A 128,741-nucleotide genomic window follows, 5' to 3' on the forward strand; every position below is an offset into this window, starting at 1 on the left:
CAAATGTCATCTATGTAAGAAACTGTGTCTTTTCGTTGGTTCAGTATTCTATGTATAGCTCTGTTAAAAGTGCTGCTGGCGTTGACCAATCCGAATGGCATGTAGTTGAACTGGAATAGTCCGAATGCTGTTGTGAAGGCTGTAAATGGTTTTGATTCTTCCTTCATAGGAATCTGGTAATAACCTCTAGATAAATCTAGTTTGGTGAAGAATCTTGCCTCTGAAAATTGTGTCAAAAGATCTTCAAGGTTACGCATGGGGTATGAATCGAGGCGAGTTATTTTGTTTAATTGTCTGAAGTCGACACACATTCTTGGAGTTGATGCTTGTTTACGTTTGACAAGTACAATTGGTGCGGCATATCTTATCTTATCTTATATAATACAGACGTTACTTCAAAAAAGAAGATGATTACGTCCTACGCGTCATGCATTTAGTCATGCATATTAACCAATGACTTAAATTCTGCCAAGTCACTGGTTTTCCTGGCTAGCTCAGGCAACCCATTCCATGCTCTAATAGCACTAGGGAAGAAGGAGTATTTGGTGAGTTAGAATGTTCTATGATGCCTTGTTCTAAAAGTTGGTTAATTTCTTGTTGAAGGAAATCTCTGTATTGTATTGGTAAAGGATAAGGTCTTGATTTTGTAGGCTTGGAATCTGTAAGTATGATTTCATGTTCAACAATAGAAGTTTTTCCTGGAATATCTGTGAATATTTCTGAATGTTCTTTTAGAATGTTTGTCAATTCTTGTCTTCTCTGATGTGATAATTTATCAATTTTGATATCATGCCAAAATTCAGTTTGCTTCGGAGGTGTATCTGGCATTATGAAATCGTTGAAATCATTCATATCATTTTCTTCTTCTTCAGGTATGACTGCTAAACATGACATAACTGTTTCTGTCTGTTCTGTACTCGTATCATCATCTGTTGCAGTGTTGTACTTTTGTAGAATGTTGATATGGTATATTTTCTTCTTGTTATGAATGTCAATTTCATAGTCAACATCTGTTATTTTCCTGAGTACTGAGAATGGACCTTGCCATTTGATAAATAGCTTGTTGTTCTTGTCTGGTAACAATAAACATACTTTGTCTCCTGGTTCAAATTGTCAGATTTTTCTGGTTTTGTTGACTCTAGCTTGAGTATTTCTGTTTGCTTTAGCTGTGGCTTCTTTAGCTTGTTCACATGCTGATATGACAAAGTTTCTGTTTCTGTTGAATTTGAATCTGGTTGTATTGTGTATTCTTTGCTATTTGCATTGTTAAATTGGCGATCTTGTTTGCCGTATAAGTTGTCTCTGTATGGTGTAGCACTAAAGGATAGAGTTCTTGGATTCTCGTATACAACTTGAGATATAGAGTCTTTGTTGCCAATGGTTAAGGATGGACATGTGGGAGATGGAGGTGGACTTGTGATAGGTAGGGATGGGCATTCAGTGAGTAGGGATGTCCATGTTAGCTTTCTCATCAACTTTGTGGCTTGACTTGATTGTATTGTATTGCCTCTGCGACGTTTCATTCGGCAAACATGGCAAGAGCTGACATATTTCTTGACATCTTTGGTGATGCTTGGCCAATAGAATTCTTGAAGGATTCTTTTCTTCATTCTGGTGACACCCATATGACCTGCATGTGGAAGATTATGTCCTGTAGCCAATATTTCTCTTCTGTATCTTTGAGGTACAAGGACTTGTTGTATTGTTTCGTTTTTATTGTGACTGTTCTTCATAAGAATACCATTCTGAAAATATGGTTCATCTGTGAATTTAGATTGTTTGTTTGCTTGCGCCTTCTTATAAAGTCTTTGCAAAGATGAATCGATCTTCTGTTCATGTTTGAATTCATCATGCTGAAATTGTGGTGGTACATCGTCATTTTCTGGTAATGTTCTGATTTCTGATTCTGACTCATTTTGAATGTTCTGTACTGGAGTCTTAGGTATTGATTCATTTTGGCTTGTTCGTTCTGATGAAAATTGTTCTTTTGGTTTGGTCATTGATCTGGTTACTACTGCATAACATTCTTGATTTCTTTCAATATTGTTTGCCCACTCTAGGAGTTCTTGTGGGGTGCAGTCTCTGACTCCTTCAATGTTGCCTATGATTAAGTCAACTGGTAAATCACGGACAACCAAGGCTTCGGTTGGACCGGTAAAGAATGGCGTCTTAATGTGTATTATGGCTTCTGGTAGACTGCTGATAGTGCCATTAAATGCTGTGACTTGAACTGATTTTCCTGTTAGTTGTTCTGACTTGACGAAACATCTCTTGATTAATACAGATGTGCTTCCGGTGTCACGTAGCACCTGTACTTTTTGATTTCCTACCAAACCTGGATAGAATTTAAGACCATTTGTTTTCGCTATGACAGTCATAGTTGAATGTTCATCTCTATCATTTCTGTTGGAAAAATTCTTCTTATATACATATCGTGGTCTGGAATCTTGAGAGTGGCTTCTGTAACGAGGTCTTTCATTATATCTTTGATTTCTTGTGATTGCTTGCCATGGTATGGATTGCTGGTATTAAACTGCTTTCTTCTGCATTCATGAGCTTGATGACCCTTCATATGACAATATGAACATTCAATAATCTTGGTTTGGCATTGAGAAGCAGGGTGTCCTATGTTGTTGCATTTGTTGCAAATTATTTTATTATATTTTGTATTCTGTGAATTTCTTCTGTCTTGTGAATAACATACAAAGTTTTCATCTGCTGCTGGTTTGACTGGCTTGTTTGGATAAGCAGCTTTATATTGTCTGATGATTTTGGTTAACGTAGGAATATCCGAAGGACTTCTTTCAATTATATAGGATTGGATGTCTTCTGAATGAGCATGTGTGATATTATCAATAATGATATGTTGTCTGATAGCTTGATAAGTATTTTCCACTTTAGCAAGAGATATCCATCTATAGAACCACATGGTCATGTTCGAATAGAAAATTTGAGGATCGTCTTCTTGTTTCGGTCTTGAGCTATAGAATTTCTTTCTGTAGTTGTCTGAGGTTGCTCCGTATTGACGTAGTAATGCTTCCTTGATATCATAATAGTCACTGCGCTCGTTGACTGATAACTGCGAACAAATGTCAACTGCTTTTCCTGTCATTAAACTGAGAAGGGAACTTGACCAATGTTCTTCAGGTAAGCCAGACGTTGTTGCTAGTTTCTCGAATCTAATAAGGTATGAGTCTATGTTATCTGTAGACTCATTGAATGAATGGATCTTTGACATGAGCTTATATCGATCAAAGATATTAGAACTTGCTTGAGTATTGTTGGCTTCTGTTGATTTTGAATCTGACTTGAGTTTATTTTCTTCATGTTGCATTTTCCATTTCTCAAATTCCATTTGTGTTCTTTCATGTTCTCTTTGTCTTTCAGCAGCTTCTTTATCTTCTTGCCGTTTCTTTGTTTCATGTTCTCTTTGTCTTTCTGCTTCTTGTCTTTGCTTTTCTGCTTCTTGTCTTTGCTTTTCTGCTTCTTGTCTTTGTTTTTCTGCTTCTTGGTTTTGCTTTTCTTCAAATTCGTTTTTTTCCATTCGTTCTGCCCATTGATCGGGTTTAGAGATTTGTTTTTCTTTGGCTATCTCGATTAACTCCAATACTCGTTGAGTTCTAGAACTTGAATCCATTGTATAGTTCTAGTGTTTTATAGTATAATATATGACTTCAATATACAAATATAGTACCTTTTAAATATAACAATGTTAGTTATGCCGTATTAGGCTATGAAGTAGAACTTTGTTTCACAGTAGAAGTACTACTGGAGTCGTTGTAGGAAGTGTAGATGTATTCAACCGTATCAGGTTAATAAAATATTGCTGAGTCATACAAGGCTATGAACTTTCTTTCTCTTGAGATTGTAGATCTAGTATAACTTGTAGTATTAAAGTCGTCATTCTGTACGATTGACTTGATATCGTTTAGTAGAAAAATGTCTACTTGATAGCTTATAGTGCCAGGTAATTGCTACTGGGCTTATCTATAGTAATAATGATGTCAGTTGAATGATACTTGATAGATTATAGTGCCAGATAATTGCTACTGGGCTTATCTACAATACTAATGATGCCAGTTAAATGATACTGGGCTTATCTACTGTGTCAGGTAAATAATACTGGGCTTATGTTATGCCAGAACTGGGCTTATGTTATGCCAGCTAAATATTACTGGGCTTATATATCATGCCAGTTAAATAATATTGGTCTTATTGCCAATGCCAATACAATATAATAATATTAGATCTCGAGAGTTATAGTGAAAACTCTATCGTAGATCTATATCTATGATAAGATAAGATATCGATAACCAAACTGACCTTTGAACACAGTAGAACTATTCTCAAGTTGAAGAGAATCGAAGTGTTGTAATTGACGAAGTTTCGAAAAATGTTTCCTTAGATCTTGAAAAAACAACAACATTTTTTTTGATGATCTTTTTGATGATCTTTTGATGACCTTGTGATGACCTTGTGATGACCTTTATCGAGTGTCAGAGGTGCCAGATGTCACGATCATCAATGGTGTTGATGTCACACTCTAAGATGAAGCTACTGTCACGATCAGACTTGAACTATATTGCACCATCAATGACCGTGATTGCGAGGATCTTGAAATGATCTTTCGATAAGATGATCGTATAGAAGTAGACAGATCTATCTTGATGATACGATCATACAGAATGTTGCCAATTGATAAGAGGATCATCTAGGTCTAGGAGTTACAACTTGACAAATATGATCTAAGTACGATCTAAATTCAATGAAGAAACTTCTCTTCGTTCAAAAACAATTACTTTAATTAATAACTTGAAAACACTATACACAAAAAAGTTACAATGCTTAAATGTACTTGAATAACTGATCTATTCAATAATATATCTGAGTCTTAATACGAATAAAATATATATTCTTAACTACATACAAATTAGATCCTATCTCTACAAATATTTACAACCGACTGAGGCTAATTTGCATCTTCCCCGGGTTTCAGCTTGTAATCACGTGATCAACAACTTACTCCTCCCAGACCAACCAATCATTGCAGTCTAATGTTTCCCTGCTATTTCGAGCTAAGTCGGCGAACAACTCAAAACTGTTACCATATATGGTCATAGTGTACGTGACAATCCGAGATTGGGTGTGGGAGAAATAACGTGTACAAACTTTTTACCAGACCGATAGACAGACAAACAATGTAAGTTGATGTAAGCTTTTAATAAACACAAAATTTAAAAAAAAATTATAAAGCAATGCATTTTATTAATGGTTTTGTAGATTTTTGGTATAAATTAGCCTTTTTTATCTTTATGAACTCAAATCTTTCTAGAAATGATTTTCTAATTTGGAAGCTCAAATTTTCTGTGCAAGCATCCGGCTAGTGTATTGAGTTCCGTGTCACTTTTACACGTGCTACTGTCACACATGCTACTGTCACGCGTTCTACTGTCACACTATCTACTGTTACACTTCCTAATGTCACACTTCCTACTGTCAGTCACACTTCCTAATGTCACACGTCCTACTGCCACCCGTGCTACTGTCACTCATGCTAATGTTACACGTGCTACTATCACACTTCCTAATGTCACACTAACTACTGTCAGTCACACTTCCCTAATGTCACACGTCCTACTGCCACACGTGCTACTGTCACTCGTGCTACTGTTACACGTGCTACTATCACACTTACTAATGTCACACTTCCTACTGTCAGTCACACTTCCTACTGTCACACGTGCTACTGTCACACGTGCTACTGTTGGCAGCTCTACTGTAGTTTCACATTTTTCATTCCGCATCATAATATGTCCTGGAATCAGATTTGACGACGTGACCCCGTGACTTTAAACCCCTAATTTGGAAGCTGAATGTTCATTAATTTATTTACGTTCTCTTGACCTACACTGACCTACAATATAATTTCCCCCTCTCCAGTTAATCTAATAAAAAAGACAAGTGCTTTTTATCTTTACGTACTCGAATAAAATCGTTTTTGGTAACATCTGTGAACATACATCGTACTATTTATTAAACTTATCGATTGTCCACTGGTCATTAGCAACGCCATGATTCTATTGATGTCGACGCATTAAAGTATAAAACTGAGATTTCTCTGTTGAAATAGTAGGCTGAGACAGGCAAGGGGAGATAAGTCACACGCACGCACACAAACTATCGTGTACCACTTACATATCATATAGATTTTAACTCTTTCTCACCTAACTGACGATACCTACGTTGATTCCATCAGAACGTGTTAAATAATAACGGAGAGAAAGAGTTAAAAACATAAGAGGGTATCCAAAGTCTTTTTTAACTTAGCTCTTATATATGCTGAAGCAGTGGTTCCTAGCTTGTTTTGTTTTTTTTCGAGCCGGGCGTGATAGTGCTCGGTCTTAGTTTCGCAGCGCTACATTGTGTGCACAACTAACCGATGTTGGCGTAGTAATTCCAAATGAAATAATCTTGCAATAAACGTGTACAGACTTTCAAAACAGACTTCAATAGAATGTTTAATTGTAAGTAGACACACCATCAACTGGACAGTGGATCTATGTAGAAATACAAGGGAGGGCAACGAACAAGTTTAAAACTCACAAAACTAACAAGCAATAGAAAAAAGAATACTTTAAAAATAACAAAGCTTATCTAAGGAAAAGAACCGCTAATAACTAACATTTTTCTGAAAATGAATAGCTTTATCTCCTTTTCTGCTATATAAAACAAAATTAATTAATAGTAATAAATGGTTAATAATTGCTTAATTTTTGGATTGATTCATGTGTTGCCATTGATTATGAATAATTATGCAAAATTTCAACCTGATCCGAGAATGTGAGAACCACATGTTACAAAACGTATCAAGGGGACTAAGTCCAAATTTACATATTTTTACATCCCATTAAGTAGCATTTATTTCCATTATTTTGAAATAAAAAAAAATTAATCACCAACAATCAAGTAACTAATTCTTTATTTTTTTAGCGGCCCCCGAAAGGGGAAAAGACGCTATTAGTTTTGTGCGAAATGTCTGTCCGTCTGTCCGTCCGTCCCGTTTAGATCTCGTAAACTAGAAAAGATATTGAAAATTCGACATCACAATATTTTAGACCATAGACATAATTTAAAACAAATAGTAATCTTATAAACTCCATTTTCTTGAACATTCTTTTATATATTCATATAAGAATTCGAATTAAAGATGATGCATTTTCAAAACAATTACATTATAGACTTATCTTTGGGATGACCCCTATGGTTAGAAGACGGGCAAATGACCGTGAATGTATATTATGCCACCTTAAAAATGCTGATAATGAGAAACATATGTATTTGGAATGTCCATTATTCCTTTAAGTTAGAAGTACTGTAATGGACCTATTGGAAGCAAACTGTGGCAATTATGTAAATGTTAACTTGTCTATTATTTTAAACAAGCTGCCAAAACTAAAAAATAAAATGATACATAACTTTAACTTGATTATTGTTTCCGAATACAGGAATCTTGTTTGGGCTAGCTGGCTCAAATGTCTACATAATAATAAGGTGTTTGATCCTATCCTAATCCTAATCACTTGGAATTAACATTTAGAAAAATAATGGACTTTAGGTAGAGAATTATCTAGTTTGATTTTCATATACCTGTACAATGCTCATGTAGTTTTCCAGAAATAGGGTGTTGGGGGTCAGGGATATCTGATATTGTGTTGATTGTTCTGGAGTAGAGGATACTTGTATCATTTTTCTGTCTTTAGAGGGTTCATTGGTTAGGTAGTATGTCTTTGATATTAAATAATATTTCTATTACTATTATTATATATTTAGGTTAATCACTTTCCAATTGTTTATGATTTAATACTTGTGAATTATGATAACTTACAAAAAAAAAAAAAAAAAAAAAAAAAAAAAAAAAAAAAGGCAAGATGGCCCATAAAAGAGGCAAGATGGCCCATAAAAGAGGCATATAAAGCTCAAAAAAGAGGCAAAGAAAAGAGGCCTAAGGCCCAAGGATTCCTATGATGATAAAGCTAAAACTGAATAGCGCAAATTCTGAGGTTTCCTTTAAAAAAAAAAATTACATTAAGTGAAGACCAGGAGAGGCTCGGTAAAGCGCTTAGCTTCCGAACCAAGGTTCCCGGGTTCGAATCCTGGTGAAGACTGGGATTTTCAACTTCGGAATCCTTGGGCGCCTCTGAGTCTACCCAGCTCTAATGGGTACCTGACATTAGTTGGGGAAAAGTAAAGGCGGTTGGTCGTTGTGCTGGCTACATGACACCCTCGTTAACCGTATTAGCGGCCCCCGAAAGGGGAAAAGACGCTCCGCCGTCCCGTTTAGATCTCGTAAACTAGAAAAGATATTGAAAATCCGACATCACAATATTTTAGACCATTCAAAGTTCTGATGCAACGGCTACTTTTTTTTTTCCTGAAAGCGAAAAATCTAATTTTTAAAATCAGTTATGCAAGCAGTTTTTTAAAGAGAAAAAGCTAATTAGTATGCATTATAAGCTAGACCTAATTTAAAACGAATAGTAATCTTATAAACTACATTTACTTGAAAATTTATTGTGTTTTCGAATGATAATTCAAATATAAGATATTGCATTTTCAAAACAATTACACTAAGTGAAGACCAGGAGAGGCTCATTAAAGCGCTTAGCTTCCGAACCGAGGGTCCCGGGTTCGAATCCTGGTTAAGACTGGGATTTAACTTCGGAATCCTTGGGCGCCTCTGAGTCTACCTAGCTCTAATGGGTACCTGACATTAGTTGGGGAAAAGTAAAGGCGGTTGGTCGTTGTGCTGGCTACATGACATCCTCGTTAACCGTAGGCCCCATCTGTCCTATAGACCACAAGGTCTAAAGGGGGAACTAATTAGGCCAGGTTCACATATCACCTATACTTTGATCTGCAGCACCATTGGGGCACTACACAAGATCTGTCAACCTTCTTTCTCCATTCTTATCTCTCATTTGTCCTTGATATAATTTCATTTGGATGTTCTTTCTGAAAATATTGAAGCCTGCCTGGGTGGACCACTTCGGGGGCCGATTTTTAGTTTGTGTTTCCACACAAACTGTCTTTGTAACCTTGTTTTTTATTGATTAATGTCTTGTCAGGCTTAATGAATAATTGTGCAAAGTTTAAATTTGATTCGAGAATGGGAAATGGAGAAAAAACAAGTTCAAACTTTTTTTTACACAAATGCACTCCATAACAAAGGGCCATAAAGTTTCTGTTGTATCATCGAAAAAAACTTTCAGATCAATGGTACGATTCTCTACGGCATCATTATATACTACAAACTGAGGTTTCGAAAGGGCCGTATAGCATCGCGTCACAAGCCAGATAGGAACCACTGGCCGTGGTTTGGGTATCACTGTGCATTGTTAAACTAACTACAACAGTAAATCTAACATGAAAATCTTGATTGAGTTGGTGTGTGTGTGAGTGTGCTCAATATAAGCTAGGTTTTTAATGCAGCGGATAAGAAATAATAAAACAACTTCGTTGGGAAAGTGCCTGTAGTAAAGAAGGTTTTGACATACAAAGTTTGTGTATTTTGAATAAACATTGTAGATTCATTCAATTATTTCGGAAATAACTTAATTCTTTATTGTGGTGGTTAATGCCTTAACTTATTTAACTCTCTATTGCTGAGATTCATGAGTGGACATGAGTAGTGTGGTGCCTCAGTTGAAAGTGAAACAAGTTTGCGTTGTTTTTTTTTTCCAAACGTCTTTGTTCAAGATTTATGGTTGAAATTCACAAGGTGAATGGTCATTTCAATATACAATTAGAGATTTTCAGACATGGAGGCGAATCCATGAATGTTTTCTGGCACTTGGTGTGTAGAATATAGAAGTTTACATAAGCGAAGTGGTTTATTAAATATGTGTGCACTTTGCAGCACTGTAGAATCAAATTTCTAAGCTGTGTCGATTGTAGCACAATCATACACACACAAAAAACACACACACACACACATATAAACATACATACATACACATATATATGTATATATATATATATATATATATATATATCATGGGCGTAGCCAGGGGAGGGGTTTGGAGTTCAACCTTCCCCCCCCCCCACCGAAATGATCGGAATTTAGTGACTGATTTTTTGCTTTGATTTTGTTTATTTTAGGTGAGATTTTAATACTAAACCATCACTTGCCCCCAGCACAACCAAGGGGTTGTTTAATTTAAAATCCCCTACCAGGGGTTTTGAGTTTAAAACCCTCTTTCAGAATGTTTTGCAGTTAAATCTCCCTTTTCTATAAAAACAAAACAAAAAAAAATGCAAAAGACAATCCCCAATTTCTAAGAGCACAGTTAAGGATGATTTTGATTTTAAAACCCCCTCCAAAATTTACGATAAACCCCCTCTTCAATATAAAAAAGAAAATTACGCACTCAAAGTTCTATGCAAGTAGCCAAAAGGGCTGAGTTTAAACCCCCCCCCCCTCTTCAGTTGGGTTTTGAATAAAAAAAAATACCTCTTCAATATAAAAAAAATAAAAATTATGCACTCAAAATGTTATGAGCTTAGCTAAATGGGTTTTGACTCAGTTTTGAGATTAAACATCCCCCCCCCCCTTTTCAGTGGGGTTTGGAGGTAAAAAAAAAATACCTCTTCAATATTAAAAACAAGGCAAATTATACACTCAAAATTCTATGAGTGTAGTCAAAGGGGTTTTGAGTTTAAACTCCTCTCCAGTGGAGTTTGAAGCTAAAAAATACCTCTTGAATATAAAAAAAGCAAATTACACACTCTAAAATCTATGAGCGTACCCAAAGGGGTTTTGAGTTTAAAGCTAAAAAAAAATCTTCAATGTAAAAAACAAAAAACAAATTACGCACTCAAAATGCTATGAGCGTATCCAAAAGCCAAAAAGGGTTTTGAGTTTAAACCCTCCTTCAGAGGGGTTTGATGCTAAAAAATACCTCTTCAATAAAAAAAAAAGCAAATTACACACTTAAATTATTTGAGCGTAGCCAAGCCTATTGTTTTTTTTTTAGTTTAAACCCCTCTCCCCTCTCCTACAGATGGCGTTTTAAAACCCATCCAGATGGTTTTGAGTTTAAAATCCCCCTACAGAGCGTTTTGAGGAGAAAAAACTCTATCTTCAATATTATTCTAAAGCAAACTACAGTTACCAAATTCTATGACCGTAGCTAAATGGGTTTAAAAAAAACAACAACTATAGAGACTTTTTAATTTATAACCCCCAACAGATGATTTTGACGATAAAACTTCCCTTTTTGATATAAAATCTAAACCAAACTACAGTCACCCGATTTTAAGAGCGTATTCAAGAGAGGTTACACATTTCTACCAGTGGCGGGGCTCCATTAATAAAGTGCAGTGAATAGTCATCTGCCGAAATTGAAAAACACTAAATGTTGCTCAACAGATTTTAGGAGTCAGTTATAGAGATCGGGTCTTAATCAAGGAAATACTATGTCGCACTGGGAGGCGACCCCTTAGTAAGATTATGACAGAGCGTCGCATGAGGTTTACGGGACATGTTCTCCGACAAAATGAATTACGCATAAAAAGAGTTGCGATGACATCCTAGTACAACTTGGCGCCACACATTCATAGAGGTCCTCAGAGCAGGTGGGAAGAGGCTTCAGACATTACCAGTGACAGATTTTTGTGGAAACAGCTTGACGGCAAATGCACCGAACGGCGCGGGAAGGTCTAAGTCAGTAAGAATAGCGCATTAGGTTTTTGAAATAAAACATTTTAATTGCAGGAAAATGCACTGTTGATACATCAGAATATGCATTTTGTTGGCTTTCAATACCAGTTAACTGTGTTAACTATGCGTGCATTTGATATTACATTGTTTACCCTAACCCTCTGGTTAAAAATTCAACAAATACTTGAACAAATATATAAAATAGCAATTATTTTTTTTTACATAAACGTTTGTTCGCACATATTTGACACTAACTGCTTTGTTTCCTGCTGCTACAAACAGTACCTGGTATTCTCATGGAGTTGTTATAGCTACGTACAATAACAAATAGCATTGTTTTATTTTAATTCCTAAGAAACCTTTTTCACCAATGTTCTAATTACTCACCTCATAATGTCTAAGCGACATTTGACCTATTTTTTCTCACCTCGGACACCTAATGAATTGTTGATCAGAATGATTCTCATACTGCTACCTGCTGTGGTACTCTACCTCACAGCTGGACTGAATCCTCGCAGTGTTGGTCATGTAAGTACCAGCAGAAAGTCAAACGATGTGTTATCAACGCATCGAAAATCTTACGCAAATATAAATGCAACTAGGAAGGAAACCACAACTTTAAGTCTAGGATTCTTCAAGATTTATTCTAAAACTGACATCGCAATCCCTTTATCCCTAACCCTAACTAACGCTAACACACAAATAACAACATCAAGGAAAGTAACGCAAACAGCTAGCCATGGAGGTGTCCAACTTGACGACAACAGAACACTTCCTGCCACAGTGGTGCTCAATACAGCTGTCACGCCGTACGTGCCTCCGAAAAATTTAGAATTTTCCTACGACAGTCCTATTATAAGCACATTTAAACTGCAGGCCGGAAAAGCAACCAATGCATCAGACATGTCCATAAAGTCAGCCTGTCCGTTTCCTAAGCTAGAACTCAACGATCCGGCCATCATGCAGTTTTATGTCAAGCACAGCAAGGTGGTGTGTGACTGGGAGGAGGACTGGGTGACACTTCGTCAGGGCGTAGTTCGTATCACTGGGACAGCCTCGAAGAAATACTCCAACATCACGTGTGACCTCTACCCTCTAGTGAAAGAGAGTGACTTCAAAGTAGTAGAGGCTGAGCCTTTAAAGAATGTGAAGAACGGGACAAGAATCTTTCATGATTTCTACAAAGTAAGCTGCCTGGCCGACGGTGGTGCCAAATATCGGTATGTATAATAGGTTCAGATGTAGCAACATAAGAAATAAGAAATATATAGTCTACAATTTTCAGTATTTGCGTTTAATTTAGCATCCTGGTAAAAAGTGGACTCGCTTAGGGCTTTCGTCATAATGTTCCTGGGTTCGAATCTTACCCACTGTCAACCATCAGGATGTCTGGGCTGGGACATAACAATCTATATTTAAGCTCCAGAAAACATTGAATTAAAAAATATTCATTTTTAGTACCCTGATTTGTGTAGTCTGTCTTTCCGTCGGTCTGTCACATTTATATCTAAAAAGTAGAAATGATATTGAAAATCCAATATCATGATAATTTAAGGTTTAAAAAATCTGATGTAACGACTCTTTTTTTATATTCTAAAAGCGAACAGTTTTAATTTTTAAATTAAATATGTAGGTCATTTCATTTTTCATAAAAATACACTTTTAAAAAAACTATTAGTATTAATAGAATTATTATATTATCAAAATACAATAACAATACTGTTGTTTAAAACTTACACTCCATTTTTATTAAGTTGAACAAGAGTAGAGAAACAAAAAAGAGAGTCACACTAATGACATACTTAAAGAAAAAACATGAACACGTGAATAAACTGAACAGTAGAACAAGGGAGACTACAAGATAACAAACAAACACACATAAACATAAATACACATATAAATGTAACAAGAGTTTAAAAAAAAAAGAGGAGACACAGAATCACATGTGTTCATGGGCGTAGCCAGGGGGGTTCTTAGGGTTAGGGGTTCAACCCCCCCCCCCCCCGAAATGACGGACTTTGGTGACTGATTTTTTGCTTTCATTTTGTTTATTTTAGGTGAGATTTTAATATTAAACCATCACTTGCCCCAGCGCAGCCAAGGGGGTTTTGAGTTTAAAACCCCTACCAGGGGGTTTTGCAGTTAAACTCCCCTCTCCTAAAAACAAAACAAACAAAAAATAATGCAAACGACAATCCCCTAATTCCAAGAACATAGCTATGGAAGATTTTGATTTTAAAACCCCCTCCGAAATTTACTATGAATTCCCCTCTTCAATATAAAAAAGCACACACAGAAAATGCTATGAGCGTAGCCCAAGGGGTTATGAGTTTAAACAACACGAGCCATTTCTCGAGTGTTCATAGACATTGGTGCACCGAGTGCGTTCTTTTAGCATTTCATTTAAAGAATTCATTCCATGTGACGTCAAAGGAAAAAAAAACACTACGTCACACGGCTTAGTTAGACTAAAATATGTTTTCATTAATACAAGCAATTTTTTCGAGGGTTAATAGACATTGGTGCACCGAGTGCGTTCTTTTAACATTACATTTAAAGAGTCCATTCATATGACGTCAAAGAAAAAAAATTCCATTACCTCACAATAGGCTAGTACCGGTACCATAAAAAAAAATGTCTTTATTTACACGAGATATTTAACGAGGGTTCATAGACATTGGTGCACTGAGTTCTAATAGATATTATTTAAAAAGGATCAAAGCCACATTGTTTTTGCGTTTTGTCTGTCAGTCGGTCTTCTGTCCGTCATCTTGATATAAAAAAAACAACTAAAAGTTATTAAAAATTGATTAACCTTTATTTTACGTTTCAAAACATCGCAATAATTTTTAGGTATGAACACAATTGAAAAGTTTATATAATAGATTGTTCCGGATGTTTGTATAAATAGTAAAAGAAAAAGAGAATTTCAGATAAATGTAATACCGTTAATTAAATTTTTTGGATGGTCTCGTATAAAAATTAGATGTACTACAGCCACGTGGAGAGATTTTCATACCTTACTTTGGTGTTTGGATTCTGTGTTCCTTAAAAATCGGAACATAATATTAACGATAATTAGATTTTTTAATGTTTTAGGTAGAAAGTTAAATGTACTGTAAGAGAGTAGTGAGTTAAAATATTTTTCATAAAAATCCGTAAAAACATTATTTCGTAAATGAGAAGATTATTTGTTTATTAATTAGAAGAGGGAGTTCAAACAATTATTTGGCGTTAGTAGATTTTTAAATAAATTCGGAAATTTCTGGCGACGATTTGTAAGAAACAAAATCCGGAACTTTCTTTATCGATTACAAAACTTCTATGTTATGTTTTACAAGAAAATTAAATGTCTATAAAGTAATTTTCAGTAATCAATTCTAGTAAATTACTTTTTTTAAAAGCCTTATGCGATTTCAAACAATCATTAGGCATAATTCATGTTTTATAAAACAATATCCGGAACATTTTTACAATTAATGAAATATAAGTCAGTATAGAGATTATGATTTAGCATTAATATGCTATTTACATAAAAAACGGAACAACATATTATTGATAATGTGTTTTTGCAACGTTTAAGCATGGAAATTGAATGTAATATAAGTTAGAAGAGCAAACAAACATTTGTTGGCGTTGATTAGTTTTGCACAAAAAAATCCGGAACAATCAATTTTAGATACTTAAAACTATTGAGATGTTATCGGAGGAACATTAAAGGGTAAATCAGATTTTCAATAGCTTTTAGAGTTCTAGTTTTTTAAATCTAATCGTGACGGACAGACCGACCAACAGACAAAACGCACAAAAATAAGCTTCTTTTATTCGGATGGGGGCACTAAACAAAAAATAAATAAAATCTGATTTTTAAAAAAAGTTTAAGGAATTGGTTTAGCACCTGATCATGTTGCGACGTTACGCTACTGCACGAAAATCGCTGCATAAAAAGTCCATTTAAAAAAATGTGCGTGATATTTACATACAAAGTGCATTATTAGCCTTTATAAACAAACAGAAATGTTTTCTTTTAATTTTAGCAGCTAGTTGACCAGAAAAAACGTCTTTAACTATTATTTGTATTTGTTGTAAACATTTCCTGTACATTTTAAAAATATATTTGACTTAGTGATACTGAAAATACACAGAAATTGTCCATCTTTGTTAGCATATTGTAACATTGCCTCCCTTACATTTACGTAATTGTTTTAGAATTGGTGTATTTTTATGAAAAAATCGCTTGCATAATTAATTTTATAAATTAAACGGTTTGCTTTTAGAAAACCAAAAGTAGCCGTTGCACCTAAACTTTTCAAGCCGGATTTAATGATGAAATAATATTTTTCATATCTCTTCTAGTTTTCGAGATCTGAGTGTGACAGACGGACAGACGGACAGACGGACATTTTGCACAAACCTAATAGCGGCTTTTTCCCCTTACGGGGGCCGCTAAAAAAGTGTAAATTACACACTAAATTTCTTTGAGATTAGCAAAGCCGAAGAGGAGTTTTGAGTTTAAACCCCCTCTTCCAGATAACTTTTTTTAGTCTAAAACCACTCCAGATTTTTTTAGTTTAAAATCCCCCTACAGAGAGTTTTGAAGTTGGAAACCCTCTTTTCAATATTATTCTAAAGCAAACTACACTCACCAAATTCTATGAGCGTAGCTCAATGAGGTTTTGAATTTGTTAAAAAAAAAAAACTCCAGAGATTTTTTAGTTTAAAACCCCACAACAGATGATTTTGCCGATAAAACTTCCCTTTTCGATATAAAATCTAAAGCAAGCTAATGTCACCTAATTCCAAGAGCGTAGCCAAGAGAGGTTACAAAATTTCTGCCAGTGGCTGGACTCCATTAATAAAGTGCAGTGGATAGTCATCTGCCGAAATGGAAAAAGACTAAATGTGGCTCAACAAAGATGGCTAAGACGGATTAGGAGTCAGTTATAGGGATCGGGTCTCAATCAAGAAAATGCTTCGCCGAACTGGGAGTCGACCCCTTGGTAAGGTTGTGACAGAGCGTCACATGAGGTTTGCGGGACATGTATTCCGACAAAAAGAATTACGCATAATAAGAGTTGCAATGACATGGAGGCCATTACGAGAAAATCGCAAACAGGAACATCCTAGAACAACTTCACGCCACACTTTCATAGAGGTCCTCAGAGCAGATGGGAAGAGGCTTCAGACATTGCCAGCGACAGATTTTTGTGAAAACAGCTTGCCGCCCAATGAGTCGAACGGCGCGGGAGGATCTACGTCACGCGGGCACGCTACTCTGCCTCATCGTGGCGCCCGTGTGGAAACGGCCATTAGAGGAAGTGGCTAGGCTTAATGGGTAGCAACACAGGACTCCCGTGGGGATGCCCACGGGTAGACGAGAGTCCACCCATTGCACGGGCGGGGTTGCAAAAGAGTCCCCACAAACCAGTCACACATCCATGCGCTGTTCCTCAAGGACCGTTACACAAAATGGCGAGTCCCCCACGGTTAGCTTGGTATAACGAAGGAAAATGGCGGAGGCTCCCGGTGTCCTCGGCCTTCGGTCATGTTCAGCCAAGCATGCGTCGGGGGCCAAAGGCATCGGAAATAGCAATGCTTTAAATAGGCATTGACTCGGGTCTCTATCAAACAGAACTGTGTTCTCACAGGTTTTTTTTTTTTTACTGTTTGGCGTCCAAACAGGGTTTTTTTCAAACTTAGGGCTCGAAGAGCCTTCGGCTCAGCCCTTGGACATCAACAAGGATCTAAGTCAGTTAGACCCCTCAACTCAAGAAAACATTTAAGAAACTGGAACAGACACAAAATAGAGCAGTGAGATTCATAACAAACGAATATTCACATTTGACCAGAGCAACAATTTTAGTAAAATCACTAAATTCAGAAAGCCTTCAGAAAAAAAGTCTCAAAAGTAAAGTAGCAATTATACATAAAACACTGAACCATAATCTTCAAATACAAAAACAAAATTTAATAAAATACTCTGAAAGACACAAAGATAAAGGCACATTCCTCGTCCCATATGCTTGGACAAATTTATACAAATGCTCCTTCTTCCCTAGTGCTATTAGAGCATGGAATGGGTTGCCTGAGCTAGCCAGGTAAACCAGTGACTTGGCAGAATTTAAGTCATTGGTTAATATGCATGACTGAAGGCATGACGCGTAGGACGTAATCATCTTCTTTTTTTGAAGTAACCTCTGTATTATATAAGATAAGATAAGAACAGCACAGGTTTTGAAATTAAACTTTTAATAGTAGAATAATGCACTGTATATACCTCAGAATATGCAATTTTTAGGCTTTCAATATCGAAAATAGTGCTTGGCGGCGGGGCTACGCCCACAGCGCTCCCCCAGACCCCATTGCTGGTGTGGGCGGGAAGTCTACAAATTTTCCACTAACTCCAGGAAGAACTAATCCTAAGGTATAATAAACGTCTTCCGAAAGAATGAAGAGTCAGAATGTAATAAAGATTAATTATACATATACACACACACACACACATACATATATCCCCCCCCCCCGAAAAAAAATCCTGGCTACGCCCATGCATGTGTTATATACATATATAATTTCAGTTTGATTCGAGAATGGGAAGTGGGAGAAAAAAACAAAACGTTTAAAGGGGAAAAATTCCATATATACAGCCACATATCAGAATAAGAAAATTTTCTTTCCATTTTTCTTTACCAAACAAAATAATCGATTACCAATAATTAATTTACTACTAGTTTTTGTTTTATATAAATTATGTTTTGTTAGGTACAATAAATAATTGTGTAAAGTTTGAAATCGATTAGACAATGGGTTGGGAAAAATAACGTGCACAAAAATCATACCAGAGTGAGTTGATAGAAGCTTTGTAAATTATTTTTTATCTCGTCTGTGATTTCTTTACATAAAGACTAGACCCACTTTTTAGCTTTTGCTATCAAGTCACAGTCCTGCTCTATTTTTCCGTTACATGATGAACACAAAACTCTCAGCCTGGTGCTTCTGTAGTTAGAACTCATCCTGTAATAGAGTATGGTGTTAACAAAAGAATTGCCCACATCTAAAAGCAGCCCATATGTACCAAACATGTTTACCAAGGGCTTCAGCTATGCTATTTAGAGGCTGACGGATGTCTTTATAAGATGAACAACCGACGGAGCAAGGGAGGTAACGCACAGTCGATGAGGATAGCCATCCGGATAATCTTTCAATCTCTCTGCACTGTGCTGTGCCCAGGTGTGACACTCGTATTTGAATGTTGAGCTAAAGGGGAGGCTTGTAAGCCTGGCCTTGTTTTTATGTAAGTATTCTTGAATAGATGATTGAGAAAGACTAACACAAATCTCGATGGAATGATGCCACCCTTAGACACAGAAAAACAGATTTTATGTTATATCTACACTTTGGCCGTAACAATACACTTATATAAGTTGTTTTTTTTCAGTAACTGGCATGCGGGTGTAAGACAAGATGACCTCATTCACAAACGTCAAGCTCGTAAAGCTACAAACGGCCTTAATCTTGACGTCATAATATTTGGCCTGGACTCTGTCTCGCGGTTAGCTTGGCTTCGACATCTCCCGCTGACCAGAGATTATTTTGTAAAAGTTTTAAATGGAATAGAAATGGAGGTAAAAACAATATATTTTAATGCTAATAGGATTCAATGCTGTTGAACTGATGTTGAACTGATGTTGAACTGATGTTGAACTGATGTTGAACTGATGTTGAACTTTAAACTTTTTTTAAACACTACGAAACAACAACAGTTAACTGAGTGGTTCAGGGAAAGGTTGCCCCCCGTCTCACTCTGAATTACGGAAAGCTTAATGAGGTGCATGGTGGCTAAAGGGCAAACGGCTTGGCCTCTGAAGTGATGGGTTTCAGGTTCCAATGTCTTTGAAACATAGGATTTTTTATTTCCGGATTTAGAGGAGAGCCCTATGTCCACCCACCTCTGACAAGTACCTGATATTCTATTAGTTTGGGTAAAGTAGAGGCGGTTAGTTGTTGTGCTGGCCACACTGCACTCTCTTTAACCACAGGCCATTCACTCAGATCTACTTAACATCACCTGGCCTACAGATCGCAAGGTTTACTTTAATTGCCTTCCATCCCATCTGCTGATCCACGTATCCTTAGTATGACGACATTTGTGGGAAGGACTACGCTGGCTTTCTCTTATTTAGAGCGAAGCACTTGAATGTGTGAGGAAAACTACTTAGTCGTGGGCCCTCCAGTAAAAGTTCCAATTAAAGAAACTTTCTTTCTAGACTTCAGAGAAAACATCCCATGGCTTGAAGTTTCTAGACTCGAATAATAAACATGCCATTACTTAACTTGTTTTAGATTTCAATAATTAAGCTTAACCAGCCCTTTTCAGAAAAAAAAATTCGAAGTATTCTTTTGAAATTATCTTTGACAGGGTTACAATATTCTTGGTGACGGTACGCCCGCAGCCCTGACACCACTTCTAACAGGCTACAGAGAGGATGAACTGCCTGAAGCAAGGAGAGGCTACCCTGGCGCCAAGCCTGTTGACGACTTCCCTTGGATTTGGAAAGACTTCAAAGAGGCTGGTTACGTCACGGCCTGGGGGGAAGATACAGCTCACCTTGGGACATTTCAGTTTAGATTATTAGGTTTGTTACTAACAATACCTTGCGTCTTTCTATAAACATTTTAAGCCAAGATATTGTTAGATGATTTCCAAAAATACATTGTTTCTTTCTTTAAATTATGGCCTGTTCGAATACTTTGGTAGAAAATGTATTTGGGTTATTTATAAAGAAAATTTTAAAAGTATTTGAGAAAGTTGACACACGCAAACATCACAGAGTTATCTGATCTTGGTCCTGACGTATAAAATCTCGTTGTATATCTTAATGTATCAAAGTCAATGAGTCTTTGAGCAATGCAGAGAAGTAGTTCTTCTTAACATTTAACTCTCCCATCATAGTGTAAACAAAAACAAAATACTGTAAGTCTTTAATTCACTTGAAAATAACTTTTGTGTGTTACCTTGAACAGACGTCTTTTTCACATGAATAACAGAGATGCGCTCCCTGGTCATGGCCACATTCTTATATGCTTGTGAGTCGTGGACGCTTGCTGCAGAGCAGGAGAGGAGGATCCTAGCAATGGAATTGAGATGCTACAGAAGGATCCTAGGCATCACATTTAAAGACCGCATCACAAACCAAGAGATTGGAGACAGGGTTACTGCAGCGATTGGATCCCACGTTGACCTGTTAACTATTGTAAAAAAAACGCAAGCTAAAAACACTATGTGTGACAAGTCAAAAACTCGCTGTCAGAGTCACTCAAATTTATCACAGCATTAATTATTATTTTTCATTATTTATTTATTTTATTTTGATTATTTCCCCTTCCTACCCCCAATTTCTTCACCCGCCACACCTTTTCCGCTCCAGGCTAGACTTAGTTGACCACATTGGAGATAGCTAGGCCACGTCTTTCGACTTATCTTCCCTTGACCGGGGCAAAGATAGACACGTTCTCTTTGATCGTACCGGCCGGATGTCTGACGGGCGCAGATGACACCACCTTGTGTGGAATACAAGTCACTCCCGCCCCCCTTCTCCCACGTTTCTCTTTGATCTAAGAGATTACCCTGGTCAACACACCGCGTGATATTCCGAGGTGCGACTCCCACCTCGAGTCAAATCCACCCACGTGTAAGATAAATCTTAGCCTAGGACATTTCCTGTGTCCGCCCACATTTTCCAGGCCTAAATAAAGTAGGTCCAAATAAAGCCAGACTCTCTTTCATTTCTCATTCTATCGCTGAGCAATCGAGTCTGGACTACTTCATTTATTCTCCCTCCTAGAGGAATACCTGGTGGTAAGCCGAACTTAATCACAAGTTCCATCTTAATTACTTTTGTGCTATTTCCACTGGATATTATCATGTGTATTCTATTATTTTATTTACATTAATTAGTGCATTGTGTATTTCTCACTGTCGTAAGTAGAAAACATAAACATGTCCTATGTATGTATTTATTTATGTATTGCATTAATCTATTAATGCTACGTTGCTCAATTGATCGTTGATGCAACCATGTATATATTTGTACATCTTATTTTATTTCTTTTATCTCGGTTGGCCGCCTTGATAATTTTACTAGCGCACTGATACTGCGTCTAGAAAAGAGATACGAGTTATCTCCCCTGTAGTGAATTATCTCACCTTTACTCATTTTACTCTAACGAGAGTTGCGCCCCTTGAATGGACACCCTCTCCATTCAAGCGCGCTCCATTGTTCTCGAACGACGGTCATATGTAAACATACCGTCAGGGTCGCTGACCACCGCCCAATTCAAATCCCCCCCCTTTTTCTTTCTCCATCCACCTGTGTTGTTTATTTGAGATTACTATTTCCCCTTCTATGTACATTTCATATTATTACTTTCCCTTTTATGTACATTTTTATATTGCTACTATCAGCCAACTATTATTCCAAATCCCATTTGTCATCATCTCCCCTTTTGTGCTCAAAAGCAATTTTACAAATCTGACGAATGCACCTCAGTCGAGGGCATCGATAAGATGCATAAGAGACATGTCCTAACTTGTCTTTATTTATCCGCAGCCTCCCTCAGGTGTCTGCCTATTTGCCTACTGGCCTATTCATGTGCTTAGTGCTATTCAGCACTGCACTAGCTCACTGACCAGCCTGCTTATGTGCTTAGTGCTATTCAGCCCTGCTTTTTCCTATTGAGTATCATCTACCGCCTACGGAGATCTACTCAACTCTACTACTTGGCGCTATCGGCATTGCCCGCCTATTCGACAGCCCACCTGTTAAGCTATTAGGTGCGACGTCCCTATAGAGTCAGATCAGTGCGAGACGTCATAGCTACGCCAACCCTCGGCAACTCACTGGACATATCCTGTTACCTACACTGCCCACGGCAGATCAGCTCTGCCCGCAGTAACCTTGTGCCCACGGTATCCGGCCACCCGCCATACTGTGCCCACTACAGATACTAGAACTTGGGACTGAGACTCCACAAGAACTATATCGCCGGCGTCCCTCTATCCGCTAGAGCGCCACCTCCAGCTGCAGAACCTCAAGCCAGGATACAGCCAGCTGCGACTTCATCAGGACAACCAGCTAAGTTCAGAAGACAAAGTGACATACTCTCTTATTAGGTGCAAGAGTGATGATCAAATCCATTATTATTTAGAGATAGAAGCAAACCCTCCCCCTTTTTATTCTTATATGTATATTTATGTAAATAAATATTCTTTATTTTTAACTTTTGTATCTATCTTTCATTGCTTTGTCTCGTGGCGTGTCTGCTCCCGATATATATGCTGATAGAGTGGGGGTGTGATAACTTTAAAAATAATCATCCCCTAGACATTAAACGCGCCAAACACACATCACATTCCCCACCTGTCACACTATGGCCATATTACAAGATCTTGGGGGCTCGAAAAGATCAGTACTAGGATAAGGAAGAAGAGGCAGCCAGAGAAAGAGATGGGGAGACAACTATAAAAACGGACTTGCCGCAACGTAAGGAGGCTCTATCTAAGGCAAAATACAGAGGAATGGAGAAAGACGGTCGACAAATCTCGCATGGTGCCCCAACGGTCCAACAGACTAAGGGATAGGTGAATGAAAAGGTAAAAACAGAGATTATTACACGGTAGAAAGGATATGTGCAAAGTGATACACAGGACGGTACTCATAACTAGTAGACTTGGAATCCAACGGTAGAGCGGATCATTTTCCTTTTAATTAAAAATAAACGTAACTTTTATTTAAAAACTTATTATATCAAGTCTCTTTGTCTGTCTGGCACTATTTTGTACAATTTATTTCTCCCATACCCATTTCGGATCAAGTTAGCTAACCTTTACAAAATTATATGTTTCATCTAACAAAACATGAATCTATAACAAGAAAACATCCAAATAGTTAATTGTTGAACATTAATTATTTTGTTTGAAAAAGGAAAATTAATGCTACATTTTGAAAAATGTGGGTGTATATATATATATGGAGTTAATTCCCTTTTTACATTTTGTACACGTTATTTCTCCTACTTTTCATTTTCGGATCAAGTTGAAATTTTGCACAATAATTCAGTCTCTTTGCTGTGTATATGCTAAGGATCTAGAAGTATCGGTAGTGAATAAGCCAGATGGAGACTGTAGTCCAAAGTTTAGTGGTGATTAGAGTGATTTAGGAGAAGTGTCTTTAAAAGTTGATAGCAACATTAAGCCTAAGTGCTATTTGTAATGCTAAATTTTAAAATCATTTCCTCACGGATAATTATGATTATTTTTATTATTATTATTATAGTCGATGACAATAAATGTATCAACATGGCTTCTCATCTTGATTTGTATCAACATGGCTTCTCAACTTGATTTATATCACTATCTATCAACATGGCTTCTCAACTTGATTTATATCACTATCTATCGACAAGGCTTCTCAACTTGATTTATATCACTATCTATCAACATGGCTTCTCAACTTGATTTATATCACTATCTATCAACACAGCTTCCTATTTTGATTCACTTGCGAAAATGAATTTTTTCCCCACATTTCTCTAGGTTTTACTAATCAACCCACGGATCACTATTATCGTGATTTCCCCCTGGCTACAGAGCCCTACTACTATGGTCACTTTCCCAAGTTTTGTGTCGGTTCCAAGCCTCGCCACACAATCTTTCTGGACTACTTCAAAGACCTGCTCCATGTCTATCAGGACAAGAGAAAGTGGCTGTTTTTCTTTCACTCGGAGATGTCGCATCAGGATAACAACTACTTAACTCAAGTCTGTTATTATTATTATTATTAATTAATTAATTTTCATTCTGCTAAGGTCGAGCTTCTTTATTATTATCATTATCATTATTATCATCATCATTATTATTATTATTGCTTTTGTATAGTGCAACTTCCATGATCCATGATCCGTGCTATCTGGTCCAATCTCTTTTGAGGATGCGAAGATTCTATGCTGCCTTTAGAAAAAAAATACAACTCTGCATGCGTTGCATCATAAATTAAACTTTCTTAGTTACTATCATGGCCCTACCTCTAGTCCACTCAGTTGACCAATCGATTTGTGCCCTTCAGCTGCACGTCTAAAATGTGTTCTTTAAAAAATACTTGTCAATTCTTAAGGTTTAGCTCCTCCTTCATAGTTGAAATAGAGAACAACCTCTTTCGATATTTACTCGAAGATGGCTGTGAAGTCCAATCTTCGCTTTGAAAAGCCGATTGCACTTAATGTGTGAACACACTTCACCTTCTCCTTCGCCTATCCCTTCGTCTGTTGAGCTGTCGGGGTAGCACACAAGATCTGTATATCGTCTTTCTCCATCCCTCTCTGTCTTTTGCCTTGGATAAAATCTTTTTCAATGACAGACCCGTCCATTCTTATGTTATCTTCCCATTGGTTTATCCGTCTGCCTCTTCTTCTTCTCCCGGCACTGTTCCCTGAAGGAAGGTCATTGCATGCCCTGTGGACAGTGGCATTGCTGGGGTATACCATGCCCAGTGCGGTAGCTCCTTATGGTACACTTCAAAGGTTATTGTTTCACAAGTATGGAGGTTACTTAAAATACTTTAAACAAATCAGTATATGTCTGTAATGTCTTCATGCTAATCTAATTTCCTTCAGTTCTAGTATACAAAGATGTCTGACATAAAATTGGTGCCTTGATCGGTCTGTATGACCTTTGGCAACCCGAACGTTGTGATAAATTTTGACAATGCTGTCACAATGGTTGTTGCCTTGATGTTTCTCAATGGTACTGCCTCTGGATAGCGCGTAGTCTTGCACATTATGGTAAGAAGGTACTGGTTCCCTCGTTTTGACCTTGGCAATGGACCAACACAGTCCATAAGGATGTGTGAAAATGGTTCTTTTAGTGTTATATTCTCTTGAAGAGGCGCTTTTGGAGGCGATTGATTAGGCTTTCCTGTGATTTGGCAGGCATGACATGATCTGCAGTACTCAGCTATTTCTCTTTTAATGCCTGGCCAGTAGAAATGTTTGTATATGCGTCGCCGTGTTTTGTCAATCCCTAAGTGTCCGGACATAGGGATGTCATGACCAAGCCTTAATATTTCAGACCGGAACACATTAGGTATGACAATTTTAAGGGTCTGTTCGTCAGTACTGCCATTAAGTGATGATTTTTCTGTCCACTTTCTGTCAAGAATGTCATTATGCATGACATATTGTTGGCCTATTTTTATATCGCCACCTTGTAGGTTGTGGATGATGTTGGCTATTTCCATGTCATTCATCTGGCTATCACGAAGGTCAGCTATTGATGGTATGCTGTTTTGAAATGGATTACAGAAAAAGTCAACTGAAAGTTTGGGTTTATCATCTATCTGGTCAGTATCTTTCTTATCATTTCTTTGTTCTCGGATTAGTTTTTGTTGCCTGGTTTCTACTTGTTGTATCGTTTCTTGTACTACATTTGTATTTTCATGACATCGGTTTAGTTGTTCCATATCCTCTACTTGTCTCGGCCGCCAGCTGTAAGTTTCTTTCCATTTGGTAATTTGAGACTCTGTTGGACTACCGATGTGAGGAGCATTTCCTATCAGCAGTTCGAATGGTCCTTCATCCACCACTATTGCTTCCACCATTTCGTTGAAGTATGGGGAGTTGATATGTACTTTGGCCGTCGGATACTCCTTAATGTGGCCACCAAAACCTTGAACTCTGCAACGTTTCCGACAATATTGATTAGGATTCACCAACTTTGCCAACACCACACATTTTGTGGCCCCTTTATCTCTTAGGGCTTCTTGGATGTAATGGCCGTTCACGATTGCAGGGCTGACATATGGTGAAAGGTTGTTATCTAGCCCGCCTACATAAGCCACTACTTCCTTTTTCTTATAAATTCTTCTGCCTGTGTCTCTACATTGTTTTGCCACGTGTCCAAATTTACCACATGTATATCATCTTGTACTCTGTCTTGAATCTGTTGTAGTAGATTCTGTAAATTAAGATTCCGTTGTGGCAAAAAATGCACTTGCTTGATCCTCAGGAGCTTTTTGCAAACTTTCGCCAGGATAAGCAGCCACGTATTTTTGGCATAGGTACAAGACTTCGTCCACATGTCTGGGCTTTCTTTCTTGAAGGAACGCAAAGAGATTTTCCCCAGCCGACGAAATTATTTTGTCTATTATGATGAACTGTTTCAAGTTCTCAAAAGATTCCTCAATGCCTGAGGACTGAAACCATTTCTCGAAAGTAGTTTTCACCTCGCCGACAAATTGTTTCATGTTGCCGTCGGTCGGGGGTTTCAGATCGTGGAATTTATTTCTATAGTCGTCTTCACTGCATTGGTAAAACTCTAGTAGAGTCTTTTTCAGCAAGATGTAGTCTCCCACGTCCTTGTCATTCAGCACCTGCAGCGCATCTAGTGCTCTTCCACCCACTAGGCTGAGGAGTTCTCTGGCCCAGTCTTTCTGGGATTCGCCTTCCACCCACTAGGCTGAGGAGTTCTCTGGCCCAGTCTTTCTGGGATTCGCCTTCCAGCTTCATCAACATTTCGAACGTGTGAATGAAGGAATCCATTCTGTCTGTCCCTTCAACAAACTTCTGCATTTTTGTTCGTCTTGTGTTTCTGCTGTTGGTTTCTTCGTTGGCTTCAGCTGTTTTGGACTGCTTTGCTATTCGTGCTTTAGATTCTTCTTCCTCCATCTTGATTTTTGCTGTCACCTGCAGTTCCTGCATTCTGAGTTTTTCTCTTCTCTCCTCTGCTCTTGCGTCGCTTTCTTCGTTTTGCCTGATAGCTCTGGTAACCCATTCTTCAAGTTCTTCTTTCTGGTAACCTAGTTTCTTTCCTGTCTCGTGCAAGTCCAGAAGTTCACTTTGTTTTACAGACATTTTTCAGGATTTAGAAACCTGAAGAATTAAAATAATACTAGTACAGAAGAAAAACAGATGTAAAAAGTAAAAAAAATAATGAAATCACAATTCAAAATTTGACAGTATACAATTAAAAATTACTACAACGATAAAAAACTATACTGTCCTTGTAATATCTCAGTAGGGTTCAAGGGTAGACGCACTGGTCTTTACAAAAACAAACAAACTATTTCACCCTGTTCACGAGCCCCCATGTGACCTAGAATTAGGATAGGTCATAAGACCAGTGACCTGTACTGTACTGGTAAGTTAGTCCAGTGGTACTTTGTGGTCCCAATTGTATTATCTAGGCTATTAACTATAGCCTCTAGATGTACAAAACTACTGAGACAGACAAGTAATAAGTCTGAGATTTCAGTTGCAACAAAAAAAGGAGTTTATTTACAAACAAAAGAAAAAGATCATGGAAAATATAAATGGCAATAAAGGCTCGCCTAAGAAAATGACATACTGGAACAAAGCAAAGTAGCAAGACAGTTTCCGGTCAATAATGCACAATAATGTCTTATGCCGAAAAACCAAAAGGATGGTTTACAATAATATCACACATGCATTAACAATGAAATGACGTCATTCATGAGACATTTTATGTCAAAAACCAAAGCAATGGCTTACAATAATATCATACATGCATAAACAATGAAATGACGTCGTTCATGAGACACTCTACTGTCTCGTATCAAAACAAAAGATGTCTTTCAAAAAAAAAAAAAAAACATACAGGAGAGGATAAGAGACTAAATAGATCTATACCATTTACATAAACCAACTTAGTACTAACAAATAAATAAAGTCTACTTAGCTCATTATCGAAATACTCTTCCCACAACAGTGGCACACTCCTCTTGAGTAACACAGCAATAGTACAACAACACAAGTATTAGTTAAACATTATATAGATTTAGTTCAAACTAAATCACTAAATTACGTCATTACCAGACAATCTGACCGTCAGGACATTGGTGTCACCAAATCTTGCTGTGGTGCAGAATGTGGAACAGACCACCGCATCATCATCACAAAACTAAACATCCGTATTCAACCAAAGAGACGTCCGCAAAAATCTAAACCCCTAAAAAGGCTAAACACGGCCAGCTTAGCAGATGACAAAACTGAAAAGTCGCTTGCAGATGCGATAGGGAACTGCCTCAAGTTCATCCTTCTAACTGAATCAAATGTAGATAAAAGCTGGGAATGCTTCAAAGTAGCTATCTATAGCACAGCATTAAACATACTCGGTCCTATGGAGAGAAAGCATCAGGACTGGTTTGATGAAAATAATACTGAGATCAGAAAACTATTAGATGAAAAGCACAAGCTCCACAAATTGTATCTGAACAACCTAAACTCCCAGTCCACTAAAGATGCATTCACTAACATCCGCAAAAATGTGCAAAAACAGTTACGCCAAATGCAAAATACCTGGCTTAGCAAGAAAGTGGAAACAATACAGGAATTTGCTGACAAGCACGATATGAAGAACTTCTACCATGCCATAAACGATATCTATGGACTCACAGAGTCAGGCTCATCACCTCTATTAAATGCTGATGGGACAATCCTATTGACAGATAAGGAAGAAATCCTAAAACGCTGGGCAGAGCACTTCGAAAAGGTTCTCAATACACCTTCCATCATAAATGAAGCGGCCATAGACAGGCTACAGCAAGTACCAATAAATGAAGAAATGGAAGACCCCCCCCCTACGCTAAAGGAAACCGATCTTGCCATTCAACAGCTCGCAAGCGGAAAAGCCCCAGGAGCTGACTCCATTCCCGCAGAGGTCTACAAAAAAGGTGGATTAGCCCTGATTGAAAGACTTCATAAGCTCTTCTTAATTATGTGGGGAAAATAGTCAATACCACAAGACTTTAAAGATGTCCAAATTGTTCATTTATACAAGCGAAAAGGAAACCGCCAGATCTGCGACAACCACAGAGGAATATCTCTTCTCTCTATTGCTGGGAAAATCCTTGCACGCATCCTACTAAATCGTCTCATGCAACACATAGAATATGGTCTACTACCAGAAAGCCAGTGCGGCTTCAGAAAAGAGCGTGGAACCATTGACATGATCTTTGCAGCAAGGCAGCTCCAGGAAAAATGCCAAGAACAAAATGCTAACCTGTTCTCAATATATGTCGACTTAACAAAGGCATTCGACACTGTTAGCAGAGAAGGACTCTGGAAGATCATGTCAAAGTATGGCTGTCCACAAAAATTCATAACCATGGTGAGACTATTACATGATGGCATGAAGGATCGTGTCCAAGAAAGTGGAGAACCATCAGAACCCTTCGAAGTATCAAACGGGGTAAAACAAGGCTGTGTCCTAGCACCTACACTGTTCAGTATCATGTTCTCCGCTATGCTGACAGATGCGTTCACTAATAGAGAAAACAACGGGATAAATATATCATACAGATTTGATGGTGGCCTATTCAACCCGAGGCGGCTTAAAGCAAAATCAAAAACAAATGCAGCAGTAATCAGAGACTTGCTATTTGCTGACGACTGTGCCCTAAATGCCTGCTCTGAAAACGATCTGCAGAGCATCGTCAGTGACTTCTCAAGAGCATGCTCAGACTTTGGCCTTACCATCAATACGAACAAGACTGAAGTCTTATATCTATATCTACCTGTCCTGGGAAAGCCTACTCGGATCCAAGCATCACTATAAATGGACAGGATATAAACGCAGTGGACAAATTTACATATCTTGGCAGCACACTTTCCAGAAATGGAAAAAAATCGATAGTGAAATCGACCTGCTTATCGCCAAGGCCAGTGCATCAAATGGCAGACTGTCTAAAACTTTCTGGAACATACGTGGTATCACCACAAACACAAAGCTAGGGGTCTATAGAGCCATCATGGACAGTGTACAGTAAACATGCAAAGAAACTGAACCACTTCCACATGACATGTCTGAGAAAAATACTGAATGTCAAATGGCAAGACAAAATACCAGATACAGAAGTTCTTCGAAGAGCGTGTCTGCAAAGCATCCACACAATCCTGAAGAAGTCCCAGCTGCGATGGGCAGGTCACGTCTACAGAATGGAAGACCACCGCATCCCTAAACGACTCTTGTATGTCCAACTAAGCGAAGAAAAGCGCTCGCAAGGTGGGCAAAGAAAGCGCTTCAGGGACACCCTCAAAGCTTCTCTGAAGGCGTTCAGCATAGACCCAGGCACCTTGGAGACAGAGGCACATGACAGAGCATCATGGCGTCACGCTGTGAAAACTGGCGCACAGGTTGCTGAGGAAAAAAGAACAACGCAGGCAGAAGAAAAATGCCAGAAAAGAAAAACAAGGCAAACGACACTAGCTCCAGCTGGAATAACCTGCCCAGTGTGCGGCCGAACATTCCGGGATCACATAGGTCTCACCAGCCACATGAGGAGGCATAAAACCCCAGTGCAAAGCCCTCAGCCCCCTGGATGACAAAGTGGTCATCATTGAACCACGATGGACGACATATATATATATATATATATATATATATATATATATATATATATATATAGATATAGATAGATAGATAGATAGATAGATAGATATAGATTTAGTTCAAATTACACTGGTCAGTTGAAAGACTCAAGAGAGTGGCAAATGTACACAGTTAACAGGGACCTAAATCAAGTAATAAAGGGGACTAACTCTAATAAAAAAAATAAAGGTAGCCACCCTTATTGTCCCTCTTGTCACACTATCCTATATTTTTTTTTATTAAAAAGGTCAAGGGAATATATACTTAATATATATACGGGTGAGGGGAAGTTTGATTCCCCTCACAACTTGATGCTCCATGAGACTCCCACTACCCGCACGTGGCTATCTACGCCTCTGCCTGAGAACCTAGTATTATGACCATACACTTTTAGTTTGCGTTTCTTGAAGAGTCATGAGCTGGTTATCATGTGACCCAATCGGAGATTTGATCCTGCTTTTAATGAATATAGTGAAATTTATTACAGTATTGTATGCATCTACATTTTTTTTTTGTAGCTTGCCATTTTTAATCACTGCATGCTGTCCTTTTACACTCGTAGCCTGGAAAAACAGACTCTGTTGGGCCTGCACCATTTAAAACAATAATGAGCTTGTTTTTTTAGTTATTATATCAATTCGGCACTTCCTTGGGAAATTTTGAGAGTATCTATGTATCTCTTATTTTGTCCCCCTTGAGAAAGTCTTCTATTCACAACTCTACGTATTATCTTCATTCGATGTTAATCAAACATTACAAACATTTGTTTCTAAAGAATATAAAAAAAAAACGTTTCATACAGTTGGACGAGGACATTTTACAGTTTTTTCAAGATATACACAAGGGAAAGCACTTAGACAACGCAATTTTAATAATGCTTGCCGACCACGGGGCCAGATTTAGCAAAGTGAGGGCCACTGCGCAAGGTAAACAAGAAGAGAGATTACCTTATCTAGGAATAAGGTTTGTATGTTTCTACCTCCTCTCGTGCTCTGTAGAGTTAGAATGGTAGAAATACTAGAAAACTGTTTTACATAGATAGACCTATAGTTGTAAAATTAAGGTATGCAAAAATAAAACAATAAAAAATAACAACAGCTGTTTAAGCTGTAATTGAAAAATAAATACATTTTGATACATTACAAATATTGATGATTTTATTCATAAAGGCAAATCCATATCCCTATAGATTATTTCTATTCGGTGACTGGGGACAAAGGTATACAACTAAAAAGACAAAAAAAAAACATAAAATAAAAATAATAATAAATGATATAATAGTAGCCGTTAAATGAAAATACAAATCTGAAGATAAAAAATCCCCATTTGGCTTTGGCTGGTTAATTGCAAACATACTAAAAAAACAAGGTTACAAAAGACAGTTTGTGTGGAAACACAAACTCAAAGTCGGCCCCCGAAGTAAAATGTTTTACATAATTCGGATAATCCTTCAGAGTTGAAGATAGTTTACTTCCTAGTCCAAACCTCCCGCAGGACGACGAGGGATGGGAGCAGGCAGGGTTTGAACCTTCGACCGTCGATAAATCCGAACGACAGTCCAGCGCGCAAACCGCACGACCAGTGGTCCACCCAGGTGGGCTTCAATATTTTCAGAAAGAAGATCCGAATGAAATTATATCAAAGACAAATGAGAGATAAGAGCTGGGTAAACTCAGAAGTTGAAAATCCCAGTCTTCACCAGGATTCGAACTCGGGACCCTCTGTTCGCAATAAAAAATGTAATTGTTTTGAAAGGCTCAATCTCATATTCTTTTTTTTTTTTTTTTTTTTTTTTTTTTTTCAAGAAATTACAATTCATTTAATATCTACTAATTTGTAGTCATTTTCAAAAAATAAATAAATAAAAATAAAACATGAGTGGTCAAGAAATTACAATTCATTTAATATCTACTAATTTTTAGTCATTTTCAAAAAATTAAAAATAAACAATAGTGGTCAAGAAATTACAATTCATTTAATTTCTACTAATTTGTAGTCATTTTCAAAAAAAATAAAAATAAAACATGAGTGGTCAAGAAATTACAATTCATTTAATATCCACTAGTTTGACAACGCTGTCAATTGTAGTCAAACTGAATTTAAGTTATCTTATCCCTTTAGACATTTTCCAAAAAAATTAGACGAAACAAAGGAAAATCTGTCGTGTGATTGTATCCAATTAGTTTATGTTTCCTTTTAAGCACTTGGCATTGTCATTGTCACTTTATGTTTAAAGGGGACATAATGTATTGATCTTGGTGGTAGTACGAAGAGGTAAAAGTGACTGATTTCATCCTAAGCCTCCATTCTGTCTCGTCAAATAGTATTTTAGACATATATTAATATTTAATTTTACACAACAGAACAACATCTTTTCTATAAAGCAATACAGAGAAAAAGGACTTCCTTGATAAGTGGCCTCAGTATTTTTGCTTTAACAGTAACAATCTTCTACATAAATGAGTTTATTAACAAAGCTGCACAGCCACATTAACAATCTTTCCGAAAATTGACTTTGAAGCAATGCTATGTTCCCAGGTAGTTGCAAGTAATTAGGCAAGGCAAGCTAATATAGGGTTTTGTACAGCTGCCTTGTATGCCTTGTGTATTTAAAAAGACTGATCAGGGAACAGGTTAATCCCTCTCACGACAATTTTTAAAGGTCTCCTTGAGATGTAAGAGGGCTACTCTAGCATCATCAAGGTGGCCCTTGGGTCTGTTAGAATCGTTCTGGGATAGTTAACCAAGCAAAGGTGCTGCTGTATCACAATTGTTCAGGGTTCTGTTAGGGTCATGTGTAAATTATTTCAGGATAGGGGTGTCGATTAAGGATTCTTTTTTCTCTCATTACGAGGGGTTTAAAAAAAAACAAAAACAAAAAAAAAACATTGATAAATAAATAAAAAATAGTTAATTTGTCTTAAACTATTACATTATTCATAAAAGATTCTTGACTTTCAATTGTCTGCCCTTGTCTATATTCTTTAGGATTATTGGTTTTGGTTATTTTTGTTTCTAGTCTCTTCGCAGGCTCCATTCAGTTGCGTCTTGTTTTCTTGTTCCTTTGTTTCCCGGTATGTCTAGGATGAGGCTGCCGCTAAGATATAGACATTGTCATACTGTTCTTGTTACGTTTTCACGAGCTTGCCGTGTTCTGTGAGTGTTGTACAGACACACTTGATGTTGACTTGTGACATGCTCTCCGATCATATGATCAAAGAGGACGTAACCGCGAGGGAGAAATAATTCTTTTAAAGTGTTGACTTCCCTTTAAAAAACAGTTCTTGAGTAGTTTTCCATAGATAAATAAAGTTCAATTTGATTCCTATCCCACATCTCTCAGCCCAAACTCTCTTTAACCCAGGTACATACACACTCTCACACACTCGCATAACCAATTAAACTAACTGACATAATACCAATAGAGTAACTTTACAGAATGATTACAGTATTTAGATTTTTATCTCTGAGGTCTGACAATTTAATCAAGGACAATAAATTATACAATAATTACAATTTCTATCTAACCAGTATAGTTATCAATTCTATGTTCAATTATTTTTCTAAATATTAACTCTAGATTATAAGGATTTAAAGATACATTGTTATTAACAACTTTAATTCTACTGTGCCACACAAGACTTCTGTATTCACTCACTATTATTAGATTAAATTTATGAATCATCTTACTTTTGATTTTAGGCAATTTATTTAAAACAATAGCTAGGTTAAGATTAACATTGGTGTTACAGTTTGCCTCTAGTAGGACTTTCATAGTGCATCTAACATTATCAAATATTTTACATTTTAAAAACATATGGCTTTCATTGTTACCATTATCTGTGTGACAGAAAACACATGTGTGTACATTTCTTTTCTTACTTCCTACAGGGGTCATCCCGAAGATTAGTCTGTATGTTATTTCTCTGGCTTTGGGTGTAATGTGTTTGCTGTGTAGGTTTATAAAAGTGTCTCTGAAATCTATTACACCTAACTCTCTACTCCATTTGATCCTATTGAATAATCTTTCTTGTAACTGTTTCTTAAGTGTTGTATATGTGTCTTTTAATTTACTGTGTATTAGATGTTCATTGCCGGGGAGTATTCTTGATATGGATCTGTAAAATGGATGTGTGTTTGTATCAAAGTGGTGTGGGGTGTCATTTTTTATTGGAATTATTTTATTTAACCTTAAGCCGTAGTAGTATATTGTTAATGGAAAATTGTTTGGGTTCTTGGCTACTTGTCCTATGTATTTTAATCTAAGTGCTTGTATTTTGGTTCTGATGTCCTGTAAGTTTATCCCCCCATCCTCTTTGTTTTGTATAAGTGTTGTGTGTTTAATGTTCCTGATAGTGCTTTTAAATATAAAATTCCTAATGATTGTGTTTATGCTTGGTATAAAAGTTGGTGGAGGTTCTGTGATGTTTGCTAAATAAACTATCTTCGGGATGACCAGGTTGTTTACTAGTATTGCTCTACCAAATATAGTAGTTGCTGTATAAAGAAATCTTTTAAGTGTGTTTTTGGTTTTGTTTAAAATATTTTCCCACTGCTGTGTGTGGTAATATGTTGGGTTGCTTGTCCACGTGATGCCGCATATTTTAATTGCCTTCTCTATTTTAAGGTTAAAGGGGATGTTTAAGGGGATTTCCCACCTGCCCAATCCCATAATACAAGATTTATTTATGTTGATTTTTGACCCGCTTGCCCTCCCAAATTGAATAAACTTATCTATGATTGCGGCTATGTCTTTTTCTGAGGAGGGAAAAAGGGTGGTGTCATCAGCGTATGCTTTAACTTTAACTACGGGCGTGGGGCCTGGGATTTTTATCCCCGTGATTCCACTATCTAGCCTGATGGTTTCTAAAAGGGGTTCTAGGCAAAGGGTGTATAAAAAGGGAGAAAGGGGACACCCTTGTCTAACAGATCTTCTAATAGGGATACTGCCACTAAGGGTTTGGTTTATTATGAGTTTGCTTGTGGCATCAGTGTAAACTAGCTTTATGTATTTCTTCATTCTTCCATCTGTCTTCGTCTTGTCTAGTATTTTGAAAAGGTAATCATGGTCTATTCTGTCAAAGGCTTTTTCCTGGTCAATAGAAAAGAGGGCTGCTTTCAAGTCTTTGTCTTTACAGTAATATATAATGTCTCTTAAAAAATGGTTAAGTTCGTCGATGTTTTTGTCTGGGTTGCTACAGTATTGGTCCTGTCCTATTAAGTGTGGTATGAGGGGTTTTAGTCTTAAAAAAATCATTTTCGTCAGGAGTTTGTAGTCGGTGTTTAGAAGTGAGATCGGTCGAAAGTCGCTAGGTGAGGTGTTGTTTTCTTGTTTTTTTGGTAGAAGTGTGATGTATGCTAAGTTGAAATCTCTAGGTAACTGTTCTGTCACTAACATGTCGCTGTATAGATTTAATAGTAGGGGTCCTATTTGGGGAAAAAAGGCTTTGTAAAATTCAAACGTCAGACCGTCTGGGCCAGGGGATTTGTTGTTTTGTGTTGTATCTAAAGCAGCCCTCAGTTCGTCTAGCGTAAAGGGAGCGTCTGTCTCTATCTGTTCTGTAATTGGTATTTCTTTGCAGTTCTGTAAAAATACTTTTTGTGCGTTGTCGTCCGTCTGTTCCTTGTCATACAAGTTAGTAAAGTGTTTCGTAAATGTGTCTGTTATTTTGTCCAGGTCTTGTATAGTTTCTCCTTTACTATCAACAATGTTGTCAATAGTTCTGTCAATTTGAATGTTTTGTTCTGCTGATAAAAAAAGTTTGTTAGGCCCTTCGGTTATTTTTTTACTTTTGCACCTCAATTCCGCTCCTTTGTATTGATAGTTAAATAGTTCTTCTAGTTGTGTTAGTATATGTGTTTTGGCTGCTTCGTCTTCTTCGTGTGTTAGTAAATTTTTAAGTCTTTCCTCTTCTTTTTTCCTTTTTGAGTTAACTAGTGTGGCCAGTATTTGGCTTTGCTGCTTAATGGAGCTTTTAATTAGCGTCCATATTTGTGTGACTTTGAAATGGGGTGTGTTTGAGTCATGTATTATATTTTTGAGGAGGTTTGCGATTGTTTTTAAATAGAGCGGGTCATTTAGGAGGTCGTTGTTGAGTTTCCAGATCGGTGTTTTTTGTTTTTTCTTTTTTAGTTTTGCGTTCAGCAGTTCCACTAAGACTCCTTTGTGGTCTGTATATTGTAACGTCTCTACGAGATGTGTTACACTTTTTGTTTCGCACGCCCTTGGCACATACACTCTATCTATCCGTGTTTCTATTTGGTGTGCCTTGTCCCTGAACGTGGTGACCCGGCCCGTGACCTCTACTTCTCTATAGGCATCTACTAACCGGAAAGCCTTGATGACTCCCCCCAAATAGTCATGCGTTTTAATTGTTACATGAGGAGTATGACCCTCTGTGTTTGTGTTTTGCTTGTCTAATTGGGAATCAATGTAATTTAAATCACCCCCTACTATCAAATTTTCTCCTGCGTACTGAGTGTGTAGAATGTCACTTAGCATTCCAAAAAACTCGTGTTTCTCTTTTTTTTGAGCGGGTGCATAAATGTTGACTAACGTGTATGTGTGTTTTTGTGAGCTTGTCCTAATTATTACTATCCTCCCGCTATTGTCTTGATATGAGTGTGTGATTGAAAACCTATTGGATGTTTGTAAAATGGCTGTCCCTCGTGGCTTTCTACCTAAACTAAAATAACCCTCCCGGAGGCCCATAAGAGAGACTGCTTTTTTGGCCTTGTACTCTAACTGTGTGTTGGTCTCTTGCAGAAAGATAAAATCTGGCTTGTATTTCCTTGTGAGGTGTGCTATGTAGGTGTGTTTATTGTTAAGCCCTCTGATGTTGAGTGTCAAAATTTTGATGTCTGCCATGAGTGTGTGACATTGGTTTGCGTGTTTGTTTTTCTATTGTGTGTGTGTGCGTTTTATCTTTAAGAGTTGCTTTGTTGTTTATGTGTTTGAATGTGTGTTAGGGTCCTCGCCCTCATCTATGACTAGCACTGACGGGGAGTCTGGAAAGTTCAGCTCGAGCTTGAACTGTTCTTCCTCTCTTTTCTCCTCCTCTACCCGGGGATCCTCGTTTAGATCCTCTGATGAGGAAGAGAGAGAGAGGGCCCTCTTTCTTGTTATTTTGGTTGGGGTGGTGGGTGCTGAACTTGCCCCTCCGGATGTTTTAATTTTTTTACTTTGCTTAGATTTGTTTTCAGGGCTGTTAGTTGGGGGGAGACCACTTGGAGTAGCTCCCATAGCTTCTATTTGTTTTTTTCCCCCTCCTTTGCTGCTTTCAACCATTGTGAAGCCATCTTTTTTTAGCTGTTGATCAATCTCGGATTGCTTTTTCTCTCCCTCCCCTTTAAGGGCCATGGCATAGGAGATTTTCCCTCCTACCTCCTTTGCACCTTCTGTGGGGTTTTGGTCCCGTCTGGGGTTCGCCCTATTTGGACACTGGTTTGACCAGTGCTGATCCTGTCCGCAATGCCAGCACTGTTGTCTACGTCCCGGGATGGTCACGAGGACCTTGTAGGTCCTCGGATCGTCCTCATATCGTAACTGAATATAATGGGGGAGTTCAGTCTGTTTGCGGAGTTTGATCCAAGCCGCCCACTTATCTGAGTTGCCTAGCTTGATTGGCTCTATCTTGGAGCCTTCTTCTGCAAAGGCTCCAAAGATTTCTCCTATCTTTGATTTGTTTATGGTTGGTGCTACCCAGTGAAGGGTAACCCTGATTTTTTCGTCTTCTAAGGTACAGACATCTACCTTGAAGTCCTTATCATTCCCGAATGATTTCCCTAGTATACGGGTTCTCACTCGGGCGGATGTTGGGGCCAGGAACCAGACAAAGGGGTTCTCGAAGCGATAGAGAGAACTCACTTCGTCCGGTGTTAGTTTCAGGCACTCTATTAGGCTCGCCATAGTGGCCTTAACAGCCCCTTGGCCTGACAGCTTTAGAAGCAAGGTACCTGGGGCGTGGACAAGTCCGCCATCCAGGTCCTTTTTTTCAATAAAAAATGTCTTAACTGACATTTTTACAAGGGTTTATCACAAGTACAGAGACAGAAAAGAGACGATAACTACACTACAAACTACACAGTACTTTACTACACAACCCTCGCGCCGTCCACTCTAAACAGTAACACACAAAAATCCGCAGAATCACAAAAAAAAAAACCACAGAAACACAAGTAATCCACAGAAATAAATCCACAAGTGTTAGCTACTTAATCAATCTCTTATTCGAATCCTCAAAAAAAAAAAAATCCGCTATGTAATAAAAAAAGTTTAACGAAAATGAAGTTTATAAGATTACTATTCGTCTTAAATTAGGTATAACTTATAATGCATACTAATTAGTTTTTTCTCTTTAAAAAACTGCTTGCATAACTGATTTTAAAAATTAGAATTTTCGCTGTCAGGAAAAAAAAAGTAGCCATTGCATCAGAACTTTGAATGGTCTAAAATATTGTGAAGTCGGATTTTCAATATCTTTTCTAGTTTACGAGATCTAAACGGGACGGACGGAAAGACGGACAGACGGACAGACATTTTACTTAAAACTAATAGCGTCTTTTCCCCTTTCGAGGGCCGCTAAAAAAACACAAACAAAAAAATCTATATATATAATTCTCTTCATGGCTCAAGAGTTTGGACACCAAGTAATGGAAAGATCACTCTTTTATTTCTGCAAGTTGCACGGATTAGAGTTAACCACGTAATTTTGGAGGGGAAAAAACAGGGGGGGGGGGAGAACAAGTAGTATTTACCCGTCACTAAATAGCAGGGCCGGACTTAAGCATTGTGGGGCCAAATGCGAAACGGATAGTAAGTAAAAATTAAGAGTTTGTATTAGAAAATATATTCGTCTTTGCATTTTATTCATTTATTACTATGCACAGAATTACTACACGAGCCTTGCGTGTAGCGAAGTCATACAGTATATCATAAGAATTATGTTTCCTACATAGATCGCGCTCAATAGCAAGAATTACCAAATGTTTCAATCTATCTACGAGAATTGTTGACCTCAAGTAATTCTTCATTAGTTTGAGGCGCAAGAAGCTTCTTTCACTAGATTCCACGTTTTTTTTTATCACGCGTACTATTGGCGTTTTCCATATTGAATGAAACCCCAAAATGAAAATTCTTGTCTATATATTTCAGGAGTTTTGTATGATTTTTCTAAAGATTTTGATAATTTCCGGATATTTCCAGGACTTTTTCGTATATTTTGCCATTTCAGGAGATTTCCAGGAGCTCCTGGTAAATCGACTGGAGGCCGCGGGAAATCTGTTATAAATTATAAAATGGTTTAATTTAACAATTTATACACCTAGAATTAGCGCGGGTCCTATGAAAGCGGTCGCAAAGGCATAGTGGCCTAAGGTCGGCCCTGCAAAAAAGCGGCGTATGCTACGCCGCCGGTCGACTAGTTATACATAATCACCAATCGTTTGAACAAGTGTTTTTACTTAGTAACCATATTATTTCAATATATCAAGATCTCCACATCATACTAATTAATTGTGTAACGTTGTAAATTAAACCTTCTTATAGTACATAAAGGCTGAGAAATAAAGATTTACTGTTGCAGGGGTGATCGACTGTATAGAAATACAATAAATATACATGTGGAAAAAAAAAAACAAAAAAAAAAAACAAAGAACGTTTGCGCCACAATCAGCAACAAACAAAATAAAAATACTTGCTAGCTTTTGAAGAGATTTAAATTTTGTTCTTTTTTTTTTAGATTTATAAAAATGAAACCCAATGTTTGTAAAATTAAACAATTTTATAACATTTTTAGGTTTCCAGAATGGTTTGCTACAAAATTTCCAGACATCATATCAAATGTAAGAAATAACATTCAAAAGCTAACCACCCCATTCGATGTTCATGAGACTCTGCATGAAATACTCAACTTTACAGGGACAGAAAAAGCCAATATCACTAAGAGGGGTGTCAGCTTGCTTAAACTTATACCAGATGAAAGAAATTGTGATTGGTAAGGTTGTTTAATTTTTTTACAGAGCTTTTAGGGACTTACTCCTTTTTACAAAGCTTATATCAACTCGCTTTGTCTGTCTGTCTGGCCAAAATTTTTAAACAGGTTATTTCGAAGACACCCAATCTCGGATCAAGCTGAAATTTTGCACAACTATTTCTTTTACCTTACAACATAAGTATCAATAAAAAACTAACCAATTATTTAATTAACAATTGGTAATAAACAAGGGAATAAAATAGTACTTGACTGAAGTGGTGGTATAAGCTGAATTATCCCCCTTCATATTAGCCTGCCATCTCAGGCACAAACATAACATAGAAACAATACATTGTGATAATTGTTACCACGTTGGCTTGAAAAGCCTGACAAGGCTTTAGCCCACAAGTTTGAATTCGTATAGTTCCCTTTTTTTGTTAATTTTTTATTTCTATAAATGTTTTTATTTCGTTAGTCTAGATCTATTACAAATTTAATGACATGACTGATTGAAACAAATTGATACAAGTACACTTAATATAAGCTTTTGTCTCTTTTTTTTTAAAATATTTTTTATGTTTTTCTTGTTTTTACAAAGTTTAAATCAACTCATTCTGTCTGTCTGTCTGGTAAAAAGTTTGTACACGTTATTTCTGTGACACCCAATCTTAGATAAAGCTGAAATTATTTCTTTTACCTGACAACACAAGAATCAATAACTGAAATTAATCAGTCAGTTAATTAATATTGGTTTTTCGTACAAGGGAAACAATTTGTAATTGACTGAATGTGGGGTATAAGCTGAATTAATCCCCTTTATAGGTCGCTGTTCTAAATTGAAACAAACAATACATAACTATACAATCTTCTCATAGCATATTGAGAAAACTAAAAGCATGAAATAGAGCTAAACAAAAACAATTGCTAAAAATATTATAAATGGCACAGATTTTTGTTGTTGGTCTAGTCTAGATATAATACAAATTTAATTACATGACTGATCCAAACTAATTGATATAATTACACTTCGTATAAGCATTTATTTTTCAAAAGTAATTTTGAAACCTTGGTTTTGATTCTGGACACCTACCAAACCGAAACCGACCCGCTTCTCACTTTTAACTGATTAAGAAGGCAATAGAAAACTGGTTTCAGTTTACATGTATCGAACGTAAGCTTATTGTTTTATTTGCAGACACTATCTCGATTAATAGGCCTAGAATTCCTCCTTCGTGGTCAAATGTAATTTTAAATAAATTCAAAGATGACTATGGAGTTCAATCTTCACTTTGAAACATTGATCTCACACTTGGTCTGTTGCAGAGTTGGCCGCTTTCTTTTTTCTCAGCTTTTTTGTGGGATCAGCTTTTTTTTTTTTTTTGCAAATGGCTGATTTTTAGCGGCTCCCGAAAGGGGAAAAGACGCTATTAGTTTTGTGTGAAATGTCTGTCCGTCTGTCCGTCCGTCCCGTTTAGATCTCGTAAACTAGAAAAGATATTGAAAATCCGAATTACAATTTTTTTGACCATTCAAAGTTCTGATGCAACGGCTACTTTTTTTTTTCCTGAAAGCGAAAATTCTAATTTTTAAAATCAGTTATGCAAGCAGTTTTTTTAAAGTGAAAAAGCTAATTATAAGTTATACCTAATTTAAGACGAATAGTAATCTTATAAATTTCATTTTTGTCAACATTTTTCTAAATAGCGGAATTTTTATGTTTTTGAGGATTCGAATATGAGATTGATTAAGTAGCTAACACTTGAGGATTAACTCTGTGGATTACTTGTGTTTCTGTGGTTTATTTTGTGATTCTGTGGATTTTTGTGTGTTACTGTTTAGAGTGGACGGCGCGAAGGTTTTGTGTAGTAAAGTATTGTGTAGTTTGTAGTGTAGTTATCGTCTCTTTTCTGTCTCTGTACTTGTGATAAACCCTTATTGAAAAAAAGGACCTGGATGGTGGACTTGTCCATTCCCCAGGTACCTTGCTTCTAAAGCTGTCAGGCCAAGGGGCTGTTAAGGCCACTATGGCGAGCCTAATAGAGTGCCTGAAACTAACACCGGACGAAGTGAGTTCTCTCTATCGCTTCGAGAACCCCTTTGTCTGGTTCCTGGTCCCAACATCCGCCCGAGTGAGAACCCGTATACTAGGGAAATCATTCGGGAATGATAAGGACTTCAAGGTAGATGTCTGTACCTTAGAAGACGAAAAAATCAGGGTTACCCTTCACTGGGTAGCACCAACCATAAACAAATCAAAGATAGGAGAAATCTTTGGAGCCTTTGCAGAAGAAGGCTCCAAGATAGAGCCAATCAAGCTAGGCAACTCAGATAAGTGGGCGGCTTGGATCAAACTCCGCAAACAGACTGAACTCCCCCATTATATTCAGTTACGATATGAGGACGATCCGAGGACCTACAAGGTCCTCGTGACCATCCCGGGACGTAGACAACAGTGCTGGCATTGCGGACAGGATCAGCACTGGTCAAACCAGTGTCCAAATAGGGCGAACCCGAGACGGGACCAAAACCCCACAGAAGGTGCAAAGGAGGTAGGAGGGAAAATCTCCTATGCCATGGCCCTTAAAGGGGAGGGAGAGAAAAAGCAATCCGAGATTGATCAACAGCTAAAAAAAGATGGCTTCACAATGGTTGAAAGCAGCAAAGGAGGGGGAAAAAAACAAATAGAAGCTATGGGAGCTACTCCAAGTGGTCTCCCCCCACCTAACAGCCCTGAAAACAAATCTAAGCAAAGTAAAAAAATTAAAACATCCGGAGGGGCAAGTTCAGCACCCACCACCCCAACCAAAATAACAAGAAAGAGGGCCCTCTCTCTCTCTTCCTCATCAGAGGATCTAAACGAGGATCCCCGGGTAGAGGAGGAGAAAAGAGAGGAAGAACAGTTCAAGCTCGAGCTGAACTTTCCAGACTCCCCGTCAGTGCTAGTCATAGATGAGGGCGAGGACCCTAACACACATTCAAACACATAAACAACAAAGCAACTCTTAAAGATAAAACGCACACACACACAATAGAAAAACAAACACGCAAACCAATCTCACACACTCATGGCAGACATCAAAATTTTGACACTCAACATCAGAGGGCTTAACAATAAACACACCTACATAGCACACCTCACAAGGAAATACAAGCCAGATTTTTATCTTTCTGCAAGAGACCAACACACAGTTAGAGTACAAGGCCAAAAAAGCAGTCTCTCTTATGGGCCTCCGGGAGGGTTATTTTAGTTTAGGTAGAAAGCCACGAGGGACAGCCATTTTACAAACATCCAATAGGTTTTCAACCACACACTCATATCAAGACAATAGCGGGAGGATAGTAATAATTAGGACAAGCTCACAAAAACACACATACACGTTAGTCAACATTTATGCACCCGCCCAAAAAAAGAGAAACACGAGTTTTTTGGAATGCTAAGTGACATTCTACACACTCAGTACGCAGGAGAAAATTTGATAGTAGGGGGTGATTTAAATTACATTGATTCCCAATTAGACAAGCAAAACACAAACACAGAGGATCATACTCCTCATGTAACAATTAAAACGCATGACTATTTGGGGGGAGTCATCAAGGCTTTCCGGTTAGTAGATGCCTATAGAGAAGTAGAGGTCACGGGCCGGGTCACCACGTTCAGGGACAAGGCACACCAAATAGAAACACGGATAGATAGAGTGTATGTGCCAAGGGCGTGCGAAACAAAAAGTGTAACACATCTCGTAGAGACGTTACAATATACAGACCACAAAGGAGTCTTAGTGGAACTGCTGAACGCAAAACTAAAAAAGAAAAAACAAAAAACACCGATCTGGAAACTTAACAACGACCTCCTAAATGACCCGCTCTATTTAAAAACAATCGCAAACCTCCTCAAAAATATAATACATGACTCAAACACACCCCATTTCAAAGTCACACAAATATGGACGCTAATTAAAAGCTCCATTAAGCAGCAAAGCCAAATACTGGCCACACTAGTTAACTCAAAAAGGAAAAAAGAAGAGGAAAGACTTAAAAATTTACTAACACACGAAGAAGACGAAGCAGCCAAAACACATATACTAACACAACTAGAAGAACTATTTAACTATCAATACAAAGGAGCGGAATTGAGGTGCAAAAGTAAAAAAATAACCGAAGGGCCTAACAAACTTTTTTTATCAGCAGAACAAAACATTCAAATTGACAGAACTATTGACAACATTGTTGATAGTAAAGGAGAAACTATACAAGACCTGGACAAAATAACAGACACATTTACGAAACACTTTACTAACTTGTATGACAAGGAACAGACGGACGACAACGCACAAAAAGTATTTTTACAGAACTGCAAAGAAATACCAATTACAGAACAGATAGAGACAGACGCTCCCTTTACGCTAGACGAACTGAGGGCTGCTTTAGATACAACACAAAACAACAAATCCCCTGGCCCAGACGGTCTGACGTTTGAATTTTACAAAGCCTTTTTTCCCCAAATAGGACCCCTACTATTAAATCTATACAGCGACATGTTAGTGACAGAACAGTTACCTAGAGATTTCAACTTAGCATACATCACACTTCTACCAAAAAAACAAGAAAACAACACCTCACCTAGCGACTTTCGACCGATCTCACTTCTAAACACCGACTACAAACTCCTGACGAAAATGATTTTTTTAAGACTAAAACCCCTCATACCACACTTAATAGGACAGGACCAATACTGTAGCAACCCAGACAAAAACATCGACGAACTTAACCATTTTTTAAGAGACATTATATATTACTGTAAAGACAAAGACTTGAAAGCAGCCCTCTTTTCTATTGACCAGGAAAAAGCCTTTGACAGAATAGACCATGATTACCTTTTCAAAATACTAGACAAGACGAAGACAGATGGAAGAATGAAGAAATACATAAAGCTAGTTTACACTGATGCCACAAGCAAACTCATAATAAACCAAACCCTTAGTGGCAGTATCCCTATTAGAAGATCTGTTAGACAAGGGTGTCCCCTTTCTCCCTTTTTATACACCCTTTGCCTAGAACCCCTTTTAGAAACCATCAGGCTAGATAGTGGAATCACGGGGATAAAAATCCCAGGCCCCACGCCCGTAGTTAAAGTTAAAGCATACGCTGATGACACCACCCTTTTTCCCTCCTCAGAAAAAGACATAGCCGCAATCATAGATAAGTTTATTCAATTTGGGAGGGCAAGCGGGTCAAAAATCAACATAAATAAATCTTGTATTATGGGATTGGGCAGGTGGGAAATCCCCTTAAACATCCCCTTTAACCTTAAAATAGAGAAGGCAATTAAAATATGCGGCATCACGTGGACAAGCAACCCAACATATTACCACACACAGCAGTGGGAAAATATTTTAAACAAAACCAAAAACACACTTAAAAGATTTCTTTATACAGCAACTACTATATTTGGTAGAGCAATACTAGTAAACAACCTGGTCATCCCGAAGATAGTTTATTTAGCAAACATCACAGAACCTCCACCAACTTTTATACCAAGCATACACACAATCATTAGGAATTTTATATTTAAAAGCACTATCAGGAACATTAAACACACAACACTTATACAAAACAAAGAGGATGGGGGGATAAACTTACAGGACATCAGAACCAAAATACAAGCACTTAGATTAAAATACATAGGACAAGTAGCCAAGAACCCAAACAATTTTCCATTAACAATATACTACTACGGCTTAAGGTTAAATAAAATAATTCCAATAAAAAATGACACCCCACACCACTTTGATACAAACACACATCCATTTTACAGATCCATATCAAGAATACTCCCCGGCAATGAACATCTAATACACAGTAAATTAAAAGACACATATACAACACTTAAGAAACAGTTACAAGAAAGATTATTCAATAGGATCAAATGGAGTAGAGAGTTAGGTGTAATAGATTTCAGAGACACTTTTATAAACCTACACAGCAAACACATTACACCCAAAGCCAGAGAAATAACATACAGACTAATCTTCGGGATGACCCCTGTAGGAAGTAAGAAAAGAAATGTACACACATGTGTTTTCTGTCACACAGATAATGGTAACAATGAAAGCCATATGTTTTTAAAATGTAAAATATTTGATAATGTTAGATGCACTATGAAAGTCCTACTAGAGGCAAACTGTAACACCAATGTTAATCTTAACCTAGCTATTGTTTTAAATAAATTGCCTAAAATCAAAAGTAAGATGATTCATAAATTTAATCTAATAATAGTGAGTGAATACAGAAGTCTTGTGTGGCACAGTAGAATTAAAGTTGTTAATAACAATGTATCTTTAAATCCTTATAATCTAGAGTTAATATTTAGAAAAATAATTGAACATAGAATTGATAACTATACTGGTTAGATAGAAATTGTAATTATTGTATAATTTATTGTCCTTGATTAAATTGTCAGACCTCAGAGATAAAAATCTAAATACTGTAATCATTCTGTAAAGTTACTCTATTGGTATTATGTCAGTTAGTTTAATTGGTTATGCGAGTGTGTGAGAGTGTGTATGTACCTGGGTTAAAGAGAGTTTGGGCTGAGAGATGTGGGATAGGAATCAAATTGAACTTTATTTATCTATGGAAAACTACTCAAGAACTGTTTTTTAAAGGGAAGTCAACACTTTAAAAGAATTATTTCTCCCTCGCGGTTACGTCCTCTTTGATCATATGATCGGAGAGCATGTCACAAGTCAACATCAAGTGTGTCTGTACAACACTCACAGAACACGGCAAGCTCGTGAAAACGTAACAAGAACAGTATGACAATGTCTATATCTTAGCGGCAGCCTCATCCTAGACATACCGGGAAACAAAGGAACAAGAAAACAAGACGCAACTGAATGGAGCCTGCGAAGAGACTAGAAACAAAAATAACCAAAACCAATAATCCTAAAGAATATAGACAAGGGCAGACAATTGAAAGTCAAGAATCTTTTATGAATAATGTAATAGTTTAAGACAAATTAACTATTTTTTATTTATTTATCAATGTTTTTTTTTTGTTTTTGTTTTTTTTTAAACCCCTCGTAATGAGAGAAAAAAGAATCCTTAATCGACACCCCTATCCTGAAATAATTTACACATGACCCTAACAGAACCCTGAACAATTGTGATACAGCAGCACCTTTGCTTGGTTAACTATCCCAGAACGATTCTAACAGACCCAAGGGCCACCTTGATGATGCTAGAGTAGCCCTCTTACATCTCAAGGAGACCTTTAAAAATTGTCGTGAGAGGGATTAACCTGTTCCCTGATCAGTCTTTTTAAATACACAAGGCATACAAGGCAGCTGTACAAAACCCTATATTAGCTTGCCTTGCCTAATTACTTGCAACTACCTGGGAACATAGCATTGCTTCAAAGTCAATTTTCGGAAAGATTGTTAATGTGGCTGTGCAGCTTTGTTAATAAACTCATTTATGTAGAAGATTGTTACTGTTAAAGCAAAAATACTGAGGCCACTTATCAAGGAAGTCCTTTTTCTCTGTATTGCTTTATAGAAAAGATGTTGTTCTGTTGTGTAAAATTAAATAGTAATATATGTCTAAAATACTATTTGACGAGACAGAATGGAGGCTTAGGATGAAATCAGTCACTTTTACCTCTTCGTACTACCACCAAGATCAATACATTATGTCCCCTTTAAACATAAAGTGACAATGACAATGCCAAGTGCTTAAAAGGAAACATAAACTAATTGGATACAATCACACGACAGATTTTCCTTTGTTTCGTCTAATTTTTTTGGAAAATGTCTAAAGGGATAAGATAACTTAAATTCAGTTTGACTACAATTGACAGCGTTGTCAAACTAGTGGATATTAAATGAATTGTAATTTCTTGACCACTCATGTTTTATTTTTATTTTTTTTGAAAATGACTACAAATTAGTAGAAATTAAATGAATTGTAATTTCTTGACCACTATTGTTTATTTTTAATTTTTTGAAAATGACTAAAAATTAGTAGATATTAAATGAATTGTAATTTCTTGACCAAAAAAAAAAAAAAAAAAAAAGAATATGAGATTGATTAAGTAGCTAACACTTGAGGATTAACTCTGTGGATTACTTGTGTTTCTGTGGTTTATTTTGTGATTCTGTGGATTTTTGTGTGTTACTGTTTAGAGTGGACGGCGCGAGGGTTGTGTAGTAAAGTATTGTGTAGTTTGTAGTGTAGTTATCGTCTCTTTTCTGTCTCTGTACTTGTGATAAACCCTTATTGAAAAAAAGGACCTGGATGGTGGACTTGTCCATTCCCCAGGTACCTTGCTTCTAAAGCTGTCAGGCCAAGGGGCTGTTAAGGCCACTATGGCGAGCCTAATAGAGTGCCTGAAACTAACACCGGACGAAGTGAGTTCTCTCTATCGCTTCGAGAACCCCTTTGTCTGGTTCCTGGTCCCAACATCCGCCCGAGTGAGAACCCGTATACTAGGGAAATCATTCGGGAATGATAAGGACTTCAAGGTAGATGTCTGTACCTTAGAAGACGAAAAAATCAGGGTTACCCTTCACTGGGTAGCACCAACCATAAACAAATCAAAGATAGGAGAAATCTTTGGAGCCTTTGCAGAAGAAGGCTCCAAGATAGAGCCAATCAAGCTAGGCAACTCAGATAAGTGGGCGGCTTGGATCAAACTCCGCAAACAGACTGAACTCCCCCATTATATTCAGTTACGATATGAGGACGATCCGAGGACCTACAAGGTCCTCGTGACCATCCCGGGACGTAGACAACAGTGCTGGCATTGCGGACAGGATCAGCACTGGTCAAACCAGTGTCCAAATAGGGCGAACCCGAGACGGGACCAAAACCCCACAGAAAATGCAAAGGAGGTAGGATGGAAAATCTCCTATGCCATGGCCCTTAAAGGGGAGGGAGAGAAAAAGCAATCCGAGATTGATCAACAGCTAAAAAAAGATGGCTTCACAATGGTTGAAAGCAGCAAAGGAGGGGGAAAAAACAAATAGAAGCTATGGGAGCTACTCCAAGGGGTTTCCCCCCCACCTAACAGCCCTGAAAACAAATCTAAGCAAAGTAAAAAAAAATTAAAACATCAGGAGGGGCAAGTTCAGCACCCACCACCCCAACCAAAATAACAAGAAAGAGGGCCCTCTCTCTCTCTTCCTCATCAGAGGATCTAAACGAGGATCCCCGGGTAGAGGAGGAGAAAAGAGAGGAAGAACAGTTCAAGCTCGAGCTGAACTTTCCAGACTCCCCGTCAGTGCTAGTCATAGATGAGGGCGAGGACCCTAACACACATTCAATCACATAAACAACAAAGCAACTCTTAAAGATAAAACGCACACACACACAATAGAATAACAAACACGCAAACCAATCTCACACACTCATGGCAGACATCAAAATTTTGACACTCAACATCAGAGGGCTTAACAATAAACACACATACATAGCACACCTCACAAGGAAATACAAGCCAGATTTTATCTTTCTGCAAGAGACCAACACACAGTTAGAGTACAAGGCCAAAAAAGCAGTCTCTCTTATGGGCCTCCGGGAGGGTTATTTTAGTTTAGGTAGAAAGCCACGAGGGACAGCCATTTTACAAACATCCAATAGGTTTTCAACCACACACTCATATCAAGACAATAGCGGGAGGATAGTAATAATTAGGACAAGCTCACAAAAACACACATACACGTTAGTCAACATTTATGCACCCGCTCAAAAAAAAGAGAAACACGAGTTTTTTGGAATGCTAAGTGACATTCTACACACTCAGTACGCAGGAGAAAATTTGATAGTAGGGGGTGATTTAAATTACATTGATTCCCAATTAGACAAGCAAAACACAAACACAGAGGGTCCTACTCCTCATGTAACAATTAAAACGCATGACTATTTGGGGGGAGTCATCAAGGCTTTCCGGTTAGTAGATGCCTATAGAGAAGTAGAGGTCACGGGCCGGGTCACCACGTTCAGGGACAAGGCACACCAAATAGAAAACGGATAGATAGAGTGTATGTGCCAAGGGCGTGAGAAACAAAAAGTGTAACACATCTCGTAGAGACGTTACAATATACAGACCACAAAGGAGTCTTAGTGGAACTGCTGAACGCAAAACTAAAAAAGAAAAAACAAAAAACACCGATCTGGAAACTTAACAACGACCTCCTAAATGACCCGCTCTATTTAAAAACAATCGCAAACCTCCTCAAAAATATAATACATGACTCAAACACACCCCATTTCAAAGTCACACAAATATGGACGCTAATTAAAAGCTCCATTAAGCAGCAAAGCCAAATACTGGCCACACTAGTTAACTCAAAAAGGAAAAAAGAAGAGGAAAGACTTAAAAATTTACTAACACACGAAGAAGACGAAGCAGCCAAAACACATATACTAACACAACTAGAAGAACTATTTAACTATCAATACAAAGGAGCGGAATTGAGGTGCAAAAGTAAAAAAATAACCGAAGGGCCTAACAAACTTTTTTTATCAGCAGAACAAAACATTCAAATTGACAGAACTATTGACAACATTGTTGATAGTAAAGGAGAAACTATACACGACCTGGACAAAATAACAGACACATTTACGAAACACTTTACTAATTTGTATGACAAGGAACAGACGGACGACAACGCACAAAAAGTAGTTTTACAGAACTGCAAAGAAATACCAATGACAGAACAGATAGAGACAGACGCTCCCTTCACGCTAGACGAACTGAGGGCTGCATTAGATACAACACAAAACAACAAATCCCCTGGCCCAGACGGTCTGACGTTTGAATTTTACAAAGCCTTTTTTCCCCAAATAGGACCCCTACTATTAAATCTATACAGCGACATGTTAGTGACAGAACAGTTACCTAGAGATTTCAACTTAGCATACATCACACTTCTACCAAAAAAACAAGAAAACAACACCTCACCTAGCGACTTTCGACCGATCTCACTTCTAAACACCGACTACAAACTCCTGACGAAAATGATTTTTTTAAGACTAAAACCCCTCATACCACACTTAATAGGACAGGACCAATACTGTAGCAACCCAGACAAAAACATCGACGAACTTAACCATTTTTTAAGAGACATTATATATTACTGTAAAGACAAAGACTTGAAAGCAGCCCTCTTTTCTATTGACCAGGAAAAAGCCTTTGACAGAATAGACCATGACTACCTTTTCAAAATACTAGACAAGACGAAGACAGATGGAAGAATGAAGAAATACATAAAGCTAGTTTACACTGATGCCACAAGCAAACTCATAATAAACCAAACCCTTAGTGGCAGTATCCCTATTAGAAGATCTGTTAGACAAGGGTGTCCCCTTTCTCCCTTTTTATACACCCTTTGCCTAGAACCCCTTTTAGAAACCATCAGGCTAGATAGTGGAATCACGGGGATAAAAATCCCAGGCCCCACGCCCGTAGTTAAAGTTAAAGCATACGCTGATGACACCACCCTTTTTCCCTCCTCAGAAAAAGACATAGCCGCAATCATAGATAAGTTTATCCAATTTGAGAGGGCAAGCGGGTCAAAAATCAACATAAATAAATCTTGTATTATGGGATTGGGCAGGTGGGAAATCCCCTTAAACATCCCCTTTAACCTTAAAATAGAGAAGGCAATTAAAATATGCGGCATCACGTGGACAAGCAACCCAACATATTACCACACACAGCAGTGGGAAAATATGTTAAAGAAAACCAAAAACACACTTAAAAGATTTCATTATACAGCAACTACTATATTTGGTAGAGCAATACTAGTAAACAACCTGGTCATCCCGAAGATAGTTTATTTAGCAAACATCACAGAACCTCCACCAACTTGTATACCAAGCATAAACACAATCATTAGGAATTTTATATTTAAAAGCACTATCAGGAACATTAAACACACAACACTTATACAAAACAAAGAGGATGGGGGGATAAACTTACAGGACATCAGAACCAAAATACAAGCACTTAGATTAAAATACATAGGACAAGTAGCCAAGAACCCAAACAATTTTCCATTAACAATATACTACTACGGCTTAAGGTTAAATAAAATAATTCCAATAAAAAATGACACCCCACACCACTTTGGTACAAACACACATCCATTGTACAGATCCATATCAAGAATACTCCCTGGCAATGAACATCTAATACACAGTAAATTAAAAGTCACATATACAACACTTAAGAAACAGTTACAAGAAAGATTATTCAATAGGATCAAATGGAGTAGAGAGTTAGGTGTAATAGACTTCAGAGACACTTTTATAAATCTACACAGCAAACACATTACACCCAAAGCCAGAGAAATAACATACAGACTAATCTTCGGGATGACCCCTGTAGGAAGTAAGAAAAGAAATGTACACACATGTGTTTTCTGTCACACAGATAACGGTAACAATGAAAGCCATATGTTTTTAAAATGTAAAATATTTGATAATGTTAGATGCACTATGAAAGTCCTACTAGAGGCAAACTGTAACACCAATGTTAATCTTAACCTAGCTATTGTTTTAAATAAATTGCCTAAAATCAAAAGTAAGATGATTCATAAATTTAATCTAATAATAGTGAGTGAATACAGAAGTCTTGTGTGGCACAGTAGAATTAAAGTTGTTAATAACAATGTATCTTTAAATCCTTATAATTTTAGAGTTAATATTTAGAAAAATAATTGAACATAGAATTGATAATTATACTGGTTAGATAGAAATTGTAATTATTGTATAATTTATTGCCCTTGACTAAATTGTCAGACCTCAGAGATAAAAATCTAAATACTGTAATCAATCTGTTAAGTTACTCTATTTGTATTATGTCAGTTAGTTTAAGTGGTTATGCGAGTGTGTGAGAGTGTGTATGTACCTGGGTTAAAGAGAGTTTGGGCTAAGAGATGCGGGATAGGAATCAAATTGAACTTTATTTATCTATGGAAAACTACAAAGGAACTGTCTTTTAAAGGGAAGTCAACACTTTTGAAGAATTATTTCTCCCTCGCGGTTACGTCCTCTTTGATCACATGATCGGAGAGCATGTCACAAGTCAACAACAAGTGTGTCTGTACAACACTCACAGAACACGGCAAGCCCGTGGAAACGTAACAAGAACTCTATGACAATGTCTATATCTTAGCGGCAGCCTCATCCTAGACATACCGGGAAACAAAGGAACAAGAAAACAAGACGCAACTGAATGGAGCCTGCGAAGAGACTAGAAACAAAACTAACCAAAACCAATAATCCTAAAGAATAGAGACAAGGGCAGACAATTGAAAGTCAAGAATCTTTTATGAATAATAATAATTAATAATAGTTAATAATTAACTATTTTTTATTTTATTTATCAATTTTTATTTATTTTATTATTTTTTTTTTAAACCCCTCGTAATGAGAGAAAAAAGAATCCTTAATCGACACCCCTATCCTGAAATAATTTACACATGACCCTAACAGAACCCTGAACAATTGTGATACAGCAGTACCTTTGCTTGGTTAACTATCCCAGAACGATTCTAACAGACCCAAGGGCCACCTTGATGATGCTAGAGTAGCCCTCTTACATCTCAAGGAGACCTTTAAAAATTGTCGTGAGAGGGATTAACCTGTTCCCTGATCAGTCTTTTTTAAATACATAAGGCATACAGGGCAGCTGTATAAAACCCTATATTAACTTGCCTTGCCTAATTACTTGCTACTACCTGGGAACATAGCATTGTTACAAAGGCGATTTCTGGAAAGATTGTTAATGTTGCTGTGCAGCTTTGTTAATGAACTCATTTATGTAGAAGATTGTTACTGTTAAAGCAAAAATACTGAGGCTACTTATCAAGGAAGTCCTTTTTCTCTGTATTACATTATAGAAAAGATGTGGTTCTGTTATGTAAAATTAAATATTATTATTTGTCTAAAATACTATTTGACGAGACAGAATGGAGGCTTAGGATGAAATCAGTCACTTTTTCCTCTTCGTACTACCACCAAGTTCAATACATTATGTCCCCTTTATCCATAAAGTGACAATGACAATGCCAAGTGCTTAAAAGGAAACATAAACTAATTGGATACAATTGCACTACAGAGTTCTTTTTGCTTCGTTTAATTTTTTTCGTAAAATGTCTACAAGATAAGATAACTTAAATTCAGTTTGACTACAATTGACAACCTTAGCGTTGTCAAACTAGTGGATATTAAATGAATTGTAATTTCTTGACCACTCATGTTTTATTTTTATTTTTTGAAAATGACTACAAATTAGTAGATATTAAATGAATTGTAATTTCTTGACCACTCATGTTTTATTTTTATTTTTTGAAAATGACTACAAATTAGTAGATATTAAATGAATTGTAATTTCTTGACCACTGATGTTTTATTTTTATTTTTTTTGAAAATGACTACAAATTAGTAGAAATTAAATGAATTGTAATTTGTTGACCACTCATGTTTTATTTTTAATTTTTTGAAAATGACTACAAATTAGTAGATATTAAACGAATTGTAATTTGTTGACCGCTCATGTTTTATCTTTATTTTTTTAAAATGACTACAAATTAGTAGATATTAAATGAACTGTAATTTCTTGACCACTCAAGTTTTATTTTTATTTTTTTGAAAATGACTACAAATTAGTAGATATTGAATGAATTGTAATTCCTTGACCACTCATGGTTTATTTTTTTTTTTTTTTTGAAAATGACTACAAATTAGTAGAAATTAAATGAATTGTAATTTGTTGACCACTCATGTTTTATTTTTAATTTTTTGAAAATGACTACAAATTAGTAGATATTAAATGAATTGTAATTTCTTGACCGCTCATGTTTTATCTTTATTTTTTTAAAATGACTACAAATTAGTAGATATTAAATGAACTGTAATTTCTTGACCACTCAAGTTTTATTTTTATTTTTTTGAAAATGACTACAAATTAGTAGATACTGAATGAATTGTAATTCCTTGACCACTCATGGTTTATTTTTATTTTTTTTTTGAAAATGACTACAAATTAGTAGAAATTAAATGAATTGTAATTTGTTGACCAAAAAAAAAAAAAAAAAAAAATGAGATTGAGCCTTTCAAAACAATAACATTATTTATTCCGAACCGAGGGTCCCGATTTCGAATCTTAGTGAAGACTGGGATTTTCAGCTTCTGAGTCTACCCAGCTCTAATGGGTACCTGACATTAGTTGGGGAAAAGTAAAGGCGGTTGGTCGTTGTGCTGGCTACATGACACCCTCGTTAACCGCAGGCCACAAAAAAAAACAGATGAACTTTACATCATCTGCCCTATAGACCACAAGGTCTGAAAGGGAAACTAGTTAGGCCAGGTTCACATCTAACTTTACATTCACTTTCACCTATCCTTTGATCTGCGGGACCGTTGGGGCACTACACAAGATCTGTTAACCTTCTTTCTTCATTCTTATCTCTCATTTGTCTTTGATATAATTTCATTCGGATCTTCTTTCTGAAAATATTGAAGCCTACCTGGGTGGACCACTGGTCGTGCGGTTTGCGCGCTGGACTGTCGTTCGGATTTATCGACGGTCGAAGGTTCAAACCCTGCCTGCTCCCATCCCCCGTCGTCCTGCGGGAGGTTTGGACTAGGAAGTAAACTATCAACTCTGAATGATTATCCGAATTATGTAAAAAATTTTACTTCGGGGGCCGATTTTGAGTTTGTGTTTCCACACAAACTGTCCTTTGTAACCTTGTTAAGCATATTTTGTTGCAAAGTCAATTTCGATACATAAGCTTCAATTAGCGCTACTTGACGAGAGGAGCAGACTGGATCTGATTTTGACTTCATTATGAGTACGTGCACCATTGTGCTGGCTACTAATCAATCACTAAATGTATATTAGTTGCCTGTATGTTACATGTGTTCATTAAAATTACAGTTAGCTCAACCTCCTGGTCTGGGCTTCTAGTGAACATTCTGGGAGCATTGAAATAACAAAAGTTCTTCCAAATAGGACCACACTTACGTATTCGTATGTTCTGGTCATTTCAGGGTGGGGAAGGGAGAGAGATAAATTAAAATGTTTAATTCAACAAATAATAAACAGTTTCATTTATTTTATTACTTTTTTATAAACCATTTTACCCAGAGTTTAATGTTGAACTGATTTACTTGTAGGAGTATTAAACATTTATAAGTTATGTAACACTAGTTACTTAATGCATGCTGTATTCCCAAACAGGGCTCAAATAGATCCTCACTGGTGTGCATGCCTGGAGTGGACCAAGGTCAGTCTGGACAGCCGAATTGTCAAAAAGGTCATCAGAAAAATCGTCCACACTTTCAACAATTACACCAAACCTTTTCGAAAAGATTGCGCGGTCCTTAAACTTCAGAACATCACGTCTGCTGTGAAGATGAAGGTGAAGGACGCAGTGTTAAAGTTCAGAGATACAAGCGATGGAGGCCGAGGTCGTTTCGGTAAAATGGACGACACCACGGAACTATCACAAGTGCTCTATCAGGTGATTTTTTAAAATAATCCCATAGTTGTAATCAGGTTGGGAAAAACGGTGTTATTTCATTTCATTGTCTATCTAATTATTAGATTGTATGCATATTAATTAGACTTTTTTCACTTTAAAAATTAAAATAAACAATTTTTCGTAAATATAGGTAGTTTATAGAACTGAGATTACTTAACTAAGTAAGACAATTTTGAGAAACAAAATATTGACAAAACTCTAAAACCGTCTGCATAAATGTTTTAAAATATGTCGAACGGTTATCACCCTTACTAAATAAGCTCCCGTGTTTATTACTGTTAATAGTGAAAGTTTAAAAATGGTGTATTTTTATTAAAAAAACTGCATGCAAAGTCTTTTTTAACATTGAATTTTTCGCTTTTAGAAAAGAAAAAAAAGTAGCCGTTAAATCGGAGCTTTGAAAGGTCAAAAGTCTAAAATATCATGATGTCAGATTTTCAATATCTTTTCTAGTTTACGAAATTTAAACAGGAAAAAACTAATAGCATCTTTTTCCCCTTTGGGGGCCGCTAAAAAACATTTAGTTAATATTGGTAATTTTTGTTTTGTATCAAACACGGGAAAGAAATACATGGATGTAGTGGTATAAGTTGAATTAGTCCCCTTTATACTTTGTGTTGCAACGTAGAGAATTAGGTCGTGCATGAAACTATCAATAGATAACTATAAAAACGTCTATTTTCAATCGCTTTTAGCTGGCATAGTGGCAGAGAGGTTGTAACTTCTCCTAAACAATTTTGCCATGTTTTCCTGTTTTCGGTAGACCCCCATGCTTAATTAATTGTGCATTTTTAAAATTCCTCAACTTCAAACGTGTATTTTTTTCTCACTTTTTTCTACGTCGTGTAGATTTATTAAGGAATGTCACAACGCTCTATGTTACGATGCGTTGTGATGCCGGGGATTTTACTTGAATTAAAATAGTTGAATAAATGACGATCTAGAATCACAATAATGTAAAAACAAAACTCTGGAACTTTATTTAAATATAAAACGTAAGTACAGCTTATGTACAAGTTACAGATCAACAATGCTTCATAATATTACAAAGGCTTTAAAACAGAGCTCTTAGTAAACGTGACTGTCTACAAGGACATTATTTTATCGACTGACGCTCTCTCTACTACCGCCAATTCTCTGGCGCTAACTCTTTTAAAAAAATGTCTTTGTTTAATTTCAAATCAACCAATAGATTTCAAACATCATAATCACGTCTTGGGTAAATCCTGTCAAGGGTCTAGATTTGTGGGGTAAATCCCGAGACTCATGTCGAGGGTTTATATTTCTTCTAAGTGTGAAATGTACAAATGATTCTATAATGTTATCTGTGACATATTACCCCCCCCCTCCATTTAGCATTTGTATGGTAATAAAAATGCGTGTAATACAAAAAAAATTATTATGACATTACAACTCATTTGGGTAATAGTACTACTGAAAATGTGTACATGGAAAAAATATATTGCATATGAAAAAATTGACATAGAAAAAATTGATGTATACATGACAATCTTCTGAATAATGATACTAAATGTAATATAAATCTTAATATGTGTGAAGCAATGAAGAATTTCAATTATTAGTCATGTATCTGTACTATTATAATAGGATATATGCAATAATATTATACCTGAAATAAAATACCTGAAATAAAATGTACATGATTTAAAAATGCATGTCATATGCAAAGATACTGTAACATAATAAACAAAGTATCTTGAATGAGTGACCTTCCTCAGTGGGTTGCTTGGTGCTAAAATAAATGTAACATCTGATATAGAACACCTGTGGAAAAATGAGTAAACAAATTAATTAATTTGATATAACTGGATAATGTTCTTCCTTGACGAGTATGAATGATAATGGATCAAGTGACACTAAATATGGTATAGTACATATATAAAATGTAAGGGTGAAGTTTAGAACCCTTCTGAATTGCCGTCATGGATGTGCGTACGCTTTTTCTAAACTTGAAGAAAAGGTCTTTCAGTTTATGAAGCTTTTGTCTCCATGTCATATTGATCTCACAGATAATGTCTGATTGAACCGCGTTTGAGTTTGGGGAAAATAAGAACTGTCCGAAACCAAAACTCAATTTTCTGGTTGATGAACTTGGACGCTGTAGAACAATGGTAGCAGAATGCTTTGCATTAGAATGTTCAATAGAGCAATGACTGAACATGTCTGAGTTCAATCGGTCAATACAGCAATGTTGAAGAAGTTCATTTGTTCCATTCTGAAGAAAAGTTGCCCTTTGAGTGGACGGAGGATGAAACTTGGTGTTGTCAATGTTGTTGCTTTCTGAGTTTCTTACAAATTGCAGTACTGGAAATGTTTCAGAAACACTGGTAAAGAAATCTGCATGGTCTGTAAACACTTTAATGTTCTTCACTGTTTGTAGTGCTATGTCATTCAGAGTGATGACCTTGGGAATGTCAATGTGATTTGATGCTGGTAATGAAACTTCTATCTCAGGAATGGGTGTTGATGATGTTTCTTCTTCTTCCTCAGGAATAGTTGCTAAGCTTGTAAAATTATCAACTTCTGCTTTCATGTCTTCATTATCTGTTTCATGGTAATGTTCAAACATATGAACATGAAATACTCTGGTAAACTTGTTGATGTGGATTTCATAAAGCAGGTTGGAAATCTTTCTGGTGATGGTAAATGGACCTTGCCATTTGTAGAATAGCTTGTTACTCCAATCTGGTAACAGTAAATTGACTTGATCTCCTTGAGCAAAATATCTTGATTTCATGTGTTCATGTAATATTCTTTGACTTCCAATGTTCATGGTTGTAATGGCTACTTGAGTTGACTCACATTCTTTCAAATGAGGAATACTTGTATGAGTGTTAGAGTCAAGTTGCATAGTTTTTCTTTTGTCTGGTATAGCCAAAAATGATTGAGTATAATTTTCTTTAGTTTCTGCTTCTGGTTCATGAGACTTGTCTTGATTGTAGCAAAAATGTTCAATGCATATCATAGTATTGGTAGATAATGATGCAGATGTCTTGCTCAAATCTTGATGTATGAAGTTATGAAGTCATCATCAGTGGTTAGGGATGGGAAAGTACTTGGTAGGGATGGGCTTGTATTGTCAGGTAGGGATGGACATGTAGTGGGTAGGGATGGACATGTAGTAGGCAGTGATGTCCCTGTAGATTTACTTGAGTCATGATGCATAGATTCATTGTTGTTAATTCTGGCTTTGTAGTCTGGTTCATTCTTTGTTTTAGTTATGTTGCTTTTCTTTTGAGTTTGTTTCTTCTCACAATAATCATGTTGACAATGTGAACAATTATTAATGTATCTTATCTTATCTTATATAATACAGACGTTACTTCAAAAAAGAAGATGATTACGTCCTACGCGTCATGCATTTAGTCATGCATATTAACCAATGACTTAAATTCTGCCAAGTCACTGGTTTTCCTGGCTAGCTCAGGCAACCCATTCCATGCTCTAATAGCACTAGGGAAGAACGAGTATTTGTACAAATTTGTCCTAGCATATGGGACGAGGAATGTGCCTTTATCTTTGTGTCTTTCAGAGTATTTTATTAAATTCTGTTTTTGTATTTGAAGATTATGGTTCAGTGTTTTATGTATGATTGCTACTTTACTTTTGAGCCTTCTGTCCTGAAGGCTTTCTAAATTTAGTGATTTTACTAAAGGTGTTACTCTAGTCAAATGTGAATATTCGTTTGTTATGAATCTCACTGCTCTATTTTGCGTCTGTTCCAGTTTCTTAATGTTTTCTTGAGTTGAGGGGTCCCAAACGGAGGATGCATATTCTATTATTGGCCTAACCAAGGTTAAGTAACATTTTAGTTTTATGTTCTTATTTGATTTATAGAAATTTCTTTTAATAAATCCTAATGCTTTGTTTGATTTTTTTGTAGTTTCATCAATATGTGGATTCCATGATAGTTTTTCATTTATTATAACACCTAGGTATTTTGCGTCTTTAGTCTGTGATACTGGTTTGCCATGAATAAGATAAGTGGAATTAATTTGTTTTAGTTTTTTTGTTACTCTTAACAACTGACATTTTTCTGGGTGGAAAGACATGCTCCAATTTGATTCCCATTTCTGTAATTCATCTAATTCTCTTTGTAAAATATCTGTGTCTTGTGTTGTTTTTATTGTTCTATATATTATGCAATCGTCTGCAAATAATCTGACTTTTGTTCCTGAACTAATGCAATTTGGTAAATCATTTATGTAAATTAAAAATAGTAGTGGACCCAAGACTGTACCTTGAGGTACACCTGAGTTTACTGTTATCGGTGTTGATTTAGAGCCATTTATTATTACAGTTTGTTCTCTCCCTATCAGAAAGTCTTTAATCCACTGATGCAGTGGACCATTAATGCCGAAATATTTTAATTTTTTAAGCAAACTATGGTGGTGAACTTTGTCAAAAGCCTTAGAAAAATCTAGTAAGATAGCATCTATTTGTTCACTATTATCTAAACCTTTTGAAAAATCATCAATTAGTCCTATTAGTTGTGTTTCACATGATCTATATTTCCTAAAGCCATGTTGGTATGGTGTGAGGACTTTATGTTTGTCTAAGTGGTTTATGATGTTGCTACATATTATGTGTTCTAGGATTTTACATGTGATGCTGGTAAGTGATACTGGTCTGTAGTTTCCTGGGTCAGATTTTTCTCCTTTTTTAAATAGGGGGGTGACATTAGCTTCTTTCCAGTCCTTTGGTACTCTGCCCTGGTTAAGTGAAGCCTGAAAGAGTATTTTGAACACTGGGGCTAGCTCATTACTTAGTTCTTTGAGTAATCTAGCTGGAATACCATCAGGTCCAGAAGCTTTATTTGGTTTGGTGTTGGCTAATAGTTTTTGATTTCCATTTTCTTGTACTACTATATCTTCTATGTTGTCTACTTGGTTCAAATTCAGTAATATGTCTTTGTCTCCTGGGGCTGAGAATGCTGATGCAAAGTATTTGTTTAGAATGTTTGCTTTAGTTTCATTATCATTATGTATTATGTTATGTTCATATGTATTTCTTGACATCTTTGGTCAAGCTAGGCCAATAATATTCTTTGGCAATTCTCTTCTTAGTACTTGTTACACTCATATGTATGGTTTCATAAAACTCATGCTTGGCTTTGATTATTTGTTGTCTGTACTTCTGTGGTACATATATTTGTTCAATTACATTGTACTTGCGGAAAATATACTTCTTGAGAAATCCATCTTCGAGATATGCTGTACGCTCTCTTAATTGAGCTTTCTGGTATATTCTTGTTAATGTTGCATCATTCTTTTGTTCAGCTTTGAATTCGGTATTTTTCAATTCTAATAATTCTCGTTTTAATTCTTCTTGCCGTCTTTTGTCATCTTCTCTGTCTATCTCAGCTAATTTATTATCAAACCATCTTTCTCGTTCATGTGAAGGAATATTGAGTTTTTCTGCTAAAGCTATGGCTTCACCTATTATGTCTGTTGTTGAAGTCATGTTACAATGTTCTTTTGCTTGATATTCTCTTTGTTTTTCTGCTTCTTTTTGACGTATCTTTGTTTGATATTCTTTTTCTTCCTGTCGATGAACCCATTCATCTGGTTTAGGTACTTGTTTTTCTTTGGCTAATTCTATCAATTCGAAGAGTCGTTGTGTTCTAGAACTGGAAGCCATATTTAATTTTTTTGTTAGTTTCTTGTATTGGAGCAAAATGTTCAATATCTGGATTTTGGCTTTATCTCAGATATAATAATAATATAGTGACAAAGTTCTTGAAGCTTCAATTTGCTAATAAATTCTTGACAGTAGACTTGTAGTTACTGGAGTCGTATGATTGAATATATAGATCTATTGAGCCGAGTACTTTTTACTGGTTTAACAGTTGGTTAAATCTGTTCTTCTGTTTACTTTGTGCTGGACAAATGATTATTTACTGGTCTTCTTTATAATGCCAGTTATTTGATTTACTGGTCTTTTTTATAATGCCAGTTATTTGATTTACTGGTCTTTTATATTGCCAGTTATTTGCTTTACTGGTCTTTTAATAATGCCAGTTATTATGTATATTGGTCTTATTTCTTTTGCCAATTACATATAATAATAGATTTCGTGAGTTAGACGTAACTCTAACGAAAATCTTTATAAAAGAATTATCGATAACCAACTGACCTGTTAAACACAGAAATTCTGTCCTCCGTTAAATAAGAATGAAGTTCCTTTGAAGAGTTTAAAAATTGGTCCTAGATCTTGAATAAATTTCGTTAAAAGTTATCCATGAACTTTTATTAGTCGGAGAGTGCCAAATATGTCACAACATGCATGATGCAAGATGTCACGATGTGTTGTTATGCCGGGGATTTTACTTGAATTAAAATAGTTGAATAAATGACGATCTAGAATCACAATAATGTAAAAACAAAACTCTGGAACTTTATTTAAATATAAAACGTAAGTACAGCTTATGTACAAGTTACAGATCAACAATGCTTCATAATATTACAAAGGCTTTAAAACAGAGCTCTTAGTAAACGTGACTGTCTACAAGGACATTATTTTATCGACTGACGTTCTCTCTACTACCGCCAATTCTCTGACGCTAACTCTTTTAAAAAAAATGTCTTTGTTTAATTTCAAATCAACCAATAGATTTCAAACATCATAATCACGTCTTGGGTAAATCCTGTCAAGGGTCTAGATTTGTGGGGTAAATCCCGAGACTCATGTCAAGGGTTTATATTTCTTCTAAATGTGAAATGTACAAATGATTCTATAATGTTATCTGTGACAAGGAATAACTACATTTTAAATGAAGCTCAATAAAATGTCATATTTATTACATGAATTTAAAAAACAAAACCATTGCTCATTAATGAGCTGTATAGTGGGCTGCTCTGATAACTTTTAAAAAATTGGGCCTCAATTTAGTTTGGTTTAATATTCAAACTTCTCGGTTATCATTAGACGATTGGCAACCTTGCTTAAACCTTTTTTCTGCTAGATATGAAGATGGAATAAATTAAAACACTTTGTGATAATATTCTGAAAAGTATCAGGTTTTATCCTTGTGAAGCTAAAAGAGCAGATATCTATATTGTACTAAACAGTTCTTGTAATGTTAAATCCGTTTTTCCTATATCATCATCATATGGATTGATTATCCTTAAATTTTTACCAAATTCAGAGAATCCTCAAACCGTAGCTGAAAATTAGAAGAGAAAACGAAAAGAAAACTTATATAGACCGTCGGTGGACAACGGCTTTCTCTGTAGAAGTTGAGGGAAAATATGTAGGTCTCAACTGGGTTTTGCACTAAATAATGCACTCATCCTTAATCTTCGGAATTGATGACATTACCATTATTTTTTTCGTCTCAAATGATCCTCAAGCTTATATGGCTTCATAGCGCCGTTACCTTGTTATCGACATTCACGGCTGGGAAGCACTAGCTCTCGACCGCTCCTCATGGCGTGAAGCTGTGAGTCTCGGAGTCTCAAGATATGAAGCAGAAGAGAAGCCAACGTGAAAGAGCGCCGAACCAACAAAAAGCTGAGAGAAGAAGCAGGCTCATCTGCAACTAACCTAACCCACCCATGTCACGTATGCGGCCGGCTTTTTGAAGCGAGGATTGGACTTTACAGTCATTTTCGAATTCATAGGAAATTAGAAATGTGCTCATCTTCGACTATGAAGGAGGATATATATATATATATACTTTGTTACGTAATAGACACATAGGCAATGAAGATAGAAATGAAGCCAAATTTCAAATAACCAACACTGCGCTATTTACATTTCTATTTGTATTCGGTCATGTTTCACAAAGACAGAATTAAGATATTTAAATATCAGGTTTACATTTACAAATTTAAAAATTCATTCGACTATCGGGTGTTAGGCGCTTCCGCGGGTGTCTAATGGAAATAAACCAACTTGGGGTAACACTCATCCTAAAAACACCGTCGAAAGGCCGAATAATCACTAGAAGTTAGTCGACACGCTGATGCTGAATGTCGAACGCGTTGAATAGCAATGAAGAGGACAGTCGAATGTCAGCGAACTCTCTCTACGTTCATTCAATGTTTCCACGTGGTCCTGAGAGTCGTCTGTTTCATGCGGCTGATATTTCGTTCTATCTCTAAAACCTATCCTTGTTTTTACGAGTCACGTCATTGTCACGAAGTAAAAACTTTTCGAAATTTCCGAAACAAATAATTACTCCTAATCGTGCCGTAACACAGGGTTGAAACTCAAAGGATTAATTAAAGTACTAATTATGTGTTTATGACTTAATTCAATTAATAGGAAATTAAATTAAAAGATTCGACCTGCTTAGATCCACTCTCGTAGACCCCTATTTACCTATCATAAATGCACATTTAATTTGTTCACCCTCGTAGACCCCTACATTATCGTAAACAATAGTTTTCATCGCTAAGTTTATTATTGTTAGCCTCGCTCTATTACAAAATATAATTACTGATCAAAACTAATTGATACAATTACATTTTATATAAGCTCTATTAATTTTTTTTATTACATTTTACTTGTTTTAACTTATATTGTTTTCTAAATTGTGATTTCATTTCTATTACATTATTTGTCTTATATTTGTTAAGAATAGATTATCTTTATATTTTAATATTTTTTCAGGTTGTTCTTACAACCAAACCTGGTGATGGAGTGTTTGAAGTGACAGTAACACATCATTTGAAAGAGAACAAAATGGAGGTGAACAAGAAAGACATCAGTAGAACCAACAAATACGGAAATGCCAGTCACTGTGTGGTCAACAAGGAACCTTTTCTTAGACCCTATTGTTATTGTAAGGATTTGATAAAGTCGTAGTTGGAGTCGATGATAAATGTTATAATTTTCCCATAAAATATAAAATAGTATGATTAATATTTAGTCTCTTTTATTGAGTTTGTTTTCTGTGTTACTTTATCAAGCTGAAATTAATAAAGCGTATTGTTAATAGAGCATTGATAATAGATTATTGATAATAGAGTATTGTTGAGTGTTTTTAATAGAACTTTCTTAATAGAGTATTGCTAATAGAGTATTGCTGATAGATTATTGTTAATAGAGTATTGTTATTGCTTATAAAAGATTTGAATAAAGAATTGAAATTATGAACGTCAAATAAAGTAACCTTCAATTTAGTGAAAAAAATGTTTCTTCTTTTCCACATTCTAGAAATCGTCATTGTCAGTGTTTCCTGGTAAGAGAAACAAAGTATAGCCAAATGTAGTTAGAAAGAGAAAAACAAAAACGAAAGCAAGAGAAAACATACTTTTTTTTTCTTTCTATACTTTCTCCATGGATGGAAATTTAGAAACTTAAGCTAGAAACTTAAGTAAGAAATTGAATGACCTATTTTAAGCCAAACTTTTAGATAATGTAGGGTGGCAGAATAGCTCAGCTTATAGAGAGTACAATCAATAAATCGAATGTCAAATTTTTTTTTTCAGTGACAAGTAAAATATTACTACTTAGTTGACTATAGTGTTCGAACATAAAGAAGAAATTGGTTTCTAAGCTCAAATTTTTTTTTCTATGCACAAAATAAAATGAAAAAAAAAAAGAAAATTATTTAACCGCCACATTTTTAATTCTAACATGGGGGGGGGGGGGGGGGGGGTTGGGGCGGATCAAAACCACAGAGAAAAGTGAAATAGAGTTCACAAATGTGTTTAAAGCGGGCGGCTCAAATTAAATGTAACATAAACTAGAGTTTCTAGAATACACGGGCAAAAAGGGGGATTGTTGAAATGCGTGCAGTTTTATTGAAAGTGCAAAAGAATAACCTGGGGAGCAGGGCCGGTCCTACAGATTGCGGGGCCCTATGCGAAACGGATTGCGCGGGCCCAGTCTGGGTAGGGATAAGGATAATAAGTAAAAATTAAGTATTAAAAAATGTGTCTTTTATTCATACTTTACTAAGTTCAAAATCACTGTCAAATTAACTTTACGAGTCATCTACAGTAGAAAGTAGTTTTCTAACAGAAAGCCGATTAACATTCAGATCTGCTTTTTTAGATTTACTATCGACTAGCAAAATATCGCTTTTGTTTTTTTAAGAGGTCGAGATATATTTAGATTTATATGTATATGACAGTGACTATTAAATAAAATGAAGTATTTGAACTGCTTGTTTTGGTTAAAATTCGACTTATTATTACATTTTTATTAAAAAAGCTGACAATGCCGTTTTTTTTTTAATCGCCAGTAGGATTGGCGTTTTCCATATTGAATGACACCTCGAAATGACAATTTTGTCTTTTTTAAAAATGTGATTTGCATCAGTTTTCAGAAGATATTAATAATTTCTGGAGATTTTCATAACTTTTTCGTATATTTTGCAATTTTAGGAGAATTTTAGGAACCCTTTAATAGTAAGTTACAATGGTTTAATTTAATAATCTATACTTAGATTTCGCGCGGGGCCCATTGCGGCCGCATAGGTTGCAGTGGCCTAAGACCGGCCCTGCTGGGGAGGGGGATTCACGGTCACAGTATAATGTGAGCATACTGATTTGCACTTTTTGGGGTTTGGGACAGAAGCGATACTCAAGTTTAAAGGCCGATTCAATTCAACGTAATGGATTCTAAAATTAGCATGCCAAAGAAATGTATGGGAAAGCATTTAATTGTGGGGATTTCTATTATTATCTTTATAAGCTATAAGAATGGCAAAATAAACAATATATAGCCTGGTAATAAATCAACGGGTGTAGCTGGTAGATAATGCTGATTTAATTATGAAACTAAACAAGTTTTATAAAAAAAAAAACATATTTTAATTCTAAACAATTGTCTAATCAACTAGTCATGTAAGTCAGTAATCTTGTAGTCCAAAGTAGTGAACATACACCAACAAATTCAAGTATCCCGGACATTATGGTACAGATGATTTTTTATGCTTGACTTGATCATCCCAAAAAAAATTATTTAATAATCAGTTATATATTGCAATGCTGATACATTGGCGCAAAGGTTATAAGAAATCGTGCGCCAGTGTGTTAACCATTGTTAACTCCCTAGTGTTTAAACACACATGTTTTAGTCTAACTAGACAGTTGGACTTAATGGAAAGTGTTGTTGTTGTTGTTTTTTTTCCGATATTTTTTTTTTTATCAACAGATAGTAATAATAAGTTGTGTAGAAATACATGCTACAATAGGAAACAAAATATGCACAGAAATAATTGTGTAAGTCTCAATGTATTATTATCAAAAATCTACTTTAATGGTAGTGACAAAATATACTTAATAAAACAAAGTGAATGGAAACAAAAAAAAAACATCTACTATTATTGGACTGCTTTCTTCTTCCGTTAGATCGCTTCATATTGCTAATATGCCAGGGCCTTAACACATTTCTGTAGGGTCAGAAAAAATGATCTTTTGTTTCGTAGACTTTGAGAATTGTCTAAATATTTGGAACAGAAGGCAACATTGTCTTTGGTGAGACATTGTTCCATCTTTCTGTAGTAGTGAGAATAAATTCTATTTCTACACGGACATCTTGGTATATCAGCGTCATTGAAGCAATGTGCAACACTGAAAATTCTGTCATCGAGATCTTCCTTTGTACTGCCATTGTCATGGATTGTATAGATTGTATCATTCAAGGTGAATAGGTTTATTGTCTGTGAGATAACCGCAGTTTTAAGTCGCTGAAGGTCAAGGTTGTTAGTTTGCCCACAGTACTCTACAACCTCTCTTAATATAAACTCTTTACAGTACCTAGTAACCTTATTCAAAATCCGATTTAATCCGTGAACAAAATTGATTTTCTGTGTCACAGGATTCTTAAGTTTTCGTTTCAAAAAGTCTTTTATAACTGCTGGTTGTAGATTCTTATAAAATGATCTCTGCAATAAAGAGAAAATATTTTTAAAGTTATTTTTTAACCAATTTCATATTTGTATGATGGATAAGGAAAGAAAAAAAGTCATGCAAATTGATTTATAAAGTTGAATAATAAAGATAGAGACAAACAAATCTTGTTTTCCATATAATCCTATGATAGTTATGAAGACTTCAACTTAATGTTAATTTTTTTCTCATAAAACAAATCTTCCAGTGTTCGAATACAAACATAGTAAGACATAGTATAAGATGGTATTAGATTTACAACTGAACAGCCTAGGTCTACATTCTGTATAAATTCCATACGCAGAGGAATTAAAGCACAAACCCAAACCTTCTAAGCAGTGGCGTCACTAGGCTTGGTGTCACCCGGTGCGGGTGTTACGCCCCCTCAGCTTTCCCCTCAAATCTTCCCAACAAAAACTTATTATTTATTTGTTACGCCATAATACAGTGGGCTAATTACCTAAAGTCGTTATTACTGAATGTTAAAAAAGTGTCGATTCTATTTTAAAATGTCATTGTTTCATTTGATCCTATTAGTTATTGTATAGTTTAAAATATAAGATTTTAAATTAGAAAAATATTGAATATCAACTGAACATGATTTTCTTAGTAGACTTTAAAGAGCTCCTAACGGAAACAGTTAAACATTGTAGTCCTAGCTTTGTGCCGAGGACGAATTTATTAATCAGTACAAAATAAAAATTGTAAGTAACATTTAAAAGCGTACAAGAACTTTCCAGGATTTCAAGCTTGGAAATTTATTTTTAAAAAGTCTTAAGTCTCTATCTTTTGCGATTTCAATGGACAGAACTGCTTGATTTAAAATTCATGTCTCAATAGTACTCAATTAATAGTTCTTAATTAACTTTAGTTTTGAAAAGCTTCTTTCACAAGACATCACGTTGACATGCATTTGGCAAGAAGCTGTTGAAGGTTTAATCAAAGTGCTGGTCAGGGTTCCTTAAGTCCCATCGGTATTTCATTTGAATTGTAGAATGCAAGTACTTCCCAGTTTTAGCGTCTTCAAAATGAACCTTTGCTGCCTGAAGATGTATTCTAGTTTTGGTATTTCTGTTTAAAATATCTTGTCATCTGGCTCAGCATAAAGGGGATCAATGCACTCTAGCATCATCCTCTTGTTCTCTACTTGAATAGTGAGTCCGGCATCCTGAGAGTACTCTCCTAACATTTTTATATTGTTTAAACTTATTTTTATGTTGCTAGTTTAATTTGACAAGAGTTATCTTAATAGTATTTATAGATAATCTGTTACTCTTTTCGTAGAGAAAATACTAAAGTGTTCTAGCTTAGCCACCGCTACGTCCATATATAAGCCTTTAATTTGAAATTACTCTTCTGTAGTGTTGCCTTTTACAAAGTACATTTGCCCAAAAAGTAAAGCAATAAAAAGTATACATGTATTCACAAAAACTGGCAATGGTATTTGAGCTGCGCATCTCGTGTCTGTATGTTCAGAGCGGTGCAAAAGAGCTTCAATCGCCGTCACACATTCATCCAATCGTTCTTTTACGGTTTCTAACAGTAGTATGGTGAGTGCTCCAACGAGTCATTTATAGACATTTTAATGATACTCCAGTAGGATGAATTAAAAGTATCCCATCGAAGGGTAAAAACGGCGAAGAAAGAAAACATTTTTTAAGAGGACATAAAATGTCATGCAGGAAGTATTTTTTGAATTTTGACCACAGTTTAAATGTACAATGTACTCATCAATTTAAATCCTGTAGTTTAAGTGTTATATGTACTGCTTGTGGTTGCTATTATAGTTTCCGCGATAATATGAAAAACTATTTATTTATTGTTGTTTCAAATTATGATCCATTTATATGCATAGTAAATAGATTTTTTCTCTTCAAAAAAAAAAGTTAACATCAATTTTTGTAAATGTAGGAGTAAATATGATAGATATAACATAACTTAGCAATACAATTGTAAAAAAAAAATTATTAACAAAAATCTAAAACCATTTGCATAAATGTTTTAAAAAATGGTACATTGTCATCTGCCTTACTAAAGAGCCTCCCGTGTCTGTTACTTTTAATGGTGAATAGTTGTAAAAATAGTGTATTTTTATGATAAAACTGCTTGCATAATTGATTTTAAGAATTAGATTGTTCGCTTTCAGAAAAGAAAAAACATAGCCGTTGCATCGGAACTTTGAATGATCTAAAATATTATGATGTCGGATTTTCACTATCTTTTCTAGTTTACGAGATCTAAACTGGACGAACTGACGGACGAATGGACGAACGGACAGACATTCAACACAAAATTAATTTTTTGGGCCGCTAAAAATGATGAAAAACTAGATAGATAGGCATCCTCCTCATAAATGTGGATAGGTGTGGCCGAGGTTAGAAACAGGTTTAACACAGCAACAGTACCACGAAGAAGATGAAGAGGAAGACAGAGAAAGCGATGGGAAGACAATCAAAGAATGGACAGGCCTGTCAGTGAATAAAATTCTATCAAAAGCGAATGACAAAGAAGAATAGAGAAAGACGGTTGACAGATCGTGTGTGATGCCCCAACGGTCCAGCAGACTAAGGGATCGGTGAAGGTGAAGTGAAATGTGAACCTGGCCCAACTGAATGATTATCTAATTGTTTTTAAAGGGCCAATCTCATTCAAAGTCTAAAGAAATTAAACTGTTCCCCTTTTGTTATACTTCATCGTTGCGAGTGTTCCATGTCCCAGGGCTTGTGTGAATACGTAACACTACTTATTAATTGTTGTTTAAAATTATATTCCACATATATGCATACTAAATAGATCTTTTCTATTTTAAAAAGGTAACTTTTTTTTTTATTGGGGGGGGGGGGGGGGAAATGTAGTTGTATGGCAGAAATTATTTAGTTTGGATATAATTTATAAAAAAAAAATTCATAAAAAATCTAAAACTGTTAGCATTAATGTGTTAAAAATATGGTAATAATCATCTCCCATTCTGAATAGTTTCCCGTCTTTTTTTAATTAATAGTGAATACTTGAAAAAAAATGTGTATTTTTTAAACTGCTTGTAGTGCTGATTTTTTAAAAATTGTTTGTTCGCTTTCAGAAAGGAAAAAAGTAGCCGTTGCATCAGTAGTTTAAAAGGTCTAAAATATCATGATGCAGGATTATCAATATCTTTTCTAGTTTACGAGATCTAAACGGGAGGACGGACGGATGGAAAGACAGACCACACAAACTAATTGCATATATTCCCTTTTAACCTTTATGATTTTTCAAAGCAAAAAAAAAAAAAAAGATTTGGATAGAGACCAAGAAAGTAGTTATCTTGAACAGACTATAATTAATATATCTCTTCGCGTATTTCCACATGTAATCATGGGCGTAGCCAGGATTTTTTTTCGGGGAGGGTTTTGGGGGGAGGGGGAAATACCCCCCCCCCCCGAGGAAAAAAATTATATATGTGTGTGTGTGTACATAATTAATCTTTATTACATTCTGACCCTTTCGGAAGACGTTTATTGTTTATTGTAGACTTCCCGCCCTTGCCAGCAAGGGGGTCTGGGGAGCTCGCAGCGCTCCCCCAGCGCGGGGCGAAGCCCCGCCGCCGAGCACTATTTCTGGTATTGAAAGCCAACAAAATGCATATTCTGAGGTATCTACAGTGCATTATCTTGCTATTAAAAAGTTTTATTTCAAAAACCTAATGTGCTATTCTTACTGACTTAGACCCTCTCGCGCCGTTCGGCCCATTTTCCGGCAAGCTGTTTCCGCAACTCTTATTTTGGGTAATTCATTTTGTCGGAGAACATGTTCCGCAAAACCTCATGCGACGCTCTGTCACAACCTTACTAAGGATTCGACTCCCAGTTCGGCATATGATTTCTTTGATTTAGACCCGATCTCTATGACTGACTCCTAAAATCTGTCTTAGCCATCTTTGTTGAGCCACATTTAATGTTTTTCAATTTCGGCAGAAAACTATTCACACTTTAGGCCTATTAATGGAGCCCAAGCCACTGGTAGAAATTTGTAACCTTTCTTGACTACGCTCTTGGAATTACATGCCTGTATTTCGATTTAGATTTTATATCGAAAAGGAAAGTTTTTTCGTCAAATCATCTGTTGAGGGTTTTTAAACCAATAAATCTCTGGAGTTTTTTGTGTTGTTTTTTTAATTCAAAAACCCATTTAGCTACGATCGTAGAATTTGGTGACTGTAGTTTGCTTTAAAATAATATTGAAGAGAAAGGTTTTCAACTCTAAACGCTCTGTAGGGGAATTTTAAACTCAAAACCATCTGGAGGGGTTTTAAACTTTAAAGAAAAAGCCATCCATCAACTCAAAACCCCTTTGGCTACGCTCATAGATTTTATAGTGTGTAATTTGCTTTTTTTTATATTCAAGAGGTACTTTTTAGCTTCAAACCCCAACTGGAAAGATGGGGGGTTAAACTCAAAACCCCCTTGGCTACGCTCATAGAATTTTGAATGTGTAATTTGCTTTTATATTGAAGAGGGGGTTTATCGTAAATTTTGGAGGGGGTTTTAAAATCAAAATCTTCCTTAACTGTGCTGTTTTAATTTGGGGATTGTTGTTTGCATTTTTTTTTTGTTTTATAGAAGAGGGGGATTTAACTGCAAAAACCTCTGGTAGGGGGTTTAAAACTCAAAACCCCCTGTAGGGGGTTTTAAACTCAAAGCTCCTGGTAGGGGGTTTTAAACTCAAAACCCCCTGGTAGGTTTTTTTTTTTAATCTCAAAACCCCCTGGTAAGGGGTTTTAAACTCAAAACCCCCTGGTAGAGGGTTTTTAACTCAAAACCCCCTTGGCTGTGCTGTGGTAAGTGATGATTTAGTATTAAAATCTCACCTAAAATAAACAAAATGAAAGCAAAAATCAGTCACTTAATTCCGTCCCCCCCCCCCTGCGGGTGGGGGGAGGGGATTTCATTTCGGGGGGGGGGGGTTTGAACCCCAAGAACCCCCCCCCCGGCTACGCCCATGCATGTAATCATTATATCATTCGAGAGTTGAAGAAAATAATGTCCAGGAGCATTTTACGCATCGTCCTCTAACACTAGATCTAAAGGCCTATCGTTGAAATATTAAAAAAGCATGGGCGTAGCCAGAGGAGGGGCTTCGGGGCTCAAAAATTATCTATAACATGTTCAAAATGTTTACCAGACAGGGTGAGATCATAAAAATGTAAAAAAAAGAATGTCAGAATTGTAACAGAATCTTCGAAACAAATGAGAAACCAAAACGAAAGGAACATCGAACACATTTTTAAAAATACTTTCGTGCTATAGTAGTATCCACTAGTGGATTATGAATGGAGGGGTGTAGGGGAAGAATTTGTGTTTTTATAAAAAATTTAAAAAAAAAAAAGGAAATAAAAAGTTCAGCGATATGAGAAAAATTCGATTATCAAAAGAAAATGGATTGTTTTTTTTAATTTGACTTAAAGATGACAATGCATATTGTACCTTGTTCAGCTCAGTCTTAATTTTAATGGGGCGGGAGTAGGCCGTTTGTTTTCAATTTCGCCCGCAGGTGTCATGACACTCACGGCAGCTTTGAATACGAAAATCAATATCGCCCTCTCCCCCTCCTCCGGTATCAGTCAAATTTTTTTATATATGTAAATTACCTAATTTTATGTCCAAAGTATCTGGAGATATATAGATCCGTTAATTAGTCAATGTGTTATAGCTTGTAAAATAACATAAAATTGTTCCTTTTATGAACAGTCTTTATTTATCCATATAGCTATCTTATATTCCAATTTAGTTTTTCATTTCAATCACAATTAATGTTTGAATGAGAAAATTTCATGTTGAATTTTCACACAATCGTTATGAACACCGCGTCACCCAATTATCAAAACAAATTTTAAAAGAACACATACTAGAAGTTTATTAGACATTGAAAATTTCATCAGACTGTTTTAAGGAAAATACTTAAGTCAATAGACTTACATTCCAAAACAAGTATTTAATTAGGTTATAAGTCAAACTAAGTTCTTCCTCCAGGCCATTCTCTATTAAGAGTGGTGTCAAACAAGGATGTGTACTGGCCCCTACACTATTTGGCATCTTCTTCTCAGTCGTACTATCCAGTGCTTTTAAATCCTTGGAAGACGGAATATACATCCATAGCAGATCTGATGGAAGGCTCTTTAACATGGCACGTCTTAAAGCCAAAACGAAAAGGCGTCGTATCTTGATAAGGGAGCTGCTGTTTGCCGATGACGCGGCACTCGTATCTCACTCACAAGGAGGTCTACAGAAGCTAGTGAACGCCTTAGCAGCTGCTTGTCTAGAGTTTAGCCTTACTATAAGTCTCTCCAAGACCGAAATCCTGGCACAAGACGTCGCAGAAATACCTATAATACAAATTGGGAACCACACCCTTTCAGTGGTGCAGGAATTTACCTACTTGGGTTCAACAATTGTCAGTAACCTAGACTTAGACATCGAGCTGACAAAAAGGATAGGAAAAGCTACCACAGCATTGGCAAAACTCTCCAAGTGCGTCTGGGAAAATGGTAAATTGACCACAGCGACTAAAATCCTAGTCTACAATGCCTGTGTTGTGAGCACTCTCCTTTATGGCAGTGAGAGCTGGTCAACATACATGTACCAAGAGCACAGATTGAATAGTTTCCACTTGCGCTGCCTGAGACGCATAATGGGCATCTCTTGGAGGGACCATGTCTCCAATCAGGAAGTTTTAAGATTGGCCAATATGAACAGCATGTATGCTCTCCTGACACAAAGAAGATTACGCTGGCTCGGACATGTCACCCGCATGCCAGATGGCAGAATCCCGAAAGATATCTTATATGCTGAGCTTGTGGAAGGAGTCAGACCCAAGGGCCGCCCAAGACTAACATATAGAGATGTCTGCAAACGAGACATGAGAGCCTCAGGCATCAGCGAAAGTATGTGGGAAAACATAGCCAAAGACCGGAGTGCATGGAGACAGACTGTGCGTGCTGGGACAACCCTTGCTGAGAACAAAAGAATTGAAGCGGCTTTAATCAAGAGGGATAAAAAGAAAGCTGCCCTGTCTGCTAGCCCTAAATCAGAGGCATACACATGTACGAATTGTGGCAAAGTCTGCCGTTCTAGAATTGGCTTGATTAGCCACACCAGATTCTGCCCCGTCTCAAGATTAAGCCAAAACCAGTGACTCGTTTGGGCGCATCCATTGCCTTTCGAGACAAAAGGAGCCATATACATATAAGTCAAACTAATGAGAGAAACAGCCATTGGCTTCAATTTAGTAACAATGATGACAGGGCCGGTCCAACAGATTGCGGGGCTCTATGCGAAACGAATTGCGCGGGGGCCATTCTGGGTTGTGATAAGGATAATAAGTGAAAATTAAGATTTTGTATTAGAAAATAAATTCGTCTTTGCATTTTATTCATACTTTACTAAGCACAAAATCACTGTCAAATTAACTTTACGAGCCATCTACAGTAGATAGTTGATTTTCAACAAAAGCCGATAAATATTTAAATCTGCCTTTTATATTTAGGCCTACTATCGAGTAGCAAAATATCGCTTTTGTCTTTTTTTTAAAGGTCGAGATATATTTAGATCTATATTTCTATGCCAGTGACTTTAAAAGTCAATTAAGTATTTGAACTTCTTGTTTTGGTTAAAATTCGCTTTATTATTATATTTTTATTAAATGAAAGCTGACAATGCCGTTTTTTTTTATCGCGAGTAGGATTGGCCTTCTCCGTATTTAATGACACCCCAAAATGACAATTTTGTCTGTTTTTAAGGATATTTGCATCAGTTTTCAGAAGATTTTAATAATTTCAGGAGATTTTCATGATTTTTTTTCGTATATTTTAGAACTTGAAGAGAATTCTAGGAACCTTTTAATAAAAAGTTAAAATGGTTTAATTTAATAATTTACACCTAGAATTCGAGCGGGGCCTATGAAAGTGCGGGGCTCACTGCGGCGCATAGGTTGCAGTGGCCTAAGACCGGCCTGAAAGATGATGAAGAACCATTTCCGCATGACCTCTAACGTAGTTATAACGAAGTACAGTTTGTAGATTTAAGATTATTTTAACATTATTTATAGTCAAAAATAAATTCTTAGTTGGAAATCACTTTTAAAGATGCAATTTAAAAATTAGATATAAAATTTGATAAAATTACCTTTCTAATTGGTTTTCCTTTCTTAAGAACATAAACATATTTTAAGTTCTTATTCACTCTCTTTTTGATTAATCCTAAATTTATCCAAGTTTTCATAGTCTTTAAAACAAGCAAGCACTACACTAGAGATACAGACAGATTGAAATAGTCTGTGTGAACGAATCTAGTGCTATTTATACATATAAAAGGTCATGTGACAATCGTGTTTTCTTTTGTGTAACTATTTGAAATAATCCCAGATCCATAATAGGCCTACGATTCGCGAAGAGAGTTAAATAGAAAAGGGCTTAATTTGCAACATTGAAGTGTCCTATTGTGAATCTAAAGGTTCTGTTTATCTGGTTGACCTAGTTGTCCAGATGGGTGTGGACAAACAATGTGACCAACAACCATGTCTATTCTATTGTTTTCCATTTTTGTTTGCGCGTGTAGCGCTGACCATGCTCTGTTTTCAAGAGTCTTTGTCTTGTTATTTTTACCAATGTGTTCAGTGACATGAAGCATGACAAGCATGGTTAGGCCTATATGAAAGTTCCTTGAATGTAACACGTGATAGCCCAATAACAAATGTGTTACTTTGTGCTTATGGCACTGACCAATTTCTCTACCTGCCATCATTCTTTTTTTATTTTTACAGAGATTTTTATATAAAAATATTATTTTTTAAAAAAAAACGCTTGATTAAGGCACATTTCTCATTCCAGATGCTAAGACCATATTGTAGAAAGGCCATTAGTGCGACTGTCCAGTTTAAATCTCAAAATCTGGAAAATATATATTGAAAATCCTATTTCATGACATTTTGTATCTTGGAAAGAAAGATAAAGCTGTTACTTTCATCTTTTGAAAACCAACCTTTTTTTAAATTGATCATGTAAACTTTTTTAATAATAGTATTACACTAGTCACCATTTAAATTAATTGGAAGAAAAAAAAGAAACTGGGAATCCACTATAAATGAGATGGTGATGATTTTAAACATTTAATATTCAACATGCAATTGTTGAATTTATACGCTGACCGGTCATTTCAACCCCGGTCACCTCATCCCCGGTCATTTCATCCTTGGTCACTTTATCCCCGGTCATTTCATCCCCAATTATTTGTTTAATTTTGTTTAATTGTGCTGTTAAGTTTTTGATTTTAAGCCCACATTTTATCTTATATATAAATATGTTTATGTAGAATGCTTTTTGATATATTTTTAGCCTACGTGTTATAAATGCACTTATTGTGTTTTCCCTTCAACTTTATATTCTTGATGAGAAATCTTTTAATATATAGTAAATCTGGGTGTATACTTAGTTATAGCGGAGGATGTAGTGTTATAATATTATCCTGCGTATGACGTAATGATCAAAGGCCAAGGTGTGGTGGAAGTAGTGGAAATCATTTAAGAGATAGAACGATTGGAAAATTGGAATACTATTGATCATGCCGCTGATAACTCGTGACGACCATCTTTCACTTTATTTTATTTTTCAATCGCTCTTTCTTGAAAATGGGCGAGTCATTTTTAGCCTTGAAATATGGTTTTATTTTTTTCTACTAAAGGTTGACTTCACACATCCTCAGGATAGCAAAGAAATAGAAAGAAAACTAAATGGAGAGCTTCCTGATTTGGAAACAACTGAGCAGTTCATCTCATTTTTTGGTCTAGTCACCTGAACGCTCCAACATATCAATGAGAACGAAGAAGAAGGAGGAGAAATGTCGCCTTTATAAGTTTTGCTTTGATTTCTTTTAAACATTAATGTTGTAAAATGTGTTCTAGGCAAAGAGAATTACAAACATTGTTCGATGAATCGATTGATCGTCTACTGTCTTACAATAACCCATCTATCTTGTATATATTGAAGTACACAAATAAAATATTGTACATGATCTCTATATCTATACATGTTACATTTTTATAGCTTCCAGTGACATTTAATTTTATTCTTATCTAACGTTTCACACTTTTTATCATGTAAATAAAATGAATATATTAAATATTGCTTATTTCATGATTTCTACGATTAGATGATTAAATAATGAAAAGAACAGGGGATCAAATGACCAGGGGATGAAATGACCGGGGATGAAGTGGGATGAAGTGACCGGGAATGAAATGTCCGGAAACCATTTATACTATATATATATATATATATATATATATATATATATATATATATATATATATATATATATATATATATATATACATATATATATATATATATATATATAGGTATATATGTATGCCGACTGGTCGCTTCATCCCCGCACGCTCACATCATTTACGGTCATCACTTCATCCACGGTCATCTCAATCCTTATTTGTTTTTCCTAGTCAATGTGTGATAGTGTTTTAAATAAGGAATGAGCCTTTATCTTTGTGTCTTTCTGAGTCGTTTATTTAGATTTTGTTTTTGTAATTGAACATTAGAATTCAGTGTTTTATGTATGATTGTTACTTTATTTTTGAGTCTTCTATCTTGAAGGCTTTCTAAATTTAGTGATTCGTTTGTTATGAGCCTGACTGATCTATTTTGTGTCTGTTTCAGTTTCTTAATGTTTTCTTGAGTTGAGGATGCATATTTTATTACTGACCTAACCAAAGTTAAATAATTTTAGTTTTATGTTCTTCATTTGATTTATAGACATTTTTATTTTAATAAACCCTAATGCTTTCTTTGATTTTTTGATAGTTTCATCAATATGTGGATTGCATGACAGTTTTTTCATTTATTATATCACCTAGGTATTTTGCGTTTTTAGTCTGTGTTACTGGTTTTCCATGAATAAGATAAGTGGATTTTTTTTTTGGTTACTCTTTATAACTGAAATTTTTTCTGTGCGGAAAGACATGCTCCGATTTTTAAGTAAGTAGATATATTACAATGTGGAGTTTGTATTTAGTTATATTGTTTTTATTTGATGTAGGGATCTCATTATTATTCTGCGCATATTGCGTGATGTATTGATCCAAGGTTAAGGTGTGGTAGAAATAGTGGAAATCTTTTGAAAGTTGAGAATAATTAAAATACTGTTATGACTTTGCCATGCGCACCGCCATCCAAGATGGTGCAGAAAGAAGGTGCGCATATCAGTGACCCGACAAGTCGGATGTTGACATAAGAGACTAACGATTTCCGCCCAAGTAGAGAGCCAATATGGAGATGCTGTGCTCAATGCAGTTGCCCTTTTGTGTTTGTCATGTCTCTATGTAAATAAACGTCTATGTCCTCGTTGAGTTGCCTCACTTAAGTTATTACAATACTTATGATCATGCCAGTGATAACTTATCTCGTGAAGCCATGTTTCACTTTATTTTTATTTGTTCTTTCTAAAATGTGGCAGCGCCATTTTTATTCTAATAATCGCTTTCTGCAACCCTCCTCCGGACCTGATTGATATCGTCTACAAACTTTTTGTTTTAAGCCCCGTAATAACATCCAAGAAAGAAATATACAACAAAGGGCAAAGTATTACAAATGATGTATATCAATACGAATCAATGAATCATCTTCTATACCTATTTACTGTCTATCTTAGTGATTATTTAGACAGGGAAAAAATAATTTTTCCATTAGCTCAATATAAAACTTTATATATTTTACTTTTTTAGCGGCCTCCGAAAAGGGAAAAGACGCTATTAGTTATGTGTGAAATGTTTGTCCGTTTTGTTTAGATCTACTAAACTAGAAAAGAGTAAATATCCGACATCATAATATTTTAGTCCATTCAAAGTTCTACTTTTTTCTTTTCTAAAAGCCAAAGATCTATTTTTTTAAAAATCACTTTTCATACAAATACACCACTTTTACAACTATTCACCATTATAGCTCTTTAGTATAAGAAATATCTATTTACCATATTTTAAACACATTTATGGAAATGGTTTTAGATTTTTTGTTAAATAATATTTTTTTGTACATTTGTATTGCTACGTTATGTAAGTTCTCTCCTACTAACTACTACATTTACCCAAAAATAATGTTTACTTTTTTTAAGAGGACAAAAATCTATTTATATATTTGAAATCTATTTTATATGTCATTTATTTTATTATGTTTGGTGGAAGTCCATATCTCTCTTGTGTTTATAAAAGAGATGATTGGTTCACACTATAAGAATTTCTTTTTTGTTTTTTTTTTCCTTATTTCTAGTATTTATACCTGATGTTGTGTTTACAAATTGGTCTGTTCATTTAGACCATCTAATTATGTTTATTTTATGCTCATTAGTAATTATGTTGTATGTTTGCCCTTGGCAGGTGTTTTGTGTACATTAAACTTGAAATAAGCCTCCTGACTTGCCTCGTCATTTTGGTTGTCATATTCTGTGCCGAACCCACCACATATACTTTCTCCATGGATGGAAATTTAAATCAAATGTCGTTGGAGCAAACCCAACACTATCCAATTTTGTTTTGTTATTTTCAGTGACAAGAAAAATATAACTATTTATTTTACTATATTGTTAGATTTTAAAGCTTGTTAATGTCAACATACCAAACCCCAATTTTATTTCTTAGCACACAAAAAAAATGCAAATTGAAACAAGAGTACAAAGACAGTTTATGTGGAAACACAAACTCAAAATTGGCCGCCGAAGTGGTCCACCCAGGCAGGATTCAATATTTTCAGAAAGAGCATCCAAATGAAATTATATCAAAGACAAATGACAGATAGGAATGGAAAAAGAAGGTTGACAGATCTTACGTAGTGCCCAAACGGTCCAGCAGATCAAAGGATAGGTGAAAGTGAATGTAAAGTTAGATGTGAACCTGGCCTTACTAGTTCCCCGTTCAGACCTTGTGGTCTTTAGGGCAGATGATGTAAAGTTTATCTGTTTTTGAGGCCTACGGTTAACGAGGGTGTCATGTAGCCAGAAAAACGACCAACCGCCTTTACTTTTCCCCAACTAATGTCAGGTACCCATTAGAGCTGGGTGGACTCAGAGGCGCCCAAAGATTCCGAAGATGAAAATCCCAGTTTTCGAACCCGAAACCCCCCGGTTAGGAGCCAAGCGCTTTACCGCTCAGCCACCGCGCCTCCCCTGACCTAACTGATGTCTTATAATTGATGTAATAGTTTTGAAAAGGCTCAATCTCTTATTCTTTTTTTTTTAAATACCTCAGCTTTTGACTTCAGTTGTCGAACTGTTTACATCCTAGGAATCCTAAAAATCCTTGGGCTTTTGCTTGTTTATTTTTTGCCTCTTATATATTCAAAATCGGAATAATCTAATATCTATTCCACGTAGTGGAAAGGATTTTTTTTTTCCTTTTTCCGTTGTGTATTTTTTTATAAACACGTAGAAATAATAATTGTGTAGAACTAGATGTTACATTATGAATCAGAATATACACAGAAATAATTGTTATCAAATATCCACTTTAATACTTGTGATGAAAGATACAAAATAGAAGAAAGTAAATTGAAACTAACTAAAAAAAAACATCCACTATTATTGAACTGGTTTTATCTTCAGTTATACTGTTTCAGATTGCTTATGGACAGTGCCTTAACACATTTCTGTAGAGAAAGAAAACATGATCTTTTGTTTCTTAGACTTTGAGAATTGTCCAAATATTTGGAACTGAAAGAAACATTGTCTTTGGCTAGACATTTCTCCATCTTTAGGTTGTAGTGACTATAAATGCTATTTCTACATGAACAACTTGATATATCAGCGTCATTGAAGCAATGTGCAACACTGGAAATTCTTTGATCGAGATCTTCCTTTCTACAGCCATTGTCGTGAATACTATTGATGGAATCATTCAAAGTGAAGAGGTTTTCTGCCTGTGAGATAACCGCAATTCTAAGTCTCTGAATGTCAATGTTGTTAGATGGCCCACAGTACTCTGCAAGCTCTCTTAATATAAACGTTATACAGTACAGAGTAGCCTTATTTAAAACCCGATGTATTCCGTGAAGGAAACTGATTTTTTGTGTCACAGGATTCTTCGGTTTTCGTTTCAAAAAGTCTTTTATAACTGCTGGGTGTGAGTTCTTAAAAAATGATCTCTGCAATAAAGACAGAATATTTTTTTAGTTATTTTTTAGCCAATTTCGTATTTTTATGATAGATAAGGAAAGAAGAGAAGTCATGCAAATTGACTTATAAAGTGAACAATAAAGATAGAGACAAAAAAATCTTTTTCTTCATATAATCATATAATAGTTATGAAGACTTCAACTTAATGTTAATTTTTTTCTCATAAAACAAATCTCCCAGTGTCTGAATACAAACCTCAGTAAGACATAGTATAAAATGTTATTAGATTTACAACTGAACTGCCTAGGTCTACATTCTGTATAAATTCCATAAGCATAGGAATTAAAGAACAAACTCAAACCTTCTAAGTGATATCGTTATGTAACAACGTCATCAACCGGCACTCCTATAAAATTATGCAGCAAGACTAACTTTAAAGAAAGATTTACCTCCATTCGTTAACACTTGTTAATGCTTGTAAATTTTTTCTATGCAAAATTGTTAAGAATGTGTGAATATTGTTTTGTTAACCCATTGCTATGAGTTGTAAAAAATTGCATTAAGTATAGCGTGTATATATACTGTTGTATCATGTGTACATATAGTGATACAGTATTACATGTACTATCATTAAGTGAGAAAACACAACAGCAAGATACTCACGATAGGTAAAATGTCAGTCTGTCATACTCAGATCTAAAAAACTAAAAGCGATATGAAAGTATTAAGTTGTGGTTTGCAAAAATGATTTGGTTTTATAAAATCAAACCGTTTTGTTTTAAAATTATTTGTGCAAGCCTTTTTTTTCATAAAAATACATCACTTCCAAATAAAAATACCCCCCCACCATTCCCCTTTAAAAAAAGCGTTGATAGTGTCCATCGAAAATACTATGGAAAAATAGAGAATATCGCATCCCTTCAGAATTCATCCAGATATTATGGCACCTAAACAGTAAATCTAGTTGCTGTATTAAAACAGAAGAAGGAACAAATGAGTTCTTTAGCATTGAGACCTCATCCTCCTTGCGTCGACTACATAATAAGGAGAGCATCGAATCAGACTGCCTTCGGTATTCCATGGCTAGAACAGAATAGACTGACGGACTTGGACTTCGCTGATGACGTTTTACTATTCGTATCTACTAGTAAATCCATAGAAACAAGGTTACAAAGACAGTTTATGTGGAAACTCTTAAACTCAAAATCTGCACCTGAAGTGGTCCACCCAGGCAGGTAAAAAGTCAGGTTTCAATATTTTCAGAAAAATATCAGAATTAAATTCTATCAGAAGTGGTCCACCAAGGCAGGTAAAAAGTCAGGTTTCAATATTTTCAGAAAGAGTTTTAGAAGAATGGAGAAAGAAGGTTGATAGATCCTGTGTGGTGCCACAACGGTCCAGCAGACCAAGGGATAGGTAAAAGTGAATGTAAACTTAGATGTAAACCTTGAACCTTGACTAAATGATGTCCTTTATTGAGTATCTAATTTATCTATTTATTTTTGTGTAATGGGTCATTTTCTTATTAAAAGCCTCAAGAAAAAAAAATCATTTAGTTTAGTGTACGGTACTACAGTTCACGCGATAATATGAAAAACTACATAGTAATTGTTATTTCAATTATGTTCCATTTATAGGCATAGTAAATAGATTTTTGTTGTCTTTAAAGAAAAGTTAACATTTCTTTTTGTAAATGTAGGAGTAAGTATGACAGATATTACATAGCTTAGCAATACAACTATAAAAAAAAATTTGAACAAAAATCTAAAATCATTTGCTTAAATGTGTTAAAAATGGTAAATTGATATCTCCCTTACTAACCCCCCCCCCCCTGTTATTACTATTAATAGTGAATAGTTGTAAAAATAGTGTATTTTTATGATAAAACTGCTTGCATAATTGATTTTAAAAATTAGATTGTTCGCTTTCAGAAAAGAAAAAACGTAGCCGTTGCATCAGAACTTTGAATGATCTAAAATATTGTGATGTCGGATTTTCACTATCTTTTCTAGTTTACGAGATCTAAACTGGACGGACTGACGGACGAATGGACGAACGGACAGACATTCAACACAAAATTAATTTTGGGGACCGCTAAAAATGATGAAAAACTAGATAGATAGGCATCCTCCTCATAAATGTGGATAGGTGTGGCCGAACGAAGAGGTTAGAAACAGGTTTAACACAGCAACAGTACCACGAAGAAGATGAAGAGGAAGACAGAGAAAGCTATGGGAAGACAACATCAAAGAATGGAAAAGCCTGTCAGTGAATGAAATTCTATCCAAAAAGAATGTCAGAGAAGAATAGAGAAAGACAGTCGAGAGATCTTGTGTGATGCCCCAACGGTCAAGCAGACTAAGGTATCGATGAAAGTGAAGTTAAATGTGAACCTGGTCTAACTGATGTTCTTTGAATTATTTCTAAATGTTTTTAAAGGGCCAATCTCATTCAAAGCCTAAAGAAATTAAACTTTTCCCCTTTTTTTTTAATTTAATTTTTACTATCTAGTGGTTCGATCTTCCAGAAATTGTGTGACTACGTAACACTACTTTTTAATTGTTGTTTAAAATTATATTTCACTTATATGCATACTAAATAGATTTTTTTCTATTAAAAAAGGAAACTTTATAGGGGGAAATGTAGTAGTTGTATGACAGAAATTATTTAGTTTGAATATAATTTATATAAAAAAAAAATCACAAAAAATCTAAAACTGTTAGCATAAATGTGTCAAAAACATGGTAAATAATCATCTCTCATTCCAAATAGTTTCCCGTGTTTTTTTTTTCATTAAAAGTGAATACTTTAAAAAAATGTATTTAAAAAAAAAAAAAAACAACGCTTGCAGTGTTGATTTAAAAAAAATAATTTTTTTTCGTATTCTGAAAGTAAAAAGTAGCCGTTGCATCAGAAGTTTAAAAGATTTAAAATATTATGATGCAGGATTATCAATATCTTTTCTAGTTTACGAGATCTAAACGCGAGGACGGACGGACGAACAGACAGGATAGAGACCAAGAAAGTAGTTACCTTGAACAGACTATAGATAATATACCTCTTCGCGTATTTCCACATGTAGGCATTATATCATTCGAGATTTGAATAACATAATGTCCAGGAGCATTTTACGCATCGTCCTCTAACACTAGATCTAAAGGCCTATCGTTGAAATATTTAAAAAAGCATAGGCGTAGCCAGAGGAGGGGCTTCGGGGCTAAAACATTATCTATTACATGTTCAAAATTTTTACCAAACAGAGTGAGATCATATAAGATATGTAAAAAAGAATGTCCGAATTGTAACAGAATCTAAAAAAAAAAAAATGAAAAACCAAAACGAAAGGAACACTTAACACATTTTTTTAAAATTTCCGTGCTAGAGTAGTATCCACTGGCTGATTAAGAAAGGAGGGCGTAGGGGAAGGAATTTGTGTTTTTATAAAGAATTTTAAAAAAATGGAAATAAAAAAGTTCAGAGATATGAGAAAAATTCGATTATGAAAAGAAAATATTTTTTTTTAATTTGACTTCATGTTAATAAAGCATATTGTATCTTATTCAGCTCCGTCTTAATTTAATTTTTTTTTTTTTAAAGGTGGGGGTAGGCCGGTTTTTTTCAATTTTGCAAACAGTCGGTCATAACACTCGCGGCAGCTTTGAATACGTAAAAAAATATCGCCCTCTCCCCCTCCTCCGGTATCAGCCAAATTTTTTTTATATATGTAAATTATCTTATTTTATGTCCAAAGTATCTGGAGATATATAGATCCATTAATTAGTCTTTTAATATGACATTATGACCATTAGGTATCAATTTAAAATGTGTTGTAGCTTGTGAAATAACATAAAATTGTTCACTTTATGAACAGTCTTTATTTATCCATATATCTATTTTATAACAAAATCAAAAACAAATGCAGCATTAATCAGAGACTTGCTGAAAACGATCTGCAGAACATCGTCAGGACTTCTCAAGAGCATGCTCAGACTTTGGCCTTACCATCAATACGAACAAGACTGAAGTCTTATATCTACCTGCTCCTGGGAAAGCCTACTGGGATCCAAGCATCACTATAAATGGACAGGATATAAACGCAGTGGACAAATTCACATATCTTGGCAGCACACTCTCCAGAAATGGAAAATTCGATATTGAAATCGACCTGCGTATCGCCAAGGCCAGTGCATCCTATGGCAGACTGTCTACAAATGTCTGGAACAGACGTATCACCACAAACACCAAGCTAGGGGTCTATAGAGCCGTCATCCTCCCTACATTGCTCTATGTCTCAGAAACATGGACAGTGTACAGTAAACATGCAAAGAAACTAAACCACTTTCACATGACATGTCTGAGAAAAATACTAAATGTCAAATGGCAAGACAAAATACCAGATACAGAAGTCCTTCGAAGAGCGTGTCTGCAAAGCATCCACACAATCCTGAAGCAGTCCCAGCTGCGATGGGCAGGTCACGTCTACAGAATGGAAGACCACCGCATCCCTAAACGACTCTTGTATGGCCAACTAAGCGAAGGAAAGCGCTCGCAAGGTGGTCAAAGAAAGCGCTTCAGGGACACCCTCAAAGCTTCTCCGAAGGCGTTCAGCATAGACCCAGGCACCTGGGAGACAGAGGCACATGACAGAGCATCATGGCGTCGCGCTGTGAAAACTGGCGCACAGGTTGCTGAGGAAAAAAGAACAACGCTGGCAGAAGAAAAACGCCAGAGAAGAAAAGCAAGGCCCACGACACTAGCCCCAGCTGGAATAAGCTGCCAAGTGTGCAGCCGAACATTCCGGGCCAACATAGGTCTCACCAGCCACACGAGGAGACACAAAACCCCAGTGCAAAGCCCTCAGCCCCCTGGATGACAAAGTGGTCATTATCGAACCACGATGGACGAACTATATATCTATTTTATATTCCAATTTAGTTTTTCACTGTAATGACAATTAATGTTTTGATAAGAAAATTTCATATCTTGAATTTTCATACAATCGCTATGAGCATTGCGTTATCCAATTATTAAAAAGAAAACAAATTAAAAAAAACACATACCAGAGGTTTGTTAGACATTGATGATTTCATCAGACTGTTTTAAGGAGAATACTGAAGTCCCTAGACTTATATCCCAAAACAAGTATTTATTTAGGTTATAAGTAAAACTAATGAGAGAAACAGCATTGGCTTCAATTTAGTAACAAAGATGCAGAAAAACCATTTCCGCGTGACCTCTAACGTGGTTATAACGAAGTACAGCTTGTAGATTTAATGACTATTTTAACATAGTCAAAAATAAACTCTTAGTTCGAAATCACTTTTAAAGATGTAATTTAAAAAATAGATATAAAATTTGATAAAATTACCTTTCTAATTGGTTTTCCTTTCTTAAGAACATAAAAATATTTAAATTTCTTATTCACTCTCTTTTTGATAAATCCTAAAGTTATCCAAGTTTTCATAGTGAAGAGATCAGTCCTTAAAACAAGCAAGCACTACACTAGAGATACAGACAGATTGAAATAGTCTGTGTGAACGAATCTAGTGCTATTTATACATATAAAAGGTCATGTGACTATCGTGTTTTCTTTTGTGTAACTATTTGAAATAATCCCAGATCCATAATAGGCCTACGATTCGCGAAGAGAGTTAAATAGAAAAGCGCTTAATTTGTAACATTAAAGTGTCCTATTGTGAATCTAAAGGTTCTGTTTATCTGGTTGATCTAGTTGTCCAGATGGGTGTGGACAAACAATGTGACCAACAACCATGTCTATTCTATTGTTTTCCATTTTTGTTTGCGCGTGTAGCGCTGACCATGCTCTGTTTTCAAGAGTCTTTGTCTTGTTATTTTTACCAATGTGTTCAGTGACGTGAAGCATGACAAGCATGGTTAGGCCTATATGAAAGTTCCTTGAATGTAACACGTGATAGCCCAATAACAAATGTGTTACTTTGTGCTTATGGCACTGACCAATTTCTCTACCTGCCATCATTCTTTTTTTATTTTTACAGAGATTTTTATATAAAAATATTATTTAAAAAAAACGCTTGATTAAGGCACATTTCTCATTCCAGATGCTAAGACCATATCGTAGAAAGGCCATTAGTGCGACTGTCCAGTTAAAATCTCAAAATCTGGAAAATATATATTGAAAATCCTATTTCATGACATTTTGTATCTTGGAAAGAAAGATAAAGCGGTTACTTTCATATTTTGAAAACGAACCTTTTTTAAAATTAATCATGTAAACTTTTTTTATAATAGTATTACACTAGTCACCATTTTAATTGATCATATAAACTTTTTTTATAATAGTATTACACTAGTCACCATTTTAATTGATCATGTAAACTTTTTTTATAATAGTATTACACTAGTCACCATTTTAATTGATCATGTAAACTTTTTTTTATAATAGTATTACACTAGTCACCATTTTAATTGATCATGTAAACTTTTTTTTTATAATAGTATTACACTAGTCACCATTTTAATTGATCATGTAAACTTTTTTTATAATAGTACAACACTAGTCACCATTTTAATTGATCATATAAACTTTTTTTATAATAGTACAACACTAGTCACCATTTTAATTGATCATATAAACTTTTTTTATAATAGTACAACACTAGTCACCATTTTAATTGATCATATAAACTTTTTTTATAATAGTACAACACTAGTCACCATTTTAATTGATCATATAAACTTTTTTTATAATAGTACAACACTAGTCACCATTTTAATTGATCATATAAACTTTTTTTTATAATAGTACAACACTGGTCACCATTTTAATTGATCATATAAACTTTTTTTATAATAGTACAACACTAGTCACCATTTTAATTGATCATATAAACTTTTTTTATAATAGTACAACACTAGTCACCATTTTAATTAATTGGAAGAAAAAAGAAACTGGGAATCCACTGTCAATGAGATGGTGATTATTTTAAACATTTAATATTCAACATGCAATTGTTGAATTTATACGGTGACCGGTCATTTCAACCACGGTCACCTCATCCCCGGTCATTTCATCATTGGTCACTTTATCCCCGGTCATTTCATCCCCGATTAATTTTTTTTCTTATTCATTGTTTAATTGTGCTATTAAGGCTTTGCTTTTAAGCATACATTTTATCTAATAATAATAACAGATTTTTTGTTAAAAAATATTTTTTTTACATTTCTATTGCTATGTTATGTAAGTTCACTCCTACTAACTACTACATTTACCCCTAAAATAATGTTGACTTTTTCTAAGAGAACAAAAATCTATTTAGTATGCATATAAGTTGGACGTAATTTAAAACAACAATTAATAAGTAGGTTTTCATATTATCGCGTGAACTTCAGTTCCACACTACATCCGTAGAACACAACTAAAGAATTTTTTTTTAATAAAATGTTGTTGTTTTTCTTTTCTTTGATGATTTGAATGATTGACCCTTTACAAAACAATTAGACCAATTAGATATTCATTATAAGACATCAGTTAGTCCGGGTTCGCATTCAACTTTATTTACATTCACTTTCACCTATCCACCACACAAGATCTGTCAACCTTCATTCTCCATTCTTCTCTGTCATTTGTTTTTGATAGGATTTAATTCTGATGTTCTGTCTGAAAATATTGATACCGGCCTTTTTACCTGCCTGGGTGAACCACTTCGGGGGCCGATTTTGAGTTTGTGTTTCCAAGCAACCTGTCTTTTTAAACTTAATTTTAAAAAAGTATTTGTAAGTTGTATAAACAAAATCAAACTTGAGAATCTTTAACCCATTGCGAATAGCCAACGACGGCCAACAATGCATTTTACATAACCCAAATTAGTGCTTGTTTTAAATTAAAGGGAAACTCCGATGGTTTTTCAAATTTGAGTTATTGACATATTTAAATTCTAAGTAAATTGTTGTAATAGTAAACATTGTACCATTTTTTATTTAAATGCTTAGAAACATTTATATTTAATAAATTAGACAGTAAATTCTTGACATCTCAAAAAAAAAAAAAGGGGGGGGGGTATTTGAGATTTTGTTGTTAGCTATGTCAAACGTCACTTCCCCTCAACAATACCGAAAGAGAAACTTCATTTGACCAATCGTATCGCTTCATTCTTACAGTAGCTGTTAGGCTGTTAGGCTTGCTTAGTGACGGCCTAGTCCAGAACTATGATACAGTTATATAGACATGTAGACATATAGACATGTACAGATAGATCTAAAAGAAGTAAATAGATCGTGTGTCTGACTGATTCGAACAAACTGGTCAGTGTAAGGCTAGTCGAGACTACGTGCAGTAGGTCATGATGAAACAACCAAGCGATAGTGTTTGTTGTGTGTTGAGTGATCTGGTGGGAAAATACACATTGCCGTGGTTAGTCAAGCATGTAAATCTACATTTTTTTTTCTTTGCAAACAAGATCCTAGATCTAACTGCATAAACAAAGATATATTTCTTTTACGAGAATGTAAACTTTGCTGTATGGTCTCCCTTTATACAATAAGTCAATAGATTAAATTAATACGTATTTGTGACGTCACATAGGAACCCGGTGAATGTCTGACTGTTTTGGATGCGCAGCAAAATTACGTCGGAAAAACATCAATTACTAAGTTATTATTGCAAATAAAAAAGAATCATATATTCATTATCTGTAAATCAAAACATATATTATATCAAAAATTGTCAAAGCCATCAGAGTTTCCCTTTAAAGGATGCTTCATCAGAAAAGTACATTATATCTACTGGCAAATACAGTTCATTAATGTTGAATTCTATTATTCAGTCTCTTGAAATACACCATTCTTTCCTTTGAAATGTAGCGTGTACCTAATGTTCACTGCTTGCAGTCGTTCATTATTGAGCTTGAAGTGTGAAAACATTTCGTTTTGACAATCATGGCCCTACGCCTTGCTATTGATTGCAAGATATTTGATTTGTGTCCTAGCTAGATGACTTATGAGTGTGACGGCAGAGGATGATTGAGATCTGATTGGTAGTGGATGTTCTCTTGCCTTTTCTTCATGCTGAGCCACAGGGTCATTGTATGGTATCGTTCACCAAAGGTAAAATATATTTTAGGTTTTGGTTTGATTTTTTAAAAGGAGAATAATAACCTTAATATATACATCTATATAGATGGATATTTATAACATTTAAACTACTCTTGAAAGATAAAACGTATGCAGGCTTGGTTATACAAATACACATAATCATATATAGGATGTATCCAATATAGATATCCTGATCTGTTTTAGTGGCTGCCCACAATGGACCGATTCTAATTTTTATATGTAGTACAAATGATGATGCATACATATATTAAACATAAATGACCAGGGACCAAGTTTTTAAATGAGAGAAAGTAGTGGATTAAATGCTACGAGAATAAGGGACTGCGCTGACCAAGGCTAGGACCAGTGACCCTGGAAACGACAACACCGCCTAGCGATAACGCACTAAGCGAACTTAACCTCTAGACCATCGGAATGTCAAAAAACATTCTTCTGGTCCAGAGTCATTTTGCCCGTAAGCCATCAAACGATGGTTAGACGCTCTTTGGATATTTCACTGTTTTGACGCGCGCAAAAAGTCTAATTTTTAGGATCCTTTTGAATAATGTTTTTTACTTTTTAAAATTATAATGTCAATTTATAGACCATAACTACATAGCAAATACAACACATTTGTTTCTCGCAAAAATAGACATATTCCACAGATTCAAATTGAGGCCTTGAGGATTACCATTGAAAGAAAATATTTAGTAAAATACTATTTTTTAAAAATTCATTTATACGTTATTAATTTTGTTCAATACGCTTATTGATATTTTGTTACAGAACAATTATTCAAAGCTCTGAACAAAATTCCATTTGGAAGACGGATGAGACATTAAGTTGACCAATGAGATTCTACTTTAATTTTTATTTTTTATTTTTAGTGTACTATATTATGATTTGAGTTATACTTCTTAAGTTATTTATACAATAGAAAATTCTCTGATTCAGTAAAGGTTGGGGACAAGGCGACTAGGAAAAAAAATTTGGTTTCAGAACTCATCTTAATTATTACTCTAGTACTTAAAAATTTCAACAAAGCCATTAGACAATAAGACTGCTACCAAAGCCCCTGGATGTGACGGTATCCCCCCAGATCTTCTGAAACAGTGCATAACCACACTAATCCAACCTCTACACGAACTGCTCTGCAAATGTTAGCAAGAAGGTGCTGTGCCACAAGACCTGCGGGATGTTAAGATCGACACCCTGTACAAGTACACAGGTGAATGAAGCGACTGCAACAAATATAGGGGGATTTCCCTCCTAAGTATTGTAGGCAAAGTCTTTACTCGAGTGATACTTCCCAGGCTACAAAAACTTGCTGATCGGGTCTATCCAGAATAACAGTGCGGCTGTCGCTCAGGGAGATTAAAAATTTACATGATTTTCTCCATCCATTAACAGGAAAAGTGCAGAGAACAAAGGATGCCTTTGTACGTTGCGTTCATTGACCTGACTAAGGCCTTCGATCTAGTCAGAGATCTTTAAATATCTACAGATAGCAGGCTGTCCACCCAGGCTGTTAAATGTAATTGTCTCCTTTCACCAAAATATGACGAGTACTGTGCAGTTCAACGAAAGTTTCAGTATAGTCAGCGGAGCTAAACAGGGATGTGTCCTGGCTCCAACCCTATTCGGAATATTTTTTTCTCTGCTAATCCACAACGCGTTTGACAAATCCACCGAAGGCATTTATTGAGAAGATTGAAGCTTTCCCCTTAAATCTTCCAAATAAAAACTTCCGTTATTTAGTTTCCGTAGAGTACATTTGTAAGTGCTCTATCTTAGCCACCACTTTGACAATTAATCCTTTAATTTGAAGGTACTTTCCCTAGTACATTTGCCAACAAAAAAGTAAAGCAATAAAAGGTCTGCATGTATTCACAAACAGCTGGCAATAGTTTTGCACTGCGCCTCTAGTGTCTGATATTATGATATTGAAACAAATAGGAAATAATCCAATTAAAACAAAATCAAAGTGTTCCGTTAAATGATCAAAATGTGCGAAATATTTCGTTAGAGGAAAAAAGTTTGGGAAATACTGCTTAAGACAAAATAAACAAATCCATGGATTGAATATTCATTGCCGCAGGCCATTCAGTTTGGGCCGCCTCTGAGTATGTGTGATAACACAAACTCTCTTTGTAATCTTGTTTCATACGTGTTTATTGCGCTAGTTGACGTCAATCAATGACATGCACTGCAATAAGTTTCACAGATCGATAATGTATCAAGGTAATGATACTCACACCTACCCATCATTTGAAAGTGTAGAACATCTCAACTCCTGCGCCTTGTCTGTCTCAGTAAGACTCTCTTTGTTTGCCTTGTCTCATTAAAACTCTCTTTGTTTGCCTTGTCTCAGTACCCCTCTTTGTTTGCGTTGTCTCAGTATCTCTCTTTGTTTGCCTTGTTTCAGCATCTCTCTTTGTTTGCATTGTCTCAGTACCTAAAAGTTGAGCTCTTCCCGTAAGATACCTATGTTTTTTAAAAAGAGATTTTCCTTTTATATTTTTCTTTTTTCTGAACCTCGTAGTCAGAGCATTTTAACCATTTTTTGTTCTATTTGACAGACCAGTTTTGTTCCCAAAGACCTCATGATCCTTCTACATCTTCTCCCTGAAAGGGATGTTACTCTTTCGTTTGCTCAGCCTCAACACCACAACTTTTAATGCTGCATCAACATCTCTTCTGAGCAGAGTCCTCAATTCGCTTACCTCCAGATCCAAGGATGTCAACAGGCTGCATCCTTCACCCACGACGTACACGAATAGAATAACAGACTCTATAGATCAAGGATGTGTGCTAAATTAGTGCTTGAATCAATTTCAATTTGTTTGTATTACATTATAAAACAAAATAAAAACAAAGTCAAGTTGAACTGATCAGGAATGTTTAGTACTCTACAACATTAGACAGAAAACTTAGGATCAGACAATGAAAGAAATGAGCATGCACTACTTTGAGAGTATGTTATATCATCACAGCACTGGGCATTGAACGGCTGGGGTGGTTTTTTTTTAGTTGTTAGCAATTACTGCTTTTCATTTATTAGGCTAATCAGAAAAATACTCATTAAGTTAAGGACTACATTTATAAAACGTTCTTGCTCCGACATTTCTCTGACATGGTCTTAAGATTCAGTGGAGGATTTCTAGAATAATCTAGACTTAATCTCTCTTTTTTTTTGTTTCTTATTATTTTGAACTAGTCTCGTAATGATGTGAAAAGAAATTTAATCTGAGGAAAATATAGGGCGTGAAATCGATTTTTTGTATGTAAGCACAATTTTTTTTGTTTGTTTAAGCTTCAGTCCTTCAATTGTTGTGCACAGTGTTCGATAAAAGAATACTGTTATTAATTGATTTAACTTGTACGAAGTGTTCATTTTGCTTGAATTCAGTCTTAGGACTTTGTTTTCTCTTGTACAGTTGATAGTTAGTTATTGAAGATGTGTAAACGACATTTCGCCTTTATCTTTTCACCTCGGACTCCCACTGGGCTTTTAATACGAATGCTCATTATAATGCTGCCTGCTGCAGTTGTCTACATGTATACTGTACTCTCTTCTCCAAGCGATACTGTTAATTCCAGGCCATTAGAGATAAAACAAAATTCTCATACCAATGTTGCAGCGAATACACTTACCTCCCTTACAGCCAAAACGGAAACGGAAGAACGTACTTTGAAAGTTCCTACAATAAAACCGGAACTTCCCACACATAATCCTTTACCCAATTTACAGTCATTGACTGAAGTAGCAACAACGCCTACAACATTAGCAATGAGAACATCAACATTAGCAACTACAGAAGGAATACTGGAAACTATTAAAAATACAAATTCTGCCACATCAAGATCTAACGTGCCTGAACTTCAAAATAAACCGGAGAGCGCCCAAAACACAACAACGACAAGTTTACCAAAAACGTTTCCTGAACATTCTGCCAATCCTCTATTGAATCCACCCTCGATTGAAAATAGAACAGAAGTTCCATTGAATCTTGGACCGTTCATTCCGCCCAAAAATATGGAATCTCCATTCCTTGCTAATAAAACTGACATGCTATTGACTCCGGGTCCTTATATTCCCCCTAAAAATATGGAATTTTCAGACGACAGCCCAGTCATCAGTCAATTTAAAATACAAACTGGAGTTTCGCCTGATGTTTCTAAGCTGGAGGTCAAATCAGCGTGCCCTTTCCCTACACTGGACGTGAAAGATCCCGATATTATGCAGTATTACGTCAAATATCCCAAGCTGAAATGTGACAAGGAACCTGACTGGGTCACACTTAATAGGGGCGTGTTTGGTCTGACTAAGGCTGCTGTTGAGAAGCACGCCAACATCAGCTGTGACCTCTACCCTATACTTAAATTAAGTGATTTTAAAGTTGCTGAGGGTGAGCCTATAAGGAATGTCCAGCCAGAGACGACAAATTATCACGACTTCTATAGAGTGACTTGCACAGCTGATGGGGGAAGCAGTAACTACGAGTAAGTCTGCCTTAGTTGTTGTTTTAGTTTTTTTTTCTTTTAACAGCCATTGTTTTATCATTTTGATCACCCCCTCCAACACAATACTTTAATGAGGTGCCTGAGTTGTAGCAATATCTAGTGATCACCTGACATAAAAACTGAAGAAGGTAGGTGGTTGTTCAAGCTACATGACAGTAGTTATCATCAGCTGCCTTATTGATATGTAAGTCTCAAAAGAAAGTGATACATGTATTTGCCGTGGTGGTATTTTGGCTGTTTAAAACAGGACATTTGTTAAGGTAGATTTTAGTTTGTGGGACTTATCACTAAAAAGAATGTCTTATGCAATCTCATAAGCTTTACACTATTGACAATAGTTTGGCATTCGAACGTAACGTAGTGAAGCTTAAATCTGAAAATCACGATTGTCTATATTCTAGACTTCAATATAGAACCAATAACTTAATGTTGTATATGTTGGCGTATAGTGTTTCTATGTTTATATCAACTCTGTCTGTAAAATGTTTGTTAACAAGGGTGTTGTGTGGCTATCACAATGCTCAGATCTTTTACATCGTCTTCACGAACACTATAAAACCTTGACAGGAGATAATCGTAAAATGCTGAAGATAAAACCTTCGCTTCTATTTGAGATTTGGGCCTCATATTCTTGTGCCGTCCAATCTCTTAGCATCTTTTTGACACAATTACCAATTAACTGTCTCTATAAATTACGGATGTAATATCCAAAATTGAAACACTATTCACTATCGATGTTAAATAATGTACTTTGTTTCGTTGTGAAATGTCTTGCTTGCTAGAAACTGGCATGCGGGTATTCGCTATGATGACACGATACAGAAGCGAGATGTAACACCGAATCCTAGAGGGCTTGATGTTGACGTCATCATGATCGGCCTGGACTCCGTCTCGAGGCTGGCCTGGCAGAGACATCTCCCACTGACAAGGGATTACTTTGTGAAAGTCTTGAACGGAATAGAAATGGAGGTTTGTATATAGAATAAGAGTCTCAAACTCTCCCGGTGTAAAGTCGTTTTACTTAGTACATCAAACATTAAGTAGGCATAGAAACAATTAGGATTTAGGATAATAATGATTTCAGATATTTTCCATTTTATTATTGTTAAAAATAATTACAAAACTTATATCAATTCACTCTGTCTGTCTGTCTGTCCAGTTAAAAGTTTGAACAAGTTTTTTCTCCCACACCCATTCTAGGATCAAGTTCAAACTTTGCACGATTTTTCTCATTGGCGAAGACAATACATGAATCAATAAAAAAAAATTAACCATTTAGTGAATTAATTACTTGTAAATAGTTATTTTGTTTGATACCAACACGGGAACTTGATCCTTAAGTATTCACAGATGTGGCTAAATATGTCTGGTTTTGTAACCTTAGATAATTGTACACGTTATTTCTTCAAGACATTTGCTCGGGTCAAGTAGAAACTTAAACAATATTTATAGCACACAACAAAACAGGAGTCATTTTTTTTTTAATTCAAATTAATCAATTAAGTATTGGTAATTTTGTTTGTTTGATATCGAATAAGACAGCTAATTTCTATATTATTGAGATATGTGATTTTGTAAGTGTGGAGTTCTTCCCTTAAGATAAACCTTTTTTTTTATAATTTAAAATATTCATTGCTTTTTATGAAATGAAACTATTGCTTGTCAGTAGAAGTAGTTTAATATTGTTATCACAAATGAAAACTGCAAAAGTATAACAAAAAATTTATACTAGATCTATGTTCCTAGAGTCCTATACTGTCAAATTGCAAATAAGATAATTAAAATTGACAACAGGCAGTATGCTGCATATTGTCTATTTGAAGAAAGTGGCTTCTTTTTTTTTCTTGCTAATAGTCCATGTCTTCTACTGTCAGAGGCAATTCAAGATAAGAAATGAGAAAAGACGAAGCTAGAGTAGAAGTACATTTATAAGAAAGGAAAAGCAATTTTTATGTAACCTTTTTCGTATAAGATAAATATGATTCTTTTTTAGTGCAAGATATTGAATTTTTATTTCATCGCACATCACTTTAGAAATAGAAAATCGAAGTAACACACAGTTCTTATATTTGGACCAATAGTCTTTTACAAAAGCAGTATTGAATATGCAAAGAGCAAGTTACCATCGTCCTGAATTAATTAACAACTGGTCTTGATCAATATTTTCGAATAAAAATAATTAGAAAGTCATCAGCACAAAATATAAGAGTTATGTAGTAGTGTAACTGTACTACTCCACAGGGCTACAACATTCTAGGGGACGGCACACCTGCAGCTTTGATGCCTATTTTGACTGGCAACCGAGAAGAGGATCTCCCAGAAGCAAGGAGAGGCTACCCTGGAGCGCAGCACGTGGATCACTTCCCTTGGATTTGGAAAGACTTCAGAGATGCAGGCTACGTCACGGCCTGGGGGGAAGACGTCCCACATCTTGGGACGTTTCAATTTCGATTATTAGGTAGGCAACTAGACTGTCTAGGACAGGGGTTCTCAGCCTGTGGGTCGCGACCCCCTTGGGGGTCGAATGACGATTTTGCAGGGGTCGCCTAAGACCAACAGAACTATGGATTACGATTTGTATAACATTATCGAAAGCTCTGTTACTTTAGAATATTTACGGTTGGGGGTCGCCGCATGGTGGGGAATAGTAAAAAGGGTCGCCGAGTTAAAAAGGTTGAGAACCGCTGGTCTAGGAATAGCATAATTACAACAGCAAGCCAGTTGTTTTTAGCCTTGCAATCTTATCTGTAAGAGACCATTGTGTTAATAAACTTTGATAATAATGACATCATCACCCGACTCTATGTGAATGAGGGATCGGGAAGCTGAAATCCGCTCTAGCAAAAGTATTGGACAAAAAAAAACTGTGGCTGTGCTCTTATGTCAGCATCCAGGTCTAGAGGCACGTGACTTTCCTGACCTATCGAAACGGAGTTCAGCACTGGGACAAGATTCTCTCTTTCTGCCTTACAAGGTGGGCATCGTGAGTCAAAGTTTGGTCTGAAACGTGCACGGTGCTCTAATAGCTTGTTCAGACCTGGGTAGCCTGCCAGACGAAAAGGCTCGAACAGACGCTTTTCTTGGTCTTATGTGGCTTGAGAGAGTGGCCTGGCCCAAACAAATCGGCTATGTGAAAATGAGGAGACTGGAATGACATAAGAACAGATAAAGAAAGCTGCTCAGAACCAAGTTCGGTGGAGAGGTGTGGTTGCGGCTCTAAGCTCCCCTGGGGGTTAACAGAATAGGTAAGTCACGGCACTCAATCCATTTTTGCATTTCTATCTTTTCTAGTAAAACTGTTAAGTACCAGATGACTCAGCCTCTCTCGGTTGAAGGATTTGTTTCTTGAATTTTGGAAACGTTCGTGCGTGACTATTTACATGGACGAGAGCGGCAATACCCAATGAAGTCATGAAATAACTTAAAAGTGTCGAATTTTTTAAAGAACTTTTAAGTCAAAATAAGTTTTACCATAATGAAACATTTTGAAACCTATATAACGATCGACCTCAAGTTTTTCCCAATGTGACCAATGAGATGAGATCTTTTACGAATGTAGGTACAGATCCATTGAAATTTTAAAGAAAATCGTTTAAGCTGTTTTCGACTGCTTTTGTGGATGAAGTGACTAAAGATGAAATGACCGTGAACCGTATATATATATACATGAATTGATCGAATTAGGGTATTAAATATTAAATTAAAATCTTGTGCATCAAGTATATTGACGTTTGCCTATTGAGACTTAAAGTTTCACATGCGAGACTGGTCTCTTTATATTCTCCATTCTGAGACCTTCACGTTGTTCAAGTCACTCAAACTTTATTTCCAGGTTTCACTGAACAGCCCACCGATCACTATTACCGTTACTTCACTCTGGCCATAGAGCAGTACTACTACAACCTGACTTCCTTCTGTTTGGGTTCGAAACCTCGCCACACAATCTTTCTGGAGTACATGAAGGAGCTGTTCTACATTTACCCCAAGAAGAGGAAGTGGTTCTTTCTGTTTCACTCGGAGATGTCACACAGAGACAACAACTTCCTCTCACAGGTAACAGGCAAGGGAGGGGAGATCTCATTACACCGCAGGGCCGGATTTAAGGGAGAGCAGGAGGGGCTACACCCCCAAAGCCTCCACAAGACATGGGCCTCCATACAAGAGTTACAAATATATCGGCATTTCGATGGGGCACAACTTTTACGTTTTTAGTTCTCATTTTTTACGCTACAACGTTCAATCTTACATCGGGTGGCCACAATGTCGTGATGAATAAGTGCCTGCTTGTAATTCTAGCATGCTCTTAAAATGTAAATACCGATAGAGCTCCGCAATTAAGGCAGTGCGTATAGACTCTTGCACAAACTCAAACATATCCACTTTTTTAAATAACTAAAATATACATATTAAATATTTGTAATACAAAAAGAAAAGTGAGATTAAATATAGAAAAACTCAATTTCTTTCTTTTAAAATACATCATTCTTTTAGCTATAAGTATTTTTATTCATTAGTGGATCTTTAATAAAGCTTTCGAAAGTGTGTAAGGGCGTCCACATAATTAAATCCGGCCCTGTTACAACGCATCGTGTAATCAGAACATATTGATTTAAGAATCTACGCAGATTTGTTTTCATTTCTATGTCGAATGTAACTCTCAATGACTGCTCTGACAGATGGACGAGGACCTCTATGAACATTTAAAGGGACTGCACTCAGAGAAACAACTGGACCAAGCCATACTTATCTTTCTTGCTGACCACGGGGCACGCTTCAGTACAGTGAGGGCCACTGCTCAGGGCAAACAAGAAGAACGACTGCCATATTTCGGTATCAGGTTTGTGTCACATTTCATGGGTCACATTTCATGTGTCACATTTCATGTGTCACATTTCATGGGTCACATTTCATGGGTCACATTTCATGGGGTAAAATATGAACTAGTGGCAACAATAACAATGTATACCTACTTCCAAATGACTTCCCTTACATTTTTTTCCCTTTCAGATCTTTCAATCTATAGGGCAGATGATGTTAAGGTCGTCTGTTTCTGTGGCCAACAGCAACGAGCAGGGTGTCATGTTGTCAGCACAACGACCAACCGCCTTTACTTTCTCCCAATTTAAGTCAGATACCTATTAAACTTCCGTAGACTCAGGGGCGCCCTAAAAAAAAAATAAATTAAAATCCCAGTCTTAACCAAGATTCAAACCCTGGACGCGAGGTTCAGAAGCCAAGCGCTAAACCACTCAGCCACCGCGTTCCCCTTCCCTCACATACATACATCATATTCATAGGTTTTGTCTTTTTTTTTTTTTTTGCAGTTTTTTTTCTTGTAAAAATTAAAAATGTAATTTTAGCGGCTCCTGGAAGGTCCCATACATTTGCTATTATACTAGAGTTGTGTTTCGTATTTCACATCTTTTTCAATGCAGTTTTTGTTTTTAGATTTCCAGAATGGTTTCACCAAAAGTATCCCAATATCGTCGAAAACGTGAAAACTAACAGCCAGAGACTGGTCACCCCTTTCGATGTACATGAGACACTCCATGAAATTTTACATTTTACAGGAACAGAGAAAGCCAATATTAGCAAGAGGGGTGTCAGCCTGTTTAAACTTATACCAGACGAAAGAAACTGTGATTGGTAGGTGTATGCTTGCGAGCATATAGTTAAGTAACCTTGACATTTAGGCCAGTAAAATTTTTAATTAAGAAGTCAGTTGCCTTTTAAATAATTTGTTTATTAATACGAAGGTATTGTATTTACGAATGAAATGCCACTATCATTGCTAAATTTTATTAGCAGTGGCGTAGCAAAGATTGTGCGGTATGTGCGGACCACATTAAGCATTAAATACTTTAAGTATGCCTCTAAATATACACTAGCCTTAAGCTTCTGGTAAATAATTATAAAATCTGTTTTTTTAGGGCTCATATAGATCCTCACTGGTGTGCTTGCATGGAGTGGACCAAGATAGGTCTAGATGACCCTATTCTGAAAAGAGTCACCAAAAAAATCATCTCCACTTTCAACAATTTTACCAAGCCTTTCAGAAAAGAATGCGCCATTCTGGAAATCATTAACGTCACGTCGGCTGTGATGCTGAAGGTCAAGGACGCTGTGCTGAGATTTCGAGACACAAGTGACGGCGGAAGAGGGCGCTTTGGTAAAATGGATGACAAGACGGAACATTCGAAAATACTTTATCAGGTAGCTTTGTTTTAATCCTCTTAATGTTCGCCTTCGTGACACTGAGTTTCTTACTGCAAAAAACTATTGCCATCCTTCATGAAATGCATCATTGTGCATCTTTGTCATTTTACAATTAAGTAAATGGAGAATCTATTTGTCTCATTCTGTTGATTAGCGACAATTCACTTTAAAGGTTAGAATTATGGATATTGTTTAATCTCTATTTTGGAGGGCCACTCCTTTGGAGGCCTCGGGGACAGTAGCCCCACAAAAAGGCCCACATGCCTTATCCGAAATCAGTTCCTTTATGACCTATAATTCAATGTATATGGTACATCTTTTTCAGGTTGTTCTAACAACCAAACCTGGTGATGGAGTGTTTGAAGTGACAGTAACACATCAGTTGAAAGAGAACAAACTGGAGGTGAACAAGAAAGACATCAGTAGAACCAACATATACGGGAATGCCAGTCACTGTGTGGTCAACAAGGAACCTTTTCTTAGACCTTATTGCTATTGTAAAGATGTCATGAAAACATAAGAACATTTTTACAAATCAAATAATTTTTTTTTTACTAATTAAAGAACATTGAAAGGTTTTTGGAAAATGCTAAATTTATACAGACGGACAATTATTACATTTGTTTGGAACGAAAAGATTGACAATTTCTAGAAATAACCTATTAAAAAAAAGTTATTTTTTGTTTAACATTACAAGTTTAACATTAAATCTATATTCCTTTACTAGTCTTAAAAGCAAACCAGAATTGAAATCCTTTGATAAATTTAGTGTTCTATTCACGCTGCGCAAAAATGAATGTGTAATTGATTGGGCTTTTGTTGTTGTTTTTTGTACACTAATATTCATCGAGAGTGTGTATTTGATTATCATTCTTAACGAATGAAATAATCTTATAATTATGTTTGCCTTAGGTATGGTTTCTGTGTTTTGAATAGCAAGCTTTATTTTCTTGAATAAGTGATGGTGTATTAACAAGGTAAAATGTATGCCATGAAATACGAATAAAGTTGAATGTCACCTGTATTGATTGTAAAATGTGATTTTGTCTTATTTTTTGTTTTTTATGCATTTGGCATTTAGCATTAATTAAACGATCTATTATATCATTCAATGGGTTTTTATCGGGGGAAAAGCCGCTATAAGGTTTGTGTAAAATGTCCGTCTGTCCACCCGTCCATCAGTCCGTCTGTCACACTCAAATGTCAAAAATTAGAAGAAAAATGAAAAAAAAAATTCTCCATGCGTTGTGGCTTGCAAAGTTTAGATGCAACGGCTACTTTTTGTTTTCTACAAGCAAACCGTTTTGTTTTAAAAATTAATTATGTAAGCGATTTTTTTCATAAAAAATACACTACTAAAACAATACAGAAATGTAAAGGAGAGTTTGAATTTAATTTTGAGTTTTTGGCACATCGGCACAATGTAGGCCATGTCGTGCCGTAGTCCTTCAAGGATTACTCTGCCTTTATATCAACTATATATTAACAAAGAAAGATAACTTTTGTTGTATTTTTGTATCCCTTATCCAGCTTTTTCTGGTAAACTAGCTACTAAAGTTAAAAGAAAACATTTAATTTTGTTTGTTTATGAGGGCTAAGAATCCATTTTGTATGTAAATCTTATGCAACATTTTTAAAGTTGACCTTTTATGCAGCAACTTCGAGCAGTAGCGTATTACCAAGTTGTTAGTATAATAACATTTTAAATAATCAGATATTATATAGAGTCTGCATCGGAAGTTAAATATTGTACGTTTTATGTGTCTGTCACGTTTATATCGCAAAAGGGGAAAAAAATCCAACACATGACACGACTTAGTTACACTGAAAAATGTCTTTTTAACACATGAGATATTTTGCGACGCTTTAGCAAGAAAATTAAATGTAGCGTAAGCTAGAAGTGTGATTTTAAACATTATATAGTTAAAATGTTTTTTCAGAAAATATCAGGAATAACCAATTTTCGATAATGAGTTTTTACGCTTTTTAGCAAGAAAATAAATTTTTATATACATTAGAAGAACGAATTTAATCATTTGGCGTTAGTAGAATTTTCTTAAAAGTTTGGAACAATCTTTCCTTGATAATTTATTAAATTTTAGCGACGATTGGTAAGAAAATTAAAGTAATATAGGTCAATTTATTTTTCAAAACAAAACAGTCTTTTACCGATTAAACCAGCCCCAATCAAAGAGCACACATTGTGAGTCTGTTTCTTTTACTTTGTGATGAGGCTCATTACGGACTTAAATCCACATTTTAGACAGTCTGCCATAGGATGCACTGGCCTTGGCGATACGCAGGTCGATTTCATTATCGATCTTTCCGTTTCTGGAGAGTGTGCTGCCAAGATACGTGAGTCTGTCCACTGCATTTATATCCTGTCCATTTATCTTGATGCTTGGATCCGAGTAGGCTTTCCCTGGAGCAGGTAAATATAAGACTTCAGTCTTTTTTTTGTGTTAATGGTAAGGCCAAAGTCTGAGCATGCTCTTGAGAAGTCACTGACGATGCCTTGCATATCATTTTCAGAGCAGTCATTTATGGCACAGTCGTAATATTACATATTCTTGATGCAGGTACTTTAAACATTCCTAGAGATTTCACAAATCTAATGAAACATCTCTGTCCCACTTCTTGCTCCCGTCAAGGGACGTATGCAGACTAACTTTTAAATAATTCCAATGTTTCAACTCGTATTTGCAATCTTTAATTGTTTTTCAGTGTGAAAATAAACCATGTGGCGTGCCGGATGAAACTTCTCGGCGGGCCGAATTAGTCTGTAGTTTGCACATCACTGAACTAGCTTCTGTCTCCTTGTCATATAATGTTTATTTGGACATGAACTTCCCTCCATAACTTGATCCGGCCCGTAAATTCGAGTATCACTCCCCCCTCCCCTTTTACCAACTCTCCGCCTTAACAAATATTCTTGTTTACACTATCTGACTAAACAATCTCAGTTATTTTGATCTATTTTGTTCGTAGACTCTGTGATTTTTTTGGGCTGATCGTTTCTTTTTTCTTTTTTTAATAAACATTAATTTTTGTAATCTGTTCCATCTAATTGGCACGACAGCTTTATAACGCTACCCCTCCCAACCTTATATACTTTTTACCCGTACTGTGGATTACCGATATCATTTTTTTCCCACAACCTTTTTTTTCCCCACCCTACACCAGGGCTAGGCAATCTTTTTGTATCGAGGGCCGCATTAAGAAACAAATTGGGAATGGGGGGGCCGCATATAAATACAATTATGTATCTACAACTTTGAAAAATACGCTAGCTAACTGTCAATAATATCTTTTAATTCAATATTTATACCGTATTATACATTCACTATTCATTTTTCAACCTCCCAATTGAGAAATCACAACCAATTTTACTATTTAAAAACAAAAAATTGCTATTGCCTTTTTACATCACAACATTTCACAACAAATGTATTGTTGTACATACTGTGAAGTATATAATTGTTAACGCTCGTGCGTTATATTCCAGAACAGTGAAACTACTTAATAGTTGTTATCTGTGTGGCTGCTGTCAAATTACAGTCAGTCAGCAACAACCTGTGATTACACTTGCTTAGTTTCCACAAGACAATACTTGTTCACATATGTATTTGTACCCAAATAATGTGAAAGTTTATCAGCAAATTTTTTAAAGAGTGGAAACTACACTTCTGGCATTTATAAAGCTCCCGCGGAAGAGATGAATGGAACTTTTCTTTCAGGTCATAATTTGCTTGGAGTTATATCCTCTGGAGCTGAATCAGCTTTTGCGCTAAATGGTGATGGCTGATGGTATTGAAAGCTGGTTATTGACGTTTTGATATTTGCTTATAGCAATCCACAATTAGGGAACCTAAATAAATCCGCAGGTGGCCCGCGGGTCGTAATTTGCCCACCCCTGCCCTACACCTTAGGAAATAGTTCTAAATACAATATCTAGAGTGTTGTATCATTCATTTCGATGACAAATTATATCTCCATTGGCCAAGCTATTGTTTACAGTCTTTGTATTACCAATAATCAATATAATAATTGTTGGCTTATGTGCACAAAATCATTGTTTTCTGTGAGCTTGTTCTCGTGTATCTTGTATCTTTACAAATAAACTAATGCATTGAAAAAATATAGGCCGACAGATACATATAAAAAACGCAAAAAGACTAATTCACCTCGATAAATGAGTCAAATCTCTCAGTCAAACGTTGACTCAATAATATTGAAAAATATATGACTGAGTTTTCTCAATCCATAGCAGAACACAATAAATCTGGTAGAGTTTCATTCTTGATTACAATCTAGAATACCACACCATGGGCATAGCCAGGTTTTTTCTTGAAGGGGAATGGTTTGGGGTATATATATATACATACACATATATACATATGCACATACATACGCCTTACTTTCTACTTTATAGTATAGATTTCAACTAAGCTATAAAGAAATATTCCATTGTAATAAAATTTTATAGACATATATTTGAAGCCAATGTTCTGATCGGGAACAGCAATATTTAAATGAGTATTTTACTAATTAATGTAATTAATAAATGAAAAAAAAATAATTTTCCAATTGTGACCTTAGGTGCTTTTTTTGTTTGCCAATTCGCGAATCGATTAATTAGGCTAGAGTTATCAATGAAAAAGACCTCCCTCAACTGAAGTTTTGTATAAAAAGTGATGTGTATTTTTGTGAAAAAAAAAATGCTTGCATATTTAATTTTTAAAAATGAAACGGTTCAGAAAACAAAAAAAAGTAGCCATTCACCAGAACTTTGCAGGATCTAAAATATCATGAAATCGGATTCTCAATTTCTTTTATAGTTTCTACGATCTAAATGAGATGAACGGGCGAACGGACAGACAGACAACACAATTCTAATACTGTTTTGCCCCTTTCGGGGACGCCTATGAATGGTTTGAGTGCTGGTGCAAGTCCCACAAAAGACCGCGGAGTTCAATTGTACTAAACTACATTTAGTATTTGATAAAGCCTCTAGTTCTATTAGTTTGAAAGTAACAACTGATTGATTCTGTATATTCAGTTGTATAAGTAATTGGTAACTTTTTTATTTATTAATTTTTATAATGATTTTGTTATGTCATCAAATCTTTACAGTAGCAGAAAGGTCTCAGGAAAGGGTTAGTGTCCATAACGCAGTGTGGGTCGTTGCCGTATCTGTTGGTCCTGCTAATGTCTTTCTTGTCCAAAGTGATTACGTTTTTCACCAAGTCGTGGGTGACTGTAGCTTCAAACCTCCCTCCACCAGGCCTGGTTTCCAAGGTAACCTGGCGAAAGTCAAAAGAGAAGACGATTTTTACTTTCAATGGGTGTGACTGGCTATACGGCTCTTCGTGCAAAGGCCCGGTGGGCACTACTAATATAATCTAACACATTTTCCGAAATAACGAAATTCAGTGCTACTAGTAGGCTTCATCCTTTTAGGGACTACACGCGTAGCGATAAAAAACCAACATAAGGTCTATATTTCTTTTAAAGATATAGTGTTCACTGTCGGAATGTGTACCGCTATCGATATATTATCAAACTTAACAAATGATTTTTAGGACAGGTAGACCTAAAATGGATGTCCATCAAATGATATACAATTTCTGGGCCAGATGGTACAGAAATGCCCTGGCCGATATCAACACCCAGCCCGCCCCTGATTCTAACACTTGAAATTCACAAAATTCAGTCACTTGGTGTTTGCCTGCTTCCTAAGCTAATGGGTTTACTATGTTAGACTTCTGTCAGTCTAGTTGAGCCGCTAGTGAGTTTCTCTTATGTATTGTGTCTGTTACGAATCTCACTATCCAGTCTCTCTGCAAACTGCACCATACACTACCAACTTAAAGAACTTGACAACTCAGGGCTCCAAAGTAACGTAACACTTTAATAGTTGAATAAATAACAGCCAATACTGTACAACTGGCAGCACGTAACACAAGACCGTACAAATATCTCTTCGATAACACCGTTCCGCCGTATCAACTCTTGCACTGGCCTCTCCGTCTCGTTCCGGGCTTTCACTGGGTTCAACAGTTCAGGACTGACTTCACACACTAGGCTCGTTGTGTCGGACTCGATCACAGACCAAGATCAAGACGCCGTTCGTCTCAACTGTACTTGATAGTACTCCGCACTGAACCGTCGTATCTTTTCTAGTAAAACTGTTAAGTACCAGATGACTCAGCCTCTCTCGGTTGAAGGATTTGTTTCTTGAATTTTGGAAACGTTCGTGCGTGACTATTTACATGGACGAGAGCGGCAATACCCAATGAAGTCATGAAATAACTTAAAAGTGTCGAATTTTTTAAAGAACTTTTAAGTCAAAATAAGTTTTACCATAATGAAACATTTTGAAACCTATATAACGATCGACCTCAAGTTTTTCCCAATGTGACCAATGAGATGAGATCTTTTACGAATGTAGGTACAGATCCATTGAAATTTTAAAGAAAATCGTTTAAGCTGTTTTCGACTGCTTTTGTGGATGAAGTGACTAAAGATGAAATGACCGTGAACCGTATATATATATACATGAATTGATCGAATTAGGGTATTAAATATTAAATTAAAATCTTGTGCATCAAGTATATTGACGTTTGCCTATTGAGACTTAAAGTTTCACATGCGAGACTGGTCTCTTTATATTCTCCATTCTGAGACCTTCACGTTGTTCAAGTCACTCAAACTTTATTTCCAGGTTTCACTGAACAGCCCACCGATCACTATTACCGTTACTTCACTCTGGCCATAGAGCAGTACTACTACAACCTGACTTCCTTCTGTTTGGGTTCGAAACCTCGCCACACAATCTTTCTGGAGTACATGAAGGAGCTGTTCTACATTTACCCCAAGAAGAGGAAGTGGTTCTTTCTGTTTCACTCGGAGATGTCACACAGAGACAACAACTTCCTCTCACAGGTAACAGGCAAGGGAGGGGAGATCTCATTACACCGCAGGGCCGGATTTAAGGGAGAGCAGGAGGGGCTACACCCCCAAAGCCTCCACAAGACATGGGCCTCCATACAAGAGTTACAAATATATCGGCATTTCGATGGGGCACAACTTTTACGTTTTTAGTTCTCATTTTTTACGCTACAACGTTCAATCTTACATCGGGTGGCCACAATGTCGTGATGAATAAGTGCCTGCTTGTAATTCTAGCATGCTCTTAAAATGTAAATACCGATAGAGCTCCGCAATTAAGGCAGTGCGTATAGACTCTTGCACAAACTCAAACATATCCACTTTTTTTAATAACTAAAATATACATATTAAATATTTGTAATACAAAAAGAAAAGTGAGATTAAATATAGAAAAACTCAATTTCTTTCTTTTAAAATACATCATTCTTTTAGCTATAAGTATTTTTATTCATTAGTGGATCTTTAATAAAGCTTTCGAAAGTGTGTAAGGGCGTCCACATAATTAAATCCGGCCCTGTTACAACGCATCGTGTAATCAGAACATATTGATTTAAGAATCTACGCAGATTTGTTTTCATTTCTATGTCGAATGTAACTCTCAATGACTGCTCTGACAGATGGACGAGGACCTCTATGAACATTTAAAGGGACTGCACTCAGAGAAACAACTGGACCAAGCCATACTTATCTTTCTTGCTGACCACGGGGCACGCTTCAGTACAGTGAGGGCCACTGCTCAGGGCAAACAAGAAGAACGACTGCCATATTTCGGTATCAGGTTTGTGTCACATTTCATGGGTCACATTTCATGTGTCACATTCACTGGCGGATCCAGGGGGGGGGCGGTAGGGGCGATCGCCCCCCCCCCCACTCGGCCGACCCCCCCCCCGAAGGGGGGGGGGGGCGGACGAACTTTAGTATAGGATTCACACAATTTGTATACGAATTAATTACTTATGTTAAAAATATATACTAATTATTTATATTTCAACCTATTTTTAGATTATTTCGCCCCCCCCTCTAGTATGTTGGCCGATTTGGTGGGGTCGGGAGGGGGCGATGGTATCAATCCCGCCCCCCTTACACTTTCGAGTGGGGGGGGCGGTCCAATTTATTGGTAGAAATCACAGCCTGCTAACAAAATCAATTAAATATCTATATCCTTGTAACTTGTTATTGATATTTTAACCGATCTTTATATTATGTCGTTTCCTGTTTGCCCATTGGTGGGGGGTTGGGGGACGAATACCTCTTCTGCCCTTCCCACCTAAATCCTTTCAGTGGGGGGGGGGGCGGTCCGTTTTTATGGAGAAATCATAGTTTGTGAACAAAATTAGTTGAATTAATATATACATTTTATATTATGTCGCTCCCTTTCTGGTATTTTGGTCGATTCGGTGGGGTGAGGGGGGGCGATTGCATGTACTGCCCTCCCCACTCTACCCCTCTGAGTGCTGGGGGGGGGGCGGTCCTATTTTTGTGGAGAATGATAGTTTGTGAATAAAATTAGTTGAATATCTATATATAAACTACGTATTGATATGTCGTACCACACTCTAATCTCAAATTGTATCATTAGTAAATTTAAATGAAAAAGGGTTGTACCAGGTGGGAGGGGCGATACATGCAATCTCATTTCCCCCATCGGACAAATCAATACTTTTTCTTTTTGTATTATAGTTAAGAAATTACAAAATTAAAAAAATCTGTCACTAATATAATTTATATATACTATAAATTAAATTCTTATATCGAGTCGCCCCATACCTATTCTTTAATGCCAAATGCAATTTTTAGCAGAAATTAGTAAAGGAGCGAGGATTAATCGTTTTCACTCTACCGCCATTCCCATTTCCAGACAGTGTTTTTGTAATTTCACATGAAGTTATAATAAGTATTTTAAGAAAGACTTTGCATTGGAAAAGTTAGAATTCAAACGAAATTTTTCAGTATAAGAGTCATGATTGAGATGAGTTCTAAACTCAAATAACATTTTCATAGTCACCTTTTCCCAACCTTTACTCAATCTGATATTTTTCTAGCTAAATAAATTTGGGACTATTACTCAAAATTTATGCTAGAGCTTTCTTGAATACTATTTATCGAATTTTTTTTTTCGGCGGCGATCCTCAAAGCAATAATCTAAATACGTGGGGTATTCTATCTTTTCAAGGAACAAATCGGTTTTATTTGCAATGTATTAAGGGCCTATAAATTCAAATTAGAATATTTTTCAAGTGCAACATTATTCGAAAGGTCCTTTTTTAATAGTATGAATAATGAGCTTCAGGTCAGGAGAATGCGTTTCTGCAGTGAAGAATGCAAGAAAACGCTTTTGGCGTCGGGGCTTCGCCCCGAACTTCATTTACGGGTAATGAGTTGTAGATGTCAGGAGAATGCATTTCTGCAGAGAATAATGCAAGAAAACGCTTTTGGCGTCGGGGCTTCGCCCCGAACTTCATTTACGGTTAATGAGTTGTAGATGTCAGGAGAATGCGTTTCTGCAGAGAATAATGCAAGAAAACGCTTTTGGCGTCGAAGCTTCGCCCCGAACTTCATTTACGGGTAATGAGTTGTAGATGTCAGGAGAATGCGTTTCTGCAGAGAATAATGCAAGAAAACGCTTTTGGCGTCGGGGCTTCGCCCCGAACTTCATTTACGGGTAATGAGTTGTAGATGTCAGGAGAATGCGTTTCTGTAGTGAAGAATGCAAGAAAACGCTTTTGGCGTCGGGGCTTCGCCCCGAACTCCATTTATGAGTAATGAGTTGTAGATGTCAGGAGAATGCGTTTCTGCAGAGAAGAATGCAAGAAAACGCTTTTGGCGTCGGGGCTTCGCCCCGAACTTCATTTACGGGTAATGAGTTGTAGATGTCAGGAGAATGCGTTTCTGCAGTGAAGAATGCAAGAAAACGCTTTTGGCGTCGGGGCTTCGCCCCGAACTCCATTTATGAGTAATGAGTTGTAGATGTCAGGAGAATGCGTTTCTGCAGAGAAGAATGCAAGAAAACGCTTTTGGCGTCGGGGCTTCGCCCCGAACTTCATTTACGGGTAATGAGTTGTAGATGTCAGGAGAATGCGTTTCTGCAGAGAAGAATGCAAGAAAACGCTTTTGGCGTCGGGGCTTCGCCCCGAACTTCATTTACGGGTAATGAGTTGTAGATGTCATGAGAATGCGTTTCTGCAGTGAAAAAAGCAAGAAAACGCTTATGGCTTCGCCCCGAACTTCAACAGAGAACCTTATAGCGCTGCCCCAGTTGTTTTGTTTTTCGCCGAAGGTTGAGAAATGCTGCTTTTTTTATTCTCATATTTATATATATATATATATATATATATATATATATATATATATATATATATATATATATATATATATATATACATATATGTGTGTGTGTGTGTGCGTGCGTGTGTGTGTGTGTGTGCTTGCGCGCGCGCGCTGTATGCACGTTTATGCGTAGGGTTAAGGTTTACTGGGCGTTAGGGTTAGGGTTTGGAAAAAAATCGCCCCCCCCACTCCAAAGTTCTGGATCCGCTAGTGGTCACATTTCATGTGTCACATTTCATGTGTCACATTTCATGGGTCACATTTCATGGGTCACATTTCATGGGTCACATTTCATGGGGTAAAATATGAACTAGTGGCAACAATAACAATGTATACCTACTTCCAAATGACTTCCCTTACATTTTTTTCCCTTTCAGATCTTTCAATCTATAGGGCAGATGATGTTAAGGTCGTCTGTTTCTGTGGCCAACAGCAACGAGCAGGGTGTCATGTTGTCAGCACAACGACCAACCGCCTTTACTTTCTCCCAATTTAAGTCAGATACCTATTAAACTTCCGTAGACTCAGGGGCGCCCTAAAAAAAAATAAAAATTAAAATCCCAGTCTTAACCAAGATTCAAACCCTGGACGCGAGGTTCAGAAGCCAAGCGCTAAACCACTCAGCCACCGCGTTCCCTTTCCCTCACATACATACATCATATTCATAGGTTTTGTCTTTTTTTTTTTTTTTTCACGGTTTTTTTCTTGTAAAAATTAAAAATGTATTTTTAGCGGCTCCTGGAAGGTCCCATACATTTGCTATTATACTAGAGTTGTGTTTCGTATTTCACATCTTTTTCAATGCAGTTTTTGTTTTTAGATTTCCAGAATGGTTTCACCAAAAGTATCCCAATATCGTCGAAAACGTGAAAACTAACAGCCAGAGACTGGTCACCCCTTTCGATGTACATGAGACACTCCATGAAATTTTACATTTTACAGGAACAGAGAAAGCCAATATTAGCAAGAGGGGTGTCAGCCTGTTTAAACTTATACCAGACGAAAGAAACTGTGATTGGTAGGTGTATGCTTGCGAGCATATAGTTAAGTAACCTTGACATTTAGGCCAGTAAAATTTTTAATTAAGAAGTCAGTTGCCTTTTAAATAATTTGTTTATTAATACGAAGGTATTGTATTTACGAATGAAATGCCACTATCATTGCTAAATTTTATTAGCAGTGGCGTAGCAAAGATTGTGCGGTATGTGCGGACCACATTAAGCATTAAATACTTTAAGTATGCCTCTAAATATACACTAGCCTTAAGCTTCTGGTAAATAATTATAAAATCTGTTTTTTTAGGGCTCATATAGATCCTCACTGGTGTGCTTGCATGGAGTGGACCAAGATAGGTCTAGATGACCCTATTCTGAAAAGAGTCACCAAAAAAATCATCTCCACTTTCAACAATTTTACCAAGCCTTTCAGAAAAGAATGCGCCATTCTGGAAATCATTAACGTCACGTCGGCTGTGATGCTGAAGGTCAAGGACGCTGTGCTGAGATTTCGAGACACAAGTGACGGCGGAAGAGGGCGCTTTGGTAAAATGGATGACAAGACGGAACATTCGAAAATACTTTATCAGGTAGCTTTGTTTTAATCCTCTTAATGTTCGCCTTCGTGACACTGAGTTTCTTACTGCAAAAAACTATTGCCATCCTTCATGAAATGCATCATTGTGCATCTTTGTCATTTTACAATTAAGTAAATGGAGAATCTATTTGTCTCTTTCTGTTGATTAGCGACAATTCACTTTAAAGGTTAGAATTATGGATATTGTTTAATCTCTATTTTGGAGGGCCACTCCTTTGGAGGCCTCGGGGACAGTAGCCCCACAAAAAGGCCCACATGCCTTATCCGAAATCAGTTCCTTTATGACCTATAATTCAATGTATATGGTACATCTTTTTCAGGTTGTTCTAACAACCAAACCTGGTGATGGAGTGTTTGAAGTGACAGTAACACATCAGTTGAAAGAGAACAAACTGGAGGTGAACAAGAAAGACATCAGTAGAACCAACAAATACGGGAATGCCAGTCACTGTGTGGTCAACAAGGAACCTTTTCTTAGACCTTATTGCTATTGTAAAGATGTCATGAAAACATAAGAACATTTTTACAAATCAAATAATTTTTTTTTTACTAATTAAAGAACATTGAAAGGTTTTTGGAAAATGCTAAATTTATACAGACGGACAATTATTACATTTGTTTGGAACGAAAAGATTGACAATTTCTAGAAATAACCTATTAAAAAAAAGTTTTTTTTTGTTTAACATTACAAGTTTAACATTAAATCTATATTCCTTTACTAGTCTTAAAAGCAAACCAGAATTGAAATCCTTTGATAAATTTAGTGTTCTATTCACGCTGCGCAAAAATGAATGTGTAATTGATTGGGCTTTTGTTGTTGTTTTTTGTACACTAATATTCATCGAGAGTGTGTATTTGATTATCATTCTTAACGAATGAAATAATCTTATAATTATGTTTGCCTTAGGTATGGTTTCTGTGTTTTGAATAGCAAGCTTTATTTTCTTGAATAAGTGATGGTGTATTAACAAGGTAAAATGTGTGCCATGAAATACGAATAAAGTTGAATGTCACCTGTATTGATTGTAAAATGTGATTTTGTCTTATTTTTTGTTTTTTATGCATTTGGCATTTAGCATTAATTAAACGATCTATTATGTCATTCAATGGGTTTTTATCGGGGGAAAAGCCGCTATAAGGTTTGTGTAAAATGTCCGTCTGTCCACCCGTCCATCAGTCCGTCTGTCACACTCAAATGTCAAAAATTAGAAGAAAAATGAAAAAAAAAATTCTCCATGCGTTGTGGCTTGCAAAGTTTAGATGCAACGGCTACTTTTTGTTTTCTACAAGCAAACCGTTTTGTTTTAAAAATTAATTATGTAAGCGATTTTTTTCATAAAAAATACACTACTAAAACAATACAGAAATGTAAAGGAGAGTTTGAATTTAATTTTGAGTTTTTGGCACATCGGCACAATGTAGGCCATGTCGTGCCGTAGTCCTTCAAGGATTACTCTGCCTTTATATCAACTATATATTAACAAAGAAAGATAACTTTTGTTGTATTTTTGTATCCCTTATCCAGCTTTTTCTGGTAAACTAGCTACTAAAGTTAAAAGAAAACATTTAATTTTGTTTGTTTATGAGGGCTAAGAATCCATTTTGTATGTAAATCTTATGCAACATTTTTAAAGTTGACCTTTTATGCAGCAACTTCGAGCAGTAGCGTATTACCAAGTTGTTAGTATAATAACATTTTAAATAATCAGATATTATATAGAGTCTGCGTCGGAAGTTAAATATTGTACGTTTTATCTGTCTGTCACGTTTATATCGCAAAAGGGGAAAAAAATCCACCACATGACACGACTTAGTTACACTGAAAAATGTCTTTTTAACACATGAGATATTTTGCGACGCTTTAGCAAGAAAATTAAATGTAGCGTAAGCTAGAAGTGTGATTTTAAACATTATATAGTTAAAATGTTTTTTCAGAAAATATCAGGAATAACCAATTTTCGATAATGAGTTTTTACGCTTTTTAGCAAGAAAATAAATTTTTATATACATTAGAAGAACGAATTTAATCATTTGGCGTTAGTAGAATTTTCTTAAAAGTTTGGAACAATCTTTCCTTGATAATTTATTAAATTTTAGCGACGATTGGTAAGAAAATTAAAGTAATATAGGTCAATTTATTTTTCAAAACAAAACAGTCTTTTACCGATTAAACCAGCCCCAATCAAAGAGCACACATTGTGAGTCTGTTTCTTTTACTTTGTGATGAGGCTCATTACGGACTTAAATCCACATTTTAGACAGTCTGCCATAGGATGCACTGGCCTTGGCGATACGCAGGTCGATTTCATTATCGATCTTTCCGTTTCTGGAGAGTGTGCTGCCAAGATACGTGAGTCTGTCCACTGCATTTATATCCTGTCCATTTATCTTGATGCTTGGATCCGAGTAGGCTTTCCCTGGAGCAGGTAAATATAAGACTTCAGTCTTTTTTTTGTGTTAATGGTAAGGCCAAAGTCTGAGCATGCTCTTGAGAAGTCACTGACGATGCCTTGGATATCATTTTCAGAGCAGTCATTTATGGCACAGTCGTAATATTACATATTCTTGATGCAGGTACTTTAAACATTCCTAGAGATTTCACAAATCTAATGAAACATCTCTGTCCCACTTCTTGCTCCCGTCAAGGGACGTATGCAGACTAACTTTTAAATAATTCCAATGTTTCAACTCGTATTTGCAATCTTTAATTGTTTTTCAGTGTGAAAATAAACCATGTGGCGTGCCGGATGAAACTTCTCGGCGGGCCGAATTAGTCTGTAGTTTGCACATCACTGAACTAGCTTCTGTCTCCTTGTCATATAATGTTTATTTGGACATGAACTTCCCTCCATAACTTGATCCGGCCCGTAAATTCGAGTATCACTCCCCCCTCCCCTTTTACCAACTCTCCGCCTTAACAAATATTCTTGTTTACACTATCTGACTAAACAATCTCAGTTATTTTGATCTATTTTGTTCGTAGACTCTGTGATTTTTTTGGGCTGATCGTTTCTTTTTTCTTTTTTTAATAAACATTAATTTTTGTAATCTGTTCCATCTAATTGGCACGACAGCTTTATAACGCTACCCCTCCCAACCTTATATACTTTTTACCCGTACTGTGGATTACCGATATCATTTTTTCCCACAACCTTTTTTTTCCCCACCCTACACCAGGGCTAGGCAATCTTTTTGTATCGAGGGCCGCATTAAGAAACAAATTGGGAATGGGGGGGCCGCATATAAATACAATTATGTATCTACAACTTTGAAAAATACGCTAGCTAACTGTCAATAATATCTTTTAATTCAATATTTATACCGTATTATACATTCACTATTCATTTTTCAACCTCCCAATTGAGAAATCACAACCAATTTTACTATTTAAAAACAAAAAATTGCTATTGTCTTTTTACATCACAACATTTCACAACAAATGTATTGTTGTACATACTGTGAAGTATATAATTGTTAACGCTCGTGCGTTATATTCCAGAACAGTGAAACTACTTAATAGTTGTTATCTGTGTGGCTGCTGTCAAATTACAGTCAGTCAGCAACAACCTGTGATTACACTTGCTTAGTTTCCACAAGACAATACTTGTTCACATATGTATTTGTACCCAAATAATGTGAAAGTTTATCAGCAAATTTTTTAAAGAGTGGAAACTACACTTCTGGCATTTATAAAGCTCCCGCGGAAGAGATGAATGGAACTTTTCTTTCAGGTCATAATTTGCTTGGAGTTATATCCTCTGGAGCTGAATCAGCTTTTGCGCTAAATGGTGATGGCTGATGGTATTGAAAGCTGGTTATTGACGTTTTGATATTTGCTTATAGCAATCCACAATTAGGGAACCTAAATAAATCCGCAGGTGGCCCGCGGGTCGTAATTTGCCCACCCCTGCCCTACACCTTAGGAAATAGTTCTAAATACAATATCTAGAGTGTTGTATCATTCATTTCGATGACAAATTATATCTCCATTGGCCAAGCTATTGTTTACAGTCTTTGTATTACCAATAATCAATATAATAATTGTTGGCTTATGTGCACAAAATCATTGTTTTCTGTGAGCTTGTTCTCGTGTATCTTGTATCTTTACAAATAAACTAATGCATTGAAAAAATATAGGCCGACAGATACATATAAAAAACGCAAAAAGACTAATTCACCTCGATAAATGAGTCAAATCTCTCAGTCAAACGTTGACTCAATAATATTGAAAAATATATGACTGAGTTTTCTCAATCCATAGCAGAACACAATAAATCTGGTAGAGTTTCATTCTTGATTACAATCTAGAATACCACACCATGGGCATAGCCAGGTTTTTTCTTGAAGGGGAATGGTTTGGGGTATATATATACATACACATATATACATATGCACATACATACGCCTTACTTTCTACTTTATAGTATAGATTTCAACTAAGCTATAAAGAAATATTCCATTGTAATAAAATTTTATAGACATATATTTGAAGCCAATGTTCTGATCGGGAACAGCAATATTTAAATGAGTATTTTACTAATTAATGTAATTAATAAATGAAAAAAAAAAAATTTTCCAATTGTGACCTTAGGTGCTTTTTTTGTTTGCCAATTCGCGAATCGATTAATTAGGCTAGAGTTATCAATGAAAAAGACCTCCCTCAACTGAAGTTTTGTATAAAAAGTGATGTGTATTTTTGTGAAAAAAAAAATGCTTGCATATTTAATTTTTAAAAATGAAACGGTTCAGAAAACAAAAAAAAGTAGCCATTCACCAGAACTTTGCAGGATCTAAAATATCATGAAATCGGATTCTCAATTTCTTTTATAGTTTCTACGATCTAAATGAGATGAACGGGCGAACGGACAGACAGACAACACAATTCTAATACTGTTTTGCCCCTTTCGGGGACGCCTATGAATGGTTTGAGTGCTGGTGCAAGTCCCACGAAAGACCGCGGAGTTCAATTGTACTAAACTACATTTAGTATTTGATAAAGCCTCTAGTTCTATTAGTTTGAAAGTAACAACTGATTGATTCTGTATATTCAGTTGTATAAGTAATTGGTAACTTTTTTATTTATTAATTTTTATAATGATTTTGTTATGTCATCAAATCTTTACAGTAGCAGAAAGGTCTCAGGAAAGGGTTAGTGTCCATAACGCAGTGTGGGTCGTTGCCGTATCTGTTGGTCCTGCTAATGTCTTTCTTGTCCAAAGTGATTACGTTTTTCACCAAGTCGTGGGTGACTGTAGCTTCAAACCTCCCTCCACCAGGCCTGGTTTCCAAGGTAACCTGGCGAAAGTCAAAAGAGAAGACGATTTTTACTTTCAATGGGTGTGACTGGCTATACGGCTCTTCGTGCAAAGGCCCGGTGGGCACTACTAATATAATCTAACACATTTTCCGAAATAACGAAATTCAGTGCTACTAGTAGGCTTCATCCTTTTAGGGACTACACGCGTAGCGATAAAAAACCAACATAAGGTCTATATTTCTTTTAAAGATATAGTGTTCACTGTCGGAATGTGTACCGCTATCGATATATTATCAAACTTAACAAATGATTTTTAGGACAGGTAGACCTAAAATGGATGTCCATCAAATGATATACAATTTCTGGGCCAGATGGTACAGAAATGCCCTGGCCGATATCAACACCCAGCCCGCCCCTGATTCTAACACTTGAAATTCACAAAATTCAGTCACTTGGTGTTTGCCTGCTTCCTAAGCTAATGGGTTTACTATGTTAGACTTCTGTCAGTCTAGTTGAGCCGCTAGTGAGTTTCTCTTATGTATTGTGTCTGTTACGAATCTCACTATCCAGTCTCTCTGCAAACTGCACCATACACTACCAACTTAAAGAACTTGACAACTCAGGGCTCCAAAGTAACGTAACACTTTAATAGTTGAATAAATAACAGCCAATACTGTACAACTGGCAGCACGTAACACAAGACCGTACAAATATCTCTTCGATAACACCGTTCCGCCGTATCAACTCTTGCACTGGCCTCTCCGTCTCGTTCCGGGCTTTCACTGGGTTCAACAGTTCAGGACTGACTTCACACACTAGGCTCGTTTTGTCGGACTCGATCACAGACCAAGATCAAGACGCCGTTCGTCTCAACTGTACTTGATAGTACTCCGCACTGAACCGTCGTATCTTTTCTAGTAAAACTGTTAAGTACCAGATGACTCAGCCTCTCTCGGTTGAAGGATTTGTTTCTTGAATTTTGGAAACGTTCGTGCGTGACTATTTACATGGACGAGAGCGGCAATACCCAATGAAGTCATGAAATAACTTAAAAGTGTCGAATTTTTTAAAGAACTTTTAAGTCAAAATAAGTTTTACCATAATGAAACATTTTGAAACCTATATAACGATCGACCTCAAGTTTTTCCCAATGTGACCAATGAGATGAGATCTTTTACGAATGTAGGTACAGATCCATTGAAATTTTAAAGAAAATCGTTTAAGCTGTTTTCGACTGCTTTTGTGGATGAAGTGACTAAAGATGAAATGACCGTGAACCGTATATATATATACATGAATTGATCGAATTAGGGTATTAAATATTAAATTAAAATCTTGTGCATCAAGTATATTGACGTTTGCCTATTGAGACTTAAAGTTTCACATGCGAGACTGGTCTCTTTATATTCTCCATTCTGAGACCTTCACGTTGTTCAAGTCACTCAAACTTTATTTCCAGGTTTCACTGAACAGCCCACCGATCACTATTACCGTTACTTCACTCTGGCCATAGAGCAGTACTACTACAACCTGACTTCCTTCTGTTTGGGTTCGAAACCTCGCCACACAATCTTTCTGGAGTACATGAAGGAGCTGTTCTACATTTACCCCAAGAAGAGGAAGTGGTTCTTTCTGTTTCACTCGGAGATGTCACACAGAGACAACAACTTCCTCTCACAGGTAACAGGCAAGGGAGGGGAGATCTCATTACACCGCAGGGCCGGATTTAAGGGAGAGCAGGAGGGGCTACACCCCCAAAGCCTCCACAAGACATGGGCCTCCATACAAGAGTTACAAATATATCGGCATTTCGATGGGGCACAACTTTTACGTTTTTAGTTCTCATTTTTTACGCTACAACGTTCAATCTTACATCGGGTGGCCACAATGTCGTGATGAATAAGTGCCTGCTTGTAATTCTAGCATGCTCTTAAAATGTAAATACCGATAGAGCTCCGCAATTAAGGCAGTGCGTATAGACTCTTGCACAAACTCAAACATATCCACTTTTTTTAATAACTAAAATATACATATTAAATATTTGTAATACAAAAAGAAAAGTGAGATTAAATATAGAAAAACTCAATTTCTTTCTTTTAAAATACATCATTCTTTTAGCTATAAGTATTTTTATTCATTAGTGGATCTTTAATAAAGCTTTCGAAAGTGTGTAAGGGCGTCCACATAATTAAATCCGGCCCTGTTACAACGCATCGTGTAATCAGAACATATTGATTTAAGAATCTACGCAGATTTGTTTTCATTTCTATGTCGAATGTAACTCTCAATGACTGCTCTGACAGATGGACGAGGACCTCTATGAACATTTAAAGGGACTGCACTCAGAGAAACAACTGGACCAAGCCATACTTATCTTTCTTGCTGACCACGGGGCACGCTTCAGTACAGTGAGGGCCACTGCTCAGGGCAAACAAGAAGAACGACTGCCATATTTCGGTATCAGGTTTGTGTCACATTTCATGGGTCACATTTCATGTGTCACATTTCATGTGTCACATTTCATGGGTCACATTTCATGGGTCACATTTCATGGGGTAAAATATGAACTAGTGGCAACAATAACAATGTATACCTACTTCCAAATGACTTCCCTTACATTTTTTTCCCTTTCAGATCTTTCAATCTATAGGGCAGATGATGTTAAGGTCGTCTGTTTCTGTGGCCAACAGCAACGAGCAGGGTGTCATGTTGTCAGCACAACGACCAACCGCCTTTACTTTCTCCCAATTTAAGTCAGATACCTATTAAACTTCCGTAGACTCAGGGGCGCCCTAAAAAAAAATAAAAATTAAAATCCCAGTCTTAACCAAGATTCAAACCCTGGACGCGAGGTTCAGAAGCCAAGCGCTAAACCACTCAGCCACCGCGTTCCCCTTCCCTCACATACATACATCATATTCATAGGTTTTGTCTTTTTTTTTTTTTTTTTGCAGTTTTTTTTCTTGTAAAAATTAAAAATGTATTTTTAGCGGCTCCTGGAAGGTCCCATACATTTGCTATTATACTAGAGTTGTGTTTCGTATTTCACATCTTTTTCAATGCAGTTTTTGTTTTTAGATTTCCAGAATGGTTTCACCAAAAGTATCCCAATATCGTCGAAAACGTGAAAACTAACAGCCAGAGACTGGTCACCCCTTTCGATGTACATGAGACACTCCATGAAATTTTACATTTTACAGGAACAGAGAAAGCCAATATTAGCAAGAGGGGTGTCAGCCTGTTTAAACTTATACCAGACGAAAGAAACTGTGATTGGTAGGTGTATGCTTGCGAGCATATAGTTAAGTAACCTTGACATTTAGGCCAGTAAAATTTTTAATTAAGAAGTCAGTTGCCTTTTAAATAATTTGTTTATTAATACGAAGGTATTGTATTTACGAATGAAATGCCACTATCATTGCTAAATTTTATTAGCAGTGGCGTAGCAAAGATTGTGCGGTATGTGCGGACCACATTAAGCATTAAATACTTTAAGTATGCCTCTAAATATACACTAGCCTTAAGCTTCTGGTAAATAATTATAAAATCTGTTTTTTTAGGGCTCATATAGATCCTCACTGGTGTGCTTGCATGGAGTGGACCAAGATAGGTCTAGATGACCCTATTCTGAAAAGAGTCACCAAAAAAATCATCTCCACTTTCAACAATTTTACCAAGCCTTTCAGAAAAGAATGCGCCATTCTGGAAATCATTAACGTCACGTCGGCTGTGATGCTGAAGGTCAAGGACGCTGTGCTGAGATTTCGAGACACAAGTGACGGCGGAAGAGGGCGCTTTGGTAAAATGGATGACAAGACGGAACATTCGAAAATACTTTATCAGGTAGCTTTGTTTTAATCCTCTTAATGTTCGCCTTCGTGACACTGAGTTTCTTACTGCAAAAAACTATTGCCATCCTTCATGAAATGCATCATTGTGCATCTTTGTCATTTTACAATTAAGTAAATGGAGAATCTATTTGTCTCTTTCTGTTGATTAGCGACAATTCACTTTAAAGGTTAGAATTATGGATATTGTTTAATCTCTATTTTGGAGGGCCACTCCTTTGGAGGCCTCGGGGACAGTAGCCCCACAAAAAGGCCCACATGCCTTATCCGAAATCAGTTCCTTTATGACCTATAATTCAATGTATATGGTACATCTTTTTCAGGTTGTTCTAACAACCAAACCTGGTGATGGAGTGTTTGAAGTGACAGTAACACATCAGTTGAAAGAGAACAAACTGGAGGTGAACAAGAAAGACATCAGTAGAACCAACAAATACGGGAATGCCAGTCACTGTGTGGTCAACAAGGAACCTTTTCTTAGACCTTATTGCTATTGTAAAGATGTCATGAAAACATAAGAACATTTTTACAAATCAAATAATTTTTTTTTTACTAATTAAAGAACATTGAAAGGTTTTTGGAAAATGCTAAATTTATACAGACGGACAATTATTACATTTGTTTGGAACGAAAAGATTGACAATTTCTAGAAATAACCTATTAAAAAAAAGTTTTTTTTTGTTTAACATTACAAGTTTAACATTAAATCTATATTCCTTTACTAGTCTTAAAAGCAAACCAGAATTGAAATCCTTTGATAAATTTAGTGTTCTATTCACGCTGCGCAAAAATGAATGTGTAATTGATTGGGCTTTTGTTGTTGTTTTTTGTACACTAATATTCATCGAGAGTGTGTATTTGATTATCATTCTTAACGAATGAAATAATCTTATAATTATGTTTGCCTTAGGTATGGTTTCTGTGTTTTGAATAGCAAGCTTTATTTTCTTGAATAAGTGATGGTGTATTAACAAGGTAAAATGTGTGCCATGAAATACGAATAAAGTTGAATGTCACCTGTATTGATTGTAAAATGTGATTTTGTCTTATTTTTTGTTTTTTATGCATTTGGCATTTAGCATTAATTAAACGATCTATTATGTCATTCAATGGGTTTTTATCGGGGGAAAAGCCGCTATAAGGTTTGTGTAAAATGTCCGTCTGTCCACCCGTCCATCAGTCCGTCTGTCACACTCAAATGTCAAAAATTAGAAGAAAAATGAAAAAAAAAATTCTCCATGCGTTGTGGCTTGCAAAGTTTAGATGCAACGGCTACTTTTTGTTTTCTACAAGCAAACCGTTTTGTTTTAAAAATTAATTATGTAAGCGATTTTTTTCATAAAAAATACACTACTAAAACAATACAGAAATGTAAAGGAGAGTTTGAATTTAATTTTGAGTTTTTGGCACATCGGCACAATGTAGGCCATGTCGTGCCGTAGTCCTTCAAGGATTACTCTGCCTTTATATCAACTATATATTAACAAAGAAAGATAACTTTTGTTGTATTTTTGTATCCCTTATCCAGCTTTTTCTGGTAAACTAGCTACTAAAGTTAAAAGAAAACATTTAATTTTGTTTGTTTATGAGGGCTAAGAATCCATTTTGTATGTAAATCTTATGCAACATTTTTAAAGTTGACCTTTTATGCAGCAACTTCGAGCAGTAGCGTATTACCAAGTTGTTAGTATAATAACATTTTAAATAATCAGATATTATATAGAGTCTGCGTCGGAAGTTAAATATTGTACGTTTTATCTGTCTGTCACGTTTATATCGCAAAAGGGGAAAAAAATCCACCACATGACACGACTTAGTTACACTGAAAAATGTCTTTTTAACACATGAGATATTTTGCGACGCTTTAGCAAGAAAATTAAATGTAGCGTAAGCTAGAAGTGTGATTTTAAACATTATATAGTTAAAATGTTTTTTCAGAAAATATCAGGAATAACCAATTTTCGATAATGAGTTTTTACGCTTTTTAGCAAGAAAATAAATTTTTATATACATTAGAAGAACGAATTTAATCATTTGGCGTTAGTAGAATTTTCTTAAAAGTTTGGAACAATCTTTCCTTGATAATTTATTAAATTTTAGCGACGATTGGTAAGAAAATTAAAGTAATATAGGTCAATTTATTTTTCAAAACAAAACAGTCTTTTACCGATTAAACCAGCCCCAATCAAAGAGCACACATTGTGAGTCTGTTTCTTTTACTTTGTGATGAGGCTCATTACGGACTTAAATCCACATTTTAGACAGTCTGCCATAGGATGCACTGGCCTTGGCGATACGCAGGTCGATTTCATTATCGATCTTTCCGTTTCTGGAGAGTGTGCTGCCAAGATACGTGAGTCTGTCCACTGCATTTATATCCTGTCCATTTATCTTGATGCTTGGATCCGAGTAGGCTTTCCCTGGAGCAGGTAAATATAAGACTTCAGTCTTTTTTTTGTGTTAATGGTAAGGCCAAAGTCTGAGCATGCTCTTGAGAAGTCACTGACGATGCCTTGCATATCATTTTCAGAGCAGTCATTTATGGCACAGTCGTAATATTACATATTCTTGATGCAGGTACTTTAAACATTCCTAGAGATTTCACAAATCTAATGAAACATCTCTGTCCCACTTCTTGCTCCCGTCAAGGGACGTATGCAGACTAACTTTTAAATAATTCCAATGTTTCAACTCGTATTTGCAATCTTTAATTGTTTTTCAGTGTGAAAATAAACCATGTGGCGTGCCGGATGAAACTTCTCGGCGGGCCGAATTAGTCTGTAGTTTGCACATCACTGAACTAGCTTCTGTCTCCTTGTCATATAATGTTTATTTGGACATGAACTTCCCTCCATGACTTGATCCGGCCCGTAAATTCGAGTATCACTCCCCCCTCCCCTTTTACCAACTCTCCGCCTTAACAAATATTCTTGTTTACACTATCTGACTAAACAATCTCAGTTATTTTGATCTATTTTGTTCGTAGACTCTGTGATTTTTTTGGGCTGATCGTTTCTTTTTTCTTTTTTTAATAAACATTAATTTTTGTAATCTGTTCCATCTAATTGGCACGACAGCTTTATAACGCTACCCCTCCCAACCTTATATACTTTTTACCCGTACTGTGGATTACCGATATCATTTTTTTCCCACAACCTTTTTTTTCCCCACCCTACACCAGGGCTAGGCAATCTTTTTGTATCGAGGGCCGCATTAAGAAACAAATTGGGAATGGGGGGGCCGCATATAAATACAATTATGTATCTACAACTTTGAAAAATACGCTAGCTAACTGTCAATAATATCTTTTAATTCAATATTTATACCGTATTATACATTCACTATTCATTTTTCAACCTCCCAATTGAGAAATCACAACCAATTTTACTATTTAAAAACAAAAAATTGCTATTGCCTTTTTACATCACAACATTTCACAACAAATGTATTGTTGTACATACTGTGAAGTATATAATTGTTAACGCTCGTGCGTTATATTCCAGAACAGTGAAACTACTTAATAGTTGTTATCTGTGTGGCTGCTGTCAAATTACAGTCAGTCAGCAACAACCTGTGATTACACTTGCTTAGTTTCCACAAGACAATACTTGTTCACATATGTATTTGTACCCAAATAATGTGAAAGTTTATCAGCAAATTTTTTAAAGAGTGGAAACTACACTTCTGGCATTTATAAAGCTCCCGCGGAAGAGATGAATGGAACTTTTCTTTCAGGTCATAATTTGCTTGGAGTTATATCCTCTGGAGCTGAATCAGCTTTTGCGCTAAATGGTGATGGCTGATGGTATTGAAAGCTGGTTATTGACGTTTTGATATTTGCTTATAGCAATCCACAATTAGGGAACCTAAATAAATCCGCAGGTGGCCCGCGGGTCGTAATTTGCCCACCCCTGCCCTACACCTTAGGAAATAGTTCTAAATACAATATCTAGAGTGTTGTATCATTCATTTCGATGACAAATTATATCTCCATTGGCCAAGCTATTGTTTACAGTCTTTGTATTACCAATAATCAATATAATAATTGTTGGCTTATGTGCACAAAATCATTGTTTTCTGTGAGCTTGTTCTCGTGTATCTTGTATCTTTACAAATAAACTAATGCATTGAAAAAATATAGGCCGACAGATACATATAAAAAACGCAAAAAGACTAATTCACCTCGATAAATGAGTCAAATCTCTCAGTCAAACGTTGACTCAATAATATTGAAAAATATATGACTGAGTTT

At 36.0% G+C, this 128,741-nt stretch overlaps 6 protein-coding genes across 9 annotated transcripts; 4 read left to right on the forward strand and 2 right to left on the reverse strand.

Moving 5' to 3' along the window:
- Positions 1-9,462: 9,462 nt before the first annotated feature.
- Positions 9,463-66,939, forward strand: LOC106052529 (uncharacterized). Of its 4 annotated transcripts, XM_056040921.1 has the most exons (10): positions 9,463-9,853; positions 12,002-12,939; positions 19,158-19,344; positions 20,139-20,355; positions 24,315-24,538; positions 31,936-32,123; positions 40,958-41,155; positions 57,387-57,669; positions 66,328-66,499; positions 66,874-66,939. In XM_056040921.1, coding segments are annotated over exons 2-10 (2,298 nt in total). In that variant the 5' UTR covers positions 9,463-9,853; positions 12,002-12,112; the 3' UTR covers positions 66,876-66,939. The 4 variants fall into 4 exon arrangements, with proteins under 4 accessions (XP_055896896.1, XP_055896893.1, XP_055896895.1 ...); XM_056040918.1 differs by lacking the exon at positions 66,874-66,939 and having other exon boundaries at positions 9,464-9,853; positions 66,328-66,585; XM_056040920.1 differs by lacking the exon at positions 66,874-66,939 and having other exon boundaries at positions 9,464-9,778; positions 66,328-66,585.
- A 1,954-nt stretch (positions 66,940-68,893) lies between these two features.
- Positions 68,894-77,844, reverse strand: LOC129928136 (uncharacterized). The gene is made up of 2 exons (XM_056040924.1): positions 77,714-77,844; positions 68,894-69,553 (listed from the first exon to the last, which is right to left on the reverse strand). Exons 1-2 carry the CDS (start codon positions 77,807-77,809, stop codon positions 69,032-69,034), a joined length of 618 nt encoding a protein of 205 aa, XP_055896899.1. The 5' UTR covers positions 77,810-77,844; the 3' UTR covers positions 68,894-69,031.
- Positions 77,845-83,095: 5,251 nt separating this feature from the next.
- On the reverse strand, positions 83,096-89,283 carry LOC129928135 (uncharacterized). Its single transcript, XM_056040923.1, has 2 exons — positions 89,070-89,283; positions 83,096-83,730 (listed from the first exon to the last, which is right to left on the reverse strand). Exons 1-2 carry the CDS (start codon positions 89,163-89,165, stop codon positions 83,188-83,190), a joined length of 639 nt encoding a protein of 212 aa, XP_055896898.1. The 5' UTR covers positions 89,166-89,283; the 3' UTR covers positions 83,096-83,187.
- Positions 89,284-92,664: 3,381 nt separating this feature from the next.
- On the forward strand, positions 92,665-104,337 carry LOC106074925 (uncharacterized). Its single transcript, XM_013235818.2, has 9 exons — positions 92,665-92,785; positions 95,353-97,276; positions 98,080-98,266; positions 99,539-99,755; positions 101,130-101,350; positions 101,974-102,134; positions 102,746-102,943; positions 103,228-103,510; positions 103,839-104,337. Exons 2-9 carry the CDS (start codon positions 96,231-96,233, stop codon positions 104,031-104,033), a joined length of 2,508 nt encoding a protein of 835 aa, XP_013091272.2. The 5' UTR covers positions 92,665-92,785; positions 95,353-96,230; the 3' UTR covers positions 104,034-104,337.
- A 4,823-nt stretch (positions 104,338-109,160) lies between these two features.
- Positions 109,161-116,203, forward strand: LOC129928194 (uncharacterized). Its single transcript, XM_056041262.1, has 6 exons — positions 109,161-109,269; positions 110,238-110,458; positions 111,082-111,262; positions 114,524-114,809; positions 115,094-115,376; positions 115,705-116,203. Exons 1-6 carry the CDS (start codon positions 109,161-109,163, stop codon positions 115,897-115,899), a joined length of 1,275 nt encoding a protein of 424 aa, XP_055897237.1. The 3' UTR covers positions 115,900-116,203.
- Positions 116,204-122,103: 5,900 nt separating this feature from the next.
- Positions 122,104-125,311, forward strand: LOC129928032 (uncharacterized). The gene is made up of 5 exons (XM_056039950.1): positions 122,104-122,321; positions 122,945-123,105; positions 123,720-123,917; positions 124,202-124,484; positions 124,813-125,311. Exons 1-5 carry the CDS (start codon positions 122,226-122,228, stop codon positions 125,005-125,007), a joined length of 933 nt encoding a protein of 310 aa, XP_055895925.1. The 5' UTR covers positions 122,104-122,225; the 3' UTR covers positions 125,008-125,311.
- Positions 125,312-128,741: the final 3,430 nt, after the last annotated feature.

The sequence above is a fragment of the Biomphalaria glabrata genome, chromosome 9 (genome assembly GCF_947242115.1).
Source record: "Biomphalaria glabrata chromosome 9, xgBioGlab47.1, whole genome shotgun sequence".
Classification (NCBI taxonomy): domain Eukaryota; kingdom Metazoa; phylum Mollusca; class Gastropoda; family Planorbidae; genus Biomphalaria; species Biomphalaria glabrata.

Excerpts from the sequence above, each read along its gene's own strand:
- LOC106052529 (XM_056040918.1), top strand. The coding sequence starts at position 12,113 with ATGTCTAAGCGACATTTGACCTATTTTTTCTCACCTCGGACACCTAAT. Across the intron at positions 32,124-40,957 it reads TTACCTTATCTAGGAATAAG|GTTTCCAGAATGGTTTGCTA; the intron begins GTTTGTATGTTT and ends TAACATTTTTAG. Across the intron at positions 41,156-57,386 it reads GATGAAAGAAATTGTGATTG|GGCTCAAATAGATCCTCACT; the intron begins GTAAGGTTGTTT and ends ATTCCCAAACAG.
- LOC129928136 (XM_056040924.1), bottom strand. The coding sequence starts at position 77,809 with ATGAAAACTTGGATAAATTTAGGATTAATCAAAAAGAGAGTGAATAAG. Across the intron at positions 69,554-77,713 it reads AAGGAAAACCAATTAGAAAG|AGATCATTTTATAAGAATCT; the intron begins GTAATTTTATCA and ends TCTTTATTGCAG.
- LOC129928135 (XM_056040923.1), bottom strand. The coding sequence starts at position 89,165 with ATGAAAACTTGGATAACTTTAGGATTTATCAAAAAGAGAGTGAATAAG. Across the intron at positions 83,731-89,069 it reads AAGGAAAACCAATTAGAAAG|AGATCATTTTTTAAGAACTC; the intron begins GTAATTTTATCA and ends TCTTTATTGCAG.
- LOC106074925 (XM_013235818.2), top strand. The coding sequence starts at position 96,231 with ATGTGTAAACGACATTTCGCCTTTATCTTTTCACCTCGGACTCCCACT. Across the intron at positions 101,351-101,973 it reads ACAACAACTTCCTCTCACAG|ATGGACGAGGACCTCTATGA; the intron begins GTAACAGGCAAG and ends CTGCTCTGACAG. Across the intron at positions 102,944-103,227 it reads GACGAAAGAAACTGTGATTG|GGCTCATATAGATCCTCACT; the intron begins GTAGGTGTATGC and ends CTGTTTTTTTAG.
- LOC129928194 (XM_056041262.1), top strand. The coding sequence starts at position 109,161 with ATGCCCTGGCCGATATCAACACCCAGCCCGCCCCTGATTCTAACACTT. Across the intron at positions 111,263-114,523 it reads GTTTGTGTCACATTTCATGG|CGGCTCCTGGAAGGTCCCAT; the intron begins GTCACATTTCAT and ends ATGTATTTTTAG. Across the intron at positions 114,810-115,093 it reads GACGAAAGAAACTGTGATTG|GGCTCATATAGATCCTCACT; the intron begins GTAGGTGTATGC and ends CTGTTTTTTTAG.
- LOC129928032 (XM_056039950.1), top strand. The coding sequence starts at position 122,226 with ATGAAGGAGCTGTTCTACATTTACCCCAAGAAGAGGAAGTGGTTCTTT. Across the intron at positions 122,322-122,944 it reads ACAACAACTTCCTCTCACAG|ATGGACGAGGACCTCTATGA; the intron begins GTAACAGGCAAG and ends CTGCTCTGACAG. Across the intron at positions 123,918-124,201 it reads GACGAAAGAAACTGTGATTG|GGCTCATATAGATCCTCACT; the intron begins GTAGGTGTATGC and ends CTGTTTTTTTAG.